This window comes from Spea bombifrons, chromosome 3 (genome assembly GCF_027358695.1).
Source record: "Spea bombifrons isolate aSpeBom1 chromosome 3, aSpeBom1.2.pri, whole genome shotgun sequence".
NCBI classification, from domain to species: Eukaryota; Metazoa; Chordata; class Amphibia; order Anura; family Pelobatidae; genus Spea; species Spea bombifrons.
This window is the reverse complement of record NC_071089.1, coordinates 13,858,942-13,993,240: the sequence shown is the minus strand read 5'-3', so window position 1 is coordinate 13,993,240 and position 134,299 is coordinate 13,858,942. Positions and strand designations below refer to the sequence as shown.

The 134,299-nt window shown below is 38.4% G+C and overlaps 3 protein-coding genes across 3 annotated transcripts in view; 1 reads left to right on the top strand and 2 right to left on the bottom strand.

The window, feature by feature from the left end:
* The first annotated feature begins 12,942 nt into the window (after positions 1–12,942).
* Positions 12,943–74,272, top strand: LHCGR (luteinizing hormone/choriogonadotropin receptor). Its single transcript, XM_053460061.1, has 12 exons — positions 12,943–13,100; positions 29,602–29,676; positions 42,149–42,223; positions 44,299–44,373; positions 48,809–48,883; positions 49,294–49,371; positions 50,360–50,428; positions 55,458–55,532; positions 59,945–60,130; positions 71,289–71,369; positions 72,396–72,421; positions 73,049–74,272. The coding sequence occupies exons 1-12, from the start codon at positions 12,943–12,945 to the stop codon at positions 74,173–74,175; spliced, it is 2,100 nt and encodes a 699-aa protein (XP_053316036.1). The 3' UTR covers positions 74,176–74,272.
* Positions 74,273–79,108: 4,836 nt separating this feature from the next.
* On the bottom strand, positions 79,109–97,939 carry GTF2A1L (general transcription factor IIA subunit 1 like). Its single transcript, XM_053459191.1, has 9 exons — positions 97,910–97,939; positions 96,002–96,103; positions 93,885–94,002; positions 92,099–92,136; positions 89,987–90,080; positions 87,173–87,756; positions 81,238–81,477; positions 79,889–79,978; positions 79,109–79,233 (listed from the first exon to the last, which is right to left on the bottom strand). Exons 1-9 carry the CDS (start codon positions 97,937–97,939, stop codon positions 79,126–79,128), a joined length of 1,404 nt encoding a protein of 467 aa, XP_053315166.1. The 3' UTR covers positions 79,109–79,125.
* A 28,477-nt stretch (positions 97,940–126,416) lies between these two features.
* Positions 126,417–134,299, bottom strand: part of STON1 (stonin 1) — an 8,542-nt gene continuing 659 nt past the window's right edge. Inside the window, exons 1-3 of the mRNA XM_053459926.1 lie at positions 133,052–134,299; positions 131,094–131,296; positions 126,417–126,612 (exon numbers count right to left, since the gene is read on the bottom strand). The exon at positions 133,052–134,299 is cut by the window's right edge and continues 659 nt beyond it. Of these exons, the coding sequence (XP_053315901.1) occupies positions 126,538–126,612; positions 131,094–131,296; positions 133,052–134,299 (1,526 nt within the window). The 3' untranslated portion in view covers positions 126,417–126,537. The remainder of the gene's footprint in view (positions 126,613–131,093; positions 131,297–133,051) is intronic.

Here is a 134,299-nt window from a genome sequence, read left to right as displayed (position 1 = left end):
CATCCTGTAACAGCTTCCAGCATGAAAGCCGGAAAGCTGTTACATTTTTAAATGCCGATCGCGCATTCCCCTGCAGGGGATATCCTGTCCTCCGATGAGGCACAGAGACGCTGCGATCTCTATGCAAGTCTGTGGGGACTTGCAGAGAGATCACAGTGTGATTGGTGCAGGGGGATCACGGGGAGGAGAGTGAGAAACCATGTTTCCCACCCCATTCAGGGCTAGCCAACCCCAGTGCACAGCTATCCCCATCCCCAAAAAGCCACAAAAAAATATAGTTCCTGGAAAGTTCCTAGGTATGGGTATACTATTAGCTCGTTTGAGCAGGGCCCTCTTCACTTGTTGTCTCTGTAAGTCAAATTGTTATGTTACATACTACTTGTTGTGTTCTGTCCTGTCCACCCGTTGTACAGAATTTGATGGCGCTATAATAATAATAATAATATTATTTTCATATTATAAAAAACACCTCATGAAAATGTTGTGAAACATATTTTATTAAGTACCACTTATAGTCACATTTCTAAAAGGACAATGTTATTATTGTTCTACAGTTAGTTTACTTCTGTTTTATACTTAATGTATGAGTTTAACTATTAGAAGGACTCTATCCAACACAGAAAGCACATAACATAGATACTTACAAGCCAACATTCAGTAGCCTTAGAAATATATAAAAGCTACTCTTTATCTGTTCAAGGTCATGGTGCCCTTAATAAGACTCAAGTGTTTGGGCTTATCTAATTAGGTAATAATCTGAATGGTTCTCCATAAAAAAGGCAAATGTTCAAGCATGTTCACAGAAAAGTAAAAAGAAAAAGCAGAATGAGTTTTAGAGACAACTTTTCATCAGAAGCAAATTTATTATGTTGTCTTTCTGTCAATTATATTTTTCAAACATTTATTCATTAATATGAAAACTGAAAAATATTCAGCTTTGATATCAACAATGAAAGTAATATAGTTTTTTCGCATGAAAACAAAAACAATGCTATAATAGGTGTCAATATTATAGGAAGAAGATGTATGTCAAATATTCGTTTTGCTTGAAGGCAAGTTATCAACTGATGATATTGAGACTACTGTGGCTGCTTATTTAAATTACATTACGAAATTACATCCATGGCCAGTTGAACACATTAAGCTTTAGTTATAATTATATATAAATAATGAGGTGGTTGGTGGATGTATAGGATGACTGTGCCTCATCACGCAAAGCAAATTCCATAAAGACATGGTAAGATGAGTTTGGTGTGGAAGGAACTTGACCGGCCGCACAGAGCTCCCATCGAACACCTTTGGGATGAACTGGAATGGACATTGAGAGCCAGGCCTTCCCATCCAAGATCAGTGCCTGACCTCACAAATGCTCTACTGGATGAATGAGCACAAATGTGGGTGAGTGAATTTTGTTTCCCAATTTAGTTTCAACCGAAAGGGCAGGAAACAAAATACATTGTCAGAAACCCATTGGACCAAAGACTAAACAAAAAATGTGTCCAAATTGTTTTGGTTCATTTGCACAAGTCTATTCCATATTAAACCACCAAGCTTTAGTTATTCTTTATTTTTCACATTAATCTGCGCTTTTTTGACTCTCATAGTACTTGGTTTTGACTTCTGCCTGCTTTTCATTTATTGGAAGATAAAAAACTGTCTATATGGGCTCGAATTGAGGAATTCAATTGCTTTCTATAAAGCATGTTGTCACCAAAGGTACAGAACATAAATTTGATTAATCTGTAGCCATCTGTTGGGTTGCCTGATAATGATATTTCTCTGTGCTCTATCTATTGTTTAACGTATAAGGAGTTTTAGGTGAGCTGTCTACCGGTGACACAAGGAAGTAAAATAACCCAACCTGTTTTGTAAGCTTGCACCACTAGCTTTTACACCCCTTAAAAGTTAGCAGCATGATGTTATAGGAAGGAATTTAAATTGGGCGGAATGGTTCTTATCTGCCAAGAATTTTTGCTTCTATGGAGCCAGTTGGGCAATTTTACTTCCTTGTGTCACAGATGGGACACTCCATCTATACTATGCCAGTGCTATATGCAGATGTTGGCGGGAAGAGTCACTTTTTTGGCTCCAATGTGGTGAGATATGTGCCAAACCACAAGTGAGATGTTTGTGAGTGCATTTCATAAATAACCTCCTACTGATTTATATTTATTTTCTCTTTTATATTTATTTTCTCTTTAATTGGATGATTGTGTTTGTCTATATATCATCATCTGAAGACTCCTGCATGACACATCTGCTACAGGAAAAGCTGCAGCAGCTGTGTATATACTGTATTTGTATTCCTTAATCAAGAGAAGTCAATTTGGGATTTGCATGGACTGCAACTATAGGGGACTGTTATTAGCATATTGATACTAAAATAGCTATATGGTCTTTGCTATTTAGTTTTAACCATGTTGTAAGTTATATTGTTTAATTTCCTCTGAAACCATCCGACTATTTCTTTGAAATCCTTATGAACATGTGTGATAGAAATAACCAGAGGTTTTGTTTTTTTTGCTTTTTTATTTTAGGGTAGAAGTGCATGTTAATAATATCGGCTAAATGAATGTTTCTTCACACAGTGTGCTCTTCATTCCGCACCTGAGATGTCAAAAAGACCCTTTCCTTTTATGATATTCTATAATTGGACAAGAACATCCTTTCTCTTATTGACTGGGAAGTTAACATACAGTCTGTTATCCACTTTAACCCCTTAAGGACAATGGGCGGTCCCTAAACCCATTGAAAACAATGCATTTTGAGCCCGTACATGTACGGGCTTTGTCATTAAGGGGTTAAAATTTAGTACCCGCAAACATGACATAATGTTAATATGTAAAATCTAAAAATAAAGTCAATCTCTTGACCTGACATTTAATTCCATTTATTAATCAGCATAAAAATCAGTGCATATACAACTTATTAACGGATGCAAAATTAGTATTTGGTACTATTTGCCCTTCTAATTAATTATACATGCCTTATAGCACCTTTATCCATGGAAGAAGTCAGTTTAGCTGCCCAAGAGTACATGTTCCTGAGCTAAAGGACTTTGCTCCCGAAATTAACTATAGACCCCTTGCCTTGCCTTGACTGCTGTGATTTCTGGTTATGGATGATAGATAATCAAAAAATGACAGCTACTAGAAACTAGAGGCTCTGTCCTCAGTAAAAGTTGTTGTTTTTGGTAAGGAACCCACTTTTAGAGCTTGTACACTACAATAGGTGTCTGCTTCAAGAGGGGGACTAGGGGTAATATATGCTGTATATATATATATACAGTATGAGCAAAAGCAGGTAATTCCTGAAGGAAGGAAGAAGACAGGTGCCATACATCATTGTGACTCCAGCATAGGGTGACCAATTTTTATCTATTACTATTTTTTGTAATATTTAGGTATTTCTATTAAGGTATTGTTACCAAATTTTACATACAAAAACAATATATTATTTTTCACTCATGGTGTTCAGTTAAACATGGTGTTCAGATTACTATTAGCTTAAAAATGATTCTGACCATTTATCTTTCTCCTATTAAAATGCTATGCCATTAATTGTTTAACTGTTTGCACATTGGATTTTGCAAGGGGACAAGGGTGGCAGTGTGTTAAGAACATAATCACTACAAATGTTCTGCTCTGCAGGATCCATTAAATACACATAGAAACATAAATTCAAGGTATTTTAGTCAATCATAGTGAATCGTTTAACTTTAGTTGTTACAAAACTAATGTAACAATGAAAACAAATGCAGCATTAAAACATGATCAGTGCAATACTCTTCGGCAGTGGACAAAGGTCAACTGTTCTCGCTACTTTGAACGCTGTTATATATTTGTTGTTATATATCACTTGTTGTTGAATATTTAGTCCTGCTTTGACCATGTCACTTTTTAATATATACATTGCATTACTGAATTTTAATGTAGTATCTGTATCCTAGTGAGATGTAGATACTATCAATATACTATCCTTACACTTAGTAGTGGATTGACATGTTAGCTTGCTAGTGATTATACCCATTAAACCATGGTGTTTCGATGGGGGTCTATGCAGCTGGCAGCATAGAGTTCTCTAGTAAGGCTTCTTTGCTCTTGATCTGCACATCTCCTGCTGGTGCTGACCGCTGGCATATGATGTCATATCCTGTACGCCAGAAGCAGGCGGCACACAGACTGTGAAGAAGTAATCAATAGACAGATCTGCCAGCGGCTACACCTCTCTTGCACTCAGAAAAAAAATGGAAAGCAGGCCCATGTGGCCCTATTATGTAATAATAAATAATGGATAACTACCACTTGGAATCAGTTTCCACAAATCGTTTCAAGCAAAGATATTTATTATGTACACCTTGTATTCAGGTTAATACAATTTACTCCGTAAAAAGGATAAACAACTGTACTGAAATATAATGAGCTCACATAGATTGGAATGCTGAGTTATTAAAATCTTTCATGTCATGCTGTAGAACATGTTGTCTGCTATGTACACAACAGAGAACACGCAGTATTATAATTCATAGCTTTTGCAATATGATTCCTACCGTGCTATGTTTGGACACAGAGATCCATTTAGCTATATTATAATTCTGTTAATTTGAAATAGTTATTTGTTGGTCGAATGGTTTGGTGGAATTATGTGAATACATGGAGAGAATTTTATTCTCAGCCCCACCTTTCACAAGGTTGTGTTTTCTAAATATAATAACATAAGCAATTGGTTAATTTAATATAAAAAAAAATTATGAATGATCTCTATTTATTGAACTGTATTTTAGTAATATTTCTAATTAAATGTAACAAATTAAATGTTTAATAGGATTGCCATTAGAAGTCAACCCCACAACTATATATATATATATATATATATATATATATATATATATATATATATATATATATAACATTTGGACAGTATCATTTCCATTGATTAAATACATCACTATGGTTGATATTTATTTTTTATTTTATTATATATTATTTATTATTATTTATTTATTATATATATAAAAAGTAATCAAAACTTAAATTCCAACTTTTACTTTTTTTTTTTTTAACTTTTTGGCACTAACACCTTTTAATGGCATCTGCTTATTAGTACATCTATAGCACTTCCTAAACTTCTGCATGTATTGCGTGCCAGTGGAGAATCCAGCTTCAGGGAGCACCTGTTAGTACGTGCTTTAGCACATGCGCATGTACAGTTGCTCTCCGTAACTGACCTACATTTGCTGTACCTATGACAATAGGAGGGCATCACAAGGTTGGTGTATTAACAGTGTTTTTCATTAAAAACTGCTTGGAACACAACCACCATGAGATATTGAATAATTGTGTTATTTATTGTACTACATAATAAATATTCCTTTGATTCCCCTAAAAAAAGGCAAAATATATGCCTGCCTCTAATTGTTTTCCAAATTGTTAAAATCGCCAAGGAGTATGCATTCCTGGCCAGATCAACTCTCCTTAGACACCTACACTCTATTTTCTTTTGTTAATGAGATTAGGTGATAAGACATAAGACATACTGCACTCAGAGCCGGCCTTAGGAGTTGTGGTGCCCTGTGCGGACTACTCCGCTGGTGCCCCCCCTCACTACCCCCCCTCTCTGCCCCTTCAAACTACCCCCCTGCCCCTTCAAACTACCCCCCCTCTGCCCCTTCAAACTACACCCCCCCTCTGTCCCTTCAAACTACACCCCCCCTCTGCCCCTTCAAACTACACCCCCCCTCTGCCCCTTCAAACTACACCCCCCCTCTGCCCCTTCAAACTACACCCCCCTCTGCCCCTTCAAACTACACCCCCCCTCTGCCCCTTCAAACTACACCCCCCTCTGCCCCTTCAAACTACACCCCCCCCCTCTGCCCCTTCAAACTTACCTTGTTGCCGGAGTCCTGTGGTGAGAGCGGGAGGCATCCGTCTTCTCGCTCTGCCGCGGTGCCGGCACCGCGACGGAGTCACGGAGAGTAAGGGGCGCTGAGCGGTTGCTGAGAACTTCACGAGCAACCGCTCGGCGCCCCTGCCCGGGACTTAGATTAAAGCATCGGGTTTTTTTAAAAACTTTATTTAACATGAATGATGTTAAATAAAGTTTAAAAAAAAACAAAAAAAAAACCCGATGTTTTAAGTTAAGTCCCGGGCAGGCGCCCCTGCTACCATGGCGCCCTGTGTGGTCGCACAGGTTGCACACCCCTAAGGCCGGCTCTGACTGCACTATTTTTTAATTTTTTTTTTGAAGACCCTTACAGCCATCATACCCTTACACGCGAGGGAGTGTTTAGCTTTTATTTTCCACTTCATTTAACATTTCAAATCTAAAGCGATTATCTGTACCTGCCTATGTAGCTGAATAGCCCCAACTAGGTGGCCAACCAGCCCTACCCACTCACGAACCCACTCCCACCAAAAAAAAAGGTTTTCTTAGAAATCAGTATGGGTAATTGAAGTATTCCATGATTTGCTTTGCTAGTCTCACAACAAAGTAGAATGTATTAATGTACCTTTTATTTTTTTTAACATTTTTAAAACCCGCAAGGATTACACATTACTGATGATCAGGTCAAGTCTGCTTTGACACTTGAATTACATTTTCTTTTGTTCAATGGCACATTGTGTGTAAAAACACATATCTCACAATTTTCCCTTAACATTAGATGATAATTGGATCAGAAAAATAAGAGTACTTGTGAATGTTTGAAAAGTAATTGGCTATTACATAATGAGATATGGTGGCTGCTACTTTTAAAGGAGACTGACTTATCCTTTGACCTTACAAGAGGAAAAGGCACACAAATAATATATTATTCTGCATTTTAATTAGACATGCAATGGGAAGTTAATATAGATTTGGGTTCTTTGAGCTCCTCATGTAAATCGTGATTTAAGCCATTTCATGCACTTGACTAGTTGAACTTTCTTTTGTTACTAATGAGGGAGTGTTTATCTTTCATTTTCTACTTCATTTCACATTTCAATTAGGCTGAAACTAAAGCAATTACATGCAACTTATTTTCTAAGCTTACCCTGGATAAACACATTGAAGCCTATTTACGCTCTCTTTTACTAGTACAAAACCATTAGGGTATGAAAGGCAAAGTACACAAAAAAAACAACAACCAAAAAACCAAAACCAATTAATATAAAATGATATTGTTCCATTTTGCATAATGTAAACTATGGTTTATCCCCCTTATGGAAGTAACACCTTCCTTATTAGCATATTAACCCATTAATACTCAATGATGAGTATATCGCCCCTAAGCATCACTCTCATAAGTATGCATGCAAAAGTAAAACTGTAAATATATCAACTTCCAGTCCCGACACAGTAACTAACCTTGTGTCAATTGACATAAACATTAAACATACATGACGTAACTAGCTACAGAAACTCTAGAGAGCCACACAGTTATCAACAAAAACACATTGACTAGGAAGTCCCCATTGTGCTCTGCTTAGATTATTCTAATGGCACGCTGCAGCTCAATGGGCAAGTTCAGGAGATCGGAACCCTCCTTGTACCTGTCCCATTTACACTAGCTGCCACAGAGCTCTGATTAACCTTTCGTGATCTCGTTTGGCCTGTGCAATTTTTAGCCCTGGGTGTAAGTTTAGTTTTTTGAGATAAACAAGAAATATCTGAATTAATATAATACAATATCAACTAAAAGTTACTTAGGATAAAGACTAGAGGGGCTTTGTATTTAAAATAACAAGTGATGGATTGAATTCTAAATAAGCTAAGTTAAGGCGTATAACACAAATGTTCATTAATTTAAAATGAATGCAATATATTGCAGTAACTGTGTCATACTTAGAGTTTTGCTTTCCATCTTCTGATGGATCAGCAGTGGCAGTATATACAAGGAGTTATATGGAAACTTCACCAGTAGAAGTCTTCTTTGGCTCCTAAATTGGGTTGCATTAACATTATTATTTATTGTAATGTTGCCTGTGACTCAGAGTTTTACATCTCCTTCATCTTTCTTAAAATGACTATTGTCAAAGATGAGGTGTAACTGTGACAAGAGAATTCATTCTTTTGGTATGGTTTCAGCAGTTTGCTTCATAGGTCTCCTCTTCTTCACGAAATCTCCAATGAGTCTAGTGACACAAATATGAGATTAACTTTTGGATAGGGTTGCAAAATAACCACCTTTTTTGTGTAAAACAATGGGATACTCATAAATACATAAAGAGAAGGTATAGAAAACCCATAAAATGTGCAGAGAAAGGAACCAGTCATCACCGAATTGCCCCCTAAATTCCTTCTTTCTCTAGACATCCCGATGACTATGTGTAGAATTGATAAAAAAACACTAATAAAGGCCCAAGTTCTTTAAATTAAGCCAGCCCATGAGACAAATAGTAAAGGATAAGGACCACTTGGCATGGGTAGAAGTATAACTGGCATGCCCCAGTCATATAAGCTGTAGCTGATAGTGGGTCAATGCCCTTATATTTAGAGTTACATGCAGATGACTTGACATGCAGGTGGGTCTTGTGCTAGATATATGAATTATACAAGAGTGGTCCATATATAATATACATCTAGAATTGATATTTCAGAATAATAAATAATAATTAGTAATTGTTAGTTATTTGGCTAGTTCTTAAATATTTGGATTTTCATAGCTTTCTCTTTTTTATATATTGTTCCACCATTAATGCATCTGTTGTAAAGCTAATGATTCGGTTGCTTTGTGTATCTTAAAACAACTATCCTATAGTAATAAAAGCAGTTATATTTACAGCGTTACCATTATTTAAGCCTCTCTAAACCATATGTAAATGTATTCTGCAGTATGTAGCACCTATTGTATCTATGTTACGCTATGCTATTGCAGAGACATTTTAAGCCTGATTTCACTTACTCTCTTTTCAGCCAAACTCCTTAACCCTATGACTAATATATCACAAATAGTGATCATAGTTTAAATAAGTTTTGGGCAGGCCTTAAGAACAGATTGACCCAGAGAGTAATCTTTTAATATTAGCTCTGTTTTTCTATTTTTTTATGTAGTATATATTTGTCTCTAATAATTGACATTCTTGTACAGACATTTTTTTTAAAACATATGACCGTGCGATAGAAAGTGCAAGATGATAATATTTTATTATTGGGCCAGGAGGAAAATGGAGTTAAAAACGGATAGCACAAGTGGAGGAAGAATGTGATCTTATACCCTGACAAATCATAATTGTATTGTTTGTATTTAGTATTTTAGATGTTCTCTTTATTTTTTTTTTATTTGCATGATATACTCACCAACAACTAGCCCCAGCACTGACACGTGCAAGAGTTCCAGGGGTACTAGGGAGGCCTTGTACGTCATTCACAAAAAGCACTCTGATTTTATTGCCCCATTAATCATGTAACATTTAGCTTTTTATATAATTGTGCTGAAAACTGTTTCACGCATAGGCTGTTGCCATAGAAACTATAAATACTTCCTTTATGTGATTAACCTTTTAAAGTAAAAAGAGAAAAAATACAGAATTGCCGTTTTTACATGCTAGAGAGCAAAATTAGTAAAACTGCACCTTTAAGTTCACAGAATTTGCTTGGTAACCTGTGAAATCTGCAATCTGTATAATTCATGTCACAATATATTAATGTTGGGCTTTTCACCAAGAGAAAATTGTTGAATATGTAATGAGATTTTCATGAGCCAAGCTGAGTTGAAAAACTTTGTTTGGCCACAGAAGGACGTGTGCTCACACAAACCTTTGTCTGCAGAATAGTGATTTTTCTTTTAGATGGCTGACAGGTCCAGAAAAGTATGTCTTGTAATTGTACTTGGATATGCAGGCCAAAACTGTGAACTTTCTGACAATAAACTCTATTTTTGTTCATGCACTAAGTCCAGGGTTGTCTATATTGTTAATGGAGACCCAGGATTTCATTTATTAAAGGGCCCAGGTTCTCAATGCCTTGTCCTCTCAAACTGAGCTTTCCTTACTACTCTTTATCTTAATACAAAGCAAGAGATCACTTTGACTATGTCAACATAATATTGCTTAGCCTGCCACTAGGTCAAAATGCTTTTTAGGGTGTGTTTCCCTTTCTGTATTTTTTCCCTCCTTCTCATGCCCATAATTTCAGTTTCCTCCCATCCATTGATAGGTGGCAAGGGCAGCAACATATTCTAGGTTAGGCCAACTAGTCCTAGGTCTGGGAGAGGCAGTCCTCCTGCCACAAAACTGGGGACAGATAGCCCTCTTGGGCAATCTACCCCATGCAGTGCACAGTCGGCCATTTTTAAGGAAATTTGCTATGGAGGGGTGTGGCGATATGGAGCCCTGGTATATGAAGTACTATCACTGTCCTTTACAGTGAGGGACAACTACCCTGTGCCAGGTCTAGGGCATCTCCCAAGCAAATTACACCGGTGGGTATGGGTAGGAAACGACAATCTTTGCAGTGGATGTTTTGCTGTGATGTCCTATTACAGACCCTTCGTTTTGATTAGTAGAGATGTTTTTAAAATAAAAATGCAAACTTTACCTGGCCTTCCATTAAGGTTGCAGTTCTGTATAAAATAATATAACACATCTCATGGCTATGTTGTTTTGGCTTAGTAGATATCTGGTATCTCGTTTAGACATTTGCTCATACTTGACTCAATTTTTGTTAAATTGCCAGACAGTGAGTAAACATCTAGGAGACACCGGACAAAATTTTCTCTATACCAAAAGGATAACAAAAACTTGATTGTGGTTTCTATAAACTTGATTGTGGTTTCTATAAACCTTAATGCGAGATCATCTTCCAAAGCAGATGCTGTAATGTCGTCACCAGATGCAAAGTAGCAAGTGAGCAGGAGAACAAGTGAGCCCTCTACTTGGGATCGCTACTAATATTTCTACTTTTATTTGGCCACATTCTTGGCCTTATGGCAATTTCACTTGCAACAAGATGTAGTCATGTACCCGCCATTTCCACCATGATTGTATTCAACCTGGGCTCTACCTTTGACCTTTATATGAGGTCACACTTATTTTATTTAATTGTATGTGAAAAAGAGTAAAAAGAGGAAACTCAGACACAGATGGTCTTTTTCTGAAACAGGCAATTTTTACCCACCTCTTCATATTGTGCTCTTAGGGACTTTTCTCAAGGGATCTCTCAGGGTTTTTACTCTGAACTCAGATTGAATCAAGGTGGTCAAGCAGACCACTTTCTTCTTGTTCTTCAGAGATTTAAATATAATTGAAGAGTCCCAATTAGTCCTTTTCTCAATTGTATAACACAGTTGAAATCCCTGCTTGCACCCAGGTTGAGATTAAGGATATATTTAGCTCCTGGTGAGTAATAGTTGAATTATAAATAAAGATATATTTTTAGAGTTAATCCTTAACTGGTTAATATTCAGAACGGACTCAGGGTCAGCTCTTCCAGACAGTTCCCAGATAAAAATATGTCACTGCCGGACAAACAAACTTTAAGCATTGTTTATACACGCATACTACCAGAACTACAAATATAAAACGTGGTAAGGATACATATAAGAAGACCACATGTTCCATACAAGCTGCATAATAGCGGCAAGAAATATAATTAATGACACATTGAGGTATTTGTCACATTACACAGCCAATTTTTGAGGGACACATTTCACATGTTGCAGACTAGCATATGTAATGTGCCGGCCATTGTAGTAGGTGGGATGTATAAACTCATAGAATGATTATACATAGTTAAACATCTCACATACTGCATCAGCTTTACCAGTGCTGATCAATTTGTTAAATGTATATATGTCCCTTATAAAGTGTCCGATTCTTTAATGGTGTTGACATGCTTGGGTTGTCTTTATGTCAAGGGACTTTAATCGATCAAAATGAGTAGGTAGGTGTTAGGTATTACCTGTTGGATCGCGATGAACCAGTTTTGGTGTATCTGACGTGGCTTGTTCTTGGGCTTTGTGGTTCCTGATTCGCACCCGGATTTTGCTCCTGCCTTCCAATGTGGTTCCTCGCTCTGGTTTGCTTGTGCAACATTCCGGATTCCTGGCTCCACATTTGGCTTGTTTCGTCATCTATCTAGTGGCCCCTATAGATCCCTTGTGGATCCCTCTGCCAATATTTTCTTGACAATTCCCTCTAGATTGTAAGCTTGCGATCAGGGCCCTCTATGTTTGAGTCTGAATATGTTTGTCTAATTTTGTCTGTAGCTTCCTTTCTTTTGCTCTATACCAAAGCACTGCATCATTTGTTGGCGCTTTATAAAAAAATGGTAATAATAATAATAATAATATTGGTTGGAATGGGTTAGCCCAATATATATATATATATATATATATATATATATATTGTTATTTTCCCTTTACTATCTAAAACATGTAACGGCAGGGGTTACTACTCCACTGGAGATAGAAAGGGCAGGCTGAAAGCTGTTGCTTTCCATTTTGAGAGCTATACTTGATCCTCAAAGAACGCAATGTAACCATTTAAAAAACACAGAACCATTTAGACTAATATTTTCTTAAAGCATTAACAGAAACAAACGGCATTCTTCTTATAATTTCTCTGAGAAAGCCTTTTCCCTTTCACGACCACAAAAATTAATTTGCCCCGTCCCGAAATTACAAACAGATCATAAATAAAAAAATGTCTGCTTTTTAATTTTGATGAAATGACAACATTTGATTAAGGGGACATTACACAATATCTTTTGATGTGCGATAATAAATGACTTAGGGTTTCTGGAAAAAAAAATAAAAAAAAAATAGTTTTGTAAAGTTAAAGACAGGAGGAGCTCTCACAAGGATACATGTTTAGTCAGTCTGTATGCAGGCTAAAAATAGGCTCACGTTGCATTCAAGAAACACAAACTGTTCCATCTCTCTGCTCCAATTCAGTTATGGACATCAGAAAAGAAAAAATGGAATTAAAATAATACGGCCAGGAAACTGCTGAGACCAAGCTCATCATGTTGACTCTGAATTTGTTTTACCTTTTTCTTTATCTTGCTTACCTGAAACCAACGAGATCCGTTCAGACTAATGGTTGCAAGCTCTGTGACTGTAGTGGAGCGAGTCTTACATGCCCAGGGCATTTGGCAGGCTCCAGAACACCTGGACTACATCTGTAAGTATGGCACAAATACAATGAATATAAGCTAAAACAGACCAGCTGCATAATATATAATAAAACAATATATATCCCATTAAATATCCAGTATAATATTTAGGGAATTATTTTTAATTTATTTTAATTATTGCACAGGCTGTATTTTTGTATTTTCTTCATAAATATTTTTTTTGGGGGGAAAAATTACGGTTCAAAAGTTCAAAGCTGGTTTCATGAGAACTTTTTTTTCCCTTTTGTTGGAAAACATTTCTGAAATGTTCAGTTTGCTAGAAAAAAAAGCACCAGTCTTAGTGTAAAGGAGAAAAAAAAAGCAGTCAATAAATCATTTGAATTGTCAGCACTTTCTCTTTTAAATATGGGTTATTGTTTAGAACATTCACAAAATAGTTTTGCAGAGAATATGCCGCAAATGTGTGTTCACAAAATAGAAATATGTTTCAATGAAGCCCCATAAATTAATATGTCATTTCCCATACACAATATGGCACTGAACTTATGCTCAGTATTTTTACCTGGCAGCAAAACTATATTGTGTTATTGTCTATTTCTAAACATGGCACACTAGGCACATGTAACAAACATTATATGATTTCTGGTTGTATTCTATTTAACAAAAAACTGTAATTTTTTTTTTAAAAAAACTACCTTTTGTAAATTATGGAGAGAATGGAATATTTTTATAATATTTCAGGGATATATGGACTTTGCAAATTCAAGGCATGCATATACATATGGTTTGGACATGATAGATAGATAGATAGATAGATAGATAGATAGATAGATAGATAGATAGATAGATAGATAGATAGATAAAGCGAATCCAGCTTTTCGTGATTCAAGAATAGTTTGTTTTCCGATTTGTTGTACTTTAAGTACCCTCCCCAATAGTATATTGACTAATCTCACTAAAACAGTTAAAAGAAACAGAGTAACATACTTTCACACCAAAATATAAAGTCATGAGTTTTGAATTATAAACTCCGCACAAGAATACTTTTTCCCACCATAAATAATGTCTGTAAATTACCGTTCGATGTCTCTAGGTACTTATCAGATATATAAATAAAAAGACATCTGAATTTGTCTTAAGTGGGACATAATGTGAAAAATGTTCAGCTGAAATGAAAAAGGGAATGCATGTTCAAAGCTGTGCATCACACTCCTGGTTTTGTTCACTCATATTTAAAAAATGTGTCTTGTTTTGACATACAACTGTATGATTTAATAAACCAATGCTTTAGGACTACCTGTGGCGTAACTAAAATGGTTGGAGAAGTTTCATCTGAAGGGCTCTGCACCCACTGCTACCCAGGACCTTATCATGTTGTAGAGTGAAACGGATTTGTTGCTGCATCTACGTAGACCTGTAATCTCATGTTAGTCTGTACGTGTTAAGAGATCCTGGGCATTAGTCAATGTCACATCCAGTCTCTATATACACACATACCTAGGAGGGCAAAAAAACAAGATTTGTATCAACAGAAGTAGCAATCTCCCTGCTGCCCCACTAGCGTACTCTCTGTAATCATATTTGTGCAGGAGGGTGAGAAGAACAATGGGAATGGAAGGGGCATTTCCTAAAATAGGCACCCCTAAGATTTATGCCTCTGTATACTAAAATGCATCATGGGAGTCATACATGGCCAGATTAAGGAGCTATGGGCCCTAAAGGAGTTATACGAGAAAAAGTCACTTCTCTGGATTTAGCAAGTTCCTTTCCCCACCTCTCTCTCTGCTTTCTGCCTCTTGTGGTCTTTTTTTCCTTCTGTTCTATTCTTTCTTTTGCCCTATCTCTTTTTTGCACCTCACAGCTGCATTGTGTGATCTTTCAGTGTCATTACTATGATGCTCTCATGAATTCTTCCATATGATTTAAACCACTGCCACTGGAGCTGTTTGGTCCTGTTTGGTGCTGTGATAAAGAAGAACAAGACGATGGAGAAGATGGCTAGGAGATAGGGACATGGAAGCACTCAGTGGAGAAGACAAGGAGACATTTAGAGAACACATGAACGATAGTAAATGAACGTGTGAGAGAATGCGAGTGAGATAGTGTGAAAGAACATGAGAGAGTAAATGAGGGTGGGTGAAAAAAACCAATGACTTTAGGACTTTGTCCTAGAACTAGCTTATTCTGACGTCTGTGGAGCTTCACTACTCTATAAGATTTTCTCACTTACTATAGCCTTGTTACGGAGATAAATTAAAAGGGCAACCCCCAGCATGCTTTTATATCTGTTAGTTTTTGTCCTGTGGTTGTAAAACACATAAATATATGTAATATTAATAAAAAAAAAGTCTCATAAATAGTAACCTTATAATTTATTTATGTTTCACGTGAATTCTCCCCTACCCATGATCCTCTGATATTTGGAAGCTAGTTCTCGCGACCTGGAAACCTTTTGTAGACAAGATCATGGCACTGATAGTGTCACATGTGATCCAGTACGCAACGTAATTATGTAGATATTTATGCCCCAAATGACACTAAACATCGTTACGCAAGCCATGTATTGTCACAAAAACTACAAAATGTGTCATTATTTGTGGCAATTCTATGTGAAGAATGATAAGATGTGTCTGACGTCAGCTCTGGCTATGACTCTTAGGTTCTGAAGTAAGACTAGAAATGTTGACTGAGCACTGGATTTTGCTCCTCATCCACTTGAAGTAATGAAAACTCTTTAGCTTACATTAATACTGACAATATACATGGAAACAGTGGTAGTTCTCCTTTAAAGCGTCACTGTACAGTGCAGTAAGCATGGTGACTCTTTCCTCTGACAACATCAACAGCTGAACATCTCAGAGGAAGCAAAGGAAACCTACTGCATCCTAGAAGTTACTGGATGTTAAAACTTTAACAAATCTTTGAACTCCTACTTCCTTAAGGTGCCCGAAGAAAGAAAGTTTTATTATATATTGATCTGGTAATAAGCATTTCTGGGAACTTCCCTGGGTAGGCTAGTAGGAACCATCCTCCTTTTCAAGGCGGCAGTGCTAGCCATACATGCTGCTAGGCCATGTGTTGGGGCATGACTAGCCTCAAACAGCCTTTAGTGGATGAGGAATGGGAGGACGGTAGGTGGTGAAGTGGCCATTACCAAACACTGTTCTCCTTCTTGAGAAAAAAATAAATTAGCAAAGCAGGGCTTTACGCGGAGGCTCCGGGTCAAACCCAATGAGTTCTCAGGTACGGTGATATGCAGAGGTATCCAAGTGCATTCACAAGCTCAGAAATTATATGGATCTGTACATACAACATGCATAAAGAGTACAATAAAGCAGGACTTTTAATATTGAAAATATAAATGCACCCCATTTTATGTTTTTGTTGTGTCTAACTGCCACTAATGCTTACACATTGCTTAGACATTGTGTTACCTCTATGGTATACAGTTCAGTTCTGAACATAATGAAAGTAGTCATTGTCACATTGTATGCGTTATTATTATTTATTTATTGTTTTATTTAGTGCCATCATATTCTGTAGCGCTGCGCAATGGGTAGACAGGACATAACAAATAGTATATAACATAGCAATTTGACTTGCTAAACACATGAGGAGGGCCCTGCTAAAACGAGATTAGTGATCCAATTTTCTCTTACGCCTTTCTCTTCACTTATTTCACTTTTACTTTTCGCTGAGGCTGCTTCCTGGCTTATGTCAGATAGGACCTCGCAGGCTTCTGCGAATGAATGCACAGTACCGAGTGCACAGGCATTGCAAATGCATGATTATGCATTCCCAGTGCATTCTGCCCTTGAGTTCATGTTTGAAACCTGCAAAGCCTGAAGAGAACAGTTGGCACATTACCTGCTAGGCAAACACCTTCAGAACAAGAAAAGAACAGTCATGTTAAAAGGAAACTCACTTCTGTCTTTATGATCTGGTAGCTGGAAATTTTCTTACATAATCCTAAATTATTGATCTTTCCAGGCATAATTCGTATAGTATACAACACTCTGATGCATTACAGATTTCTTAGGGTCTTAATAATTATCTGATTAGACATTTATTTCAAACACTAGGGCTGCTCTATTCCTGCTGGTACACAAGGTTCTTAGAAGTAATACTTAGCAATTACCTAGAATTACACAAAAAAACTAATTACATGCTAATGAGAAAAATCTGTTTATAGCTACAGCTTTACGGTGATGGAAGATTGAGATAATTTTAGATATGACCATTACAATATTAATTCTACGCAGAAACAATTTGAAGTAAAAACACATTAGTCATAAGATACAAAACACATAGTTCCAATATCACTGTGGTCCATAACACCATCTAATGTGTTGGCACCAACTGGGAGAGCACTGGTATAGTTTATATAATTATAGACTATATATAATTATATATTTTCATGTTGATTGACATAAATGAATGATAACATTGTTATTTACAGAAATTACTTTCACAGTACAGTTTAAACAGTGCAAATAAACTTGTAGCTCTCCTAAAAAAAAACATTTAGAGCTAAAAATGTAAGAGGGAAGAGAATTGTGTGAGCTGCATGGATGATCAGAAAGAGTGAGTGTATGTGTGTAAGTAGTTGGTGTTGTGTGTATGTACATATATGTATAGTGTTAAAAGGGCGGTGTGTTCAGGTATTTATGTGTAAGTGTATAGTGTTGGAGTGCCTGTGTGTATATGTATTTATGTATGTATGTGTATGGTGTTAGAGGGGCTGTGGGGCTGTGTATATACGTATGTATCAGGTGTTAGAGTGGATGCATGTATGTGTATGTATGTGGAAGTGTAGAGCTGCCCTCAGTCACAGCTGCGGTCGTGGCCACAGCCACACATAAAATCAGATAGCTGGCCTCAAGACTGTCGCGCAGGCCAGTCTGGCCCTATAACCGAACAGGCACTCTCTGTCTCATAGAAAAATAAAACATTATTTTTTTATGGTCTTGATAAAGGTTACAATGGGTTAGCAAAAACATTGTCCACTACTTTTTGTATGTCACAATAAATGAATGCTTTTATTTTTGTATAAGACTGGAAAGAGCCTGTTCATTTGTGCAGACCTCTTTTGTCATTTTTTTGTATTCATGGTACATGTTACCAGTCCAGTGTATCACGACAAAACAATCAAACACAAAAAGGAGACTTTACTTTTAATTATAAAAGAACAATTTAGACAATTTTTTTGTTTCCTTTTTGGTCCCTTCATTTACGGACAAATTCCATTTCCTGCCTTTTCAGTTCAGAGGGCTTTTTACATTCTGAAACTAAATTCATTGTTGCTCACCCTCATTCACTCTCTCATGCTCTTTCATACTCTCTCATATTCTCTCTCATGCTCTCTCATTCACATTCTATCACACACACTAATTCTCTAATACTCTCATTAACACCCTCTGACACTGTTGTTGTCTGAATGTCTCCCTACCTTCTCCTCTGGGGAAAACCTCTCCTCAATTTTAGTTAGAAATCTTATACCCCTTACTAAAAAGCAAACTATATTAGCTTAATAAGTGTTTTTATAGATTGGTCCTGTACATGAATGGAGACAGCTTAATCAGTCCCAATTTTTCTCTGAGTAACATTCACTAGTAGGAACAAAACATTCACTTCCCTTTCCCAAATGAAGTGTAATAGGTTTCACTGATCCCGGAGTTAGGTATATGATTAAAAAATACTTTCAGAATGACATTAATATCAACTTCAAAGGCCCTACTTGTCGACCGAATAGCCCCAGACCATGGGCCTCAATGAGCTTATTTTACACTCCAGACTGGTAGGCAGGAATTTAGCACCAAAGTCATATTGATGGAGTCCAAAGCTGAATTATCTCCTATGCTGCAGGGAATGTTCAGTACCAATAAACCATCCATCACATTCATTTGAATACAAAAATAACTGTATATTGTGTAGGTTTAAAATCACCACAGGAATTTGTACATTTTATTTATTCGTCTGCCACAGTAACTGCATTGTCCAATTGGGCTTCATTAATTATTTTAAGCAAATCCTATTATCTGAATTACAGGGGCATAACTATCCATGCTCACACACACAAGTACACATCCATGTTCACACACCGACACACATAATTAGGGCTGCAACTAACGATTATTTTAATAATCGATTAGTTGGCCGATTATTTTTTCGATTAATCGATTAATCGGATAAAAAAAATGAATGTACATTTTTCATTTATTTAAAATAATTTACTAAACAAATGATGTTAAATACAAACAGCAGAATAAAAAAACTTTGATAATAAATTTCTTGTCTTTATTTCCCAACCAGCCCCCCAATATATGCACATTTGAGCCCAGGCTTGCTACGCTGCCTCCCAGACATGCCATGCTGCCCCCCCACATATGCCACGCTGCCCCCCCACATATGCCACGCTGCCTCCCACATATACCACACCACGCTGCCTCCCACATCTGCCACTCCACGCTGCCTCCCACATCTGCCACGCCACGCTGCCTCCCACATCTGCCACGCCACGCTGCCTCCCACATCTGCCACTCCACTCTACCCCCCACATGCCACTGTGCCTGATACGCCTTATACCCCCTGAAACACCACTCCATCCTCCCCAGACATGCCACCCTGCCCTCCCCACATATGCCACGCCATGCTGCCTCCCACATCTGCCACTCCACAATGCCTCCCACATATGCCACGCTGCCTCCCACATCTGCCACTCCACGCTGCCTCCCACATCTGCCACTGTGCCTGATATGCCTTATATCCCCTGATACCCCACTCCATCCTCCCCAGACATGCCACCCTGCCTCCCAGACATGCCACTTCTCTACCCCCAGATATGCCTTATACACCCTGATACACCACTCTGTCCTCCCCAGACATGCCACACTGCCCTCCCCACATATGCCACGCCATGCTGCCTCCCACATCTGCCACTCCACAATGCCTCCCACATATCCCACGCTGCCTCCCACATCTGCCACTCCACGCTGCCTCCCACATCTGCCACTGTGCCTGATACGCCTTATATCCCCTGATACCCCACTCCATCCTCCCCAGACATGCCACCCTGCCTCCCAGACATGCCACTTCTCTACCCCCAGATATGCCACTCTACCCCCAGATATGCCTTATACACCCTGATACACCACTCCGTCCTCCCCAGACATGCCACACTGCCCTCCCCACATATGCCTTATATACTGTATATGCCTTATTCCCCCAGATATGTCACTTCACTGCCCCCAGGATTTAGATTCCCCTAAATTAACCCTAAACTCCCCATTAACCATAACTGCCCCTAAATTAACCCTTAACACCCCCTTAACCACAGCATCCCCTAAATTAACCCTAAAGACCCCATCAACCACAGCATCCCCTAAATAAACCCCAAACACCCCATTAACCACAACTGCCTCAAATTAACCCCAAACACCCCATTAACCACAGCTGCTCCTAAATTAACCCTAAACACCCTATTAACATAACTGCCCCTAAATTAACCCTAAACACCCAATTAACCATAACTGCCCCTAAATTAACCCTAAACACCCCACTAACCATAACTGCCCCTAAATTAACCCCCACCTCCCCTAACTTTCAGTAGCCCAAATATATATATATATATATATATATATATATACACACATACACATTATATATATATATATATATATATATAAGTATATGTACATATATATATATACATATATATATATATATTTATACATATACTTACAGTTAGATGAGTGTCACCGCCATGTGGTTCTGGCCTGGAGAAGGAAGGGGCGGGGCCAGTTGTCACAGTGATTACAGGGAGGGGGAGTAAGTAGGAGCTGCTGCTGTGAGACGGTGAGTCAGACTAAACGGATTATATAATGAGGGGGATTTTTCAGAGCGTTTGCTCTGAAAAAACCCTCATTTTATAATCGATAATAATCGATTCAACTAATCGATAATGAAATTCGTTGCCAACGAATTTTATTATCGATTATTATCGATTTTATCGATTAGTTGTTGCAGCCCTACACATAATTAGACATCCATGCTAACAATTATACATACACACATTAATTTTCGCCCCCGCTTACCTCTCATCACTCCTGCAGCTTTCTGTCTGGCTACTCACACACTGTTTCACAACAGGGTCAAGTGACCCCGATACTGTCTCCATGTGCTGGTTCAAATTAGTTTAGAAAGGGCCATTCCAACCAGGAAAGAAGGGCTGTTTCTAAACTATATTGAATCAGTACGAGGAGACATGGACAAGTTACGTCAGTGCTCAATTAGGCCCAGACTGGCTGCTCATATATGATTACTGCTGCTCTAACAGTATATAAGCAGCTGCAGAAGAGCAATTGTCACATACGTCATTCAACTGCTGGCCTTAAAGTGCCAGTGCCTATTTTTATTCCCCAGTCAGGCTCTAATCTCAACCCTGTTGTTTTATTATAACACTTTCACGCAAAAAACAGATGTTCATTAATATTTTCTGCACTTATCATGAACAGACACAATACCTATTTTTGAAAGTAGGCTCCAAAAATTCTATTTCTATCTTTCCCTTAACATTGTGTTTTTGAAACATTTGTTTTGACATTTTTAAAGCTTTACATCTGGGAAAAATATAATATGCTATGCTAGCAAACGGCATTCAGCCATATTGTTGTTGTTGTGGTGGTGTTTTTTTTAAAAGCTGAGTGATCTTGATATGTTGAAAATTCTACATGACTAAGGATGAATTACCCCCCTGAATAATAGCACCCTGTTTTTCATCTGTCAGTCACCTAATAAAAATCTTTTAGGCTGTACAATGTGTCCAAAATAGTCTAAGTGGCCCACTTTGCTAACTATTTATCATGTTTGTTTTGCTATATGGTCACATTAACTGCAGATGTACAGTACTTGGGAGGAATACTGCCAATGTGCCTGCAGGCAGATGTGTACAGGGTGACCTTGTAAAAATGTAATTACTTATAATGCACTAAAAAAGAAAAACAAAAAACAAATACATCCTTTTTAAAAAGCCACGCAAACTAGCCTTTTTTACTTAACAATCTCATGGTTTTTTTTTAATCCCTGACCTTTCCTGTATTTTAGAGACCATAGGTCACTTGCTGGCCCCTTCTAATACTGCCAGGCTAATTATTGAATATCCTACTGTTTCTTATCAGACCAATAACTTCAACTTGACTATTCTGGGAAAGGTAGCAATGGGAGTGGAAATCTTAGTCATTGCCTCCTTTCCCGGAATATTAGTATTAGTATTTCTAGGGTTTGCCTAGTAGGTGACAAAACTCAAACAAATGAGTTTCTTTATGTAAGCAAGAATTTCTATGGGCATAACAATTGTAGTTAGCCACTTTAGAGGGCCCAGGTGACCCGTGCAACCATTTGTCCCAATTATCAACCCCTTCAAAGCCACTACGTGACAGCAGCATAGAGAGTGTAGAAATCATCTGGTTGGATGATTTCTCACACTCTTTCCCTGCATGCTGGTATGGCTAAAACAATGTGTAGGAAATTACATCACATTCACTTCCTGCATGCTGGATCAGTCTGCACACATCACATAGGAAGAGAGATATACCACTCCTGCAAGTAAGTGGTATAGTCAAGGACACAGGCTGTTTGGGGACAAGGATGGCACAGGCAGACTGTTTTAGGGCAAATATGGCACTATTTGGGGGACACCAACAAACTGTTTGGGGCAAGGATGGCACTTGCAGGCTGTTTGGAGCAAAGATGTCACAGGTGGGCTTTTTAGGGGCAAAGGTGGAGCATACAGGCTGTTTGGGTTCACTAACAAGCTGTTTGGTGGCAAATAAGGCACAGACAAGTTGTTTGCAGACATAGATGGCACAGACAAGCTGTTTAGGGACAAAGATGTCACAGACAAGCTGTTTGGTGGCACTGACAAAGATAGTAGAGGCAAGCTGTGTGGGGGCTTAAATAAATATTTTATTTATTAAATGCTAACAAATGACACAGTACAACATACATAACAAATGTACATTAAAACAGACACATCAGGAGATGAGAACCATATCTGTAAGCCATCTAGCCTTATTTGAGCTTTGGGTAAAGTGGGCTTTTAAAGGGGCCCTCAAAAGCCCACTTTACCCACATAATGAACTTGGCTAAAACTGCTACTCTCCAGAAACAGGCCACACTGACAGCTTCTAAAACCTATGCATAGATTGGCAATGGCACATGAAACATAGTTTATTATATCCTCCATATGGTTAGTGATCACTACTAGTGTTCTTGTCATGGATACTTTGGCTACCCGTTGTGACAACTGAAATCCATCTACATTTTAGTGAGTTTTCTGTCTCATTCAAAAGATGTTTTGTTTTTTAATCAAAAAGCACACAAAACTGGAAAAACTGGAAAAAAAGACTGCATACTTACTAAGGATTCTATAAGCATTAATAAAAAGTTCAGCTATTTTAGAAAAACTGCAGTTGCATGCAATTATACATTAGGAATCTATTTAATTTAAGTTTTAATACAGGATTAATGCTTGACAATTATGTTAACAGTTATAGCCAGTGTTGCAAATCAATATTATACTGTAACTGATACTGTAATTTTCTGAATGAAGTGCCTGTAACCGATTTCAGAGTACCTCGCAGTACGTACTAAGTAAATTAATCTTCTCTTGCTTTCGAACATGGATGTCCTGACCTTCCACTCATCTTCTAAATGAAATATAAACAGTTCAGATGATGAGCGGCTGCTATAAAAATTGATTTATCAGAAACTGATGTTCTCAGAAAAGTGTGTTATTGTTATGTCTAACATTTCACATTTGCCCAAAAGTCAATTTAAGAATGATAATAGCAATAAACATAATACAGAATGCAATGTTTATTGTCATACAGAAAAGATTTTTTAGTAAGAAATCATTCCATATTGTCTATATTTTGTCATTACATACGGGAAAACTGAACTCTTGTTTGAATGTAAATGTTTAGTCTTTTTATGATCTATACACAAAAATGGAAAAACACTCTAATCAAGCATATAAATATTGATTTTAGGGTGCCGCTGAACTGACCAATACGAATAAGAATCAGCTCACATTCAGAAAATGCTACTAAAACCACCTAATTCTTAAACTGTGTCCATTTCTTTGGTGACCTTAATCACGACAGATAAGAACCAGGGGCATAACCACAGGCAGTGGTAGGGAGGCAATTATAAAATTCTACATAGACACTATATATAAATATATATACACTATATATATATATATATATATATATATATATACCTTCTCCCTCTTCTCACTATGTACCCTATCCCCCCCTTTGTAGTTCACTTACCTTGTAGAAGTCCTGCTGTGGAAGAGCGCGAGGCCTCTGTCTTGCTCCTCTGCCGAGGTGCGTGCTGCTTCACTGCTGAGTGCCAGAATATTACGTCATATTCCAACGATCAGCACGAAATGCCGCCACAGCGACCAAGACAGAGGCCTCACTGAGGAGAGTAAGAGGCACCGAGCGGTTGCTGAAAACTTATTCATGAGCGACCAATTTTGCCCCTCTCTCTCCGAGTCAAAAAAAAAAGACGACGTTTCAGCATGAAGTGGCCCCCTCGGCCCCCCCCTGCCGATGCCTCTGACCACAGGGCCACGCTGGGAAAATTGCCCCATTGTTCCCCAACTTCACCAAGCAACATGTCCCACAGTACCCCCAAATAGCTAATCAGTGCCATCCTAACCCCCAATCTGCCTGTGCCACCTTTGTCCCCTAACAGCTGGTTTGTGCCATCATTATTGTCCCTTGCAACATACACTCTGGTACATGTAAACACAGATACACTTACTTATACTCACTAATACACATGCACACACTCATTCTAACACAAACACTCCCTTTCACACCACTTATGTATACACATTCATATTCAGATGCAAACACAACACATACACATCCATCCATTTGCTGTCAAACACTTACACTCTCATGCCAACACACACTCAATCACTCACCACCACACACACACACCACTTACACATACATTCTTACATACAAACACTTACACATAACACATCTATGTTAACACACAAACACTTACAAACTCATGCTTGTACATACAAACACCTTCATACAGATTAATGTTAACACAAACTTATACATACACATTCATGATTACGTACACTTATACATAGACATTCATGCTCAAATACACTTATACATAGACATTCATTCTGATATTTGCATATGTAAATATGCTCTTTGGAGTAGGACCTTAATATATGAACAGTATATGAAGTGAGGGAGTTGAATATGTACATCTCATGCATACTCTTCTGACAACTCTCTCTTTTGTGAATACACTCCAAAGGCAAAATAAAACACTGATACACTGTTTACAGCAGAGTATGTCAGCTTAATGCTCTAACAAATGTGGTTAGTTAAATTTGACATATTTTAAAGTGTTTATTACTTTGCCACCTCAAAACCAATTTGTCTCCATTTGACACAATATAGCATTTTATTCTATGAGCTTCAATATATATTTTTCGCCGTAAATTACTTAAATCAGTTACAAGTACAAAGCAACATAACCCCAGTCACAATCGAGGGCCACAAGGGGCGTGCTGTTTTAAGGTGAGGGCACAGCTGTATGGAGGAGCAGATTTTCAGGAAATAGGTACTTTATTAGCTGTAGTTACAGTATCTGATTATGAGCATCGCCTTGAATGTGTTATCAGTGAAGGAGTTTAATACGTTGTAGACCTTTTCCAAAAGGCGAACGTTTAGATCTTATCTTGAATATTAAGCGAGAAAGAAAGAGAAGAGGTGATAAGTGAAGAGGAGAACTATAATTCACAATTAAAGCATAAGGACTATTTTAAAATGAGGGCACAAATGTATTGGGAAGCAGAATCATGGATGACTTTATATGTGCCAGGATTTTAGATTTAGAATTCTTACATCAACCGAAAGGCAGGGAAGGGCTTTAAGATGTGGGTCGGCAGGTAAGGAGTTAAATGTGAGAAAATAAAAAAGCAGTGATACTCTGAATAATCTTGTGACTAACCACAAGTACGTGTGCGAAACTCGTTCAGCTGTGTTCCACTTGTATCCTTAGTATTCATCTCTTCTTGTAATCACAATTTCACTTTATTATGTACCTGAAGCAAAGCGAGTGCGGGGTTCTTCATCTATTCATTTAACATGGTTAGTGTTTTCTTGGAGGCACCCAAGAAACTCTTGACATCCTCTTGGATTAGCACAGGCTGTGGGATAAAATTTGCTAGTACCCCAACCAGACTGCAAGCCAGATCTACCTGTTTTACTTCAACAGAGAGTCTAGTAAGTCTGGAGTCATGTAGTATTAAACAACAAATATGATGACTAAACAATGGTGGGATCATGGGTGAAATATGGGAGGATTTGAGCATAATATTTTGGTGATTGCTAAGTTAAATGCATAAACTCTTTACTATGTTATGGGTTCATATAAATTAAGAAATGTTTGGATAAACTGGTTAGTCAACAAATTCGGGAATATAGACACTGATCATCCTTTCCCAAGTACAGATAGTAACCATAGTGCCCTGCAGGAATATAATTTATTATTATTATTATTTACTGTTTTATATAGCGCCATCAAATTCCATAGCGTTGTACAATTTGACTTACAGAGACAGCAGGTGAGGAGGGCCCTGCTCAAATGAGCTACAAGCTAGTGGGAATTAGGGTGTATTTACACAATAGGTAAAAGTGCAGTCGTTAGGGATGGACCAGCCACCCTAGTAAAAGTATGGCAGGAGAGAGACTTGGAAAGGTGAGCTAAAGGAATATGGGATGTGCAATGTTGTAAGCCTCCTTAAAGAAGTGGGTCTTGAGGGATTTTTTGTAGGAATAAAGGCATGGAGAAAGACGGATAGGCCAGGGGAGAGCATTCCAGAGCATAGGGGCAGCCCTTGAGAAATCTTGTAAGCGTGCATGAGAGCTAGAAATCAGAGGAGAGGATAGAAGGAGATCATTGGATGAGCAGAGAGACAAGTGTGGAGTGTATTTAGAGATGAGTGATGAGATGTAGGTAGGGGAAGCTCTGTGGAGGGCTTTGAAAGTAAGAGTAAGAATTTTGAAATGAATCCTAAAGCGTATAGGCAGCCAGTCAAAAGACTGACATAGGGGAGGGATGTTAGTGAAGCGATGGGAGAGGAAGATAAGTCTGGCAGCAGCATTCATGGTGGATTGTAGAGACGGTTAAGAGGGAGACCAACTAAGACAGAGTTACAATAATCAAGGCGGGAGATAATAAGGGCATGGCCTGCATACATTAGCTTAATGGTCGACCTATATCCAAAATGTATAACACTTGAAGTTGTCCCGAAGTCTAAATGCAGAAGGGCCCTGCTCTGGCCCAAATGTGCAGGCAAGTAGAGTTTGGGGTGTCCCACTTATAGGCAGACCAGGGAAAAGAGACAAATGAACAAAGCAAGCATACTTTCACGAGTACTCTAGTCTACAACCAGTTAACCTCCTTGTCTAATCAGACTAACAATACAGGACAATAAGGTGCCTGGCTGTAGAAAGCCAGGTGATGGTGCTGCATCAGTGCATAATGCTTTTTGATGGTATAAAGCATGGGCATCCAACCTGCAGCCAGCTGGCCAAATGCCGCCCAACAGACATCAAGGTCCGGCCCGACTGCTTTTGTGTTATTGCCAAATTAACCCTGTATGCATTAGACAGCTAAAAGCCCATTCTTTTTCTCTCAATGAAAAATGAGTGCAGCCCACGCACACATACATTGCTAATGAAGTGGCCCATTGCAGAAAAAAACTTGGACATCCCTGGTATAAAGTCTTGTTCTTATTAATAAGCTTCTTCAATGGCTTTCCTCCAATGAGTCATTACATATTATTGTCAAAGTGAATTTAATTTCCAATTCCATTACTAATTACATTTTTTTTTTGCATTCCACTGCTTCCTCTTTATAGTCTAATCAATAAATTTCCCACTGGTCCACTTACTGTTCATAATTTGCCTCCTCTACTTTTATGTAAAACAAAGAACTCCCCCTTGCTTTTCTTAAATAGTGTATTACAGAACCCAAGGCTAAAAGAGACATTTGGCTGAACAAACATACAGCGTCAAACCCTGGTATAAGCCGTTTTTCTGAATCCGGATTAACCCTTTGTTTGCCTGGTAATTAAAAGAAATAAACGTTTCAATGTAATCACCAGTGCATTAGGCTGCTAATTATGTATTAACTGTATTTTTGTAATTGCAACTTGCTTATTTAATTTTCCTGTTTAATATAAATCACCCCATTCTGTGCCTCGAGGAGACATACCCATGTATCAGCAGAGTTAATTAATTTTCTGCCATAGGGTTTATAAGAAATGATAATGAACAACAGTACAGTAGAACAGTATGCCTTTTCCATTCCACAGTTTAATTGTTGACAATAATTAACACTACATTAATTACCGCATTATAATTTTAGTTTCATGCTGTACTCAGATAATGGGCCAAATAAACAAACAATATTTTTGAATACAACAAAAGCATTTTGTACCGGGTGATATTTTTTCTTTATTAAAGATTAACAGTGAAACTTTTCTCTGAACACTTTGCTAGAACTGATTCCATAAGTAGTGGTATTTTCTATGAAAAGGATTGTGGTCGTATTTGCTAATATATGGCTGGAATATAAAATACTAGAATATATTTAAGGGGAAAAAAATTAGTCTTCATGATTATAGGACCATATTTTGCATTTGCCATTGTATTTGTCAGAAACAATTTATTGTAAAAGCCTGAATGTAAAGTGCCCCAAAAGAGGCCAAATATTTAAATAAATTTGATTTAATCTGAAATTTCCATTATATTTGATAAGCCTCCCCTCTGATAAATTATGGTGCGGGATCCAAGCTCATATTCAGAACAATAGTATATGTAGCCTATATTAGCACTTCTCTATGTAAAGAAAAAAACTGTATTTATATTGTGCTTTTAACTACAAACTTTTCTATGATGTGTGTTGGCCAGAATAAGATTAATTATACTTTATCTTATAACGTAAGACTGTATTGATTTGTGTGTTGGAAGCTATAGACTCAATCAAACTAGAGACATTTTCTAATTTTTATTACATGAAAGGCAGAATACCATTGGGAAGGCTGGGGGGCTTATTCTATTAAACAATTATGGGGGGCCATGGAGAATGAGTTGCAGAGATTAACTCTAGTGTTAAAATTAGACATATTCATTTACTATTACCCTGAGCTATTAGATTTTACTTTATATTTACAAAATACATCTCTACTAACATAATTTAAAAAATACCTAAAGCCTTACTTTTCCATGTTAGACTGCTGTGTTTGGATTTTAAAAACTACATTATGATATAGGACCCATAGTAGTTGATTAAAAACAAAAATCAAAAAGCTGGAAAAAAAAGAGAATTCCAAATGTTATTTATTTGGAATAAATTTGTAAGTTTATTTTTTTTACTTTATTAATTATTTTGATTTAAGAAATGAATATTGAGGTTCATATTCCTTTTATTTTTCAGGTCCTTTTCCCATTTCTGTTTTAAGGTAATTCCATCCGAGGTTTTTCAGAATTTTCATCAGGACATCATAACCATGTAAGTGTAATTTATTGAATAAAGCTATTGGAGACTTAGGATGACAGAAAATACTTGAACAAAAAAAACCCATGTATTTATTGTGTTAACTAGTTTGCTAGTAAATTTATAGACACATATATTTTACTGTATATCTTCCTTTTTCAGTTAACAGTCCCACTTTTGGACCCAAATCACTAGCTTTTCTGATGTCCTTTTCTAGGTGTTTAAAATGTTTTATAACTCTGTGTCCCAGCATTCTACAGCCCTAATTGAGAAACATAACCTAAAAATAAAACGATGCCAATTTTGTTGAAAATTCTTCCCCTGAAAATTCAAAGAGACCCACTGGAGTAGCAGCAGGGGAGGCTGTTTAGAGTAGCCTAAGTAGACATAGAGGCACAAAAACACATAGAAGTTGGCAAAAAAGGTTTTATTTAATTCTGTACACCCCTCTGTTGTCAGAGTAGTTTGGCTTGCTTTCTTTCTCTCCTCTAGCTGGTCTCCTTCTCTCCTCTAGCTGGTCTCCTTCTCTTCACTATGGTAGCTTCTTCTTCATAGACAGACTTCCCACCTACAATACGTGTTCAGCACAAACACAGCTGGTCAGCAGCCATATTGCTAGCTGAACTTCATGGGAATTGTAGTTATTGATTGGGGAATGGTGGCCAACGCTACCTGCAGCTCCCATGATAAACAGTCAGCCATTACAGGCCAACCACATTATATTTATTACATTTATATTACAGTTATATTGTGCTAGTAGATTCCATATTGCTGTTAAAACAAACTCAGTAAAATAATTTAAAACCGCACACAATAACAAACTGGTAGAACATAAGAAGAGGGCCCTGCTCCTGCAAATTTACAATCCAGACTGGGGTAGTTGCGGCTAATCTTGTGCATGTTCATGCTGGTCTGTTATCTACTACTGCCACGGTCATAATTTTTTTATTTTTTTTTATTTATTCTCCGTTTATTGAGCAGTGTAAAAATTTTTCCTATTAATGGGTAATTAACATTTCCCTTCCACCACGAGACCCCTCTCCTGAGCCAACAATATGCATATGTATTTTGTCTATTGAATGAGAATTGTCTTCCTATACTACTGAGGCATTTGTCTGGGCTTTTCTATGGAATAAAAATCACCAGTATCCCACTTTGCTTTAATATGTAATTTGCCAGTCTATTTCTTCTCTCACAGTTTATGCTGTTAACCGTAAATATGTAATAAGTTCCTTAAAATAACACAGGCCGTAAAAAGGTTCACATACCGACCTGTTCTCGGCACAGATGTAATAAAAAGGGAAGGGGGATGTGACTTGGGCATCAACCTATAATAAAAATCACAGGAGACACACTTTTGGATTGAGATGCCCACAGCTTTATTACCAATAACATCAGTATCAAACAAAGAAAATCTTACCGATAAACCAAGGTGAGTGGGTGCATACGATAACACGTCATACTAAATGTTAACCAAAATCATAATCCTACCTAGCAACCCCTGGCTATGTGTAACTTTACCCATATGGAGATCTCCCAACCTTTCCTTAAAGCTAAGCTAGGTACCCAAACAACCCACTAGCCGCCAGTCACCAGTGCACAGGACCCCCATTACAAATTCACTGCCATAACAACCTACTTCTAGCCAGCTAAAACACTAGATACACAAAAAATCTCCATATAAAGCCACAAATGTACACCATATAACCCTCCAACCGCCACTCATCCTGACACAGGAGGGGAGCTCAACCACTTAAGCTTCCAGACTCTCGCATGCATAAAAAAATCTCTCTTAACACCATTCTGAAACGCAGGGCCTGGTCATACTCCAAACTTGCCTTGGAACAATCTCTGATCAAATGATAGCCAAACCTTCAAAACATGCCCATAACAAATTTGACTTTATGTCCGTAATAAGCCTATGTATGGGCACCAGACCCAAATTATTACCCCCAACATAGACCAAGAGTATCTCAGGATATTACTCCCAGTGGGACCGCCTCACTGTTTCGGAAAGAATGTTGTACCACATCATACCCCTTATCTCTATCCAACAAATAAGGGCCCCTGAACGGGGAAGCATTTGCGAGAAACAGCTACAAACAGTAGCGTACCTAGCGGGGGGCGGGGGGGCGGTCCGCACCGGGTGCCGCTCATCAGGGGGGTGCCAACTTGCCGGCACCCCTCCAGAGACGGACAGCAATGTCCGCCGCTGGAGGAGCAGGCTCGCAAGAGAGCGGTATCGGAGGTCTTTAACAGACCTCCGGCTCCCTTGAGTGATTTTAAGCCGGTTCCCTTGAACCGGCTTAAAATCACTCAAGGGAGCCGGAGGTCTGTTAAAGACCTCCGATTCTGCTCCCTTGCGATCCGCGCGGCAACTGCTGCTGTGCAGAGGGCACTGTGGGCGCGGCTTCAGTGCCGCCGGGATCTGACAACAAACCCCGGCGGCACTGAAGCCGCGCCCACAGTGCCCTCTGACCCGGAAGAAGACAGTAGAAGAGGAGCGAAGAGGAAGACTGCTGTAAAAAGAAAAGACTGCTGTAAGAAGAAAAGAAGTAGAAAAGAAGGTAGGAAATCATTTATTAAGACTGAGTGACAGTGAGAGTGGATTGGTATGTGTGGAATGTGTGGATTGGTATGTGTGGAATGTGTGGAATGTGTGGATTGGTATATGTGTGGATTGGTATGTGTGGAATCTGTGGATTGGTATATGTGTGGATTGGTATATGTGTGGAATCTGTGGATTGGTATGTGTGGAATCTGTGGATTGGTATGTGTGGAATCTGTGGATTGGTATGTGTGGTATGTGTGGAATCTGTGGATTGGTATGTGTGGAATCTGTGGATTGGTATGTGTGGAATCTGTGGATTGGTATGTGTGGTATGTGTGGAATCTGTGGATTGGTATGTGTGGAATCTGTGGATTGGTATGTGTGGAATCTGTGGATTGGTAAGTGTTGATTGGTAAATGTGTGAGAGTGATGGGTGTTATGCTGTACCATTTCCAATGTCTTTTTCATTATAATTATGCTCTAAAGTACATCATAACTCCCATCACTCTATACTGTTCCGTACAGTGGCAGAGCTGGGAGACAGAGGCCTTGCACCCCCACCGCAGGGTGCTGGTCAGGTTCTATGTGGGCAATGTGGACGCTGGCTTTGGGGTGTGCAATCTGTGATCTATGCCTGTAATTTAGGGTGTTTTTTCTATAACTTTAATGCTGAGTTTTTATGTGAATTCCAATTGATCAATACCTGAAAAGCTGGGTTTGTGTGTTAATGTGTTGGTCTATATCTGCTATGCTATGTTTCTATACATTATTTATGTTTACCAGCAAATACAGGATTTGTATGTCTTATTCAGTTGATCAATACATGGGGTGCTGTTTCCATGTGTTGTTTATTTGATCTATACCTGCAGTGCTGAGTGATTTCCAGTTGATCTATACCTGCAATGCTGGGTTTGTGTGTTCTGTTGATTTATACCTGCAATGCTATGTTTCCATACATTATTTATGTATACTTGTAAATACAGGATATTTATGTCTTATTCAGTTGCACGTGCTGTTTCCATGTGTTGTTTATTTGATCTATACCTGAACTACAGGGAGTAATTAAAAGAGAGTTGTGGTTTAGTTACGTAGGGGACAAATGGACTTTGGGGATGATTACGGGGAGAGGACCTCCCAATGTCACGGTGCAGTCAGAAGAAGGGAAGGCTGTACTGACTCTCACAGTCTTCCCCTGATCTGCAGTTGAGGGCAGTACAACATAATCCCTATCACTATACATCGATCTAGACATTTACAATAATGCAGCATAACCCCTACCACTATATACTAAGCCAGACACTGAAGTGGTAGGCCTACACCACATCAATGGCTTTGTATATAGTGATATGGGTTATGCTGCATTATTGTAAAAGTCAGGCTCACTGTATAGTGATATGGATTACGCTGCCCCACCGTCAATGTGTGCTCAGTATAAAGTGATAGGTGTTATCCTGTATCACCGGCAATGTGGGCCTCAGTATATATTAACAGTTATGTTGTACCACCGTCAGCGCGTGCCTCAGTATATAATGGAAACAGTTATGTTGTACTACTGTCAGCGCGTGTCTCAGTATATAATGATAGCAGTTGTGCTGCACAACTGTCAATGTCTGCCTCAGTGTATAATGATAGTTATGTTGTACTACTATAAGTGTCTAGCTCAGTATATAAAGATAGCGGTTATGCTGTACCACCATCAATATCTGGCTCAGTTATAGTGATAGGTGTTATGCTGTTCCACTGTAGTATCTGGCTCAGTGTATAGTGATAGGAGTTATGCTGTTTCACTGTAATGTTTGCCTCAATATATAATGAAATTACTTAAGCTGCACCACCGTCAATGTCTGTCTCAGTATAGAGTGATAGGCATTATGCTGTACCACCGTCACTGCCTGGCTCAGTATATAGTGATATGTGTCATGCTATACCACCGTCAGTGTCTGGTTCATATGGTATATATAATCATGAGTCGACATGGCAACACCACTATATATGCAAATGCTTAAATAAAAAGAGAACAATGTTATGGTGACTCCTGATTATAATATCAGGATTTTTTTTAGTTTATAGTGTCTTTAGCTGCTTAGCCAGTACTTAATTTGTAATGTTTGTCACTCATTTGTTAGGTCTTCTTAGAAACTTGTTGTGTTTGTTTTTTTGGGGGGTTATTAAAGAAAGCACTATTATATGTTCAGTAAATGTTATTTAAACATATTTATTTTACTTATAAGTTATTAATTTATTTTTTCAGATTTCTTGTTGTTTATAGTTGACATACAGTTTACAAATTGGTGCAATAAATATTCTTGCCAACGTAATTTTGTAGATGTCTTTACATTTGGGGGGGGTGCCACTTACAGGATCCGCCCCGGGTGCCAAATACTCTAGGTACGCCCCTGGCTACAAACCAAAAGTGTGACAAAGAAGAACTATACTCGTAAAAAAGAAAGGATGCCAACCCCTGCGTCGGTTGGATCAAATAATCCTCATGCTGTTGAAGTGACACATAACGCTATCCCTCAAGGAGTCCAAAATATTATGGAAGGCTGTACCGTTTTATTAGTCTCATCCAGAAACAAACCTGCTGCTCAGTACCACATCCTGAAACAGTAACCCTCTGGCTTCATGGTCTGTTTGGGATAACCAATTCCCCCAGCCTATAGGCCCCAAAAAATGACCTCTCTAACATCCTGTATCCTTCCCCAGACAGGACTTGCTCTCACGAGTCCCCACACTTGCTAATATTTAACACTTTCCAGGTGCTGTCTAGCCTGGTCATGCTGCCCTTACCCCTAGTGGTCTCCGGGGCAGTCTTAACAATTAAAAATGACACAGTTAACAAATTGGAGGTTAATTTGCACCTGACCCTCCTTTCTGTCTCTTGCTCCTTCCTTTACAGACAGCTAATGAAATAAGACACACTGTCTCCCAAGTAACTCTTCTCTCATATTCTTTGATAAGTATATTTTTTCTAATTGATTATGCATTTGCTAAAGTCATTTAGTTTGCATGGAGATGTCTAGCCCTTATTATAAGAGGGTAACAGATGTTACTAGAGAAAAAATTTCTCATCTCAGAGGAAATATTCTCACTCCGACACACACCAAAGTTGTGTGTTTGGTGCCTGGTGGTTCAATGATCTATATATGCAAAAAAATATTAATGTTGCAGAAAATGTAAAAGAAATTAAAGAATAAAATTATCATACATAAGAAGTCAAATGGCTATTGATAGTTCTGCTATTGTTGCCTGCCATGTACAGCCAGTCCTGTGCCTCCATAGTTCAACAATGTTATACTCCCCCCCACACTCCTACCTTGAATACTAGGTAGGGACTTGGGGTCTGTCCGTACTCTACTTCATGGGGGCCATAGGGACAGAGTAAGTCAGTTTTTTTTTAAACATAAGGGAGGCAGGGTGGGCTATTTTTTAACAGAAGGCCATCATGGGGTGGTTCATATAATAGCTGATCACTGGTTGGGGGCTCTGGTCCTGAATGAATATGGAACTGGCTAAATTATCATAGTGGTAGTCAGATCCTGCAGTGCTCCTCAACCCTCTTCTCAAGGCACACCTAACAGTCCAGGATTTAGGTATTACTCAGGTGTGTCTAAGGTGTTTAAGATGTTTTTGTTTGTTAATTATGCAACACCTCAGACACACCTGAGTAATACCTAAATCTTGGACTGTTAGGAGTGCTTTGAGGAGAGGGTTGAGGAGCACTGAGATACTGTATCCTTAACAACAATTACAGGCCGTTTATTTGTAGGTTTCACTGTATTTTACGGCTGAACGTTATCATACATTAGTTATCTGTGACATGATATGTCCTCTTTACTCAAACCACATCATCGTTATTTAAAAAAAAAAAAATTACAGCAAAGACTAAATCACTTTTCCTCCAAAAATTTTAGTGTTTCTTGGAAGTTTCTCAGAACAGTGTTCTGTGTCTTGTTTACTGCTGAATCTAACCTCACTACAACCTTACCACCCTTCGGTCTCTTGTTGCAGCTGGTTAAACAGTTGGTCCTCCACATCACCATTCCCGCCTTCCTGTAGTCTATAGTTGTCTGTAGGACCACTATACGTGTATGGGATAGGCATAAAGCTATCCTGAAGAAAAGATCAAGGATTGATCAAGGTCTGAGTCACTACATCAGGGAAAAAGGCAGACTAGACGGGTTCTTACCTGCCGTCAAATTCTATTTTCCTGTGTCTATAATTCTATGATTATGCAGTAGTATCCCCATTTGGATATATCTATTTAATCCTTATATTTAATATCAGCATACCAGCATGTATGCTGCTTTATAAATATGTCTGCCGTATTGTTATTCACTTGTAATGAGCAACATGTTTCATCATAGGCGGTTCATGAATCACAAACTAGCCAATGATTCAGGATTGACATTAACAGCGGAAGTAATCATCCAAAACAGAACTAGCAGGATATCTAGCAGGACTAGGGATTAATTTTTTAATCTACACAAATGTTTACTAAAAAAATATATATTTTGATAGAAATCAACGTGTACTCCATTTTCATGTATAAATTGACCTTCCTGGCTCCTCACAGAGATAATCCTCAGGTAAAAATAGAATTTTCAGGGAGCAGACTATTTCTGCACAGTTTTGGATGGAAATGTTGTTTGTGACCGTTCTGAACAATTTAACTCATCGTTCTCTGTGCTATGTATCTATCTTTTTCTATGTATATACATGAGAGGTAGAAATGATGCCATTTTCTAGGAATGCTTCAAGGTCTCCAAGTAATTAATCTCACATTGTTTTATACTGTTGACATGTTCCATTGATTTCAACGGTAATTTGATAGTGAAATCCGCACTTGAAGTTGTCGTATATAACAATGCTACCCTCCCTAATTTGGATACACCTCATATGTCATACTTTGGCAGTTATAGGACAAATATTAAAAGGTGCATATTTTTTTCTACCTTCAATACTGCTCACAGATCTCAAAACTGCTACATGAAAATAAATGTTTCTGAAAAGTAGAAAACCCAGGATATTTCACTATAGTCATGTTGACATATTGTGTGGATCTATTTCCCCAGCAATCTCATCCAAATTTATAGATTAAAAAAAAAGTCTGCTTTTAAAACTTGCTTTCCAATGCTGCTTTGGATTTGATACCAATATTTAGATATCATATTATAGAATTATAGATACCATATTATAGAAATAGATACCAATATTTGTTTATAATATAATATATATAATAAAATATTTTTTAGTATTTTTAACATTTTTCTTTAATTCTTTTGCACTGCTCTTGAAAAGAGACAGCGATAGTCTAATTTTTGTAGCAAGATGAGCAAAATTTAGATGCAACACGCAGACCAAAGGAATATAAAACTAGTATCAATGAGAAATATTTTGATATTTATAAAACCCCAAAGGGAAAGTAAAATAAAACTGTTCCCTACATATCTCAAAATTCCAAATTAATTTCATAACCCAGATTATCTCAGAATTTCTTCTTTGATATAAGCATTTTAGAGAAATCTTATGCTGTGGGAATTTCTGGTTTTGGTTTAGTCTAAAAAAAAACCCAAGCATCTGAAAACGGGTGTCTCTTCCAACGAAAAGCTTTCCATAGTTATATCAGTATTCTGCATCAGTATTTTTGACATCATTGTTCTCAGCATAAAATTAAAAATCTCAAAGATAACAGAATAATTTGGAATTGCACAAAATAAATATATATATGTTTGTTACATGTAATGCCATGGGAGCCTAAGGCAGCACGTCCAGGGTGATCTCTTGATGATCTCTTGGGTGATAAAGCTACACGATGTCCCAGTGCACAGAGACATATTCTGACACTGCGCTTCTTAAAGGCACACAGCCTTTTTTTTATTGTACAAGGGATGCTGACCATGGAGGGGAAGACGACCTCAAAGTTAGATACATAACTGACCAAATGGAGAGTTGACTGCAGAGTTGACGTTTCAACTACATCGCTATACATTATAATGGCTCAACATCATCAAGCTTCTCCTAAGGGAAGAGCTTGCCTGGCCCTGTACAATGTATTGTTAAATCAGAGGTTTGTTTAAAGTCTCCTTACACATTATACTAAGTCAGCTTAGCCATTCTTGTTAAAAGAACTTATTAGTGTTGTCCCTTTATATTTAACAGGGAAGTCAGATACTTAAAACCACAATTCTCCAGCAAACTCTCTCTTTAGTAAATAAGCCCTATAGCGGGTTTAAGATTACCCAAACATCCATGTGTGATAAAGGGGCTTCTGTAAAATTATGAAACACCCCACCATGTCCCATCCACTGCCAACAATCTCTTCCAACTCTATAGATGCTAGTTCCACCTGCCATAACCTTGCTTCCCCCTTCCCATGGACAGGGAGGAGAGCTAAAGGTGGAGCATTCCGGGGATGTTTCTAGGCAACTAAATGCCCTGAATGCACATAAATCACATTTTAGAAAATACATTTTAGAAAGAAGTATGAAGTATTAAAAATATGCTTTAGACCAAAATATTTTGCCTTCACAAAAACAGACCAGCCACCCATATGCCTGTGTCGTTTTGCATCCAAAATGTTAGTGTACACTACAAGTAAAATATTGTGATGTAGCAAGACGAATCATCGTGAACATTAAATAATTTACTATTTTGTTACAAATTATTGTTGGTAATGTGAACCTATTTATTGACGAGCATTTTTGGAGACAGACCATTATTGCAGCGATCAGTAAAAATGTTCCCAGACAAAAATATTTACACCAACTGCAGGTTATAGAATAAACATCTCCCAAGGTTATGCTACTTGTCTGCCAAGTTAATGTTTTAATATGAAGCTTTTTAACCCAGTTCACACAGAGTGACGAAAGCAGCTTGGTTTCAAACAATGACATCCACCCAAGCCCTTACTAACATGTAACATCACAATGATGTATTTTGCAGATAATGCCCTTGGAACCTTCAACTTTGGCTGACTTTGGAAGGGAGTGATTATTAAAATGACTGTAATTATTTAGTGAAAATTCTTATATATTATTATTATTATATATTATTTGCACATTGAAAAAGGAAAGCCGTGTACCTAACACAGTTCCATAAGTTAATTTAGTGGATAGAACTGAAGAATGCATAATTGGCAGTTTGCAAGTTCTCGGAAGAAGAGACATCTGCGGCCCCAAAAGACTATGTCATTTTACATCTTTTTCTATACTGGTCCAATAAAAGGTATCATCTTCAAGGATCCATAATTTTTTTTTGGCTATACCCACTTTTTTAGGTAAAGAGTTGCAGTTTCAGCTCAATGCATTGGTTTCATACTGACTATATAATAATATATAATGTTAAGTATACAATTAAATATAGCAATACGTTACATTTTTTTTAATTCATAAAAATTATTTAAAATAGTAATTTAAAATACATTGCCCAAAAAAATCTTAAAGTACAGGAAAATCATTAAGAGTGACATTTTAACAAGGAAGCACATTTACAAAATTAGATATAATAAAAGAACTGCAAGGTTTGTAGACAACTGGTTTTATGGTGAGAGAACTGAACAATAAACTTGTTGTTTAGCCATGTTCCATCGAAGTGACCTTCTCCGTCATTAAGGCCAACAATTGTATGTCACTTCCTCATAAAGTTTCGTTTGAAGTTTTGCCAACGCACAGTTCAATGCTTCTTGGTACCTAGTTCATTGGCTTAAATAATGCTTCTGGTTAAGATTTTTCAACAGCCAATATCTTATATGTGAGTCAACCAAGGCAGTCACCAACAATGCAAAGCTTCTGGGGCATAACGACAACATTTATCATGAGTCATAAGTAAAACTTGTTTGATTGCTGCATTACAATCGCAAAATGTGTTTGTGCTTACAATATATCTTTAGGCTTAACTATGTATAACAAAAAATATAATCCTAGCATAATATATTTGTTGTTTTTTTTCGATTTTATTTGTTGACATATATGTGGACTGCATTGTGTATATTTAGTAAGACAGGAAGAGTTACAAGCTAAGTGTTCAAGTTAAAATCTTATTATGCATAGCCCCATTTACTGGTGATTGGGTTGCAACAAACAACACTTCTACCTCTTAATAAATCTAAAAAGTGAAAAGCAGCATATCACCTGTAACTTCACTGCTGTTACTCATTACACAGTGATCACCAAGCAGGGCTCTATAGCAATGTGATCAGTTAGAAGGGGGTGGATAGGCATCAAAGTCCACCCCTATAATTATTGAGCTAAGGTGTTTTAGCCACATCCAATGCTATCAGGTGAAAATCAGTCCCCTTATTATTTTATATATATTGCGCCATCAAATTATGCAGTGCTGTACAATGGGTGAATGGGACATAACACGTAGTGCATCACATAGACAGCCATCATCAGACATTGACAACAGAATAGGTTGTACTAAATAGCTCAGTGTCTTTAAACCTGTCTTAGCAGGAGGCCACTCTTGTTACAAGTCAGTTCATGAAATCGCTGCCCTGTTAGATCTTCCTCGGTCCACTGTAGTGGCACAGTGCTATTATTGTGAACTGTCTAGGAGTAACAACAGCTCAAACATGAAGTGGTAGACCATGCACACTCAGAGTGGCACTGTGTGACAGGAGATCATTATGTGGAATGCCAAGTGATGGCTGGAGTGGTGTAAAACATTGCCACAGGACTCTGTGGATCCATTTTCTCTGGAGTGATGAATCGTGCTTCACTATCTCAAAGTCTGATGAAGTAATATAGGTTGGGGGTACCAAGAGTTAATGGCACCCTTTTAGTCTATACTTTGTGCTACTTCGCACAAGATAACAGCTCTGAGTCTTCTCCTATAATGGCTGATGAGATTGGAGAATTCATGGCAAGGGATCTTAGACCATTCCATACAGAATTTCACCAGACCCTTCAAATTTCAAGGTCAATGGTGGTGGACTCTCTTCAGTTCACCCCACATTTTTTAGCTGCTCAAACTATCCTCTTCACACTGCGTTGAGACAATATAGATCCACGTCCTCTTCCAGTTTGATGCATAACATTGACTGGAACTTCTTAGTTATTGTCCTGATGGTGGAAACGGGCATTTTCAGTGCTTTTGCCATTTTCTTATAGCCCCTTCCCATTTTGTAAAGCTTAACAACCTTTTGCCGCACATCACAGCTATATTCCTTGGTCTTACCCATTCTGATGAATGACTAAGGGGGTTTTGGCCTATGTGTTATCTAATATTTATACCCCTATGAAACAGGAAGGCATGGTTGAACCATTTCCTGTTCCTAGTCACCAACGTGTACTAAGAAATGTAAAAAATCACTGGGAATATACTTCAAATGTATTTTTCTCATATGAATGCATAGGGGTAACGCTAATTGTGCCACATGTATTTCTAACATGTTTTTCTTTTTTTGGGATAAACCTGTGTTGTGTTTGCAATTGTTTGATATCTATGAGAGCAGAGCAGGGGGGGAGGTCAGAGGTGCTGCGAAAGTGGGGCAGCTAACCGGGACAGCAGAAGGGTGCATGGAAAACTGGGACTATTAGGAGGTATAATATTAGGATAAGAAATATGTATGCATCTTAAAATGTGTATACAATACTTCCTGTTCTCGAGATCCGCATCATTAAATAATGCTACCCTGACACAAGTCTCACTTTCCATCAGAGTATTTTTGAACTAAATGTATCCAAAGCAATTACACTGATTGACAAACTAAATTCATAAGCTATATAATTGTAATTATTCTAAAAGGAGTGATAGTTCACCTTTAATAGTTCTCTCCAGTTACTGATAAGCTAAATTATAACATTTAGCTGTTAGCATCAGTGATGAGATATAAATCATTGCGACTTGTCATTTTGTGGTAGGATAGATGTTTTGCTATGTTAGTGTAATCATCTTTTAACCATAAAACATTTTTCTTTTCTAATTTTTCAGAGCCATCTCTCAAAGTGACTCTCTTGAAAGAATACACAATTATGCATTTTTCAATCTTCCTAACCTCACCGAACTGTAAGTTATTGTTATTTAACCTTTTTTTATGATAATAATGTGTTTTGTTCCCATGCGGTCTAGAAGATTTGAAGTGTCAGTAAAGTACCCGATAAAATGCTTGTCTGTACATTTGATAAATGCCTTGGACTGACCATAGGGCATCTGTTTTAGACTAAGCTAGGCTGATAGCATCTCCCATGCACCTTAATAACCATTTCTTTGGGTGATCTCATGCTTTACTGTGCAGCTGCCTGTTGGGTACACATGGCTACATGCTAGAAAGTGTAAACGTGTACCATGTGGTCTTGTGTATCCAGCTGGTGGCCACATGCATCTCATTCATGTATTATCTGCTGGTCTTAAAGGGATTTCTTTTTATCTTTGGTGCATTCCAGGTATAGATCCCTAGGTATCTACATGCATTTAGACTTGAACTTGCAATATGCTGAGGGATGCATAAAACACAGCCAGTAAATTACGATTCCACCCTTTAGCACAACCACCAGTTACTGTAATTAGCGTATTTGCTCGATTATAAGACGACCCCCCAAAATCTAAATATTAATTTAGGAAAAAAAGAAAAAGCCTGATTATAAGACGACCCTATGGGAAAAAAGTTTTACTAGTAAATATTAATTCATGTAAACTATTTTTTCATATTGAATAAAAGCTATAAATGAGAAAAATATTTCTTTCTGCCCCAAGAAATGCCTTATACCTGTCACGTACAAGTAGTTTAGGAGACACCGTGGTCAGGTAGGACTCCAGGACAGAACAGGTCAGACAAGCCGAGGTCAGGTTTCCGGAGAGCAGGATAGTCATATAACGTAGCCGAGGTCAGGATTCAGGAGAACAGGATAAACGTAAACGTAGCCGAGGTCAGGTAACAGGAAATCGACGAAGTCAGACAAGCCGGGATCAAACACGAGAAAACAGAATCAAAACGCTATCTGGGCACTAGCACAAGGCATAGACAACCATCAAAAGGCAAGGTCTGGTTGAACTGAGGAGGTTTAAATAAGGAACCGCAGGGGAAGTTCGAATCTCCCTCCAAACCGTCATGACCTCACTTCCGGTATCCGGGAATCGCGGCCATCACGAGTGTGGCGTAATCTCCCTTCATATATGCCTGCGCGAGCGCCGAACCAGGACGCCGTGTCCCAGGGGGTCTCCCTCTCCTGCGTGGCGGCTGCTGCGGCAACGTGGGAGCCGAGGGCAGGTGAGTAACAATACCTCCCTATTTGCCACTCTGCCCCATGATGTGCCTTTTAACCCTCTATATGCACTCTGCCTCCAAAAATGTCTTATACCCTTTTTTCAGCTATTTGAGGTCTGATTAGACGACAACCTCGATTATAATCGAGCAAATACGGTATACACTTCTGTATAAGTTGCAGTTTTGCTACATCTCTTGTAATTAAACTGTGCCGCAGTTACCAGCATAAAAATCAGACAGGTTTAGAAAGTTGCCATTCTTGTCACTAACCTGCTGTGTCGGATTTTATTGTTATAGCTCGTCGCAAGTGCAAATTTTTGTCTTTGACAGGAATTTGTGTTTCCGACTCCATACTAAATCACCCCCGGTGTGTTTCTAGAAAACCCAATAAACTGTGTTGCAAACGCAAAATGTCCATGTGTTCCAAAGCTGCAGTCGATAATGTTCTGAAACAAATAACTAAATCTAAAATGAATATGAAAAGAACAAAGGAACCAGAACTAAATTTAAATTGAGAGCGTAAACACATATCTACAAAGAAAAAGTTAAAGATTACAATCAGACATTTTAATCTGTTTTATACAAGAGAATATGTTCCAGAAAAAAGAAAGGAATTTAATCTCCATAACTAATGCCATACTTTCTTATTTCTTTCCGTTGGTTTTAAAGAGAAGTTATTACTGTCATATTTCCACATGCGAAAAAGTATTTTGAAGCATTTCACCATCGCTCGTCACTATGAAAACAGCATGGCGCCATACACGCTAAAGTGCCAAAGTTACTTTTTCTAATAATGTACTTCCATCAGTTCACAAATATATACATTTTATAAAATGTTATAAAATTTTGAATAAATGTCCTTTTTTCCTCATTTCAGAACCATCAGAAATACAAAACATCTGGTTCATATTGGCTGTGGAGCTTTCGCAAATCTACCAAAACTAAAATACTTGTAAGTGATAATTTGTTCATATTCCTGATGAACATTGCCAATTTATACAAGAACTTTTCTTTTGAATTTGCCTGATAGAAAACAGTAATTTTTAATGTGATTTTTTTTGTACATGGTCATTTGGGGTATAAGGTCCAACGGTACACTGTAACCACTTAAAAATATATTTAAGGGCATTGTGGGTATGGTATTAGTAGCATGATTAGCATAACGTTAATCATGGCAACACTTTTAATAAATAGAACACAAAACATATCAAATTCCAAACAAAATGGTTCCATAGATTGTTACCATATGGGGTTTGGTAAACCTAGAATACTGAATTGAAACTGCAACCATGTCATGATGTGGCGATCAAACTTGGTTACTTTGTTCCAGGTTAGCACATTGGGTAGCCTTTCAATGCTATAATTAATATTCATTGATTTTATAGCAGCATTGTATTCAACAGCGTTGTACAATTAGTAAACAGGAAGTTTTTTTAAAGAAGGCTTTCCAAAGTAAAGATTTATAAATGACAGTTACAAACTCAAGCCCAAATCTGCAATAAGTGAATAAACCCCGAGCATTAATGGTGTGGCATTATGTGCTAGAGCTTATAAGAAAATGAATTCCTATAAATATACATAGGAGTATTCACAGAAAGTGATATCTTCTACTTTGAGAAGGCAAACTGAACATAACATCCTGTTTGCTTCCTTGAAGACAACAAGCTGTGGAACCATTACCAGAACAGCATACATGCCGTTGTGATGAGGCTTACTATATCAGCCGGTTTTTTTACCAGGAAAAACATCCAATCCATGTATTGCTGACTGCCACATACTGTATATGTACTGCCCTGTAGTTTGTGGGAGGTATAACTGATGTATTATTGTTGCTTTATACATGCCACACGCTGTAAGGTAGCAATCTGCATGCGCTAATTGACAACATATAAAATGCATGTGTCCTGGAAAAAAAGACAACAGCAATTTTGATGCTGTGTTGCATTGTGACACGTTCATAGGTGACAGAAGATCTTTAGCCGGTTATTATTTTTTAACTTCATGTCATGTTTGCTGTAGGTGGTCTCACAACGTATATACAACATTACAGTTTGTGTATGCACAGGTACCACCTTACACTTGCAAGATGGCCACTATCCATCATGGTAGGTTTAGGTGGCCCCGATATGAACAATACAATGCTTTGGTGCTCTAAGGAAGTATGAGGGCAATCATTTCTTAGGTGACCAGATGTCCCTAGGTGTTCCCATTACTTAAGTCTTTAAGTGCCTGTGACTTTTTGCACCTAGTTTCCCATAAAGCTCTCTTAAAGTGACATTAAACTTTATTTTTCACCCCTAATTAAATAATTACGCTTTAACATTATCTTAAACGGTAAAAAAAAGTATTACTTACCATTCTGTTGATCACGTCCTGCTTCCTTCTTTTTGCCTCCAACTAAATGGGTGCCAGCACTGTCCATAATAAACGGATGGATCCTGACAGCTTAAGATAATGATTGTGCAAATCTTACTTTTCATATAAATAAGGCTTGCTTTATATATATTTTTTTACGTTTTAGGAAATCTCCTTAATGTTACCTGCTGTGGTCTAACTTTGGCTGTGATTTATTTATAGATGCATCCTGGGCCTTACAAAATCTAAATTATATTTTTGGCTTCAACTACATAAATTATTCTAGCCTTAAACAACACAGGAATACATCTTTACTTTATGTTAACTGTACATCTGCACAAAATATATCTGTAAATTAATTTTTCTAATTAAAAAAAAAGAGTAACGATGTTTGCAAGAAGCAAATACAAAGGAAACAAAGCTTTGTACAGGCAGTGCACATTGTGGCCTTTTTTTGTGATGTTCAATATATTCCCATTAGAAAAGGTGGTTAACATTTAACAACATTCTTTATTTGCCTTTAATCATGTATCCCGGGAGAAATAAAATGGATTACACCATTTGCCGGATTTGTTTTCTCCACAGAGTGCACAGGGTACATTTTAGGCGTGTACACGATATAATTAATCTTGCAGGGACGTGACATGCTCTGACGTTGGCTGCATTATCTCATAAGGTCCTTTGATTTTTATTTTATTTTATTTATTTTTTTTGGCTTCTCGGGTGGATCAAAACACAAAACCCGCTGGCGAGTCTTTGATTAGCCCTTGTCACAGGAAACTGTCATTTAATCACGAGCGTAAGTGAATCTGTTCAAAGGGTTGCTAAGGACAACAGAATCTAATGGCAAAAAAAAAACACCTGTCAGCGATAACAACTTGTGAATTTGATATAAAAATAAGCTAAAAGTCATTACCAATTAAAAAAAAATACAATAACAAAAAAAAACACACAATTTTGTTCTCGAACAGTTTGCACAAATAAATGTGTATATGTGACTATTGTGGTTATTGTTGAAAGCTAAATCTATCAAAAGGTAGCAAGCATCAGTGGTTTGAAACGTAATTAACAGGGCTCTGAAATTGATTTATATTACCGGCGATGCCTATGTATTGTTTTGTTTGATAGATGACTCAATGCATCATTGATTTATGAAAAGAAAAAAAAACTTAGATGATATTATTTTCCAAATAATAAAACCTGTGCTATTTGTTGCTTGATAGAGAAAAAAAAAAGGTTCACAATTATATCTCGCTTGCAATTTAAATGATGTTATGGAAGAACTTTCTTCCCCTCCACCAACGTTGAAAACACATTCATTTCATTTCTACCTTCTAATAAAGCAGCGTGTATCACGGAAAGAGCAGATCCGATTAATTTGCCATCCTTGGAGATTAGTTTATATAATTATTAAAACTCATACAAACAATAAAGCAGTATTTGATACTGATGGTAAAGACATCACTCATTTTCATATACTTTCTATTCTTTGTAAAAAAAAAAAAAAAAAAATTAAAAATAAACAGATGCCCCGGCTCTTTACAATGGAAACAAGACTTTTACCAGATGTTTCTATTAGTGTACCAAAAAAAAAAACATTTCCAGCAGGTCCATTTGTTTTTAACAATGTAACAGGATCACAGAGCCTCAGAGGACCTTTCCCGTTTTATTAGTATAATAGAAACCCCACTAAGACGTCCGATATAGGAAGGCAATTGAACCTTCAGACATTATCTTGTTTAATTAGTGTATTCACTTCAACTGTTGCTTATTGCCAGATTGTGAGATAATGTGCTGGGGGTGGTAGGTTAGCTTAATCACATGGCACATACTCCACTTGACATCTGTAAGCTAGTACTGCTGAATTGTATCAGCCCATAAATTAATCATCCCAATTATGATATATTTATTCATAACAATTATCCCTACAGATTTGTAGCCCTGAGGTTTGCCTTATTGTTCGTTATATCCAATTATTCTACGTATCCTTTGAGAATAGTAAACAAGGCTATAATATGAAAAGCTGAACTGTTTTATATATAAAAACTGATCAGCAGCTTGTGAAAACATATCCATGTTTAAAAACAGCAGTTTGTTTTTTTGCTCTGCCTCTCTTTTAATTTGAGTTAATATGTTTATACCTTTTGCAACCCTTTTTGCAAGCATTATTAAACACTCATCACCTTTACCCACCATAACTGGCAGCACCAATACACAAGGGGGGCAGCTAGCTAGGTTTCAGCATGTACTGGCTGACTTGGCATGATAGGAGTGTGATTGCTAACAGCAATCACAGTCCCATCATGCCTAGGTTCCAGCACTTACACATCCATGCTATCACACACACGCACACTCATTCATTCATATACTCATTCATTCACAGATTCATTCCCTCAATCACGCATACTCATTCAAACACCCTCCCCACCCCCTTACCTGCACTCGAGGTGTGGCCCGCCTAAGATCGGTTGCCCTGGCTGCATGTTGGTCGCCCCTGCTCTAGGGGCATGAATATTTCTCTCCATGACTCCATCCCTCCGTCTATCACCTCAATTATTTATTTTTAAAAAAATACTTACTTTTTCTGCTGGCTTTCTTCCACTGACGTGCTCTTCTCCCACGGTATCTTATCCTTGTCACGCGGACTGACAAGCAACTGTTCTGCGTGAGCCCGTCCCCTTGAGCATCTTCAAGGGGGCGGGACGAAGAGCCAAACATGCAGGCAAGCCGACCACTTTCAAATAATTAAACGGAGGCGGTTTTCCAGCTGTTTTAAAACCGATAGCCGCATCAGATGCGGAAAAAAACGGCACTTGGGGCGGCAAAGTGCCGCCTCTTCAAAAGTGCCGCCTGGGGCAATTGCCCCAGTCTGCTCCATGGTAGGGCCGGCCCTGCATACACTAATGCACACACACTATAAGATCATATGCTGATGTACACACTCTAGCTAACACCATACAGTAAAACAACAATTAAAATTAAAACACAATTAAGTCTTTCTTATGAGCAACAATTTTATTTTATCTCCGTAGGAGCATTTGTAACACAGGAATCAGAAAATTTCCAGATGTCACCAAAATCATCTCCTTCGAACTGAATTTCATTCTGTAAGTAAGGTACATTGCACAATATTAACCTTAAAAGTGACCTGTCAAATACAAAATAAATACATAGCTGAAACCAGGATTTGAAAAGATCAACAGTATTATTATTATTTTAATGTTTCATTTTAAATTATTATCCACATTTATCTTATTCAAAGGGATGGCTCATATATATATATATATATACTGCATTTATTAAGATTGGGCATAAAGCAATATTTCTTCTGTAAAATCAATCTCTATATTTCTTTGCTTGCTCTATTTAAAAAATGTTATGTACCTGATTACAATTTCTCAGATATGCTCTTATTTTAATTTTCTTCTCTGCTGTGTTGAAGTATTTCATCGTTTCTCAAGTCCTTGAGGTTCTTAGTCGCTTTCATCTGAAAATTAAAGTGTTTTTCTTTTCCCAGGGAGATTTATGATAACTTACATATAACCACAATACCGGCAAATGCCTTTCAAGAAATGAACAATGAACCTTTGACATTGTAAGTAAAAAATGACCTTTGTATACAGTTTGGCAACAGGAACCATCAAGATAAAGTAAAGCACTCACCCAAACATTCTTTTAGCAAGTTCTGTAGAGTATAACAAATGCAAATATCTACATAAGACATTATATTAAGTAATGCTGTGATTTAGAATCAGTATTATTATTATTATTAATATTATTATTATATGGTGTAACTGCAGGGGCAGGGCTGTCACTGTGAAATCCTTTAATTAACAAAATCATAAAATTTGACAGCAGAACAATTCGGCCCCTCTAATCTGCCCATCTTTCCTGATGTAACGAGTCAGACCTTAATCAGTCCTGTGCCTTGTCTTAGATTCGGGATACCCATATAAATATCCGGTGCATGTTTAAATTGCTTTACAGTAATTCTTTTGAGTTGTCATAATATACATAGATAGATCTACACACTCTACACACAAAGGCAAAATGTGGTTGATATGAAATAGCGTTGATGCAGAAGTGGGGGATGTTAGCACATTGATAAACTTTAAGCATGCATGAGTTAGGCATAAGGTTATTCTGAAAATACGGCAAGATCAAGAACTACATAAGGTTTACATTACGTCTTACTTTTGTATTTCCCATGAAGTTAGGTCACTACTTCTGTTTATAAAGGTAAATGTTCATTATGGGCCATTTCAGGCTTGCTTATTCATCCCGAGAACACATTCTAACATCCTTTTTCCTATGTAGACATTTTAGTTTTCACTTTATTCTCAAAAGAACCATTTTCTGCTTTTCTAGAATGACATTCTCTTCATAAATCCTAAGTACGTTCTTCTGACTAAGAGCCACCTATGTATATGGTTTTGGTTTTTTTGAGTAGCAATCCGATCATGCATATTACATACAATAATGCCTAGTGAATTCTAATTTAAGTATATGTAATAAAATTGGAAAATATCTGAGTAATTATCTTGGCAGTGGAATGGTAACATGGCACACAATTTGTATTGTAGGAAACTTTTTAGGAATGGATTTGAAGACATACAAGGCTACGCATTTAATGGCACAAAGCTGGATCAGCTGTAGGTATAAATGTTTATTGACTCATTCCTTGCTGAGGACTTTATATACAAGCTGTTTATTGTTCTTCTAACTGACTCAATTTTGCAGTTGGTGCCCCCCAAAACCACTGAAGTATTTAAATTATGCTCATCCACAAATATCTTTGTATAATGATATGCCCTGATTATCCAAATACATTTACTTAGACTAGCAAGTAAATTGTTTTGTACTGTTATGTTAAGATTTACAAGTTACAGTAATGTACAATTATGTACCTTGTGCCTACCTTTTCTGCAGAAGCAGGGCTGGCCCAAGACACCGTGGTGCCTGGGTTCATGAATGAAATGCTGTCCCCACCACCAAAAGCAAACCCACATCCGTTATGTGACACTTACACTAACACACAGAAACTCATACTAACACACTTATACTTATCTAGAGACTCACACTAACATACCCATTCAGACACTCAGACCAACACAACCAGACACTTAACACTAACACACGGACACAAACACAACCAGATATTTACAATAACACACACATAAGCAAACGCACACTAACATACCCAGACACAATAGCACACATACCCAACCAGACATCCACACAACAACCAGACACATTAACACACACTGACACTGACACAACTGGACACATACACTAACACATACACTCAGACACAGACACACACATTAACAAACACACATGCTAACATACCCACACAATCAGTCACAGACACCCACACTAATATACCCTGGCACACACACTAGCACACTTAGTCACACATACACACACACAAAGCAGAAACATACTTAAACAGCACACGAATAAACGCATAAACTAATATACCCAGGTACACACTAACATAAGTAGACACGCTCACACTAACATATCTATAAATATTATTTAACAAAACATCCATCTACTTAGCATTGCTGTATTGGTGGGGGGTCACTGACTAAGATCAATATCCTTAGCTACTACCAAAATCTACCAAGCAGAGGAACACTTCCTGTCTTCTTATGGTGTCATATCCTGGCGCTCCACAGATCTGTGCAGTATAGCTGGGTCAATTTTAAGTTGGATTGTTGATCTCCTTAGCCAACCATTGAGAGCTGTGGTGTATTAGTGAGGTATATTGCCCTATAGGGCCCACGTATATGCCACTTTAGGCCTAAGCCAGTCAGGCTCAGGTCAGAAGATGACACTTGGCTACAAAGGACATTTCAACATTTCAAGTACTTCCATATAGAAAATGTAATGATGATGAAACGTGTGTTTGATAAATCCCAACAAGCTAGCTACCTGTTGGTTAAAATAATAGTCAAGCAAGAATGCCTCATATTACAACTGAAACCAGCATGCAAGAAATTGTAGAAGTCATGATGTGCTGCTAAAATGGAAAAAAATCTAGTTTCTAGTAACACTGTTAAACGGCATATTGATGATATGTCTGCAAATATTGAAAAAGTCCTACAAGAATAATTAGTAGCCAGTGGGATGTTTGCATTGCGGATTGATTTCTCCACTGATATAAGTGGTCACTGTCAGCTCCTGGCCTTTGCAAAAGAGCTACTAAGTCATGATAGTTGTGAGGAAAACAACAAATACTTGGTTGGAAATCCAACATACCTGGGCAATGTGTTGTAGTATTTGCTCTGAAGGTCTTGCCCTGGAAGGGGTTGTAAGTCAAGGATAGAGCAAAATCCTACAATTTATATCAACCACTGTGTCCTCCTCCGTGAAGCTCTTGTGGCAAATAGACATCAACCAAAATTAAAAGACCTATTAGCGCATGCAGTGAATTGCATTAAGTCAAAGCCACTTAAATCATACATGTTCAGTATGTTGTGTGAAAAGATGGGGGCAGAGCACCAGAAGTTTACTGGTTATCACGTGGGAAGGTTTTCTTCTGTTTTCATCAGCTCCTGTCAAAGCTGACAAAAATTTCTACCATGCATGAACTCCCTTGTAAAGAATTTTTATCTGAAAATTACTGGTGGATAAAACATGCATATCTTGTAAATACTTTTAGCCCTGGAATGAGCTAAATAAAACCTGCTGGGGAAAATTAGATAATGTTAGCAACCACAGACAAAATGCAAGGTTTCAAATGGAAATTGGGGCTTTGGCAAGATACTCGGGTAGAGGTTGTATGGATAACTTTGATCTAAAATATGAACAAAAAAACAATAATTCATAAAAATATGCAAAATTATGGTATTGTTAGTTATCTTAGGTGCTATTAATTATCTTAGGACCACAAGTGCTCAAATATAACTGCAATTTGCCAATTTCTACAGATTATTAGTGAGATTTGAATAGACGAAAGTAATCTGATTGCAACAAGAATTATTACTATTACAGGTTTTAACACTTACATTATTGACATATTTTCAGTTTCTCATAAACAGTTATATGTAAAAAAAAATTACATCTTTCCAAAAAGGTATAAAATTAATATAAATGTTGAAGACAAAATTCTCCTCTATTTAAAAACCAAAATACAATTATATTTACCATCTCCTGTGCTGGTGCCCAACTGGTCTCTGTTGATGAATAATTAGAAATCCAATTTTGATAGCCAAGAGACCATAGTAATTATGAAGAATATTAAAAAATAAGAGAACCGAGTGAAAAAAATAAACTTGCTAATCAGCAAATTGATAAATGATTATCATAGAGAATGACCATTTATTACATAAGGATCAAAAATATGAGAGGAAGGTGATCATGTCTTCTTTCCATAAACTTTTAACATTACAAATACAAAACCTTATTAAAAATCTCCAGTTAGGGTGTCACCTATTATAATTAGGAACTTAATGATGGGATTTAGGACATTTCTACAAATGTTTCTATTATTCACCACCCAGAAGTGCTCTTGCCTAAGGAATAATTTTAGCGGTTGACCAATAATAAAAAGCAACTGAAAAACACGAGGAGAATTCTGTCAAGGGCCATAATTTTTTATTATCCATCTATTTTAAACATAGTTTCTCAACCATCCAATGTTTTTGGTGCGATTGTTCCAGACCATCGGACATCAGAATCTTTATTTAACAGGTTTGACCATTAAAAAAAATGTACTAGCCTTAAATATAATTGTGAATATTTTTCAAATAATTGTGGATTTTCTCAACTTCCTAAAATACTCTTATAATTGGGTATAAACACACCTGACAAAACATAGGTAACATATAAATGTAGTTTAATATGATATGTAAGGCAGGTACAATGGTATAGATAAGATACAATAAAATTATTCTTATGTAGATAAGATATATAAAATAAAATATTTAGGTATACTATGCCATATAAGTGTTACTTAAAATTAATATAACAGGAAAAGCAAACATTATAACTTGATTTTAACATATAATAATTACTTAATTATCAATTAGTTTGAGATGTTTAGTGGATAACATGTCTGAAATCTACATTCCACATTCTATGACCTTCCATGACATGAATGCTTCATACTCCTTAAATTCCTCCATGACTAGAGAAGCAGGGCCATAAATTTAATTAGGACATACTTAATGGTGCTTCTAGTTTCACCAAGAACTTCTTTGTTCACAGTATAGGAAAAATATACCATTTATGTGATTAAAAAACCAACATGGCTCCATTTTGCTTTTGTGTGACGTATGATATGCTAAAATATAATATACATATTTTATGGGCTGAAATAATCTGACAAGGGCAGAAAAAATATGCAAAACTGCATCTGCTGTAAAAGTATTCTAGCCTCTTGCACCTACAAGGGTTTCTGGGTAGGCGCATGCAAATAAGGTTAACAATTATCACCTTTGCTCCACTTTATACATGAATCCCTTGAGAGTAATTGCCTGCTGTACAGGACAGCCTTTAGACAAAACTCAGGAAGAGGCGCAATACCCAGATCACCGCTCATGGACAGCTGTTTAATCCTAAATGGGACTCATCAGCATGGGGTTGTGATACTGGCTTAATAGTTGGGGTAGCCAAGAAATACCATTACATAAGTTATGGTGGGTAAAGGTGATGGAAAACCCTTCCATTTAAATTTAAGGAGTGGTAGAAGTATTATTAAACAGAAGGCTTGTTTTCTGCTCAGAAATCTCATGGTGCTGCCACAACCACAAGGGATTCTGGGTAGGCACATGCAAATAAGTAAATTAGATGCTATGATAAAAATAATGATATCTAAAAAAAGCCCTGTTTGTCCTGGAAAAAAACCACAATATATAATATGTGTGGGAGCACAAAATGAGAATGAAGAAAATTACAGCTAAACAGCAATAGTGAAAAAATGTTAAAAGAGCCTTTGTCCCAAAATGTACTACGAGTAAGAAACTCCTAAAGTAAATCCATGTTGTTTTTTTTATTGAAACCCATGTGACTTTAGATGTTCAACAATCCTAACCTTTAGCATAGTATTCATTCATTTCCCCACTACTGATGTAAGACTCACAGGCCTGTAGTTGCCCGTCTCCTCCCTACTGCCTTTCTTGTGGCATAACGTTTGCTAGTTTCCAATCTTCTGGGACTTCTCCTGTTAACAATGATTGGTTAAATAAATCAGTTAACGGTTTTGCTAGTACACCACTAAGCTCTTTGAATAACTTTAATCGTATCAGATCCCATCGATTTCTTTGTCTTTACCTTAGACAGCTGAACCTCCTTCTTGATAAACTCACATGTATCAAATGACTCAAGTCTTTTTTCCTAATTGAGATCATAACTACTCAGTTGTAATGAGGTGTGTTCTGGTGGTGTGATATGATGTGTGTACGGCTTAATGTGTGGTGACTGGAAGCACAAGGACCTGTGAAAGAGGTCTTCCCTCAGTGTCCCTAAAACGTGTCTCTCAAACAAGGTTCCAAATTTCATTTATGTAACATACTTTACAAAAGTGCACATGTTTGTTTAAGCATTGTATTTAGGTCCAAGGTGTCATTAAGGAGCTTTGAAAATTCCAAATGGAATCCAATAATTGTATATTGAAATACATTTTTCAGACCTATGCACAGTGCTGACTGAGAAATATATGTAATTATTATGCAGGTTTCTTAATGACAATAATAATCTACAACATATTCATAACGATGCCTTAAAGGGAGCTACTGGACCAAATCGACTGTAAGTATAAATCTAATTTACAGTTTTTTTTTTCTTTGAGGCATCTATAAAATATTACTTTTTCTAAGCGATATGATTTTTAGTCTCATGCAGTTTAGGTACAGTATTTGAGGTTGTTTTCTTTAAATTGTTGCATTATTAAGTAAATGAAAAGGGTTATTGACAAGTTCATGAGAGTCAATAACTTGTACAGCGCTGCCTACATTACATCCATTCAAGGGTATGAGAAAACTAGAATTCACAAAGACACATTGATATTCGCCAATTATTTTGCCCTTGTATTTCATCCTTTATCTTTTCATGTTTAGCTACAAACCTCTTAATAAAAAAAGTGTCTCCTGTCCTAATTACAGGATATTTTTTGCTATTTCAACTCTGTTTATTTCACCATAATTTCCCATTTACATGTTTAGTATACCGACACAAATTATATATTTGTTATACTATTTTTAATAGTAAAGTTCATTATTTAGTATGAATAATAAAATAAAAAATGCAATTTTCAGAAAAAAACACAACAATTTTTGTTCAGCTACATCCCCCGAGTATAGTAATTTCTAACATAGGTTTCTATGGTCTGGAGGGATACAATGTTCCTTTGCTGTTTTAGAAAGTAGTTAGGGTGGGGGCTGCAAAGGGTTTTATTTAACACTTTTTTATATTTTTATTTTGGATATGTCACTTTTATTATTGTTATTATTTGTTTTTGCTTTTTTAATCTCTTTTGACTGGAGGTTGTTTTGGGGATATGTATAGACCTTGTGGATCTCTCTTGTAAATACATGGTATGATGTGATTTTGTTATTTTATTGTTATTGGTATTGTTTTTTTTACATTTGTTCAAAAATATTTGTATTTTTTTAAAAAAGAGCGATGTATCTCTCTGTTCTCAAATCCCACTGCAGACTCAATGGAGAGGAAGCAGGGCTTCTGGTCTTTACTTGTGTGCTTTTTGCTTACAGGGGTGCCAGCACTGACTGATTCATAGTTATTTTAAGTCAGCAAGTTGTTTTAATGTACCATTTCTCTGTTGATCCTTTCCTTCCAATTTCGGTGATAAAAAAACTTCACTTTTGTCCTCTCTTGGATGCATATAAGGATGTTTAATGTCATCTCCAAAACAATGGACCTAAGCCAGTAGCGTACCTAGCGGGGGGCGGGGGGGCGGTCTGCACCGGGTGCCGCTCATCAGGGGGGTGCCAACTTGCCGGCACCCGGCACCCCTCCAGAGACGGACAGTAATGTCCGCCGCTGGAGGAGCAGGCTCGCAAGAGAGCGGTATCGGAGGTCTTTAACAGACCTCCGGCTCCCTTGAGTGATTTTAAGCCGGTTCCCCTGAACCGGCTTAAAATCACTCAAGGGAGCCGGAGGTCTGTTAAAGACCTCCGATACTGCTCCCTCGCGATCCGCGCGGCAACTGCTGCTGTGCAGAGGGCACTGTGGGCGCGGCTTCAGTGCCGCCGGGATCTGACAACAAACCCCGGCGGCACTGAAGCCGCGCCCACAGTGCCCTCTGACCCGGAAGAAGACAGAAGAAGAGGAGCGAAGAGGAAGACTGCTGTAAGAAGAAAAGAGGTAGAAAAGAAGGTAGGAAATCATTCATTAAGACTGAGTGACAGTGAGAGTGGATTGGTATGTGTGGAATCTGTGGATTGATATGTGTGGATTGGTATATGTGTGGATTGGTATGTGTGGGACCTGTGGATTGGTATGTGTGGAACCTGTGGATTGGTATGTGTGGAATCTGTGGATTGGTAAGTGTTGATTGGTAAATGTGTGAGAGTGATGGGTGTTATGCTGTACCATTTCCAATGTCTTTTTCATTATAATTATGCTCTAAAGTACATCATAACTCCCATCACTCTATACTGTTCCGTACAGTGGCAGAGCTGGGAGACAGAGGCCTTGCACCCCCACCGCAGGGTGCTGGTCAGGTTCTATGTGGGCAATGTGGACGCTGGCTTTGGGGTGTGCAATCTGTGATCTATGCCTGTAATTTAGGGTGTTTTATCTATAACTTTAATGCTGAGTTTTTATGTGAATTCCAATTGATCAATACCTGCAAAGCTGGGTTTGTGTGTTAATGTGTTGGTCTGTATCTGCTATGCTATGTTTCTATACATTATTTATGTTTACCAGCAAATACAGGATTTGTATGTCTTATTCGGTTGATCAATACCTGGGGTGCTGTTTCCATGTGTTGTTTATTTGATCTATACCTTCAGTGCTGAGTGATTTCCAGTTGCTCTATACCTGCAATGCTGGGTTTGTGTGTTCTGTTGATTTATACCTGCAATGCTATGTTTCCATACATTATTTATGTATACCTGTAAATACAGGATATTTATGTCTTATTCAGTTACACGTGATGTTTCCATGTGTTGTTTATTTGATCTACACCTGAACTACAGGGAGTAATTAAAAGAGAGTTGTGGTTTAGTGACGTAGGGGACAAATGGACTTTGGGGATGATTACGGGGAGAGGACCTCCCAATGTCACGGTGCAGTCAGAAGAAGGGAAGGCTGTACTGACTCTCACAGTCTTCCCCTGATCTGCAGTTGAGGGCAGTACAGCATAATCCCTATCACTATACATCGATCTAGACATTTACAATAATGCAGCATAACCCCTACCACTATATACTAAGCCAGACACTGAAGTGGTAGGCCTACACCACATCAATGGCTTTGTATATAGTGATATGGGTTATGCTGCATTATTGTAAATGTCAGGCTCAATGTATAGTGATATGGATTACGCTGCCCCACCGTCAATGTGTGCTCAGTATAAAGTGATAGGTGTTATCCTGTATCACCGGCAATGTGGGCCTCAGTATATAATAACAGTTATGTTGTACCACCATCAGCGCGTGCCTCAGTATATAATGGAAACAGTTATGTTGTACTACTGTCAGCGCGTGTTTCAGTATATAATGATAGCAGTTGTGCTGCACAACTGTCAATGTCTGCCTCAGTGTATAATGATAGTTATGTTGTACTACTATAAGTGTCTAGCTCAGTATATAAAGATAGCGGTTATGCTGTACCACCATCAATATCTGGCTCAGTTATAGTGATAGGTGTTATGCTGTTCCACTGTAGTATCTGGCTCAGTGTATAGTGATAGGAGTTATGCTGTTTCACTGTAATGTTTGCCTCAATATATAATGAAATTACTTAAGCTGCACCACCGTCAATGTCTGTCTCAGTATAGAGTGTCTGGTTCATATGGTATATATAATCATGAGTCGACATGGCAACACCACTATATATGCAAATGCTTAAATGAAAAGAGAACAATGTTATGGTGACTCCTGATTATAATATCAGAATTTTTTTTAGTTTATAGTGTCTTTAGCTGCTTAGCCAGTACTTAATTTGTAATGTTTGTCACTCATTTGTTAGGTCTTCTTAGAAACTTGTTGTGTTTGTTGTTTTTTGGGGGGGGTTATTAAAGAAAGCACTATTATATGTTCAGTAAATGTTATTTAAACCTATTTATTTTACTTATAAGTTATTAATTTATTTTTTCAGATTTCTTGTTGTTTACAGTTGACATACAGTTTACAAATTGGTGCAATAAATATTCTTGCCAACATAATTTTGTAGATGTCTTTACATTTGGGGGGGGGGGTGCCACTTACAGGATCCGCCCCGGGTGCCAAATACTCTAGGTACGCCCCTGACCTAAGCTATGATTACCTTTCTGGTCGAAGAGACTGATGAACAATTCTACTCCATGTGTTACTCTGATAATCACAGAAAGTGGTGCAAATGTTAATGTTTTTAAGGAAAGACTTAGTACATACTGTGCATACATTGTTTGCCAAGTCAAACTTGATTAAGAAAATTGCATTAGCTTTAGTTACCTAACAGTGCTAAATGACTGTCATCACAGAATGCAATTTATGTAACAGCCAGGCAGGATTTAGGAATTTCAGATTACAAAACAGTAGAAAAGATGGAGACATGCAACCTTTACTAGGATTAGAGTATATTGAAAACGGAAACCACAATGATCCACCATAATTGCAGGTTTATTTGTTATATGATAACCATGCTACAAATATTAAAAACATTATATAAACTATAAACCGGCAAAAATAGGCAGAATTTTACAAAAACACTACCACTACAATATTTTAGCTAAAAGAGTTTTAAAAACTAAAGGTTTTTAACTGCACATCCTTAGTTCTATAGTATGGAAGAATACATGTCTAGGAGAATTCGAGATGAAGGAATACCCAGGTGGTTTATTATAGAACAAATAATTAATGAGTAACCTTGATCAGTTATTTTATCCTTGCTTGTTGGTATATTAGCATTTATGTTGATATTATATTGTATGTATTTCTGTTGGTTTAACTGTATTTGTACACAGAATAATATAATGTTTTCTTATCGTATTATAGAGACATAACATCGACACACCTAGACCATCTTCCTAGTTATGGACTGGAATTTATCCAGGTGTTAGTTGCTGAAAAATCTTACCACCTCAAAAAATTACCGGCTCTTGACAAGCTTTCTAATTTACTGGAGGCTCGTCTTACATATCCGAGTCACTGCTGCGCCTTCACAAACATGCGAATAAGAGAGTAAGTATTTGAAAATTATCTTTTTTTCTGAAATACAGTGATGTAGAAATATATTTTATTTTAAAATGAGTCAAGGAGTCGGCTACCTCGCAAAATTAAAATAAATAAGAATTAGAAACACTCTCCTTCCGAAAACAATATTTATTAGCAAATACAGTGGTGCTAAAAAGCATTTGCCACTTTTAAAAGATGATTTCATGTATAGAAGGGGTAAAAACTATCAAACCCTATGTGAAAAAGTATTTGCCTCCTTAGTTACTTAGTAAACCAATTAACCAATGAACCTGTCTTGAAAAGTGAAGTAAGCTAAAAGGTCTCAAAATGCAGCACATGATGATGCCATCTAAATAAATTCAAGAACAGATGAGAAACAAAGGCATTCTGGAAAAGGTTACAAACCCATTTCTAAGGCTGTTTCTTTATACCAGATGTAACATTTCTAGGAGAATTCTAGATGAGGGAATACCCAGGTGGTTTATTATAGAACAAATAACGAGTGAGTAACCTTGATCCTTGCTTTTTGGTTGTTGTTTTATATATATTATATTGTATGTATTTTTGTTGTTTTAACTGTATTTTTACACAGAAGGATATAATGTTTTCTTATTGAAACAGAAATAAAATAACTGATCAAGGTCTCCTGTTCCATCTGGCGTAAAGCTAACATAGCATTCCACAATAAAAGCAACATACTAGCAGGCAAACATGGTGGTGGTAGTGTGATGGTCTGTGGCTTGCTGCTTCAGGACCTGGGTGACTTTATAATCGATGGGACCCTGAATTCTGCTCCGTATCAGAAAATCCTCAAGGAGAATGTCCTACCATCAGTTTGTGACCTAAAGCTCAAGCGCAGTTGGGTTATGCAGCAAGACAATAATCTGGATAATCGAAAACATGTAACAAATAAGCAAAAAAAAGAAGAAATGAGGGAGGGGCAGATACTTTTTCACAGCACTGTACATATAACAGAAATGTTATGCTATAAATGCAAATGTATTACCTGTGTTCTCCTGAAAGTGGAAATGATTGCTTTAGTACATTTTAACACCCCTATCTCCTTGGTCACAGGCTGTGGGGGTGAGGGTGTATATTTGTGGGCTCTTTGTTACCAGGTAGGCATCATATAACCCCCATCCCACAGCACATTAGGTTGGGGAGAGGAAAATGCGTCATCGTAGGCCTTTCTTGCTTAACAGGGGTGCATTCTGACTCAATTTGCAACTTTCAAGCATCTTGTGGGTTAATAAACTTGCTTTTTTTCAATTTACATCAACTCTGCTGTAGTTGTGGGGAGCCAAGCCAAATGTTATTTTATGCAAGTGCAAATGTCTGTTGGCAAAAGTGAATCTGCAAGTTGGACTTCATCTAACTTATACGAATAAGCGTCTGTAAACCTGCAACTTGCATGTCTCTGAGTCTCTCTCTATTATATAGATTTATCTATATGGACATATATGATATAGATAAATATGTTTCAACAATGACCATTCTTATTTTGTTGTTTTCTTCCTCCTAGGCCTGCCATCTTTTTTTAACATGTTGCTGTTTAGAGCACACTTCTAAAGTGCTTCCCAGTACTGTATAGCACTACAGAATATGATTAGGGGAATTAATTATGAATACATTAACCACAGAATAATTAGGGAAATGTCCAAATTTTAATTGATTTCCTTCTTCATACATCCCACATATTGCATGGAAGCACTACAGATGGTGGCCAACAATCTGTGAAAATGAGTTGCCAAAATGGTCAATACACGAGAGCTACTTTGTGCCTTCTGACATGAGAGGTTCCATTACTCTTAATGTATTTTCATGGCAATCGTGTCTATGAATTAAAATCACTTTGCACCCGGCAAGTAATTTTAATTTTGACACTATTAACTATTATGTCAAAGGGACAAGTTCAGGGGAATGAATTTGGCTTAGTGCTCTCTTTCCATTTGTGTTGTATATTTTCTTATACAACATGTTATGGTAGAGATAGACACCATCATTTTTTATCTTATTCAGCTCTCTGAAATGTGTCTCTGTCACAGTGTAATGTTAAGGTTTATCTTTTTATTGGCGCTGTGTTTGTTCGTCGTATGGTGGAATGTAGGAGTTCTAAAGGTGATAACGTACCTTAAGTTCAGAAGCAACTTCCAGGTTGCTTGGTCAGCCAGAGGTCTTATAATCTGAGTGTATGCTACACTTTATGTATTTCATGACTACAGTATTTGTGAATGCAACAGATGGCAAAAGGGTAAACGCTAGTATTTTGAGGTTAGCAAAGTAGCCGATAAAAGATTATGGACCAGACTTAAGATATAACAAAATAACTTAATGTCAATTGAAACAAAAAAAAATAACGTTGGTATTCGGAGGACACATTTATGGGTCATGGTTGTTACAATCTTTTATCACGGTGCAATAATTGAGGATGAAGCAAGACAATTTAATCATTTAGAAAAGGGGATGGTGAAATCACACACCTGCATTTATGATTAACAAAATACAGCCCTATCTCCAGTAAATTATATCAGTTAATGTCCCATCAATATTCCAAAATGTATTTTTTTCCCCATTTTAACGGCAGTAAAAAGTCAGCAGGCTATAGGGGCCATATTGATCTCATGAGCCATCAAATTCTGTGTTACAATGTTAAGGGACCTGAAACCGTGGCATTTCTGCAAGCAAGCTGTTCGTCTGCAAGGAATTTATATATTTATACATCTCCTTGGCTTTGACTGTCGTGAAATGTATACTTTATTACAGTTTCAGTGGATAATCTACAGAGATAGAGAGCTCTGGATGGAGAACTAGTTTTATGTATTCCTTCTAAGAAAATATTATATGAAAATGCCATACCTATATAAAAATATTTATATTTCACCAGAGAGAACAATTGAAAGATAAAAAAAAATGCACGCATGTATAAAAGTAAAAGTGTTTCTGTGTACGTAAGTCCCAGGCGCTCCTTAAAAAGAGTGAATTTCATGTATTTTCTGCTGCTACAGTACATAAATCACTGTTTTGGTAGTAATATGTTTTTATAGTACTTTTTATTAGTCCAGTCTGCCCACGTGTCATAATGTACCGTACGTGTATGTGTGTGTATATATTCGAATCATATGAGTGGGCTAAATATTGGTAATAAGGTTCCCAATACAAAGCCATATTTGTAAAGCGTGTCATTCACATGTCACAGATGATGTTTCTATTCAATGGCCACTCATTATAAACTATAGGTAACATGCAATGCCTTCTATTGCATACATTTGTGCAGAGAATAGGTTAATGTAAAAAAGAAAGAAAGAAAAAAAAAGAGAGAGAAAAAACATCTTTAGACTGTTACAGGAAGAGGTCAAAAGATGGATCACAAAGAACAAAGTGTGTTGTTTGGAAAAATAACAGAATAAAATATAAAAATATCTATTTGACCATCTAAAAAAATATAAAAAAGTCTAAAATTCTAAAGTCTATAAAAATGTTGATGTATGACTAAATCATAATTTCACATTAATAAAGCCAAACTTTGTGAGCGCGTATGTGCACGTTACACAAACAACACCTACTTGTAATCTCAACGCCCATTATGCGACATTGATCTCCAGCGTGTACTGTACTGGGTTACACGCATTTGTATTAAATAAACTTCATACATAAATTAAATTAAAATAGACAACTTTCATTGAATTGAGGAAAGAATAAAACATAGAACCTAGCTCTTGGGGACCAGTCCTGTCTGTTCCAAAACATTTCCCGCAAATATTATTATAACTTAAATAAGTAATAACAGCCTTAAGGGTATAGTATCCAATATAACAAAAATATTGCTTTATGCTGCCGGTGACAGCTCTGTGAAATACGATTTCACCAGACCCACATTGCTCCAGTCTCTCATACACAATGTTTTATATGTACTGTTTGTGATGGTAAAGAGCCAACTGCCCAATCTAGTCTGCCTTTTCAAATAATTTTTATATTGTTTAATCAAAGGTTTATGCACATCCCTACTAAGCCTACTGTCCGTTCTGTAAAGTAGAATTTTCTCAATATTTCTTACAGTCTTCCACCCTCTACCTGTAAATTATGCCCTATAGTTCTAGAACTACTTCTTTATTAAAAAAATGCTTCCCTTCTTTGACTTTATTTAATACCTTGAGGTATTTGAGAATTTCTATAATGTCTCCCCCTCTCAGTTCTCCTGGGAATATCTCTCTTTTCTGGCCATGATCTGTTAGGCAGACCAAGTAACACGTTAGTATCCTTTCTTCAAATCTTTCTAAGTTACATACGTGCCTTTCTGAAGGCATAGTATCCAGAATTAGACAATGTTTTCTAAATAGGGTTTCACCAATTTGCAAAAATCAGTGGGGAACACCCACTGATGTCGGAGAGAACGCGGCCGCGTCCCTCTGACATAGTGAGAAACAGCCCCATTTAAAGGGAGGATTTGGCCGTTGACCCGGAGAAGCTGCTGATACTTCTCCTTATTATGATTTATTGTTTTATATGGCGCCATCAAATTCCATAGCGCTGTACTTATGCAACCTAGCATCCTACTTGGCTTTTCCCAATGCTTCACTTTGCTGCCTATCTTCCTCTAAAATGTATTTTAGAGAGCTTAGGTTGTATGTGTCTGAGCCACACATACCCCTCTAAACCACACATATCACACATGCAAAAATGTGTCTAAAAATAGTTTTTATACATTATACATGTCCTAATTGCATTATTTGACAATCGGCCACATTAACTTTAGGTTACAATCCCTACATTATTTAGCATTTGAGTTCCCCTTCTAGAATGTCAATATTGTTTTAAATATTACACATACGGTGTGAATCTAATACATTATATATATATATATATATATATATACATACATAGACATAAAATTTAGTGAAGGTGTCTGCTCCTCTTGAAATGGTTAAATAGCCATTGCCCTCAAACAGTATTCCTATTACATTAGGGGGCAAACTGTTTGCAGGGACACAGAAATCCTGGAAAAAAAGTGTTATAGTGATGTTCTTACATTGTGAATACATGGTGTACAGAAGCAAAATATTCCCAAAAGCAGTAGTTAGAAAGATTAATGTCTTTATTATCAACATCATCTTTTACTCTTATGTCACAGAGTGTTATCATTCCTGTAGGTTTAATTGGACTGTTTGAATTGAGAGATGTACTAGTCCAATAAAGAGCAAATTATTTCCCAGGCTTGGTTACCACTGCAGGCGTCACGATATAAATTCCATTAACTGCCCTCATGTGCAACCTTTCAACCCTTGCCAGGTGCCCATGCTGCGAGACAACAGTAATAACCATAGTTTAACATCGGTACATGTTTATTCTTATAGCAAAAATGTATACATCAGGCTACAGATCAAAAGCTATTTTTATGGAGCAAGATATTGACAGTGTTTATGTGCATACATATGTTCATAAATACATACATACACAGCCCATAACTCAAAGACGTTGGGTTCCCAGGTATGTGATCGGACCTTTACAATCTGTTTTTTTTTTTGTTGAAAATATATTTTTTTTCTCCCTGTCCTGTGAACCAGACTCCGGGGAAAAAGGCCCCTACTTGCGAGCTTAAAATTTAGATTAACCCCTTAAGGACAATGGGCGGTCCCTAAACCCATTGAAAACAATGCATTGTGAGCCCAGTACATGTACGGGCTTTGTCATTAAGGGGTTAATAAATGTATTGATGCTAAAAGTTGTGTAGCTAAGTCAACTTTCTGAAAGCTAATAACCATATAGTTTAGATATACATATATATTTTTCTTGGGATTTTAACAAATGTGTTAAATATAAAGAGTATGTTTGGACATTGATTTTATTAATTCAGAAGCAATCTTAATGGTGAAAGTTAAAAAAAGAAAGAAAGAAAATCGTACTAGTGTTTCAAGGCATTCCTGACATATCTAGGACCCACACATCTACGTGTTAGCATTCCATGGCCCATTTAATTGGATTTTTCTGCCAGACGTTACACTGTACTTGTGAAATTAATGTTGGCTCTCCATAAAACAACAAGGATGGGATGCCGATCTGGATTCTAGCCAGCATTTGTTTTGTGTTTTCAGCGTGAGCCAACAGAGATTCTGTGTCTATGGACCAGAGCTCAAAGGTTGGCAGCCACCAATGTCAGTAACGGAAATTTTATGAATACATTTTCTAGATAAGTTTTGGTTGTAAGGTTTTGAGACTTGCATTCTTTTAAAAAAACAATGTTTTATGGAAGTTATCAACAAGCACAGGCTGATTCGAATTGTAATTACACCATATTCATAAACTTGCATTTTATTTACTTTAATCCTTTAAAAAATGATAACACTTGATAAAATGCTCATGTGTAATATTAATATTGTTGGTGCTGCAAAATGATTTTGACAATAAAACGTAAAAAATGCCAAAGTTAAAGATAATTAAAAACAGTCTGTATTGTTTGTTAGATTTAATATACTGCATTGATTTTATTATTAAGTCCTTCACACTAAATGCTCTGTGAGCTAGTCATACCCTTATATATGACAAGCCCTGGCGAGGGCTATGGACCCGACCAAGACAGTTGGGAGAGTGTGGGAGTGAAAGAGTTAGTGACACAAGATTTGTGGTTACTTGTTACTTTTCCCAGCAACCACAACATTAACCCCAATATCAGCCCAGTACTACAATTCGCTGCCACCACCAAGACTTTATGTCATGGAATCCTAGGTTATCCCAAACAAAACAGAATTACAGTATAAAAGTAATCACATTAATCATGAAACATATAATTAACCCTTTTGTAATGTATTCTATCTGAGCAGTGATAGCATATTAGAGAACATAGACCAGAGATTAATTGAACATTTAATCTGAAAAAGGGTTTCATGGTGCTGTGTACAAAAAATTTAGCAATAAAGGATTTACAGAAATAAAGATTACAAATTGTCCATAAAATAAAATGAGAGAAACACATGAATTCCCAACATACAATTACATATGGTAAAGTTTTTCTTGAAGTTGGTAAAAAATAAATCCTACCCCCCCCTTGATATTCTCCAAGACCTATAAGATATACCACAGCTGTTTCAAAGAGCCCCCCTGGATATTACCTTGGAGACTTAGGGTCTGGCCTGACAGTTTACGGCCCAATCAATCAGACCTGTAAAGCTTTGTTAGACATGCAATTTACACATCCATGCTCACGTACACACAATATTACACATCCATGCTCACACACACTTACACATCCATGCTCACACACACACACAATTACACATCCATTCTCACATACGTACATAAATACAAACACATATACATACATACCACCACCCGCCCCTGCTTAGCGCTCCTGCAGCTTCCTGTCTGGCTGCTCGCACACTATGCAGACAGCCTCGGTTTCACTGCGGGGTCATGTGACAAAACTTGGCCCAGAGACGCTCCTGTCTCTGCGTGCCAATTTAAAATAGTTTAGAAGGGCTTTTTTCTAAACTATTTTAAATTGGTATGAGGAGACAGGAACAAGGGGCCAACGGTGGCCACTGTAGTTACCCCACTGGTTTTGGTGATGTTATCTACTCACTGCATTAATTGCCTAGGACTGGTGCTCACTTTGTTGAGGCCTGATGATCAAAGAATATCCTGTGTGCGCCTGGATCAAAGACTACAAAAAATATATATACTGGGCTTAACCCTTTGCTTGCCAGAGGCCAGGACAGGCCAATTCATGCACTGGCATGACACCTACCCACTAAATTTAGAGGTACACCTACATTTGCCTATGAGTTACATATGGGACACTCAATAACAATTGTAATATTTCTTTTAAGGGAAATTGAATGAAAACAAAGCTCATCACCAAATAGTCAAAAAGTATACATCATATGCAGTATGTATATATAATTTTACAAAAAAAAATGTTTCTCAAAGAGATGCTGTACGATTAACATTTTAGGTTATTGGTCACTATGGTGATTGATCAAGTTTTTTTTTATTGGAACATTCTTTGTTCTTCATACATAAACCCATTGTAATCCATCTACGTAAATATAAGTTTACACTGCACTTAATAGGGTGGCCTGGCACATCTTATTGCTTAAATCATTGAGGTTGATACTAGCATGGAATATTAAAAATTAATTTAAACACCTTAACACCTACTAAAAAAAAGAGAAGAGCTGTCATTTTCTGCCTGGGTGTCTTTAGATGAACTATGTAATATGCTTTGCGGATCTGATAATCTAATATTTCTATTTAATTGCATAAAACAACAAACATTCAAAAATATTTGTTTTTCTTTTTTTTTTTTTTAGCAATTAGCGCCTGCTTTTTTGTCATGTGACAAGTGTTCCCGGTGAAAATGTTTCATTTTGTCCTTTCAACACTTCATCCATGCCCTTTTAACCTACAAAGCTTTTATTTTTCAAAGCAAACTCTTTAAATGTAGGTGTTAGACCTCTATATCAAAATGACTGTTTATTGAAGACAATATGTTATTTTTCCTAAAGGATCACAAAATCTAAGACCTTCAGTGTGTAATGGTACCTTTAATATATTGTTCTATTATATGCCAAGTATTACCTGATCCTAAAGCTACATGCTATCACCGCTTTGAAAGTTTTTTTTTCTTCAAATGCTTAAGTAAACTTGCTTCTCCCTTTTTGATCCAGAAATAAGCAGCACTAAAATGTAATAATAGATATAATGATCCCTTGACATCTTTTTGACACTGTGTGGGTAATTAAATCCCACTATCACAAATCCTATTTTCTCCTTGGCAACGCACACCATTTTCAAAAATGAAGCCTCCCCCTCACATTGTAGGTTGAAAGCTCAGTGACACGCATACACGCATCATGTGATATCTCGGTGCTGCTGCTCCAAAACAAATTCAATTTCTGTTTTACATGGACGAGCACAAAATATATTTTAAAAAGGCAATATAGGGGACCAGAGGCTCTTGTGTGTGCTTATATGTGCATTATGAAATGTTCATAATCCTAATCACTGAATATTTTATGACAATTATATACTAAACAAACTGGGGTTTATTCACTAGAGGTCAGGGCTCTGTGCGGGACGGTCAATTTCTTTCACACCAAACTCATCCAACCATGTCTTTAAGGACCAATATTGAGTCGTGCTGGAACAGAAAGGGCCTTCCCCAAACTGTCCCCACAAAGCTGGAAGCACAGCATTGTCCAAAATGTCTTGGAATGCTGAAGCATTTATATTTTCCTTCACTGGATGTAAGGGGCCCAACCCCTGATGAGTTTGGTGTGGAGGAACTTGAGCGGCCTGCACAGAGCCCTGGCCTTAAACACCTTTGGGATGAATTAGAATGCCTTTTGGGAGCCAGGCATTCTCATCCAACTTTAGTACCTGACCCCACAAATGATCTTTTGGCTGAATTGGCACAGATTGCCACAGACATGCTTAAAAATCCTGTGGAGAGCCTTCCCAGAAGAGTAGAGGCTGTTATAGATGCAAAGGGGGAGGGGTGTTGCAACTCGATATTAATGCGCATGGTTTTGGGGTGGGATGTCCAACAAGCTCATAAACAAGCTTTAAGGGGGAACAAAGGAGTATCCCTTTAAGTATTAATAAAATATGCAACATTTTCCCAGGGCATTATGTATTATATAAAAAAGAAAAAAGCCAGATTTAGCTAGACCATAAAAAGCAATACATTAAGTATCTTACTTTGTGACTGTGTATTTCCAGCAAGAGCTTTGTTATATCATGATGCATAGCTGATCAGTGTTTGAAATATTTACGCGCTTTGTAGATAACAGATTAAAAGAGGGTTGTAATTTTTCAAGATACAATAGGAACTGAACTGATTCAGAACTGATTCAGATTCAAAGATGTATAGAATTGTTCTGAACGTTCTGCTAAAATGAATGTTAGTTTTACCAATATGCCTGAACTTGATAATTTTTTTCACTTTTGTTTTAGAAATGACTTTGATTTTAATCTAACGCCTACAAGTAATTTCTTAAAATCTATTTCAGGGTGACGGAATAAAAGGAATATGTTAACAAGAAACTGCAATTCATTTTAGAACATGGCACAGTCACCAAATATATATTTATGCATTAGGGATTCATTTCCTATTACAGGAGCAAGTTATTTTGGATGTACATATCCGATTCATGTATATTTTTCTTTAATGACAGTATGGTGGGAAGTATAGCCTTTCCCCAAAAATGTAATGTTTTTATGATGTTCTACCTACAGATACACATCCTTTCAAAAGTTTGGGGTTACTTAGCTGTTTTCATGGAAAACAAGGTCCTAGCTGTAACATAATTGCAAAAGGGTTTTCTAAGGATCCATTAGCCTTTTAAACTTAAACCTGGATTAGCGAAAACAACGTGCCGTTGGAACACAGGAGTGATAAAGGGCCTCTGTAAGCCTAAGAAAATATTCTATTAAGCCGTTTCCAGCTACAATAGTCATTCACAACATTAACAACGTCTACGCTGTATTTCTGATCCACTTGATGTTATTTAAATGGAAAAAAATGTTTTTAAAAAAAAAAATATATATTAAAAAAACAAGGACATTTCTAAGTGTCAGTTAACGGCAGCGTGCATTCGGCACAATGCTCACAGTTCGACCCTAACTGGCCCTAAATATATCCTGACAATATATATTTTTACGTTTTTAATTGCCAACAATAGTGAGTCGCTACAAATGGAATCTTTGTGATGGCCTACTAAAGGGTTAATAGTTGAAAATTCTCAAGGTCAACGCCTGTTGATATGAACACATACAGGATGACTGATGAAATCCCACATTTGTAAACTAATGTGTATTTGTATAAGGTGTAAGCTGCTTTTTTTTCTGCTTCCTATGGTAAGCGAACACTTTATGTGAAAATGGTTATTTAAAATAGATTTCAATATATGTGTAGAATATATGTTTTGTTTTAAAATTGTATTATACATCTGTTTAGAAAAGGTTGGGATACATGCTTTGGCATTTTTAAAGCAAATGAACTCCTATCGTAGCAGGTTATTTACATAAGGGGTGATGTGGTGACATTAAACTGATTTTAGCAATTTTCCCCCAGGCTTTATGCATTTGTGCGCAACTATGATCCCCTGCAACTCATATCTTGGATTTTTCAGTATTAAAAATATGTTTTATGTTTTCCATTCCCTGATAGGCAAAATGCTGCTCTCTCCTATTTCGAAAATTTTACAAAGCAATGTGACACTACGCCAAGGAATCAAACCAATGAAACATAGTAAGTACAAGTTAACAGTAATACTCAGTGTAAACCTTTGAAATAATGGAAGGTGGACAAATATTTAATGGTTCCTCCTGCATTTAAAGTTCCTCCAACAAGGGTGTCCGAGTTGGCCGACATCAGAGTGATATTAGCAGCATGTTAGTGGACAGAAACCAATTGTTTTAAATGGTTTACATAATTGTTGAACAAAGAGTGTATTCTTTATATGATTAAGGAAAGTAAACTTTTTTCACTATTTGAAAGCTTTGATTACAGTCGTGTGGAAAAAAAAAGTACAGCCTCTCTGAATTCTATGGTTTTACATATCAGGGCATGATAATCAGTTGTTTCTTAGCAGGTCTACAAATCAGGCAAACACAACCTCAGATGAACAACATGACACATTACACCGTGTCACGAGTTATTCAACAAAAGTAAAGCCGAAATGGAGAAGCTAAATGTTTTTTACACTAAGTACACCTCGTGATTTAACAGCTTGTAGAACCACCTTTAGCAGCAATAACTTGAAGTAATTGTTTTCTCTATGACTTTTATCAGTCTCTCACATCGTTGTGGAGGAATTTTGGCAAGTTCTTACTTACAACGTTGCTTTAGTTCATTAAGGTGTATTGGCATTAGTTTTTTGCACGGCTTCCTAAAGGTCGTGCCACGGTATTTCAATTGGGTTCTGTTGTAAATTTGCTGGTGTGCTTTCTTTTTGTTAAATAAATAGTGACACGGTGTAATATATCATGCGTTGTTCATGTAAAGTTGTATTTACCTAATTTTTAGACCAGATGATTATTATGTCCGGATATGTAAAACCATAGACATCGAAGAGGGTGTACTTTCTTTTTCACACATGGCTTTCAATACCAGTGGTCCTCTTCTAAATGTCACTTTGTGGATGCATTTACCCATTTGACTGACTTGCCCTAACCTATACAATCTTGGTTGAAACTATAGTTACCAGATGGACACAAATATTTACATTTGAGTCCTAAACAATATTTGGTCAGAATTAGAAATTTTATATATCAGTTTTAGTAGTATGCATCCAGAATCAGGTTCTGTTTTTTATTTTTAACTCAACCGAATAGGAATAATAAGATTCAACTGGGATATGACATTATCATCGTCAATTATTATGTCCTCAATGAATTGTTCGGAATGGCCACTTCCTTTTGTAATTGAATGAGGATGGAAAATATATTAATTATGGAAAAACATTGTACTTCTTAAGGACCAAGGCTTTTTCCTTTAGCACTTTTGATATATTGTTTTCAAGCATAATTTATGCCTCATTTAGTTTAACCGCACCAATTATATTCTAAATTAAATGTATATTTTCAGGATAAGCAAGGTTTTTTTTTTTAAACCATAGATTTATAAACCATAATTTATATATAAAAAAGAAAAAAATAAAGCGAAAAAAAGCCCAATCTCCCCACCACTACAACAACAGGACATACTAGGATATTCTATTTTTTAAGGTCATCATAGTACATCCTGGTTTTCCTTTTTTTCTGAAGACATGCTACTATTGTAACACAAGGGTAGTGTTATAAACTATTCACATAACAGTGAAAGTTTCAAATTTGTTACCATCTGAATCTGGGAATATTAAAAACTCACTTCACTAGTTCTTATGGATGGGTTAAATCATGCAATGTAATTTCTTTTTTTCAGTGCAGAAATGAGTGAAGACTATGAGTTCCTTTGTCAACCTAAGACCCTCAGATGCAATCCAGAACCAGATGCTTTCAACCCTTGCGAAGACATTATGGGATATGACTTTCTCCGAGTGTTGATATGGTTTATCAGCATACTTGCAATTGCTGGTAATGCCGTTGTGCTCTTTGTCCTGCTTACCAGTCATTACAAACTTACCGTTCCTCGTTTTCTGATGTGCAACCTGTCCTTTGCAGACTTTTGTATGGGAATTTATTTGTTGCTTATTGCATCAGTGGACTCCAAAACTAAAAGTCAGTATTATAACCATGCAATCGACTGGCAAACAGGGAGTGGCTGTAGCGCGGCCGGCTTCTTCACCGTATTCTCAAGTGAGCTTTCTGTTTACACACTGACTGTAATCACTGTTGAAAGATGGCACACGATAACCTACGCGATGCAACTGGACCGAAAGCTCCGCTTACGACATGCCATTTCAATCATGTTGGGGGGTTGGATATTCTCGCTTTTAATTGCAGGGTTACCACTCTTTGGGGTTAGCAATTATATAAAGGTCAGCATCTGCCTACCTATGGACATAGAAACCCCCCTTTCCCAAGCATATATAATAATCATCTTAGTGCTCAATGTAATTGCTTTTATAATTATTTGTGCCTGCTACATTAAAATTTATATAGCTGTTCAAAATCCCGAGATCACACCAACCAACAAAGACACCAAAATAGCGAAAAAGATGGCGGTCTTGATCTTCACAGACTTCACATGCATGGCACCAATATCATTCTTTGCTATTTCTGCTGCATTTAAAATTCCCCTCATCACTGTAACAAATTCTAAAATCCTCCTGGTCTTATTTTATCCGGTAAACTCCTGCGCAAATCCGTTTCTTTATGCAATCTTTACAAAAGCATTCCGAAGGGATTTCTTTTTACTCATGAGCAAGTTTGGTTGTTGCAAGACTCAAGCAGAACTTTACAGAGTGAACAATTTTACAAACTACACCTCCAACTGCAAAACTGACAGTTTGTATACCGGACCAAAAAAAACATCACATGCTGACCTACACTTGGCTACCTTCGATTGCCAGTATTTAAAGGTGAATGACAAGCTTCAAAGCCCAGACAGTTAACAATAACTACCATATGTTGGTACTATTCTTTAGACTGCATATACCAAAGAGTTCCAGGATTTTACATCAACAATGTAATATTTTGGTAAATACCATCTTTGCATATTTATGTACATAGGATGTCCTATTAAAAAGTTACAAATTTCATTGTTGTATAAAATGTATATTTTTGTATTAAATATTGCAAGAAAAAGCAGAGATATGTGCCTGGAATGATTTACATTGTGTTGAAAACTAAAAAGGGTTTTGTCAAATGACAGAATACATGCTTGTCCATTGGGAAAAAAGTTAATTTTCAATTTAGGGGAAAATGGGTGGATTCTCAAAACACAGTTGTATATGTAAATGATAGTATATATCATAAATGTCTGTTAGTGATAACTTTTGCTCCAAATAATTATTGCTGACTTCAATTTGTTTATAATAATTCAAAATACACCTTGGAAGATTTATAGCATGTCTATACAACTGACCATTAGGCCCTTTTAAAAAATCCAACATTAAGTTGGTAAATGATTACCCTTCTGCTGGTTTATGTATTCTTATTAAATTCATGTTTTTTCTGCAACATAACAAAAGTCATATACATATAGGTGTTTGGACGAAAAGGAATCCTAGTCGCATCGATCTTTCATGTGGTATATTAGGCATTCTTGTCATTACACACAGTAATATTAATTTAGTTCTGATTTAATTTTTTCTGTGCATTGCATAACTTTATACATTTTTTTTCATGTAGGTGGCTGTACACAATATAACTTTCGCACGCGGAAGTTTGATAATTGTGAAAAAAATTACAGGATAGATAATACACACTCCACAAATACAACAGCCTTTTTTCTGCTTTTAGTGGCTACATTCCCATCGCATAGTTATTCTTACCCATCAAATGAATAAAATCAGGAGCATTGCTTCCTCGTTGTCTTCTCTTTGTGTGTTGTCTTCAAATACAGGCAGTGATCTACACACACATTTAACAGCATAATATCTTCTTGTGTCAAAGACTTAACTTGTATTGCTTACTAACATGTATTTGATTGTGATGTCAAATCTATGTTTCCAATTCTGGAGGAAGGCCAATGCCCCTACATCTCTCCTGGGAATCATATTCTCTTGTGACAGTCATCCCACATCTAAACACACTACCATAGGGTTCTAATTGCAAAGTAAAACTGTTTGTCACTATTTCACACAGATTAAAAATATCCATTCTATTTTATTTTATCTATGCTAACAATGAAAGCCTATACCCATCTAACTTCCCTATTTCACAAAATCGCTGTCCTTCCTAACATAGCAATTTAAACTAGACCAGCACATTTGATTGAATCACAATACCTTGCAGAAATGGGGTTACAACTGAAATCTCTCAATAAATACATATGAAAATAAAATCTAGATTAATTATCAGTACGTGTTCATTATTTTATTTTATCTAGTGTTAAGCTAGTATTTCGCATTTTATACTACAAGAGAAATAATGATAAACCTAAGTAAATAGATATATGTACCTTCCTACATATATGTATTGACTTAGGTTTATCATTATTTCTCTTGTAATTAATTTTTAGAAGTAAAATAAACAATTACAAAAAAAATAAGCTACATTAATAAAATGAAATTGATTAAAATTAAACAAAAGTTCCAGTGATGTGATGGACAACAAAGCTATGCACCTTGAGTATTATATTTTCTTGTGTTATTACTAATTATTTATGATTATTATTAATCATAATTGTAATAATAATACATTCTCATAACGGTGTGTTTTGTGGAAGTTTCATAGGTCACTTCTCGGATTTTCCATTGTTTGGTCAGCAGATGTCAATCACTGAGTTCTGATCTCTTTAAGTTAGAAGGGAAAAACACAACCACTTTTCATGACAGAAACTAAAATTCTATTTACTTGTTTGACAACCTGTCCGAAATTTAGATTTACCAAGGGATTAATGTATTAAGTTATCTGTGCCTAATACCAGTCAAGTATGCCCACCACACTGCAGTTTGCTTGGCATGTGGTCTGTTTCCCCTCATTGTGCACTTTGCATGGATGTCTGAATTTTAAACTTATGCTCACAACTGTAGTGTGTTGACTACCACCATTAAGTTGTAAAAGCTGCCCGGTATTGGTCTTCTCTTACTCTTTCTCCCATGAATTGTATTGCCATGTTTGTTGTATTACTCCCTGAGATTCCAAACATGCCTTCAACTTACCATTTCTTTTGTGGAGAGCTGGGTGCTGAAGTAGAGAACTTCTGGGAGGCTGCAAAGTACACATAAAGGAACATGTAATTAATGTACCAGCGATGGTCCATTTTTATTGTTTAGTGACCTTTGATCCATCCAGTTCACACAACGGAACGTGTTTGGTTTTTTTTAAATGGCATGAACAAATTCATAAGGTGAATTAGTTGTACACATCTAAAATTTAAAGCCATTTATTGTATCCATAATATTTACCCATCTATTGGTATAATTTAGGCTTGGCATGAACAACACCTAATTGTTTTGACTTGTTTTGTAAGCAATTGCTTTGTATTTGTGATCTCTGAGATAAAAGTTACTTCAGTAGGTGGTTTTAGTGACGGAATGGTTTTAATGGGAATGGATTGCAAACAGGGCCTTTGTATTCCAGTTTCTGCCTTGTGCTTGTGATGCGTTTGGCTGTTTCTCCTGCTGTTGCTCCGGACGGGTGTTTCTTATCCGAAGTGCCCTATCTTAGCGCTTCCCCAAAGAAAAGCTTTAAATGTGAACCTCTCACTAAAGTCGGAATGCAGACTTGAGGAGACTTAAGGGCATTTTATGTTTTATTGTGGGGAAACTGGACACAGAATATAATGTTATCCATTAAAACCATCTAAGCTTCCTGTACCCAATAAAGTCAAAATCTAGGCCAGGGAACCTGATTCGAATATAGGCACTACTTCTAAAAGGAAGAAAACCTATCAAGTTCTCCACTGAGTGATCCTGAGGATGGTAAATCCAAAACACCTGGGAAATCTGCAAGACACCCACAGGGATTTGTGCAGTTGGGAGTACTTCAGAGAAAGCAAAAGTCTGACTCAAGTAAACCACAAAAACAGCAAGACACCCTCTAGGTGCCCCAGGTCATGTTGTAACATCTGATGGGAAAACACTATCTAGAAAAATGTCCAACATGAGAAAAATCTAAGTGAACAAAAGCCACTTGAGGGTAACCTACTACCTGCTAATTCTAAGCGTGCTTCAGCATTATCCCATACTGGTTCTGGAACAGTCATTAGATGCTCAGTTCTCAGGTGAAGGTTGAGTTATAGAGAAATCCAAGTCTACCTGGGCAGTGCCTGGTTCTGATGCTGATTAGCCCTATAACGGTACTGCGGGTGACCTGTCACTGGATTGTCTTTGCCTCTAATGGAGTAATAGTACGACACCAAGACCAAAATTTTACGAGCAAATGCATGTGCTAGTTCAAAGAGGTAGCATGTTTAGGTCTTGTGTTTTTGTCCAGCTTCCATGTTTTGTCTGGAGCGTGTCATTTCTTAGTTTGTATTTTGGCCTTTCAGCGCACTCAGTGGATTTTCACCCCAAGTAGCACCAGTTCTGGTCACTCTTTAAGAAGGAGGTTATGTCATGGCTTTGTTTTTTATGCCTTTTTGCAAGGGCCTGTATGGATTATACCGGTTGTGGTGCTATTTCCATTTACCACTTGCTTCTTTGTCTAGATTACCCCTTTATTATTAGTAACTCTACGGTTCTGTTCACAAGAGATTCAGTTTTGTTCAAAGTAGAAATTTACCAGAAGAAACGTCACAGTATCAGTTAGAACCTTATAAGGCTTAATTGCACAAATGGATCATTTTTAATTGAACCTCATGGATCCACAGGCTTATCTCTTTCATTTTTTCTCTCATCTCCTGCTCCTCTTTTCTGGTCGATCGATACCACCAAAAGTCCTATCCGATCACATGGTCAAGGCTTCTGATTGGCTGAGTAAATTACAATAACTGTACCCGATTTTAACAAGTGACTGACCATACCAGCTGCATAGGAGAACTTATTTTAATCTTCATTGCCCACCAATATCAATGCTGTTCTGAAAGCCCAGCCCAAGGCATTGCTTAACTCAATGCTCAGGGTTATCCATCTGTTCCTTTAATCATCCTTGATCTGAGACCCAACACAGACACTTGTAATTTCTACTGGGATGCACACACTATATAATAAATCTAAACACATACACATACAATTACATGCATATACATTCAAATAAGTAGAAATGGAGATAATATATAAACAATTACCCACAAAATACACACACCTATGTTGATATTGCTTGCTTAATAAATTTAATTTGGAAAGAACAAAGTTTACATAATCCTTTGTAGTCAGTAGATGCTCAATCAAATTCTATAAACTTAGATTCAACATTTGAGTCAATTGTTCAAACAAAAAAACAATAATTTGCATTATTGGGGACATTAACATAAGTTTTCATAAAACCGTAGGTCGATCTGGATCTTTGCATCAAGTGTGCAAAAAGAAACGTGTGAATATTTTGTCTGAAAAGCAGAGGTTATTTATAGAACAAGGTTTTTTAAAGTTACTAAAGAAAATACTACTGATAAGTTACCAGATTTTTTTTAAACCTATGCTTTATAATGTACTGGCAAAAGAAGTGTACGGGCAAACTAAATAAAAGTATAGAATGAAGCACATTGTTTAAATTAACAAATGAAAACATATTACATCTGTACCCCATACCAAAAAAAAAAAATCAGCAATCCAATGCTTTAATATCAGAGCATACTGATAACTCAACTGAGTTTTGGTAACACAACAAAGTCTACTAGACATAGCCAAAGGGGTTTCATGGACAAAATCGAGTCTTACTTATGTTTTTTTTATAATATTAATGAAAATAGAACATCATTGCATACAATTAACACATTATACAGGATCGGGCATAATTTACCATTCAGCTTCCCCAATTGCTTTAGAAAACACATAGTCTTTTCCTCCAAAGCTCATGACTCCATCTTTTAAGTAAAATTTCCATTTATTTTTACTCCGGTGAATCTAACAATTGAAAAAGAAAATTCATTACTTACAGCAAATTTAAGGACGCAATATAAATTTTTTTTTAGAGTGTACTACTATTATTGAATTTATGCTATGTTAAAAGGATGTCAGTTAAGAGACTTTGCTATGCATTTTCAACAAGGACCAAACGGTTCTCCAAGAACAGGCAAGTTGAAGCTGCAAAAGCATAAAGAAAGTTTTAGACTTGCTTTTTTTTGTACAAAATGAGGTGCCGGTACTCATGTTTCATTTTCTTTAAATAAATTATATTATATATATATATATCTATATATCGGGAGAGAGAGAGAGAGAGGGAGAGAGAGAGAGAGAGAGAAGGAGGGAGAGGGAGAGAGAGAGGGGGAGAGAGAGGGGGGGAGAGAGAGATATATTGATATTTCTTATATGTACACACACACACATATATACAGTATCTCACAAAAGTGAGTACACTTTACATTTTTGTAAATATTTTATTTTTTCATGTGACGACACTGAAAAATGACACTCTGCGACAATGTAGTGAGTGTACAGCCTTGTATAACGGTGTAAATTTGAAATGTAAATACATCTTAATAAAGGAGACACAATAAAATGGTCACAGACTGTGTACAATACAATGCAAAATAAAGTCAAACTTTATACCAAAATGTACCTTATCATACTGACAAACTATAACATTGTCAGTGTCAAATAGGTCTGGAACTTCTTGTTCACTCACATCATCCCCAGAATTCAAAGGGTCCTATAAATCAACCAAATCAAATATAACTCAATTTCAAACAGTAACATGATAAGGGAAGTCACTTTATACAATAGACGCCCAACTAATACACAAGTGTGAAGCTACTATACCTACTAGAGGACCTAAAGATTAAACATTTGCATCTCAGGATATTTAGTAAAAATGTTTGTGGTTAAGCTTTGCCTTTAAAGGGGAACCTACCATGGTCCGTGGCTGACTCACATAAAAATAAGCATTTCGGGAAAAAAGTGCAGAAATCTTGTGGCAACCAATGAAATCAATGAGGTCTGAGCTAGGGGATATGCAGACAACTCCCTTACCAACAACTCTACCCCTTACCAACTGAGAGTTTACAGAAAACTAAACTCAAATTAGCCAATACCCCAAATACACAGTGTCCGTGTCCCTGGTGGAGGGAGTTAGTAAACACAATCTGATAATCCATTGAGTTAACCCTGGGTAGCCACGCATATTATATATCTATCTATATGTGTGTGTGTGTGTGTGTGTGTGTGTGTATGTATGTATAGACACACATATATATATATATATATATATATATATATATATATATATATATATATATATATTTTTACATATACACACACCTATATGTGTGTATGTATGTAACACTACTAATGTTAATAATAGCCGACAGCAGCTCCATAGTTTAAACCAGTTTAGCTTTTCCACCAAAACCTTGGTAGCCGAGTTAGGAACCCAATGACGTGTTTTGTATGATTGTCTTGCAGCATTACACAGTTGCATTTAAGCTTATCATCTAATGGCCCGACACTCTTGCGTAGAATTATCCAATACAAAGCAGAAGTCACGGCTCCTTTAATGATGACAGTTCATCCAGGTCCTGGTGCAGCAAATTTTTCACCAGATCATAAAACTGTCCCACGAAACGTAACCACCGGTAAGAGATTCCTATTGTGGAATGCATTTGCTTTTCACCAGTATGAGACCATCCAGTAAAGATACATCTCCTAGGAGCAGAGTGATTTGTGTCTCGCCTTGAACCCCATGTTTGCTCAGTGTCTTTTTGATGGTGTATGGTTTAGATGCTTCAGATGCATAGATGATGTTCTACAAATTACAACACGCACAAAAAACAATCTGACCAGGCATGGTCTACATATGGTAACGCAGACAAGGGCATACACATTTCATACAACCATGAGTGTTGCTGGCAATTCATTTGTAGGAATAAAGTAACATAGCACTTTCATTATAAAAAGTTAACGTAATGGTACCTCTTCAATGACATCAATCTCTGGATCTTCATCATCACTGCTATTGCTGGTTGAATCACCAGATGCACTGTCTCCCTCTTCCAGAGCTTTAAGATCTTCTGTGTCAATTATGCCAAGAAATTCATTCTCCTCTGTATCTCTAATAGTTCCCAGTTCTTCATCAGAGGAAGTGTCACCAGGACCATCTAATTGGATTAGTTCTATGTCTCTAGGAACCCCATGGTTGTCTAATGCAGTTACCTATGGAGACACAATCTTTAAATTATCACCTTTAACAGTAAAATATCCTTTTTGATGTATATAGAAGCCTAGAATTAGGCAGCAGATAACCACTCGTCCCATTTAGTCTGGAAATTTTTCCTGATGTACGACTCAGGTGTTAATCAGTAAATGAATATACTCTCCTTTAAAAGGTAAACTCCCCAAAAGAATATAAAAATGGATGTCACAAACCACTGAATCACAGGAGATGGAGTTAGAACTAGGTGTTTTTTTGGAAAAATACATGCAGCAATAACAAATTAATTATGGCTACAGCCAACAAGCATCTGCTACACACAAATGCGCGGAAAGGTCTGCTGTAGGTAGTTAAACCTCTGATAAATGTCTGGCCATGATGTATGACCGCACAAAACAATGTAGAAGCATTGCCCATTTGCCACACAACCTTACAGCTTCTACATCTGTGCTATTAGCAGTGCCGTTAAAATAACACTTTCTTCCTTTTTTTTAAAGACCACTGTACCCACACGCAGATACTAAACACTATGCTGCAGCTTGATGAACACAACACCATCATTTGGCCCCCTTTCCCATCCTTAGGAAACAAAATCCAACAACCTCCACCAATTCACGCAACAAGACCTGGTAGACCCCTGAACCTTTATTCCAACAAACTCCTACAAGCCTCCTGCTCTTCTCATGCACACAACAAAATCCAGCAGCTCCTATCCTTCCGTTCAACATACAAAATAAATAAATAAATCAGAAGCTCCACATTTTCCCTTATATGTAACAATATCCAACAGCCGCTCTGGTATCTACCTTGCACACAAGAAAATCCAGCACCCCTGCCTCCCTCACACAACAAAAACTAGTAGCCCCTTGTCCCACCCTTGCACACAAACTCTGCCAGTCCTAACAGCCAACCCCCACTACATCATAAAGCCACCCCTCTCCCCTCCTTCCAAAAACAGAAATTCCAGCAGCTTTGCACCCCCTACCACACACAATCATCTAGCTCCAACGTTCCTTGCACAATTTGGTTTCCACTTTAACATATAAAAACCCAGAAATTGTCTTACCATAAATATTTTTTCCCCAAATATAGTCGCAGTACACAAGGGTGTGCTCTTAAGGGGACAAATTGTCTGTAAAACTTAAGTGAAACAGTTATTCCCTTCCTCCTTACCTATAAAATATGCCCCCCCCCTCAAGCTACACAGTAAGTCACAAGACAACAGAGATGCTCAAAAAATGTTTTAGTATATAGTATGGGAGGGAAATCCGTACTGCCACTACATTTGGGAAAAAATAATTTACAGTAAGAAAATCTAGTGGCAGTACATGAGGGATATAGATCTGTTATGCACTGCCTGTAGCAACTTTAGCCCAAAATAAGATTCAGAGGTGGAAAAAAACATCTAGCCTGCAGCGGCTCAGGAATGTATTAAAGGATGACCAGGTCACCGCTTTGCAGATATCTTCCCGTGAAGCAGCTGCTTTTTCAGCCCATGATACTGACATGGCTCTTGTCGAGTGAGCTTTAACATGAATGGGAGAAATTTTACCACTGATCCTAACCCCGCTGCCTGCCCGGCACCCGGCACTGCATGTCCCTGGCGTCGGGCGCTAGACCCCGAATATAGGGAAAAAAGTGCGGCCTATATTCGAGCCAATACAGTATATTGGTTTTGGATATGACTTTAGGAAGGAAGGTTTGAGATGCAAACCAACTTTATCTTGATGGAATATGGTGAAGTCTTAGGAAGAAGAGAGAGACAGTATTCACCGACTCTTCGGGCCGATGTGATGGCCACTAGAAAAACCGTCTTCAGGGACAACATCTTTAAAGAAACGTCTTCCAGTAGTTCAAATGGAGCTGCACAGAGATCCTTTAAAACCAAAGATAAATCCCAGGAGGAAAAAAAAGACTTCTTGGGTGGACGTTTCAAATTGTCAGCTTTAAAAAAATCTTTTAATAAGAAGATTCAAGGCCAAATCAACTAGTAGAAACTGACTTGGTGTTGGAAGGAACTGGAGAATAACCTCAGAGGGAGAATGGGGACGTTGAATCCATAGATCAAACACCATGAGAGAAGCTTTTTCCATACTCTAAGTCATATACTTGAGGTAGACTGTCTCACTGAATTAAGAGGAACAGATGCCATCTCACCTTCTACACAGTGCTCTTGAAGAATCATCCTTACAGAAGCCAAGCTATCAATCTGAACATGGCTACAGTTTCTGGGAGTAGATCTCTGTAGTCTAGCAAGCCTTCTGTTTGGGGAAGTACCCAATATGCAATTGTAAGCTGTTTTAGTTCTGAAAACCAGTTGCGGTTTGGCCAATATAGAATTATTGCTAACACCCGAGCCTTGTCTGTCCGGATTTTTTTTTTAACTATACTCGAGATTAGAGCCACTGGGGGAAAATATATGTCATCCTGAAAACAACGGAAAGAGAACACGTCTACAAAATTTGGGAAACCCCATCTGTAAAGGGGTGCAAAGATCGCTACTTTCCAGTTTTCCAGAGTGGCCATGAGGTCTATTTCCAGGATGCCAAATCCTGAAATCAGAACGGAAAACATCTCGTGGCCCAGAGACCATTCTGTTTCAGACCACTTCATTCTGCTTAATCGTCTGCAATATTATCTGCTCCCTTTATGTGAGTTGCTGAAATTGCCATCAGATTCCTTTGAGCCCATTCCATTATCTCTGTGCATAAAAACTGTAGTTTCCTGATCCTTGTTCCTCCTTGCCCGTTTAGGTATGAGAACAAGGTGCGGTTGATTGTAATCTGACCGCTTTGTTTTTTATCCACAGACAAAAAGCTATGAGGGCCATAAGGACAGCCTTTAGTTTCCTGAAATTTTACGATTGTGCTGTGTCCTCCAGCGACTAGCACCCCTGTCTGAATTGTTAATGTAAGCGGGCTCCCCATCCAGTTTTGCATATCTCGGTGGTAATCATAACCCTCTCTGGAGGTTGAACAGGCATGCCCCTGGAGAGATGTTCCAAAACTCTCACCAATTTAGTTGTGCCAGAACCCTCTTCTGGCATAAAAAAAAAAAAAAAAGTTTGAGAATTTCCCATCGAAGAGGTCTCATATCAGCCCTTGTCCATGCGACTGCAGGGATAGAAGCTTTTAATAGACCCAGAACGCTCATAGCTTTTCTTACTGAGGAGCTTTTTGAAGAGTCGACGCTTCTTTTAATATTTTTTATTTATTTATTTGGAAGGAAGAGGCGGAGTGCCTGTGAATCCACCAGAAGACCTAAAAACCATAGCTTGGTAGTTGGTATCAGATCGGATTTCTCCCAGTTGATTACCCGACCATGCTGTTGAAGGAATAGGATGGTTCTCTGTAAATCTTCTTGAAAAATTGTTGGCGATCTTGCTTTTATTAAAACAGTCATCCAGGTAAGGCACAATTGACACTCCTTCTCTTAATGCAGCAACTAAGGGACTTAAGATTTCCGTAAAGACCCTTGGGGCTGTGGTAAGACCAAAAGGAAAGGACTCTGAATTGAAAGCGTAGAAGGAATTGAGGAGTAGGAATATCCATAAATCTTATTCTGTAGCCTTCTGTAATGATTCCCATGATCCATGGATTGTCTGTAGCATTGTCCTATACCTGTCAGAACCATTGAATATCTACTTTAGTTAGATTTTCCCATTTTTCATCTTCTTGTAGCTTGAAATTTTGCCTGGATTTTTTCACTCCCACTGCACGAATCCTATGAATTTTGGCAAAACCAGAAAACCCTTACATTGAAGGTGCTTGGAATCCTGAAAGACCCCTGTAACTTATTTAACGAACCTTCTCCATCCTTGGGAAGGGAAACCCGCTTCTTCGGATTCCTCACATGAAAATGGAGCAGATCTTAGGGAGCATTCACCAGAAGATAATTCCGACATGGAAGATGAGCTGGACCTTCTGCAAGGTTTCATTTCTTTCTCTCGTTTGAATGATTCAAAAGTTTGCACCAAATTTTCCTGGAACCATCCCAAGAAACTTTGCATATCCTTGTGTTTCTCTTTGGCCAGATTTTCGGCTGAGCATGGATTACACAATTTTTTCCTGCAGCCTTCTGGAAGCGGAACAGAACATTCAGTGCAAGCGTCATGCTTTAAATGCTGATTTTTTCAGAGTGGGATTTTTGTCCTTATCCATTTTCTCTGGAGATAAAGGACTCGACATCCAAATAAAGGAAAAATATAAAAAGTATAGATAAAAGAAGAATATCTTACCTTAACCTCCTCTATTCCATGGGGGGGCTGGTTACACAGAAATACCTGTACTGACATGCACCCACTGCAGTCAGACAGGCTGTACACCAAATTTGTGTGCCTTGAAGAAGATCCGAATTGCGGATTGCTCAGTAGCGCGATCGGATCTTCTGTGGCACGCAGCGCTACCTGGGCATGTGTTCCCCCGCTGTGTGCATGCTCCCACTCACCGCCGTATACGTTTTGCTACGAACCTCGCTCTGCTCACAAGCGGTGAGCACTTGGAGGAAGGAGAATCCTCAGGCAGCATCCCGTGCGCCTCACCTCGGCTACCGTCCGTGACGGGGGTGGGGGCATATTTAGAGGTAAGGAGGAGGGGATTCACTGTTTCACTTATGTTTTACAGGCTACTTGTCCCCTTAAGAAGAACGCACCCTCGTGTACTGTCACTAGATGTAGGGAAAAAATTATGCATCCTAGACACAACAGGATTTGACAAGCCCTCACCCTCGCACGCCATCCATCACATCTCTCCCCTCACTTTGAAACAATAAACGTCAACAGCTCTTCCAAACCCATTGTACACACCACAAAATCTGGTGGCTACTCCAGCTGCAACCCCTTTTTACTGCAGCCACTTCCTTCTATAAATCAAAGCACAGTACCCCCCAATAGACTCTGCTCTCCCTTGCACACAGCAACTGTACTCTAGTTGCACAACAAATCAAGCTAACCCTGTCCTCACTGTATCCAACAAAATCCATAGCCATCCTCCCTTGCATTAATCAAAACGCAGTAACCCCCCTATCCGCAGACTCTACATCGCTGCACACTACAAAATCCACCTCAATTGCATATGAACAAATCCAGCAGCCTCAGATCCCCTTTGTACACACACCAACACGCAGCTGCTACTCTCCCATTTTGCATACAACAAAATCCTGAAATCACATAACCTTTCATAAGTAAAAATCCGCCTTTGCACACCATCTTGCGGCTCTCATACTCTCTTGCACAAAACAAAATCAACTCCTCTACTCCCCTTGCACTCAACATCATTTGATAGCCCCTGTCCCATTTGCACATAACAAAATCCAGCAGCCACTGACTCTCACTTGCACACAAATTTGCAGATTTCCCTTTTCTTGTGTGCATACTCTGACCACCGTCCTTTGCAAACGACAAATTGTAGCAGGCCCTGCCCATCTCGCACACAACAAAAGCTGGAAGGATTTCTGCACCTTCCCTCCTGGTACTGACGTGCCTGTTGATCATACAAAAACCAATACACGTCTTTAATACATATATAAGCAAATTTATATTTATTTATGAGCATATTTCACCAAATCAAACTTAGGAAGGCAACAAATCTAAAGCCTTTCCTTGACGCATGTATTTGCTGTCAAGTCTCTTATGTCGGTGGAATAGACATCAGACATTTCTAACTAGTATTTAATGCTAAAGACATAAAAAACCCTCACCTCATTTGGGATGTTTAAGTTGCCATTGTCAACAGGAATAATTTCTTGTACATCGTCATCCAGTATGGTGATTTGTACATCAGTATCTGGGACCTGTGACTTTAATGGCAGTGTACAGTCATGTGCTGAACTTCCTTGAACTGTCTGTGTCATGGTTAGGTTGTTCAGCATAGAATCAGCATTATCAACTAACGGTAATTCGGTCTGCTTTGAACTAAAGACAGGTGGCAGCACATCATTAAAATTAGTTTCTGCTGAACCACTCAGAGGCTGATTAAACCCATTATTTGTAAGATTTTCCAGCATATCAGACTGAGTAAATGAAGCCCCATCGGCATTTGCAAAACTTTTCTCCACGGTGCTCTCTGCTTCATATAGGTCGATTACTTCAGAGGGTTTTTGAACCAACGGAGCTTGCTGCTGCCATTTCTGCCCTGCTTGCGCAGCTGCAAGCTGGCTGTTAGCTGGTGGTGCAGTAGGATGACTTATGTGCTGAAAGTAATGCTGAACTGACTGCTGAAGAATTCTTGGAGCTCCAGGTGCTTGAGTAACCATTACAGGCACAGTAACTTTGTACAGCTGTCCTACACAAAAACAAGGCAAACAGTAAACATGTTAATACGTGCATACACAAAATAAATTTGTGGATAAATGATAGTTTTCAGTAAGCTTCAAGTATACGTGTATTATACAGGAGAAAAAAAAATGTTGTATAATACCTTTGGGCCTGGGGGTTTTCATAACCAAAGGATCGTAATATGTTTTGGCATTTTTACCATGTTTGTTAAGCCATGATTCTCCTTTTTATACTATACTAAAAAAGACTAAGAATTTTCAACTCAAAAACGCTTGATGCTGGGTGGTGAAGCCAATAAGATGACGACGCTTCTTTATACCGAAAGGATCAGCATCGCTATATGGAACCATTGAACCATGCATGAGTCAGGAAAGATAGTGCAAGTTGCAGCAGAGATTTGGAGCAACAACTAGATCCTACTAGGCATTGCAAGAGTGGTCAGAGACGACAGGACAGTTGTTGCTGTACTCCGGCCATAAAGAGAGAGACAACCCCACACACAGGGAGCAGGCATCATGTTTTCAAAGCAGGCACAAACAGCACTGATAGAATGGGAAGTGTATGGCCCTAGGATAATCACTGCATCCTTCAGAACCAAGAAGGAGACGATCAAGTGAACGTTGTCCAGTGGTAACACCGAATGTGAACAACTTATAGGGAATCATGCGCTGGGAGAGATGAGCAAGAATAGAGATAGATGTGCGTACCAGTGAACAATGAACCATGTGGTCATCAAAGGCAGCATCTTTCCTCACAAGCGGATCCACAAGAGTACCTGGGTTTTGCCAGACAGCGTGACAGAGAACCAAATTGACCATGTCTGCATTAGCAAGAAGCTCAGAAGATCCTTACTGGATGCTTGACTTAGAAGTGGAGAAGAAGTGGTGGCCAGACTGAAGCTTTAGAACAGGGGTCCTCAAACTGCGGCCCTCCAGCTGCTGCAGGACTACATCTCCCATAATGCTCCTTCAGCTAAGGGGCTGGCTGAGGAGTATGGGAGATGTAGTCCTGCAGCAGCTGGAGGGCCGCAGTTTGAGCACCCCTGCTTTAGAAGAACCAGAAAGACATGTCAGACAGAAAAACAAAGTACAACATCAGCTTTCTGAAGGACTTCAGTTCAAAGTCTTCTTTGGCCATGAACAACTATTTTTCAGTACTACAGGAGCTGTTCCGAGTAAGAAATAGATAGTGCCCTCAACAGATGACAGAAAGGCACTTAGACCACCATGCTAGGCAGTCCTCAGAGTCAAGAAACACCAGCAGAAAAAGTGGTGAAGATGGGCGGAGCACTTTGAGGAACTCCTTTACAGAGCAACACCACCAAATCCAACAGACATTGACCTAGCCAACAAGGACACCTTGATCAACTGCGACAAGCCAATCAGAGATGAGATCAAGAAAGCCATTACCCTGATGAAGAACGGAAAGGCGGCTGGACTTGACAGAGGCCCTTAAAACAGACCTAGATTCCTCAGTGGAGATGCTGTACGCACTTTTTAAGATATGGAAGGAAAGATTCCGGATTGGAAGAAGAGATACCTCATCAAGATCCGCAAGAAAGTGCGGTTCAGCAACTGTGCCAACTACAGAGGAATCATACTCCTGTCAGCGCAAGAGAAGGTCCTCCTCCTAAAAAGAATGATGCACTCATTTAGACGTTAAGGCAAGGATCGGCAAAAGCAACAGCAGCCTTCTTATAGCTCAAGAACATCTGGAGCTCCAGAGAGCTGTCTTTGGCAACGAAGGCTTGCCTGTTGAACTCCAACGTGAAGGACTCTCCAGATCCACTGACCAGACACTGTCAGCAACACTAATCTTTGGGAGGCAAGCCACCAACTAACATTACCAGACAGGCATTGAGGTGGGGCCCTCAAGGCAAGCAAAAAAGCCATACACAAAACACCTGGTGACGTGACCTCATGTCTGACATCAAAAAGATGGGCTACATCTGGAACCACTTAGAGAGAATGGACAAAGACAGAGGTCTCTGGAGAGCTGTAGTTGGGGGGTCCATACCCTGGCAAGGGTGACTGGCATAAGTACATTGATAATGTTGCTTTATTTATATATATTAAGTTTCTAAATATATCCAATATGTTGTTGCAGCTGTTCATACATACTGTTCTCACAAAATGTTCAAGACGCAAATAAAGTGATGTTATCTTCTAATAATCCACCATCTAAAAATAGATGTTTTGAGTTAAACATACATACGCACATTCCTATTCACCACTTACCGGATGCAGTCTGCACAGTCATTCCTGCTGGTAGGTGAATGGGATAAGTTAGCCCAGGTGGAAGGGTAAATGCTCCATTTGTCCCGGAAGAATTCTGAAAAAGAATTTTAGCATGGATTGCATTTAAACATGCCTTAGATTTTATGTTTTAAAAAGTTATGTGCAATAAGTCCTGCTATTATATATTTAGTAGAAAATGAAGATATCTCCAAACTAACATCTGCCTAACAATCTGACGGAAGCGACAGTAAAAATTTACGCAAACTTTCATCTTATTCTGTCAAAGACGTCATCTTTTTGCAATTCACTTGCCTTCAGCGTTTCCATTTGTGGGATATACAGAAATCCCATCAGATTGTGAAGCCATGTAACACGCACATTCAATGACACATGTAGGGCTGCAACTAACGATTATTTTAATAATCGATTAATCGGCCGATTATTTTTTCGATTAATCGATTAATCGGATAAAAAAAACAATATGCAAATTTTTCGTTTATTTAAAAGAATTTAATGAACTGGATGTTAAAAAACAACTTAAAATTTACATTAACATTCTTATTTTGTTATGATGTAATAAAAAACAATATTTTCAAAGTACAAGAACCCAAACACAATATTTATGAAACAAAATAACCCCAAACATTCTGAAAAGAGGTGGACTATTACTGTTCAAGAAACTTTGCCCCAGCACTTTGCACTTTGCACCCAGCACTTTGCACCCAGCACTTTGCACCCAGCCCTGGCACTTTGCCCCCAGCACTTTGCCCCCAGCACTTTGCCCCAGCCCTGGCACTTTGCATCCAGCACTTTGCACCCAGCATTCAGCACTTTGCACCAGCACTTTGCACCCAGCCCTGGCACTTTGCACCCAGCACTTTGTACCCAGCACTCAGCACCCAGCACTTTGCCCCAGCCCTGGCACTTTGCATCCAGCACTTTGCACCCAGCACTTTGCACCCAGCACTTTGCACTTTGCACCCAGCACTTTGTACCCAGCACTCAGCACTTAGCGCCCAGCACTTTGCCCCAGCCCTGGCACTTTGCACCCAGCACTTTGCACCCAGCCCTGGCACTTTGCACCCAGCACTGGCACTTTGCACCCAGCACTTTGCACTGTGCCCCTGCACCCAGTCTCCAACTCTGCCCTGCACCCAGCCCTGCCCCCACATTCTGCCCTGCCCCCACACTCACACTCTGCCCTGCACCCACTCTGCCCTGCACCCACTCTGCCCTGCACCCACACTCACACCCTGCCCTGCATCCCCACCCCCACTCTGCCCTGCACCCAGTCTCCCACTCTGCTCTGCACCCACACTCACACCCTGCATCCCCACCCCCACTCTGCCCTGCACCCAGTCTCCTGCCCTGCACCCCCCACCCCCACTCTGCCCTGCACCCCCACCCCCACTCTGCCCTGCACCCACACTCACACCCTGCCCTGCATCCCCTGAAACCCCACTCCCACCCCGCCGTGGACCCCCACCCCCGCGAATCGCTCTGTGCGAATGGAGCCACTCGCACAGAGCGAACCGCTCTGTGCGAATGGAGCCACTCGCACAGAGCGGTTCGCTCTGTGCGAGTGGCTCCATGCGAATGGAGCAACTCGCACAGAGCGGTTCGCTCTGTGCGAATGGAGCAACTCGCACAGAGCGAACCGCTCTGTGCGAATGGAGCCACTCGCACAGAGCGAACCGCTCTGTGCGAATGGAGCCACTCGCACAGAGCGAACCGCTCTGTGCGAGTGGAGCCACTCGCACAGAGCGAACCGGAACACGTCACATCCGTCACGTAGCTAGAAGAAGGCGGAGACTGCAGAGCGTGTAGCAGAAGCGGGGAACGCTCGCGGAGGTAAGTAAAAGGAGCCGAGTGCTCCAACAACGAATTGATCACTCGATTAATCGATAACGGAAATCGTTATCGATGATTTCCGTTATCGATTATTATCGATTTTATCGATTCGTTGTTTCAGCTCTAGACACATGCATTAAAATAGAGTTTAACATTTAAAAGGAAAATACCTGGTTCAAAGCCATTTCTAGAAAGAAAGTAAAAAGGGCATTACATCACTAAATACAGGTAAACCAATCCGAACCAAGACAGGACTCTTACCATTTCATTTGTTGCAAAATTCTGTAAGTTTCTCAGACCTGAAAGACATTAAATGATTTAAACTATGATGTGTCCTATCTTACAGGGAGTTTATTGCAAACAAGAGTACAGATAAATTGTACACACACATGGAAAAAAAGAGTTTAAAACATTTTGCTTCTTCCCTCTTTGTTTGATATCATACATATCTCAAAATTATTAGTTTTTAACCATTTCAAATAGACTCCCCCACAGTGTACGCTAAAAAACAAACACGTGCAATGCCTTGCATTCTATAGACAGAAAACAAGATTGGCACGTATGCAAGTTTAATTTGAATTGGCTACAATGGGAGTTTTACAAATATATTATTGATGCATGCAACAAGACCGACTTCAATACGCATTTTACATGAAAAGGGGGATGGAGTAGGGCTGCCATGTCGGCAATGTTTTCCAAGACAGATCTTTATATGTAACATGTAAATCACTCCTCTGCATTAGCGGATATACAAACTTTATTTAGTTACTGATTTCTCTTTTATACAGCAGGGAACTCTATATGTGGTGGCTAGTAAAATTGAAAAAAAAACGATATGCATGCCGGCTAGTGTGTTCCTTTAAGAGTGGGAAAAAAAAAAGTATAACACATAACTCTAACCATATGTCTCAAACTTCATTTCATTTTCATGCAAACATATTTCTAATTATTGCATTTAAAATAATCATTTTGACGTGTTTCTTTTCTTATTAAAACTTTGCATCTTTTTCAGTATCTTACAAGAACACAGATGTTCATATTCAATGTCATTTGCACTTTGCTTGAACCCCATAAATATTCAAGTTATTTTTCTCAGTTTCAATGTTTTGACTTTATAAAAAGTAAAATGCTCTTTATAAAGTGTAATTATGCTATAAAAAAAAAAAACATTAACACTATTCTCACTGCAATGACATACAACATATCCTAACCAATCACTTCTGGAATTATCTATTTTTCTAGTACTACAAAATATGTGGAACAACAAAAATTAGCACTAAATTTAACTTAAGGTATTTACAAGTGAGAATGTTGTATGGTATTTCATACTACGGTCAATAATACAATAGACAGATAGTATGTAGCATAGAGGATTTCTACGACTGAGATTATAAAGAAAAAAGTCTAGTGCAAAGAAATAAAGTTGAGGAATTAGAAATTAAAAATTGGTTCTTATGGTAATTATATCATTGATTTTGTGCCTGGATTACTCATTGCACTTACCCCTAATACGATCACTGTTAAAATAACAGTCATATAATCTAAAATGTTTGGTGGAATCATACCCATTTCTAGGTAAATAATGGCAAAAAATATATAATGTGCTGAGAAAAAAGTATTTTCCCCCTCCCGATTTCTTTTATTTATGCATATTTGCTACACTGACATGTTTCAGGTCATCCAACAAAAGTTAATATAAGACAACATATGACCCTAGTAAACACAAAAAGCAGTACTTAAATGATGACTTCAAGTATTGAAGTAAAAAAGCTATGAAACGCTACCTGGCCCTATGTGAAAAAGTAACCAAATTTAAAATTTCACTAGACACACCCAGGTGTGTTCAATAATATACAAATCTGACAATCTTATACAGAGTACATTTAAAACATAGAATTATGTCTATATTTGGGTAGTTTCAACCAACCAACCAACCAACCCCCCCCAATTTATTTTTTAGCTCTGAAACTGCAAAAGAACAGCATCACTGAAACTGTCCTCTATTTTTACAAAGTCAAAGGGAATCCAAAATAAACAGAAAGCCAACCTGTTGCTGCATGAATAGACTGATGTAAATGCTGTGGCAGTTGTAGAACGAATTGCGGTGCGCTGTCTCTGAAAAAGCCTTCTGTGGCTTTGGACTGCATAACTTTGGTTTCCCATAGCTAGGAAATACAAAATCATATCTTAAGCAATTACCGAGACTCTATTAAAACAAGAACGAAAAGAAACTAGGATAAATACTCGCTGTGCTAAAATCCATCCAGACACATAGAACTAGAACAACTAACGTTTATAGACAGATGATGCAAGCTCTAAAAGAGATTATTAACGGTAGTATGCACATTAAAGATAGCCGAGCAGTCCTTGTAGAATTTTCTTGTGTTCCCTGTTGCAAATGCATTCTGCAGAACCCTGAAAATGCAGCGCTTTATTCTGATGTAGGTTGACTGGACTAGACAACTGCTGGCCCCCTGAGTTCAGGGTTATTGAGTTACTTGTTTTTCACTTTTCTTGTTTATAGAGTGTGTGCTCTATTGTCACCTTTGTAGCAGGATTTCATTTTCCCTATTTGGCCACTTCTTATTTCATTTGTTTTGCCTAGACATAGACCTAGGGCAGTCACAGCTGCTGCAAGACCAGTTATAGTTTGACCTACTGGGCCATCAGGCTTCTCAACGTGCCACTTCGTCTTCTGCCAGTTGTGGAGACCTGAGACCTCTCTCATAACTGCTCATATACACTATGGGGCACTGCATCTAACTGGCACAGACTCCATAGTGACCTTACTCTGCACCAAACATGCAAAGCACCAGGATAGGACATCTTAACCCAGTGCCTAGGGCAGTACCCATCCAAGATACTCCTCTGCCCATATGCATTTGCCCCCCCCTAATTACCGTATTTGCTTATAAGACACCCTCAAATTTGAATATTAATTTAGAAAAAAGAAAAAGCCTGAATATAAGGCTACCCCATACGAAAAAAGTTTTATTAGTAAATATAAATTCACATGTAAACATATTTCATATATAATAAAAAATATGATTTTTATTTCCTTTTATTTGTCAACCTGCCCCCCAGTTATGCACATGTGCCCCATGGCTTGCCACTCTGCCTCCCTGATATGCCACTTGGCCCCAGATATGTCTTATACCCCATTTATGCTACTCTGCCTCCCTGGTATTCCCTATTACCCACTGTATGCAACTCTGCTTCTCTGATATGCCACCTTGCCCGCCCCCCGATATGCTTTATACCCTCTATATGCCACTCTGCCCCCAGATATGCCGTATCCCCCCTATTTGCCAATCTGCCCCCTTGATATGCTTTATACCCCCTGATATGACCACCCACCACCCAAATTACCGATGCATCCCCAGATTTGTCCCCATGATTCAGACTCCCTGGTGTCAAGTAGAGGAAGCCGGTGGAAGTCTGTGCGCAAACTCCGCAACTACTCGACACGGGGGCTTCTATGTATGAGCGCCGGAAGGTCATGCCGGTGCTCCTTCATAGAAGCCCCGGCGGAAGTGTCGGGTAGCAGAGGAGGTTTTCTGCACGCATCGCACAGAGGTCCACCAGCTGCCGGAGAGGAGGATCCGGGTCCCCTGCAGTGGTGCGGGGGATCTGGATCTTAGTCTTTTAGTCAGACCTCTATTTGAGGTCTGATTATAAGATGACCTTGAATATAAGATGATGGGTATTTTTTTTTTTAGAGCATTTGCTCTGAAAAAAAACTTGTCTTATAATCGAGCAAATACGGTATTTGCCATGCAGAAGAAGTGTTAGGCCAAACACATCTACTGACATGTGGTATAGTAAGCGCCAGTCAGCTTCAGTGTTAAAGCTTTCCCACTGGTTTAAAGAAGAGCACCTTTCTGTTTATGAGTAAGATTAGGTGCTTTTTCTATTTTAAGCATTTTAAAGAATACACATTAACAGTACTCACAAAGTACAGCATACTTCCAATTCCAAAATGATGTTATGTAGTCACCATACTAAAGGTCTTATTTTTTATGTTTCCCAAAGCCATACATAAGAAATCAAATAAATTCAAAGAGAAAAAATAGAGCAGTGGAAAGCTCTGCAATACTTCCAAACATTAGTCCCAAAATATTATGATATATTGCAAGGTTATTGGTTAAAAGGGTATAGACTTACCTGTTTTAGCTCTTTCAGAACATGTTCATCAACACCTTCTTCAACAAATAATTCCCTTACTCCTTCAATTACATCTTCAATAATTGACTTGTATAGTTTAGGCTATAGGAAAAAATAAAACTTGTAAATTGACACAACATACAAATTAGGAGTCCCGTTACCAATCTTACCTGAAACTGATCTTTAAACAAGCCTAACCAAATAGCTAGAAAATGCATAGTTAATTCAACATTTAATTGGGCTACAGAATGGTCCTCTGTACTTGTGCTCCGCCAGAATTTAGGCAACTCCAACTCAGAAAACGCGGTATTCAAATAAGAAAAAAAAATTTAGTTTGTGAAGAATGTGTTCTACAAAAGGAATCTACGAAAAAGACGTGAGAAGATATTAAAGTGGATGGAGCTGGATGGAGAATGGAGCTGCACCCGTTTAAGGTCTTACCACATACTGTCCATACGAGTAAGTTGTCTGAAAGTATAAGTTTGCAGGTAGGCATCAACTTTCCTATTGGAGTGATTAGACCCCCCCCATTCTGCCACTTCTCAACGCCCCCGTTACAACCAAGGTCTCTGATCTGTCCCTAAATGGTTATTTTACGATGAACTGTCCCCAGCTTCCAAAGTATGAAGTACCTGGCATCCTGCCACTTAAAGAGACAGAGCACCAGAATATATCTCCTAACATTTTGCAATCTAACAGATACATCCTCAGTGAATAGTAATAATCAGCAAAGTCAATACGCTGTTCCATCTATCTATCTGCAGCCATCTACAATGCATGGAGGCCAAGGAGGCTGAACTATTCAGGAGAAAATTATCTGTGAATACCATGACCACTAACGTTCTAAACAAATCCAGGTTTTCTTTAGCCAGATGGCAACACTGGAGGCAATTGGCCATCAAGATTAAAGGGGTACTGTAGAAAATAGGTTTTCTATTACATAATGTAATTTCTCCAACAATGATTGCCAATAGAAAAGAGAGATAAACACTGCGCTTAACACACTGTTTGAATTAATGAAGGAAATACTTCCTCACTATGCAGCGAAACATCTGTGCCTCATAACCAGATTTGTGAAACCCCAGCGACAATCACACTACATGTGACAGATTAAGGTGCATTTATGCAATCTTTTGAGTGTCCACACGTTCCCCAATTGGCTACCAAGGACACAACCCATGCCATGGAAAAGATTAGATAAACAAACTGCTCCACACCATACCCTAAGGCCCTATTCTACACCTATATGACGCAACACGGCCTATGTATTGTATTTTTCAAGAGAGGAAAAAACTTCAATGACTAAAGACTGGCAACTATGACTCTCTTGCTTTTATACTATGCATGACATGCTGTTAGAAACAGTTGGCTTCTATATATAGACTATTTCTGACCTGTTTTAAAGGCACAGTCCAGCCATCATATGTAATGCATATGATACTGTGTTACCTCTAAATTTTGTGCTGTCCCCCATCTGTTTCCTGTACATGTTTCGGCAGAACACATCTGCTTTGGCCGTATATAATTATTGCCAGTCAGTTCCTGCGCCAGATTAGCAAATGCCGAATCTTTGAGAACATCTAGTTCTATTAGTAAAAACTCCATATTAATTCCTGTCCACCAAATAACTGCTCAAATTAATGAGATACACACAACACTACAGAGCATACAAATGCATCAGTTACACACTTACCTGTTTCCAAAGATGTGTACAACAATGCTATCAACAGCCAACCGACAAACCACTCGGGTTAGCTTCAATCTCGCCTAAACGGACTTCCGGTTCCCAAGTAGGAAGCCGAGTGATAAATAAGTGAGGGCCTAAATCCATAAAGCATTCTCCGTTAATAAATGTGGCATGCACCCACACCATAATTTTGGTGAGAAGATGGAGACGTCCGTCCTTACCACAGGGTTTGGATTCGACGAGTGCGCCATGGCTGCCTCTCCTAGCAGGCGTTTGCGAGGGACATCCGCTCCTTCCAACTGCTCCTCTGCACCTGTCAACGCCCGCGGCGCGTACCGCAACTAAGAGGGTCACGTGACAGCGACTCGGCAACTGTGCCGGCTTCCCGTACGAGGGTGTCAAGTGACCATCAGCTCTCTGTCAGGTAATTTCCTTAATATGTTTGCGAAGACAAGCTTATGCGGTGAGCGGGAGATAGAGAGTCAGAGACCGTGACTGGACCTGGTTTATAGGTTTCTGGACTCTTAGTGAATTACCATTTCAATATCCATCCTAAGTGACCCTATTTAGGCGGGACAGTCCCTCTTTGGGAGCAAATCCTTCTGCCCCTGTTTGCTAGAAGCCAGTGGCGTCGCTACAGGGGGGCAATTGCCCCCCCTAGGTTAATCCTTGCGCCCCCTGTTGCCCCCCCCTGCCGAAGTTGGAATAAAGTCGCAATGCTGCTTTAAATCCCGTTTTTTGTTTTTTTTTAATGCGGAGGAGAGAGAGAGGCGCCCCCCATTCTCCTCTATGAGGCCCTGACGTCATATTTCGGCGCTCAGCGGTGAACGAAGACAGAAGCCTCGTGCTCCCGTCGCTGGACCTAAAGGTGAGGCAGCTACAAAGGGGAGGGTAGATAGTGAGTAGGGAGAGGGGGTTAGAAAGTGATACGGGAGGGAGAGGGGGTTAGAAAGTGATACGGGAGGGAGAGGAGGTTAGAAAGTGATAAGGGAGGAAGAGGGGGATAGAATGTGATAAGGGAGGAAGAGGGGGTTAGAAAGTGATAAGGGAGGGAGAGGGGGTTAGAAAGTGATAAGGGAGGGAGAGGGGGTTAGAAAGTAATAAGGCAGGGGCGTCCAACATGCGGCCCGCGAGACCTCGAGGTGCGGCCCGCGTAAGATCGGCAGCCAGGACAACCGATCTTACGCGGGCCGCACCTCGAGCATGTCCTGGCTGACTTGTCATAATAGGAGTGTGATTGCTAACAGCAATCAAAGTCCCATCATGCCTAGCTTCCAGCACTTCCACATCTAACCAGTAAATGCTGGAACCTAGGCATGATGGGACTGTGATTGCTGTTAGGAATCACACTCCTATCATGCCAAGCAGAGCCGGCCTTAGGTGTTCTGGCGCCCTGTGCGGACTACTCGTCTGGCGTCCCCCCATCCCAAAAAAAGAAAGGAATAAAAACTTGTAACAAAACCCCAATCACTAAATACTACGCCAAACATTGATGTGGTGTAGGCCTACCACTTCATTGTCTGGCTTGGTAGTAGGGATGCACCGAAACGAATTCTGGACTGAAACCAAAAGTGCAGCATTTACCTGGCCGAAACCGAATATGACCCCCCCCCACACCATAACACATAACAAAACAATTAAATAACAATATTTATATATATATATATATATGATTAACAGCAATCACATTCTTATCATGCCCGCAGATTCCAGGATGTACTCGTAGACTACTTGGCATGATAGGAGTATGATTGCCCTATGTACCCCGTCTCACTCCATTCTCCCTATCTACCCCCTCCTAACTATCTACCCTCTCCCTCTTTGAAGTTCACTTACCTTTCAGAAGTCCTGCGGTGAGGGTGCAAGGCCTCTGCCTCCCAGCTCTGCCACTGTATGGAACAGTATAGAGTGATGGGAGTTATGATGTACTTTAGAGCATAATTATATAATGAAAAATACATTGGAAATGGTACAGCATAACACCCATCACTCTCACACCCTTACCAATCCACACACATACACCAATCCACACATATACACCAATCCACACATATATACCAATCCACACACATACCAATCCACACACATACACCAATCCACACACATACACCAATCCACACACATACACCAATCCACACACATACACCAATCCACACATATACACCAATCCACACATATACACCAATCCACACATATACACCAATCCACACACATACACCAATCCACACATATACACCAATCCACACATATACACCAATCCACTCCACACATATACACCAATCCACACGTATACACCAATCCACACGTATACACCAATCCACTCCACACATATACACCAATCCACATATATACACCAATCCACACATATATACCAATCCACACATATACACCAATCCACACGCATACCAATCCACATGCATACCAATCCACACGCATACCAATCCACACACGTATACACCAATCCACACATATATACCAATCCACACGCATACCAATCCACACATATACACCAATCCACACATATACACCAATCCACACATATATACCAATCCACACATATACACCAATCCACACATATACACCAATCCACACATACACCAATCCACACATATACACCAAACCACACATATATACTAATCCACACATATACCAAACCACACATATATACCAAACCACACATATATACTAATCCACACATATACACCAATCCACTCTCACTGTCACTCTATGCTTTCCTACCTTTCCTCTTTCAGTTTCTTTGCCTCCTCTTCGCTCTTCTTCTTAGTTCTTCTGTCTTCTCTTCTTCCGGGTCAGAGGGCACGGAGACCGGTGGGCGCGGCTTCAGTGCTGTGCGCCGGGATCTGACAGCAAACCCCGGCGCACAGCAGCTGTTGCTGCGGGGATCACAAGGGAGCGGTATCGGAGGTCTGTTAAAGACCTCCGATACTGCTCCCTTGCGAGCCTGCTCCTCCAGCGGCGGACATTACTGTCCGTCTCTGGAGGGGTGCCGGGTGCCCCCATACCGGCGGCAGCGGACCCCGCGGCGGCAGGGGCGTCGGACCGTGCTGCGGCGGCCCCCTGGCGGCAGTGGCGTCGGACCGCGCTGCGGCGGCGGCGGACCACGCGGCGGCGCCCCCTGGAGTGTGGCGCCCTGTGCGGTCGCACAGGTCGCACACCCCAAAGGCCGGCCCTGATGCCAAGTCAGCCAGTACATGCTGAAACCTAGCCAGCTGCCCCCTTGTGTATTGATGCTGCCAGCAGTATGGGGTCTGCACATCACTTACAGCCACCCTGTACCAGCATGTCCTGGCTGACTTGGCATGATAGTAGTGTGATTGCTCACAGCAAGCACAGTCCCATCATGCCTAGGTTCCAGCATTTACTGGTTGGATGTGTAAGTGCTGGAACCTAGGCATGATGGGACTTTGATTGCTGCTAGCAATCACACTCCTAGCATGCCAAGTCAGCCAGTGCATGCTGAAACCTAGCTAGCGGCCCCCCTTGTGTATTGATGCTGCCAGCAGTATGGGGTCTACACATCACTTACAGCCACCCTGTACCAGCATGTCCTGGCTGACTTGGCATGATAGTAGTGTGATTGCTCACAGCAAGCACAGTCCCATCATGCCTAGGTACCAGCATTTACTGGTTGCCTGGGTATGATAGGAGTGTGATTGCTGTGTGTGCAGTGTGGACGCCAGGGCTGGCTTTGGGGTGTGCAACCTGTGATCTATGCGTGTAATTTAGGGGGTTTTAAATATACCTTTTAATGATGTGTTTTTATGTGAATTCCAATTGATCTATACCTGCAAAGCTGGGTTTGTGTGTTATTCTGTAGATCCATATCTGCTATGCTATGTTTCCATACATTATTTATGTATACCTGCAAATACAGGGTTAATATGTCTTATTCAGTTGATTAATACCTGCAAAGCTGTTTCCATGTATGTATTTGATCTATACCTGCAATGCTATGTTTCATATACTATTGTATACCTGCAAATACAGGATTTGTATGTCTGATTCTGTTTATTTGAGATCACAAGTGAATTTCAGTTGATCCATACATGCAAAGCTTGGTTTGTGTGTTAATGTGTTGATCTATACCTGCTATCGGCAACTGGGGCTAATGTTAATATATATGGGCAGCAGGGCCATCAATACACGGGGCAAACTCTAAGGGGGTATAAACGACAATGCAGTGTGAAAAATCCATTCTGATGTAGACGTGTGTGACGTAGATTGTGTCCTGCTGTTTGTGTGTTTTGGTTATCAGTGTAGCAGAGCCTGTCCTCGGGTGTGTGTGTATAGGTGTTGGTGTGGCAGAGCCTGTCCTGGTGTGTGTTTGGGTGTTGGTGTGGCAGATCCTGTCCTGGTGTGTGTGTTCGGTTGTCAGTGTGGCAGAGCCTGTCCTAGGGTGTGTGTTTGGGTGTCAGTGTGTCAGAGCCTGTCCTGGTATGTGTGTGTGTTTGGATGTGGGTGTGGCAGAGCCTGTCCTGATGTGTGTGGGTGTCTGTGTGGCAGAGCCTGTCCTGGTCTGTGTGTGTTTGGTTGTCGGTGTGGCAGAGCCTGTCCTGGTGTGTGTGTCTGGGTGTCGGTGTGACAGAGCCTGTCCTGGTGTGTGTGTCTGGGTGTCGGTGTGACAGAGCCTGTCCTGGTGTGTGTGTCTGGGTGTCGGTGTGACAGAGCCTGTCCTGGTGTGTGTGTCTGTGTGACAGAGCCTGTCCTGGTGTGTGTGTCTGGGTGTCGGTGTGACAGAGCCTGTCCTGGTGTGTGTGTCTGGGTGTTGGTGTGGCAGAGCCTGTCCTGGTGTGTGTGTCTGGGTGTCGGTGTGACAGAGCCTGTCCTGGTGTGTGTGTCTGGGTGTCGGTGTGACAGAGCCTGTCCTGGTGTGTGTGTCTGTGTGACAGAGCCTGTCCTGGTGTGTGTGTCTGGGTGTCGGTGTGACAGAGCCTGTCCTGGTGTGTGTGTTTGGTTGTCGGTGTGGCAGAGACTGTCCTGGTGTGTGTGTCTGGGTGTCGGTGTGACAGAGCCTGTGTTGGTGTGTGTGTTTGGTCATCTGTTTCCTGGCACTTAACTTACAGTAGGAATTATTTAATTTATATTTATCCAGAGATAAAATGCCCTCTTGAAGTTGTAGTGACTTCAGGGGACAAAACATTCAAGGCCCTGAAATCATTTAGTGGAAAAGTTATTTATTGTGTTATAATATTTATTTCAAGGATTAGTCGCAGTCAATTGTGGCTTCAGGCTTCCCATGTTGAATGATATTATTTTAGCCCAATAACAAAAGTATAATTCCATAGCACATTACTTTTGGAAATTATTAATGCCCCCCCCAGTTTGACTGTGGTATCTTGTGTGCCCCCCCCCCCTATATATTGTTTCTAGAGTCGCCACTGCTAGAAGCACATAAGGGTTAGTTGGTATACAGTTGCCGGCCAGGAAATCAGCATTCTGTGGAGAGGGTTGTGGGTGCACCCTTCCAGGGGCCATACATCTGATTATATATATATGTATATGTACAGTGGATATAAAAAGTCTACACACCCCTGTTAAAATACCAGGTTCTTGTGATTTTAAAGAATGAGACAGATCAATCATGTCAGAACTTTTTCCACCTTTAATGTGACCTATAACATCAACAATTCAATTGCAAAGCAAGCTGAAATCTTAGAGGGGGGGGGACTCAATAACCTGGTTGCATAAGTGTGCACACCCCTAAACTAATACTTTATAGAAGCACTTTGCAAATCTGTCAGATTGCGAGGACATCTCCCGTGCAAAGCCCTCTTCAGATCACCCCACAGATGTTCAATTGGATTCAGGTCTGGGCTTTGGCTGGGCCATTTCAAAACATTAATCTTCTTCTTGTGAAGCCATGCTTTTGTAGATTTGGATGTGTGCTTTGGGTCGTTGTCGTGCTAAAAGGTGAAGTTCCTCTTCCTAACAGATGCCTGAAGGTTTTGTGCCAAAATTGCCTGTTATTTGGAACTGTTCATAATTCCCTCCACCCTGACTAAGGCCCCAAAGCATGATGCTGCCACCACCATCCTTCACTGTGGGTACGGTGTTCTTTGGGTGATGTGCAGTGTTGTTTTTGCGCCAAAACGTACCTTTTGGAATTATGGCCAAAAAGTTCAACCTTGTGTCCAATACAGCCTAACCAATGACAAATGTACATTGAAGTTTTTTGTAAGAACTTTAATATGTGTTCTTTACCTTTAAGGGGAAAACGCTTACCTTGAGGAGAAGCTGTAGCCCCTGAGCTGACATTTCCACTATCCATATAAACTTTTAGCAGCAAATCAGTGATAGGAACAGGATCCCATTGAAATCAGAATGCTTTCTGCACAGGGTGTCTCACAAAGATCCCCTGGACCTCTCGTGTTAGCCAGTGTTGGGGTTAGCTGGAGGTGAGCAGACTCCTTGAGCACAGTGATTCAGCCAAACACATCTGCAAGCCAAGCGGCTTACAAATACATCTGTTAACGCCTGGTGTATAGAATTGTACTTTCAACTGTGCAATTTCCTGTTAAAGCATTATAATATATACAAAGTAATTGTGCAATGGGCAATCATTTCAGTAGGGCTGATTTTATATTCTTTTATCAGCCATATCTGAAAATGTGACTACAAAAGATACAGATCATGTCAACAAGTAGGAAGAGAAGCTACTATGCCAGGGGTGTCCAAGTTTTTTCTGCAGTGGGCCACTTCATCAGAATTGTATACGTCCGCGGGCCGCACTCATTTTTCACTGTGACAAAAAATATGGCCTTTAATAAAATATGCAGATTAAAATAAAGTAAAATGACACAAAACCTTTACTCTTCCTCTCACTGATTTCTGGGCCTAGAAAGTTTTGCGACTACAAATTCAGGATTCCCTTGATTTATTCTAGGGATGAACTAAAATGAAAATTCTGGACCAAAACATTCAGGGTTCACTTAGCCAAAACCGAAAATGACCCCCACCTTTAAAAATAATAATAAAAAACTCACATTTTTAATAAAAGTAGGTAACACACAATTGGACAAAATTAGCAATATGACTTGGCATGATAGGAGTGTGATTGCTAACAGCAATCACACTCCTATCATACCCAGGCAACCAGTAAATGCTGGTACCTAGGCATGATGGGACTGTGCTCGCTGTGATTGCTGTTAGCAATCACACTCCTATCATGCCAAGTCAGCCAGTACATGCTGGTACAGGGTGGCTGTAAGTGATGTGCAGACCCCATACTGCTGGCAGCATCACTACACAAGGGGGGCAGCTAGCTAGGTTTCAGCATGTACTGCCTGACTTGGCATGATAGGAGTGTGATTGCTAACAGTAGTCACAGTCCCATCATGCCTAGGTTCCAGCACTTACACATCCATCCAGTAAATGCTGGAACCTAGGCATTATGGGACTGTGATTGCTGTTAGCAATCACACTCCTATCATGCCAGGTCAGCCAGTACATGCTGGTACAGGGTGGCTGTAAGTGCAGACCCCATACTGCTGGCAGCATCACTACACAAGGGGGGCAGCTGGCCAGGTTTCAGCATGTACTGGCTGACTTGGCATGATAGGAGTGTGATTGCTAACAGCAATCACAGTCCCATCATGCCTAGGTTCCAGCACTTACACATCCATGCTATCGCACACACATATTTATTCATATAATCATTCAATCACAGATTCATTCCCTCAATCACACACACTCATTCAAATACCCTCCCCACCCCCTTACCTGCACTGCAGCTCCTCGATGCCGCTCACAGACTTCAGCAGGGGGCGCGGCCTCCCTCTGCCTTCTCTGCTAAAGCACAGAGGAAGTAGGATGTCACGTGAACTCCGCTTCCTCTGTGCAGTCCAGAAGACCCTCCCACAAGTAAGTAGCAGGGCTTGATGTGCGGCTCGCGTAAGATCGGTTGCCCTAGCTGCCGATCTTACGCGGGCCGCACCTCGAGGTCTCGCGGGCCGCATGTTGGACGCCCCTGTACTATGCATACCAGCAAAACATAGTAACACAATGTACGGGCAGGCATCGAATGTGGTTGTCAATTATGAGATATTTTCCACTCTTTGGGTTGCAGGACCATTTACAACAGGCACTACTTCTCGTTTGTCTTATTGTTTTATGTTGGATGTATACAATGGCATATCCAAGAGACACATTATCTACGTCAATTACTGTATGCAATTCTTCGTAATCACACACTGATTCAAATATCTAAATAACAAGTTTAAATTATTTGAATGCACAGAAATACTCTACATTGTAATACATATTGCTTATGAACATGTCACACCGAAAAAGGGCTTTAAACCAGTTGAGATCTGAAAATAAATTGCATTCTCAATAATACGTTAAAAATATGAGAGAAAGTGAATCCAAAGCATGGCTATCACTACCATCTACAGAATCTGCCAAGAGAAAAAATATAATTTGTCTCAGCTGATTATAAGAAAATTGCATTCCCTGGGTTTATGTGTAGATATCTCCAAATGGCAAGAATTCCTTGCTGCAATTACGAATACATCAAGATGTGAACAAGTTAAAAAGTAAAAATGACACTCATAGTTTAATGGGAAGCATTGTACAATGTCACCTTGGTTACAAGCCACGGGTACAGTGCATGGTGTATTAGTCCTTCTGCATAAGGAACTTAAAAGTAAAGTCAAGTTTACTGAATTTGATTCACTCATTGCTAGTTTTGCTCTGTGTGTGTGCTGTATTTGTGCAACAAAGGTTAAGGAACACATTTAAAACAGGGGGTCACTTAAGCAATATGGTTATGAAATGCTGTGTATTTCCACATTACAATGAAAAAACACCAAAAATCCATATACAGTTTTGAATTACATCAAGTAAAATTAGAGCCGTAGTTAGCTCCTTTTGTGCCTGAGGCAAGAATGGAAAATTGTGCCCCCCACCTATTTTCTTTTTTTACAGAGGTTATGTTATGTACACTGCCTTTACACATACCTGCCCATAAACACACATATACACATACACTGCCCATACATGCTGCCTTTAAACACGCCTGCCCATAAACACACATATACACATACACTGCCCTTACACACCCCTACCTTTACACACACATATGAACATCCAGATACATAAACCAGCTTACAAACACACATATGCCTACCTGCTCTTACACACACCTGACCATACACAGTGCCCTTACACACACTGCCTTTAGACACACTCGCCCATTAACACACATATACACATACATTGCCATAACACATGCACATACACACACACACACACACACACCAGCTTAAAAACACTAAAATACACTAATTGTAAAGAAGGTCTGAGATGTGGAATGGAGCTGTGTGGAGTCTGGCTACATGTGTATCATTGTCCTGCAAAGCTGGAAAGAAAATTACTGCAGATCTGAAGTGTTAACATAATATAAATGTCCTCAAAGTTCTGCTCTTACACATACCTACCCATACACGAACCCAAGCTCACAAACACACACATATACAGTATATATATATATATACACATACACTGCCCTTGCACACCATCACTTACCTTTCTCATCTTCCATCCTCCACCCTCTATCCTATATCCTTTTGTGGGAGCGCGAGGTCTGCCATTTCAGACCTCTGCTTTAGTGCTCCCTCATCACTTTGCTCTATTGATGCAGAGTGCGGGGATGATGTCATATCCCGGCGCTCGGCATCATTTGAAGCCGGGGTCTGAAGTGACAGACCTCGCATTCCCTAATGTTGGGCCGGTTAGAGGGGCATTGTGATCTCCCCACCCACCCCTGCAGCTGCTGATGGGGCGGCTGTGCGCCCCTCGTAGTTGCACCTGAGGCGTGTGCCTCTCTCGCCTCACCCTTCCTATGGCCCTGAGTAAAGTGCGTGTCCAGTAGTTAGCGTCTTTAAAAGGACCTAGAAACAATGTATTTTGGTTCAATGACAAGTATTACTCTTTATTTCTATTAGCAGTGGTGATTAACATATGGTTCGCTATTCAATGACCTGCGTAAAATTAATCATAGAACATGCTACAGTTGGAAGTGAATCATCTCACTGTTCAGTGTAATTCGTTGAAAAATAGCCCATGTTAAAATGATGCGTTTTAGACAGGTATTGTCGACAGTTAAAAAGCAAGTCTAGAGTTTGTAGACGGTTCTTTACTTAACACACCATTAAAAGGTAAAACTAACAGTACATACACAGGGTAGCCTAGATACACTTTGTAAATGGATTAATAGATGGATTGTAATGTGGCGCATGAACTGTTTGGGATTACATGAAGAGGAAGAAGCAACTAAGGCTGCATAAATCCACAAAATGTGTCTCTGGACATCATTAATGAGGAATCTGTGTGGCAGGAGGGGCAGCTGAACCCTAAGGTTTGGTCAGAACCTGCAGCTATGCACAGCACAAAAACATAGGAGCGCACAACCTAAAAAGGATATAAATTCAGATTTTCGGGTTGCTGCTAGATTAATGATGACCAATAAGTGCACAAACAAAGAAAGAATTCAGCTCACACAGTTCAAAAAAGTCACGGGAAGTTACATCACATCACGTGACTCCGTTTTGTTCCTGGGCGGAGCAAGAGAGAAGACACTGTAAGGGAGCAGCGAGAAGGCAGCCTTGCGGGACTGCGCGGGATTACCGGGACCCGCAGGTACAGTGCCTGACCGCCCGCTCCCGCCTGCAACCCAAGCAAGACCGCCCGCTCCCGCCTGCAACCCCAGCAAGACTGCCCGCGCCCGTAAGTTTTTTGGCCTCCCAATGCAGTGCACGGTATAAAAAAATAAGATTAAACAAAGATGAAAAGTTTTCATATCTGACAAGTTGTAATAAGTATAGGAAATACACCACTATACAAAAAATGCATGCCATGTACTGTGGGATCATGGATGGTGCATTTTGGGTGTTCATACTTGATCATGCCACCCAGTTTCTTATGGCATATAACTATTAGTAGAAAATAGTAGAAATTTGCCCAGCACAATGTAAAATAATTATTTTTCACATTATGTCCATGTCATTTATGCTTAGCAGGTGTAGTTTAAAACTCAGCCAGAATCAAGAAACATGAAAATCTTGTTTGAATAGATCACTGAGGTCAGCTGTATAGTAATTTCTATCATGTAACCATAAATGGAATCAGAAAGTCCCTGAATGCATTGCAATATAATGCACAAAATATAGCACTAAAACAAAAATGTTAACAATCCTGCAGCACTAGCTAAATAAATAATAAATAAAATTAAAAGTCAAGTGCAAACCAGTGAGGTAAGAAAAGAGTCAATATATTCTGCAATGTAAAAAAATTATAATAATAAATAATAAAAAGCTACCCATATCATATGACAGCATATAGGGTTTGGTAATTTGGGGTCTGAGGTCAAACACTAGTGTTACAATAGTAAGAGCACACACAGTAACAACAGAACTTGGCCGGATTGTTTAAAGTAAAGTTCCCACATCGGGAACAACTAAAAACTGCAAGCACCGATCACTGCTGCACCCGCAAGCTGTGAGCCTGGAGCTGTCAGATGCAATCATTTTGAAACCTGCCTTGAAGGTGATGTTGCATGTATCTTTGGTGGTGGTAAGTATCTTCTTATATCCATCCTCCTTTTGGCGACCACTAGGCAACCAGGAGTTGTCTTTTCAGGAAAGGAGCTATAAAAATACAATTATGTATTTAAAAAGGACCAAGTTTAGATGAGGGTTGTTGTACACAAAATTCTGAATGGATAATCACACTTTGTCATCAGAGTTATAGATGTCAGGGGCCCAGTTGCCGGGTCAGGTGGGAGTCCATGTGCAGGCGCAGGATCAGTCTTGGGACAAACAGTTGTTGCTGTGTCCAGTTTCAGACAGTTGTCTGCCTTAGCCATTTGCTTTCTCTTTGGCGCCATCTGTAGACACTAGCTTTGGGGCACCAAGGGGTCTGTAGAGCAGGCAGGTACAAGCAGACTGCAGGTGGGGTCTATAGCAAGTGTACCAGGGGATGATCCACAAGAGAAGTCAGTCTACACTAAATAGGTAAAAATCCAGGTGATCAAATTCAAACAAAGGGGCTAAGCTAGTTGAGAGTCAAAGTCCATGCCAAGGGTCAAATCCAAATAAAAAGAATAGTCATAAGCCAAGCAGGGTCAGGAACACATGTCCTAGCTAGGAGCATGCCCAGCTAGATATAGACCCATGATTACACAGCAAGCCACAGGCAAGGCATGCAGCCAATAAGCCACGTGTGTGACAGACATGCCTCCAATGAGTGACAGGGGAGGCAGCCATCCATCCATGGGGAGATAGAGAGCCCAGGCATTCCTGCTGGCGTAAGGGTTAGGCACAATACCTACCACAGGCAGGGCTGCTGGCTCATTCCCCATTGAGTCCTGCCAATAGACATGAGCAATCTCTCTTTTTTTTAAATGAGCTGAAAGATTAAAACGAGAAGATGCTATCAATAGAAACCATTTTATTAACTTGAAACCTGCTTAAATCTTTCATGTGGAGGCCTACACTAGGAGCAGAAAGAAAATAGGGATTGCAATGAACCAGTACTTGAGTTGTGAGCTTTGGGAGCGTTATGAAAAACTTGTTCATGGCGATGTACCACTGCTGCTTTCTCCTTTTCTCCTCTCCCGGGTGGGTTATATACTTTATGCACTCAGATGCCTCCATCACCCACTTCAGATCCACTCTTCATGGTAAAAGGTGGAGATACAGAAGAAATTAATCCTTCTTTAGTATAGTGGTGAGTATTCCAACCTGTCAGATGGAACCAAAGCAACAAAGGGTGGTTTATTTCAAAGGAGGGGAAATGTCAGAGCAAGAGATTATGCTATAAATCTACAGAGTCAGAGGCTAACATGTAATGTAAGTACATTTTACTTTACTGGGAGGGTGGCAGATAAGGGTGGTAGATAAGTGGAACATCCTCCCAGCAGAAGTGGTAGAGGCTAATACAGTGAAGAGATTTAAACATGCATGGGATAGGCAAATGGATATCCTGGATCTAAGACTGATTAAAGTTTGGATCTTTACATCATGAAAAATGAGCAGACTAGGTGGGCCGAATGGGTCTTATCTGCCGTCAAATGAAGGCTTCTATTTGGATGCTGTTCCAGTGTTACAATTTGTTTGATTCACCAATTCCCGAAAAAAAAAATGAATGTGACAGCTCCTTTAATATGATGAAACTGAGTTGAGTAATGTTTTCAATGGCATGCTGCAAACTCAGACATTAATAATAAAGAAAAAACATTCAACAGACTGAAAGCACATAGACAAAACCTTTGTAACTTTGTCATCAAAGAATGGCACTGCTGTATTCTGTGCTATTTCTAGACACAATACCGGATTGTGACACATCTAAATTATGCAGGAAGACAAGATATTGCAGCTAATGACAGCACCTTCATCCATTATTTTTAAATATGGTATTGAGAGCAGAAATTGATTTTTAAGAATTCGGTGTTGTTGATAATTACACAAATAACTAAAATGTACACAATGCTTGTTACAAAACAGGTATCGGGTATAATTATATACAATTACAATTTCACATTTCAATGCCAACAATTTCATCAATTTAAATGCAAAAACTATTTGTGTATCAAACATACACAAGTATTTAGTGCCCTCTACTGTTTGATAGCAATTGAGTTCAGATGTGGTTTGCAAAATATGTCCCCTTTGTGTGTCTGTGTAAATATATGTATTTATGTATATATGTTTGTATGTGTATATATGTATATATATATATATATATATATATATATATATAAATATAATATTTGATTACTATTTAAGAATAAATCCATAGCTAAATTTGTCTTGTATTTATGACTGGTGGGGGCTGTATTGTATAAAAGCATGGGAAATTGGTGTAAAGCTGTTCATTAAAGGAACACTCAATTCATCATATGCACGCGTACATATGATACCTGCATAGCCCCTATAATTTTCATGCTGTTTCTTTTGTAAATGCATGGGAGGATTCTACAGATCCCCCCCCCCCCGGCTAAATGCCATGCAGGAGATGTGTTTGGCCAAACTTATCTACACAGCAAACACTGCGTGGGGTCTGTGAAGACCCTTTGCACATGTGTGGAAAGTACTTCCAAGTGGGAATGCTTTCCTGCCATTGATTGGCTACTTCAAGCAGCCAATTAGTGACAAGAACCATCAGACTGTGGGGGAGGAGGGCAGCTGCAGGACTGCAGATTCTCCAGGCAAGTGCTTTATTTTTTTATTTTCTTCCTTTTGAAAGAATGCATATTCCCACAAAGTACTTTAATATGCATTTGTATTTTAAGGGGTTTCTTGTTCTCCATAAAGATTTAATAATTATTAAAGAAATTATTATTTAGAAAATTTGGAAGATGCTCCCCAAGTTTGAAGACAAGGCTTTATACATGTGCAGTTAATCCAATTTAGAATAGCCTCGAACAGCAGGAGTTGATAAAATTAACCCAGATTTGAAACATAGAACATTTTGGTAAAACTAGTCTTCCCATTTTCCCTGATGTAAAGACTCAAACGTTAATCAGTCCATGGTCTCATCTTAGATATTTTTAAATTTGCATACTGTATTACCCTGACCACTTATACTGGGATTAATTCATACATATGAAGAGTCATACAAACATTTAGAGACCAAGCTATATTTAGATGCGGATATAAAATCAGTTTCTTTCTGTAACCTGTAGGAGGTAGTAATTCATTTCTGCAAAAATGATGGAAATTACAGACAGCACATTGGAACGTTTTACTGATTACAATCTTGCAAATTATTATCACAAAATGTGAAATGATAGCAGTTTAAGGATAAAGGTGTGAACAATCCAGGAAAAAGTTTTTAAAAGATGGGTCAATGGATCAATTAATCGATCCATTTGTATGAAACCTGAATAACTCTTAGAAGATCCATCAAATATTTTTCTTTGAGATTTAGTAATGTAAAAACAACACATAAACTTTTAAGAAGCTTTTTTGTTTCTATGGTACTGTCCATCAATAACAAGCACTCTAGAAACAAGCTATGAATGAGGCAACGTTTCACTTGGTTTTAGAATTGTTATCTGGAGAGGGTTTGGTCATTCAGCAATACCAGGAATGATTTATCCAATACCACATTTGGTTACAAAAGTGATATAATAAGAAGAGGTGGAACAGCATTAAACAAATACCCTCCCGACTACTGCTGCTTGTCACATTCTGGGAGTACAGATCCAGTAGTGAACTCTAGGAAGTTCCTAGTTACGCCTTTATCTCAGTATTCCATCATGATAAAAACATGTCTTCTGCTATCTGCTGCTGCTAGGTATCCACTTATCCCTTGTCAGTATTATTATTGTTTTATATAATGCCATCAGATTCCGCAGGGCTGTAGACAGGCCATAACAAAAAGTATAAAACATACAGAAACAGGTGAGGAGCACCCTGCTCAAATGAGCTTACAATTTGTTCTCGTTTGATCTTCTTATAAAAGAACATTGTATTTACAGTGCTGTGAAAATGTATTAGCCCCTTCAACGTTTGTTGATATACCCAGGGCTTTAGAGTATTGGGACATGAGATCATCAAAGTAATTGTTTTTATCGGTAAACTACTGTCAAGTGAAATTTTCACTGCATCACTGGTGCACACACACAGTGTGTTTGTCAAACCTTGCCATACCTTAACACACATTTGCACACTCTAACACCATACCGTAACAGACACACACTAACATTCTACGCTCATGTAGAGGTTTAATTTATCGGTGAAGCTCAGTGATTTATCCGGTGAAACATTACGCAGCTGGCTCCCCCGAGTGATTTGTCAAATTTCCGTATATTATTGAATTCTATAATTGAATTTTGTAAAAGCAAAATGTTATTTATATAAATGGAGGTTATACACCTTCCTTGCATGATGCTGCTAGAGTAAAGCTTGGTACATGATTGACAGAAGAAGATGGTTGATCATCCATGTCTAGTTACTCTTTACTTGACTTTCTGTAGCTGTCTATAACTCCATGTTGTGTATCTGCTATCATTTGTCAAAAATGTGAACACCTTTATGGTTTGCATGGTTTTTTATTAGCAAACCTTTAGAACAGCAGTCCCTTACGACCGTTATTTTGCTTAAAGCATATATTATACATTATTATTATTATCTTTTATTTATATAGTGCCAGCAGTTCACGCAGCACTTAATACAATACATAAAGTCAAAGGGTATGACAAGGCAAGAATTGACAGACTAAGACAAAACTGATACATTAGGCGGAGAAGGCCCTGCTCGCAAGCTTACAATCTATACTTTGTTAACTGCCACCCCAGGTTATCTCGTAATTCTTGTGTGTGATTATTTTTTTTTATATTGCATCCACATGAAACTTGGCAAACGAGCACTTAGCTGTAATCATATAACCAGCGCATTGAGCCGATATTCATTCAAGGAAGCAAAATGGCGCAGGGGACCTAATTTTCCTCTGAATAGATTAAATTATGGTGAACGGTATTCATTTTTGAACGCAGTCAAAGAGAGTAAGGCTAAAATCTAGTTTTTCAAAGTGGAAAATCCCCACACAAAAATTGCGCGACTGGATTTTTTTTTTTTTTTTATTATTTTCTTAAACTGACAATTCTTGCCATCAGGAAGCATTTGCCTCTCTGATACTGTTGATTGACGTTCACAGCAGCAGTTCAGCCAGTGGCTCTCATTTAATATTCATATTAATGGCGAGCTGTCATTTAGAATGCATATTCTAATTGATAAATGAGACTGCTATCGTATTATTGTCATCATGGATAATTCAATGCCTCATTTTCTGAAGTTATTCTAATGGCTCGGGATAACGTCTACATATGAAGAAAAACAAGTCAATAGCGCCTTTTAATTCAATGACATATACTCAGAATCTAGTTAAAGCCACTCGAGAACAGTGAACTGGAAAAATGTTCCTTCGGGATAAAAAGATTGGAGTGGTAGCTTGAAACATAACTTTAATTATTAAAAATCAATACTCAATTTACAGAGCACCTTGTTTTAAAATTAGTTCGACACTAGATAATATTACAATATCAGTTAAGATGACAGTGATTCATTGTTATTTACAAACTTCCCTTGGTGACAGAAAATTAATACAGTTGGTTAATAGTAAAATTATCGCTTAGAGGACTACAATGGAAAGAAAATCCAAATAAGTCTCCCTTTATTTGAGTACAAGTGTATGATTCACAAGACTATAGCATGTCAGCAAAACAGGAGATCTTGCATTTAATACTGCTGGGATATGTTTTTTTTGCAATTCTGAGCTTGAGAGGGTTCTTTGTCATCTGAATTCATGCTGGGACATAATGGCCTGTTAGCTGCCTCACGAGGATTGGTTTGAGAACCTTTAATGTGCAGTTTCACAGTTGGTATCAGCTTAGTTACCAGTAGGTCTAGTACCTGACATACTGGAAAGTCAGATAGAAATACAAACACAATTAATATACCTGCATCTGAATGCATGTGCTAGCCGCATAAATATATTCTATACCTAGATAAGAACAATAGGCTGTATTTACATCGAATGGGGCTCCAACTCCAGAGTACCTGATTGGGAGGTGGAGATCTATGCAGCTGCCGGCACAGGCCTTTCCGCAAGAGCTCTCTTGTTTGTGCCTATGCGCCAAAAGTGATAGGGCCATGTTGGGAACCAGATTCACAGTCTTCCTCTTCTGGGGCTGCACTCCCCACATGGGGAAATGCAGCCCCTTTTTACCCTCCTAGATCAAAGTCTAAAGGGGGACAGGATCTTCTAGACCATCCCTCTCAAATGAGGGTCACTAAGGTCTTCATGCCCATAGACTACCTCGGTGAAGGAAACATAAAAAGTGCTTGAAGGGCTCAAAGGTGCTGATTGCTGCGCTTACCAACACAAGACGGTGTGGGCCAGGAGGGGAGTGGGACTAGTCGTCTTCCTATAGACCATCCATAGTAGAGCAGTCCCACAGCTATTTAGGAACCAAACATTGGCAAGCATAAGCCATTCTATCCCACTGAGTATAGAAAAACTTTCGGTGTCCAAGGATCGTTTTTAACTACTTTTGTAGTTAGTAATCTACTTTTGTGTTGAACTGAAGGAGATCCAAAAACAAATGTAGAATTACTATATTTATTTCTAAAAACACATATGCAATCATTAGTCTCCTGGATGACATATGTTTGAATAGTCCTTAGAATTTTGATTCGCATTTAAAAAAAAAAAAAAAAAAAAAAAAGGAATGCTTTTTGGCTGAGCACTTTTTATGTCCAAATACACTTTACTAAGTGAACATTTAATAAAATATTCATTCCTACTATAGCTTCTATTTATACTTTGAAATATATCAGCTTTTTTTTTATCAATTTGACATTCATTCATCACAGGAGTGTTTATGAATACAGTTACTCTGCACAGAAATATATGCAAAGTTAACTGCAGCATTAATCTGGGCTTCACTGAATAAGGGCAACAGTGGATTGAATTTATCAATAGCTTTCTCTCAGTTCCTGACCTTTTTTTGTTTACCAAAGCAGATTACAAGCACAGATTTATATGTTTAAACTGCTATTATATCAAATTGCAAAGTAGGCATATTTTGTTCTACTCAAAGATATGATAATGTAAACAGCTTACTGTATATAATTCTCATGTAGCTGAAATACAGATGAAAATAAATTTCAGTCCTCTCTAACAATGCACATTTTACTTTACGTTGAAGCCAATTGTTTTGCAAGGAGGGATGGTCACCATTCTTAAAGGAGATCCCAGCCCAGGGTAATCCTTAACACTGGGCTGGAGATGGAGGCTTAGTAGGGTCTTGTAACATGAAGCAGTAATAGAGTGGAAGCCTTTAAGACTGAGTAAGGTCTGAGTTCTACATCGGAAGAATTGGCAGGTTAGATGGACCAAATGGTTCTTATCTGCTGTCTAATTCAATGTTTCTACCAGAAAGAGAGAGACTTGGGAGTAATTATTTTGGAGGAGTTAAAAGTAAGCAGGGAATACAGTAAAGCACAACAAAAATCAAGCAGGGTGCTGGGTGGTATAGCAAGAGGCATTAGTAGCAGGAAGAGGGAGGTGGTTAGACCTCATTTAGAGTATTGTGTACAATTCTGGAGACCCCATCCAGTCCAGAGGAGATCTACCAAAATTATGAATTTGCAGAATAAAAATTACCAGGAAAGACTAAGGAGACTCAATATGTGTAGCTTGTAAGAGGGAAAAGAAAGAGTAGATGTGACAACAACTTTGTATATACTTAGAGATTTAACAAAGTACAGAAGGGATGTCTATTTCAAAGGAAGATAAATGTTACAAGAGGCCATAATCTAAAAGTAGGAGGTCAGAGGTTTAGATGAAATGTAGGGAAGCCTTACTTTACTGCGAGGGTGTTCAATGAATGGCCTACCATCAGGAGCGTTGGAGGCTAATACAGTGAGGACAATAAAAAATCCATTGGCCATTTCAAGGGATTTCTACTTGTTGTAAAGGTTAAAGTCAACTTTTCTCTCTGCCTACATATATATTAGGGTAAGAAGGGGTGATTGGGTCAATATAATAAAAAATGACCTTATGTATATTTAAAGTGACGGAACTCTCCATCACTGGGGCCACTGAAGAGGCCTGACAGCCAGCCTCCCCCCTATTGACTATGGGCCCTGGCTTTGTAAAGACTTCTGTGTCTACCCCCAGAAGTATATCATCTCATCATTTGTTGAGGGGATTATCTCTGGCAGACAGCCAGGATCTGCAACCAGGGAGTAACCGCCATTGTTTTAGTTTAATGTCAGACCCCCCCCCCTCCCCCAGTTTAGCCACTACAGGCATTTTCCCCAGCCAAACCTTGGAACTGATTTCAGCCAGTAATACATAGTGGAGGTTGGGACCCCGTTGTATTGTTAATCCCTTTACTGACCCTGTTGTCTCTGGGAGGCAAATTAAGGGGGTGGTTTGTATCCCAATATCTTGATTCATGTTAATGTGTGCTTTGCTGGCTATATCTAGCCATGTGTGTGAAAAATAAAGCAGTCTTTTTTTGGGGGGTTTATATCCTACACTGAGTCTCAGCTTATGACTGGGAAACTGGGGAAAGAGTGTGTTGTCCCAGACTAATGGGTTTTATAAACCTGATTTGTGATGAAAACCCATGCCTCCTCCTTGAGGAACCGTGTGTGACTGTATGTGCTATAATACCATCTTTTATGTATCAGGTACCACTATAGCAAGGTTTATAATGAAAGAATAAAGCTGTCGAGCTTTGGCCAATTCCCAAGTTGCAAGAGATGCAGCAATTAATCACCTGTGCCTGTAGAATTATATACAGTATTGTCAGTGCTTTGCACTCTTTTCTCATTATACCATTGGGGATTCTGCTCACACTAATCATGAAAAAACTGCCTTCACGGAATTAGTTGATAGTAAATGTTGATTTTCATGATATCGCGTTGGGGATTTGAGTTCCCAAAGCTGGAAATACCACCTGCCAAAGGACAGTCATAACATTCCTGCAGCCTCCAAGCAGCTTTGTACCAGGTTTGATACATTCAAAATGTCTATTTTTTAGTTAATAGGTATTGTTTCAGTTTCCGGATGTTGTATTTGGTTTGGCCTGATTTTTAACATGTAATTGTTATTTTTATTTTATTATTTTTTATCTATAAATTCTTGTCAGTCTCTTGAATTCTATGAATATTATAAGGAATTGATTCAAGCTAGAATATGACCTGTTCTGGTTGCTTTTTATTGAAAGGTCATTATAGGCATTCTACGGTGTCTTTGTACACAGAGTATGAAAACAATAAGTTGAAGTAGTAGTGTATCCATATACATTACGGTTTATTCACAAAAGCTTGACGTACGGGGTAGTCGAAAGGCATTGTAGGTGGGACATGTGAGTGAACCATGTTTGGAAATTGGTGGAGGATGGGCAAGAGCGAGTGGGCCTTATGCAAAACTGGAAGAGCTACCATTAAGTCCCAATTTAAAACCAGTATAGCAGTAGTTCCCTTCAAACTACAAAACTTCAAATGGTTTTAGTGTAATTCGAACTAACACTGTAACCTGGACTTTATGGAACAAAGTCTCAAACAAACCAAGGGAGGTGGAAAATACAGGAATGCCTAGAACTGATTTAAAACTATCTTGAAGAGGTAATTCAATCTGGAATGAGGGTTGTGTTTGGATGAAGGAAAAGACCAGAAAGATCAGTTTATATTTTATGTATAGTATAAAATGGCTTATTTCCAAGTAAACCATATAGACATCCTTTATACCTTCATATTTGACAAGAATTAGCACTGATAACTTATTTAAACTGAACCAAACGTATAGCTGAATTGCAGAACCCTCTCCGTTCATATGTTTATAAAAAAAGCATTATTTTGTTTTCCTAAAAAAAAATTTTAAAAGCTATATAGTATAGCTTTTACACACGTACATCGTAATGAGATTAAAAAAATGGTTCGTCAAAATGTCTTCTACGCCTATCTACTTAGCAAGGCGCCAGACTGATATTGTATGTAACAAAGCCTTGTTATTGTCATGTTGTTCATGTCAATCACTTATTGTGTGTTTTTAAATTGGCTTTTTCTTAATTTGATGGCTTTTCTTAATTTGATAGCTTTTCTCACTAAACACCACAAATGCAGTTGATAAGGAGAGCTGATGAATGCCGAATACATGAACGGCATTCCCAAGGTACTCTGGTTTCCAAGCAAAATTAAGCCAAGAAGAAAGTACGTACTTCAGATTCCAATTTGCCTCCATCTGTCTGTCAGGCAAAAGAACACCGTAGCAAAGGTCTCCCGTGCTTGAAAAGCCTTGCAATTCTGTATGGATCTGGTACATTTAAAATGAAGAACTCTGTGATCTCAAACTGCAACACGCTATGGTTTACTAATAACAATTTATCTTCTTTACCTTGAAATCTGTACTGACGTAGATAACTACAAAGGCTCTGTTATTTAAAATGCGTTTAAATTATTGTTATTATGCACATTTATTTATAAGATGCCAACGCATTATGTGGAATGTATAAAATGCGATGGCAAAATGCAGCATAATGTATAATTATCCCTGTTCTAGACATTTACTAAATCTCTAAATATTATATGACTCTTTTTCAGTTTCCTCCTACTCCTGGTGTTGAGTTTTATGTAGGATCCGTTATTAGCAATCTTATTTATCAGAAAGACACAGTAATTATTAAGACATTAGAAAGAAGTGATACCTCTCTTTAAATCTGGTGTAGTATATACACCCATTGAAGACATCCTACCTAAATCATTTATCTATTAAACGTAAAAGCACGATGATGGGTCTCCCATATCTGGCTTCTTGAGACTCAATCAGGAAGAGCGATATAACAATGCAGTCATAGAATCAGCAAATACATTTTAATGTCAGTAAGATAGAGACATAAACATATTGTGGCTGTGCCGCGTGATTGAGGATGTCTGGAGGGACCGTATGGATGTGAATTTAAATGGTGCTAAAGGAATTGTGCAGAAAGTACAGTAAACACGCTATATACAGTGGCACAGAACAGAGGCTTTGGAAAAAGTATTATTTATAGTAAAGAAAAAAGCCTTGAGTGCAAATTTTTAGCATCAGATCTCTCAAGGATACTGGTTCCCATGGAAACCTATATATAAATATATATAGTGTGTGTTTTTATTAAATAGAAATTGTTTTCCACCCTAGTTTTGTTGCAGAAGGACTCAATTAAATAGCCCCCAAATTGATCTAAATATGCACCATGGTTGAATGTAATACTAAAGTGTTGTAACATTTTTAAATAACCCAGACATCATTGTTAGTTTGGGTTTTTTTGACACAAACATAGTTTCTGTATTGATTTTTCTTTTTATCCTTTTTACAGAAGGATCTCCAATCCATGTGTTATTGTATTGATCCTATTTCTCAAGGTAGGGATGTTGGGCATTTGGTGCTTTCTCCTCACTGGAGGGATTTTTGCAACGAACTTCTATATCTTAAGGTAAAGTGTGAACTTCAGCTTTATGTTGTAGATTTAAATGTCTTGTATCTGGGGGTCTGTGGAATGGGCAGGCGGCAACAGGGTCTGTGGAACTGAGGTACAAGGGGAACAATAGCACAGTGCTGAAGGGTAATCCAAAAGGGAAATCAAAGTCGGCGTCAAAAGGTCTGGATGATCAGAACCAACATGATGCAAAAGAGTAAACCAGGAGCGTTGTTCGAGTCCAATGCTGTAGTAAGGAAGCTAGGAGCGTGCCCGGGGTATAAAGGCCCTTGATTGCAGAAACAAGCAAAAGGTGGGACAGGAGCAGGTAAGCATCTTCTGTCCATGGGGAGGCAGAGTCCAGTGAACCAAAGGCCACCTTGTGGTATAAAGTTAAGTGTAATACATATGCACTATTGCTATTTCAAACCCCCTCGGCTCCTAACATAATGTAACATTTTACTTATTGCGTCATTTCAGGGAATCCTTGTCATTGATCAAGTTGCCAGTGATAGTTTGTTACCATAGAAAATGGAACATTTTCTTAAATGTTTCAGTTTATTGAAGGAGCTAAAAAAAAGTAAAACAAAATATCTACTACCAGTAGATCTGTGTGTGTGTGTGTGTGTGACTGATCCGCAAGAGTATACCCATGTATTTCTATAATATTGTTAACATCTTAAACACTAAGAGAAGCCCTAAGCATTAAATTGTAATTGGAGAGTTGTATTATATGTCTATTTTTCTTTCAAGGTTATTCCCTTTTAGCTTAACAATAATCTTGAGGTACAAGCCAACAAAACATTTGCAGCACTACATGCAGAAAAGCTTTTTAGGATTTTATGAACATGATGTATTCTGCTTCTCTACTCTAATAAATAACAACATTTTTCTTATGGATTAAAAATAGAGAATGTTATCTTTTCTCCGCCCTCTACTTCTTTGATTATCTCTCTTTCTTCCATTTCTCAATCTATCTCTTTTCCTACCGGTTTTTTCATTTTTTATGCTAGTGCTACGCACTATTGTATCACAAGAAATGGTTATCATTAATTGTCACATCAATGTGTTCAATCTTCCTGAACTGCTGTAACATGTTTATGACTGCAACTTTTTCTTGTAAAACCCAATAAAATACAAGTGTGAGAATTTATAAAGAATGTATAAATATACCGGTAATACCCATCATAATAAACATTTATTGCAAAACTGCTGTCTCACAAATCCAGATTGAACCCTCTGAGCGTTAATTTGTCATGATGTCCTTGTGCTTTTTGCATCATGTGATTTGACAGCGGTCTAAAACCTAGAAGTAATGAATTCTGTACAAATCAATGGCTATTACTAGAAATAATGAAAACTGGGTCATTGTACAAAAAATACAGAATTCATAAAACATTTAATTTGGTGGCTTTTATAAATATTAGACCTAGTTTAGCCTGATCAATATAAATAACTGTTTGGTTTTTTCACGTTGTGGCATTTTGAATATAAATATAAGCAATACTTGCAGCATTGTCTCTAAAAAAAGGCTAGGCATATCTTACAAAATTATAGTATGTCAGTGTAATACAATATTGTGACACATGGCTCTACCAACGCAATAACTCGTGACTATATGGTAGATGAGTTATGAAGATCAGAACTGTTTCATCTTACCATAGTATACAAAAAGGACCAACGCTACTTCGTTTTTTCTGATAGTAAGACTCAGTACAATGCAATGTTAATTTAATGAGGGATATCTCTTTATAATGTTACTGGTTAATGGAGAAATCCCACCATATTTATTTCATGATATCATTTAGTTATTGCCCTATTATTTTTAGGAATGTAGATATAATTTTTGGCACAAATAGCCTTATAAACACTAATGTTATAATTTTATTCCTGTGTGTTGTGTGAATACTCACCTACCCGTTATTTGTGAAGCTCTGTGAGGCCAGAAGCCTCTTGGAGATCAGAGAAAGGCGCTCTTTGCATGATGTGAGGTAGCGCAGAAAATAATTGTGTAAATATTTGGCCCGCCAAAAGGTCTTACCCAACCCACCTATTGTTGCAAACATAGGAAGATGTTCTTTGATGAAGACTCTCTTGCTTCACGTACGGCGTCTGATGTCAGCTGAGGATAATTCTGGCCCTTATAGTCCAAAGCCCGGATGGGAAAGGCAACATCCAACTGGGAACACTGGATATACTCCATGTAAATCACACTGGGAAAACAGGGACTAAAGAACTTTGTTACGTTCCCCTGCTCTTCTGCTTCAAGTAACAAACCCCTACTTAGCAATATTTTTTAGGTAGCCTGCAGCCAATATAATCATTCAACATTCAGGTAAAATGGTGGGAGTTCCTCTTTAATAAGGTTTTAAATCACTGCAGTGCACTTGATTACCATACAGTGGCCTAACATACAGTATGTGATTATATGATCTGTGTATGATCAGTGTGGTATGTTACTCTTACAATGCGGTACTCTGTAGCAAACACGATTTATTTATGCCACCTGAACGCTACCTTTTTAAGTGAAGAGGTAAATTCAGCTGTCTTGCAGATGCATGTGCCTGGAAACAGCTGTAACTGGAAAGTCGGGTGCGCTCTGGTGCTAAATAAAGAGGCTTAAAAGGAAGCATGTCCTGATAATGGATTTTTATGAGATCATACTTTGCAGCATCACTTTATTTTATAGTCGAAAATGACTTGATTGTGGCATATTAATGATTATTTTAGTTGCCACGCCAACAAGCAAGGAATACACAATTAGGCTATGGTAAACTTGTTTCTGTCTGCCCGTTGCTCTTGCCAGTTGCACAGACCCTGTTGCCGTTTTTCTGTTGCTGCCTGCCCGCTCTACAGATCCTCTTGCTGTCAGCCTGTTCCAAGACTGTTCACTGCTTCTTCCAGGTGTGCCTGCAGATAACGCCAAAGAAAAGGTCTAACGCTACAGCAGACAGCCGTCTACAAGTAGGCACATCAGCACCTGCCTGCCTCCAGCTGAGGTATGAGCCCGATCCTGCCCCTGCAAAGGGACTCCTACCTGACCCGACACCCACAACCCTGGCACATTATCAAAATATTTCTGTAATGGTTTGGATACTTAGCAGTATCAGGAATTTCTACTGCTGCTTTTATGCAATAAAAATGTATTTGCTATTGAGCTTTATTTCTCCTTTAAAGGTCCTCTGCTCCTATTAAAAACAATTCTTCCCATTAGTCTCTAACCACAAAAAATTAAACAAAACATTATCTCAAATTGCATTCCTTGCTCGTGTACTAGTTGTCTCGATCTTGTGTCATGGAAAAGGGGCAGCAGGTAGAGAATTAACACAATTCTAAGAAAACTATGCTTCAGGTTACATTGATCATAATCAAGACATAAATTCTGCAGCATATAACAGATTCAAAAACACAAATAGAATAATGACTTCAATCAAAAGGTTTCTTTATTAGATGACCATATGGAACAGCATGACACCACCAGGTCAAGGTGTTAAGTCAATATGTTACAATGTCCTAGACACAACTACACAATAGGCTAATATTGCTTTAATTATACAACATATTTCTTATTCTCAGTATTCTGTTATTTGCTGTTCATGCTGTCTTACTAGCGATATTGGGTAGGCAGTCCGTTAAAGTACATTATTATGGTTATAATTATAGTACAAAAGAGTTTGTAGGGCATTTGAAGCATCTGCAAAAGAGGTTAGTGAATGGCAAATCAAGCATACTTTACAGAATCCCATCTGGAGCCACACAAAGCTTGTACCCATTTGACCGAATCTGAGGATTTTAAAAAAGAAAATATTTTGCAATTGACTTTGTTCTCCATACTAGTGTTTCTCAACCCCGGGGCTCAAAGCCCTTTTACAGATCAAGATTTATAAAAGAAGTTTCACTGAAACAAGAAGTATGTAAGGACAATATAAACGTTGTTGAGCAAGTTCAAATAATAGTGTATTGTTGGAATGAAGCTGTTACACATCGGCTGTACAGGAACACGGTAGTAATACAGCAGTGATATAGGAATGCACTAAGTCCTGTTTTTGTAACTGCAATTTGTCTTAATATAAGAACTGTCTCGTGAAATTCCGACACGCCGCTGTATACATTTCTCTCTTTAGTTGCTATCATCACCCCCTTTTTAATACACGCAGCACTTGCTGCACTCATATAGATATAAAGAATTGGATGTCTTGCAGAATCACCAAATTAATTTGCTTAATTTAAGAGTCTCTAAACTTAAAAAAGCATTAGTATTTTGCATAAATTATTCTTAAATGTGCATACTTAAACACCCCGCTCTATATATAGTAAGAATCATCTTTCTAATGATGTCTCCACCAGACTAAATATTAAGCCGGGGGGGGTATATGATAAATGTAAAACTGGCCCTTTTAAATATATATATATATATATATATATATATATATATATATTGTATATATTAACATACATATATATATATATATATATATATATATATATATATATATATACATAGCAGACAGATCCCTTATCCTCATGTCATGGCCTCAAGAGTTCTCATAATTCCAATTTTAAAATCTCTCTGGTTCAGGTTCAGGTTGGTCAGTCAACACGAGTGATAAAAACATCCATGTAGAATTTTTTCCCAACGTTTTCTCATATTATACCATTTTTCCATAAACCTTTAATGGAGACTCTCAATATGTCCCCTCTGAACTGCACTGCCTGCCAAGGTCTGAGTCTCAGGAAAAATGGGCAGACGAGTAGGCTAAATGGATCGGCAGTTTACCTTTAAATGCAGTTTTTAAGTGACAGGGAGCATTGAGGAGAAAAATAAAATGACCTTTTTTATGTCTTTTACTTGATGTGACACTTATCTGGTGATATTTTACGAGGCACCCTAGATGGAACAGCACCTTTAAAATTCAAACCATTGATTCTTAAAGACCTGAGCAGTTATATACCTTTGATATAGCTGATTAATGTAAACAGTTATGTATTGTTGTTCTAGTAATAACGTTAATATAACATCAAATTCTATTATAGTTAATAAATATAACATAATAGATGACTTTTACTATCCACCTATTCTGTCTTTTTCCACAGCATTCCAGGAGTAGAACTGTATATACAATAAACTTTAAATCTATATGTTTTACAATAAAAAATATGCAATGTTTAATACATTATGATAGCTAAATGCCCCATTTAAATCACTGTTATTTCCCCATACAAATGCATGGAGCGATTTATTTGAAGTGCCCTATGCATATACACTGCTCCCAATGCACAGGAAATCTGCTTATTGATTACAAGTGATCAAGCAACCAAAACTAATTCCAACCCCAATGTGGATCTGCAGTGCTTTTATTAGTGTGTTGTATTTTTTCCGAATTACTTCCTATGTGTAAATAATGCATATTAAAGTACTTACAAACAATTGGGGGGCAATTGCACCCAGGCTGGTCCAATAGTTCAAACAGGGCCAATATGACTTGGTCAGGCCCACTCTTGGAAGTGGAAGCACAGTGGGGGTCAAATAACACTTGAGTTATTTGACCCTGGAGTAAAAGCACGGCTGCTAACACATAAGGAGAGTATGATTGATAGTGTGGGGTACTATGTAGTGTAAGTATGTGTTCGAGAAAGTGTGTATGTATGTGTGTATATGTGTTACAGTGAGTGTGTATAAGTGTGTATATGTGTGAGTGTAGAGAAATATGTTGGTAAGTTAGTTATTGGGGGGGTAAGAGGCAGAAGGGCCACTGCCAGCCCTCCCCTGATTGCAAAGTACTTACACATATGTCAAAGATGGAGCAGTATGGGGCATTAGTGTGCCCCGTTAATTTACATAAATCTTTACTGTTTCTACTGAGTTTTACAGTCTCCAGCCTTGTCCAGGTCTTCATTTCCAGTATGAATTATTTTTGGTTCAATTTCCACCTGTGGTAAAAACAAATGAATGTAAAATGTATTTGTCTTAATCAGATTTTCAGTGCAATATGCCATTCAGGAAACTCTAATTGCTATATGTTATGGCTATCTAATAAAATGGTCTCAAACATATATTTGGACGTTTAAAAGGGAACTCCCACCAATTTTGTTTTATTACTCGTACTAAATATAAGTCTTAAAACACATTGTGCTTTAGTCTTTTTTATAATATATTCAGGTTGCTGCTTATTAGCCATGTATATGTTCTAGCTCTGTTATCTTACCCCAATCTACCAAACACCTTGACTTCCTGTGGTAAACTATAGAATGGCTCAGTTTTAGTCACCCAGCTGGACACATGACTAATGGAAGTCTATTGAGCTAGGATTTCGTTATCAATGTCAGTGTGCTGTTTTAGCAGGGAAAGTCAACTATAATATTACAACTGACAAAAATACACTATAGAGACAAAACTATTGGGACACCTGACCATTACAGCAAGCTTTATAAAGACATGGTTGGATCAGTTTGGTGTGGAGGAAATTGACCGGCCGCACAGAGCCCTGACCTCAACCTCATCCAACACTCATGGGATGAACTGGAACAGGGATTGTGTGCCAGGCCTTCTCGTCCAGCATCAGTGCCGGACCTCACAAATGCTCTACTGGATGAATGGGCAAAAATTCCCACAGAAACACCCCAAAATCTTTTGGAAAGCCTTCCCAGAAGAGTGGAATAGCTGCAAATGCGGACTGTCTACGTATCGATGTCTATGTATTTCGAATGTGATAAAAGACCCTGTTGGTGTAATATTTAGGTGTCCCAATACTTTTGTCCATATAGTGTAGCAGCCGCCAGGTCTGCAGAAAAAGGGGGGTTTATTTGAGCAAAATGAGATAAAATCAACTTTGTCAATGCTAACCTACATTAGTATATACAGTAGTTGATTTTATGCTCAAGTCCCCTTTAAAGCGGGAGATTTCATCATCCTATACTTCTTTATATGTCCAGAAAGCTGTATTCTTATTTTTTACACTGCATGCGGTGTATTCTCAGAGTTCTTTGCAATCGGTAAACAGTGCTGTACGAATGATGTGTTCCGCTAGACCAGCAACATAATAATATGCACATGCAGCAGGCTAAGTGTCAGAGATGGAAGAACATGGAACTTCATAATTTGCAAATACAGTATTGTAAGTGTCACATGAAATGAAGGATTCCAGCAAGATAATATTCAGTTTATGTGACTGAACATTTTTATTCCAATTGTTCAGCTTCTGAACTTTTGATTTATAACACCTGCTTAAAAGCATGCATTGTATGTAATCACTGAAAATTGAAATTCTTTTGTTACTAGTGTTTGCTCACAAATTTGTGTTTTTCATCATCCTTGATTTCATTTGCATATGTCTATTATACAAGTGAACAAAAAAATATTTTAAGCCTTTTTTGTAAAAGTCCCGTGATTAGTATACCTTGATCTATGTAGATAGATCCCAAAATAAATAAATAGTTATGATTAATTTTAATGTTCACCGTTGATAAATACAAGGTAATGCATCTGCAATATAAAAATCTGATATAGTATTAATATCACTACAATAGAGAAAAGGGGATAAGAGAATAATGACGGACATTAAATACAAGAAAAAAACAGCAGGGAATGTAAGCAGGGTGCTAGACTGTATTACAAAAGACTTTAGTAGATGTAATGGGAGGTAGTCATGCACTTTATAGATCACTGATCAGACCTCTCCTACTCTATTACCTGTATATACAGAACTGGAGAACTGACTCTAGAGACACAGTTGGTCCAAATAAAGAGCTATAGATAATAAATACTAGGAAAGATGGAATGATCTCAACAGGTATACCTTGGAGAAGTAACAAAAGAAGGGACAATACAAGAACACATCTAGATTGTAAAGCAGAGTTCTTTTTCACCTAATGTATAGGTTTGTCTTAGTCTGTCAGTTCTAGTTGTGTCATTGAATATATTAATGTAAGAAGTGACGGGTCAACTGTTAAGAGTGTTAAAAGATAATAATAATAATGAAAATAATAATAAGCACATATTATAGGAATGGAGGATTCATTTTAGGACAATACAATGTAACCTTCTATCGGATAGATAAAAGGCTATTCCATACATGTTCAGGGACAAATGGTGGGGGTTCTCATACATTCATCATCTCCTTTTTTTTGTGGGATAGCCACGGTTGTCAGGCACTGTCCCCCATTGCAGTACAGAACTCTATTGCAGCCCTCACATTGCCAGCTAGTGACACATTAAAGTTGGGCACCAAGAGATGGCTGGATGGGTAAGGTACGTGACTGGTCCCCCCTACACGACCCACCCTCCAACCATACCCCTCACCCTACCTCTAGACCCTGCCCCAAAACACCCCCCAAAATGTTGAGCAGTATGCTATTCTCATGCTATTCTTTGTAAAATATGAGGTTTTGCAGCAAGTAGAAAATTGCTGTTAAATGGGCCAAGTGATAATTATTAAGCATTATATTCTATGTTTCTATTGTAAGGTGCGTCGCACAGTATATTTCTGCCACACAAGGTTGCAATGAGTGACACAAATTACCTTCATTTTGCATCAGATTTCTACATGATTGTCAACGACATTTCTTTTTTCAGTTATACTTCCAGAATTCCTGTACAAGCTATTCTTAGGATTTGGTATTATTTATGTTCTTGAATGCCGAATTCTAGCGCACAAACATTTAAGCAGGTTTTAGGATTCTTGCAGCTTGCATGAAGATACCTATGCAAGCATTTTTATCAAATGATGTCATTGGGGGGGAAATGATGAGTCCAGCAATTTTAATGCTGCTATTTCATTAACTGAACAGCGTTGTTCTAGCTCTCCTATGGCTATTTTTTGTCTGACTGAACAGTTGTCTTCATCTTTTTTCTTTCCAGCGGGATATTGTTTGTGTCTTCTATTTACCGTTAATAAGCTCCGTGCACATCGCTCTTCTCAATTTAACTCTTCCATTGTCGATTTTAAGTGCCTTCAAACTGAGAGGCCAATTAGGTCACGGTGAGATACGTTGGAGATCTTTATTTCCAAGAACTTTATGGAAAAAATATGTATATGTGGTGTTATTTATATTAAATATATAATATGGATGTCTCAGTAAGTCACTATTCTGCACAGTACAATCTCACTGTGATATCTGTTCATGCAGGGATGTGGGATCTGCACAGGGTCAAACTAAATAGTTTCCAATCTGATTAGCAGTATATGGATAATAGAAAATGAGGAGGGGGCCTCAACGAAACAAACATAAAGGAAGCCGAGAGCTCAGAATTTTTGTTTACATTTTGTTGGATTTTTTTCCCACTCTCATGCCCTCTCATACACTCTTACTCACTCTCTCACACACACCAGGGCTGAGCCGAGGCGGGTATACGGGGTGCACGGCAAATCATTTGAATGCAATCTGGGTGCTTGGGCAAGCCCTGTGGATGCAACCCGAGTGCTGGGCAAGTCCTATGACTGTAATCTGGGTGCTTGGCAAGTGGTTTGGATATAACTCGGGTACAGAGCAAGTCCGTTGACACTGAACCTCATACTGCGATTGATTTGTATCTTCTGCACTATGACCTCTTGGTGTGGACTTTGACACCCATTTTCGATTATTCTTTGGTACAGTGCAGTATTCCCCAGTCTGCCCATGCTACATAATCCCTTGCCCTCTGCTCATGTTACAGACCCCCTTGCCGTCTGCTTGCCCTACAGACCGCCTTGAGTTCTGCCCGTACCTTCCTATTCTACCCCATTGCTGTGAGCCTGTTCTTAGACTCCCTGTGTTTTCCAGTTGTGTCTACAGATGGCGCCAAAGAGAAAAACTAAGGATACTGCAGCCATATGCAGCTCAACAGCAGACTGCAGCCCTGTCTGCCCCTAGCTCAGCTCAAAGCGAGATCTTGACCCTGGGTTTAGTCGGTCAATTTAGGTTCATGCCTTGATCTGATGCGGTTTTGGAATTGCGTGGGTTTCACTTGTCTGGAAAATATAACTCCAACTGTTCATGGAATATTTTGCCACCTCTATGTACGACCTTTTTAAAAGTATATTCAGGAAATAATGGTTATTTTTGAAAGACACTAAATGTATGTCCACAAAGAAGATTGATATTGAAAATGTTTATCACATAGCACATACAATACTGAATCTGGACGATAAACAAATGATAGAAACGTATACTTTTATGCAAACTGTATGAACAGATTCCATTGTAAGCAATATCTGTTTCAGACACATTTTTTTAGCTGTAACCTAAGTGCAGAGTGACTTAATCACATATTGACTTGAGATTTCTTACGTTGTAAAATGCCTCCAATCCAATCATAAAGATTAATCAAAATATATAAAGTCCCAATAAATAGCTACCAGCAATCTTATATACCTCATAATAGGAATTTATTAGTAATGTAAACAATTCAAGACAAATGTGAAAATCGATAATACCTGGATGTTGTAGCAAGCTTTCTGAATGACGTGTTTATGAGGCTGAATATCATTTTCAATTCCCATTGATTTCACTTCTGCCCCGGAGACGCATGTAGCAGGTATTACAAAGTGCACTGTTGCAACTGGATTCCAGTTTCGAGGTATCTCCTGGTCTGAGCCAAGCTCCAGTTTGCAAGACAAACTATGAGGCTGATTATGACCTTAAGATAGGGAAAAAAACATATAGCCATTAGAGAGATTGAGATGCAGGACGATGCACCCAAATCTCTTTAAATACATAAAGCCCAATGTTTTGCTTACTTTTATATCATAGGTACACCCGCTTGTCCCCTCTAAAATAATACATAACAACATAAAGTAACATAGCTACGTTATCTAGGATCATATGAATTCTATAACCATAAAAAACAACCTTTTATAATCCTTTACTGAACCATAAATATTGTAATTAATAACACCTTATAATATTACGTATGGTTAGTGGCCCACGGGGGTCAGTGTTAGGGCACTCGTTAATTATCTGAGTCCGGAAAAGATGTTCTTTTATGTATTACTGTTCCATCCACATAAAGTGCTGAGGCACGTGTTGTTTACACATCAGCTGCATTGACGGATGTTTGGAAAATTGTGTGGGTTTATATATAAAACATTTTTACTAATTTACAATATCTGAAAACTGTTTTACAACATACTGTGACCGAGTAACTTATCTGTTAAATGTCTATGGATTTGTGTTTTTAAAGCAACAATGCTTTTTTAATGTTTAGGTTGTTAGAAGCACATTCTATATTTATTTATATTTTTTTCAAACCACATTTCTGTTTTCCAAGCTTAGTACTGTTATGCTTTTCTTTAACATTGCCTTTAATTCCTTATCACAGAAGCACATATGCCGGATATTTTGGGGGGATATGTAGATTTAGGCTATGCTATTTTTCTGTTCCTCGCAGTAATGTAATGTGCTGTTCCAAACTACTAGACTTTCCTGCAAAAACAGGATAAACAGTTCTGTTTCTGCATAAGGGCTAATCGTGTATCCCCAGTCTGGTCCTGAACCTGATCTCCCAGATCTTCATTTTGTCCTTGAATGAGCAACCACATGGATCATTTGGGTCTATAGACCCTTCCGCAAAGGACCTGTCCTGAAGATCTCTGCAGGATCTAAACTCAAGGTACCAACCTAATTAAAAAGCTTCATCCTCTTATGTTCTGAAAAGGATGCACATGAGGACCCTGTGACATATATTCCTGGTTCAGCTTGTGTGTGTTAAGATGAATTTGGGGACTACCATGGCTCATGCAGCACTATGTCCAACTAACCCACTTGTATAATTTACAGTAAATACACAACAGCTGGAGGTTTACATTTGTGTTTATCAATGGTCTAAAGAAGCCACCTGTAAAATGTTATGTGGACTAAACTTGGAAAGGAGATGCTTTAGCACAAAGAATTGATGAGTAGAAAAATAACTTAGATCTTCTTCCAAATTTAGGATAAGATTTAAATTAGATTGATTACTATGGTGACAGTTCTTCTGCATATACTATTTTGTGAGTAAGATTCTAAGAATTATCTTAGAATTATCAAAGAAATCCATTGGACGCTCAAGCATCATGGATTTACTCATACAGTACCACTAATTTGTTTGGAAAACATGGTATTTCAATGGAAATAACAAAAAATTGAGTTGGCTAATTAACGTGTTAATGGATGAAGAATTTAAGAAAATGACATAAACCTGGAAAAAACATTCCATCATTCTATAATGAGCTCATAGTATACCTTTCTATGAAACATATTATGTGGGAAGTAATAAAAATAACAGTAATTTGGGATTATTATGTTATAGAATAATTATTATTTTATTCTACCCTTTATCAGATTTTTGTGTAAAAAATGTTGCACTAGTCATGCATTTACAACAAACAAGCTAAAGATGAAGTTATATATTTACTAGAATTTTTATCAGGAAGTCGGTCGATCTTCCAAACGACAGCCTTATATGCATTTTCAAACTTTGCCGTTCCAATGGTTACTTGTATCACTGGTTCAGACTCAATTTCATATGCAGACCCAAGGCATGCTCTTCTATTCACTTTTGATTTCAGAGACCTCTGCCTCTGGAGAGAGACAGTCCAGAGAGCTTTCATCCATTGCGTTGGAACTGGGAAGTGGATAGTAATATTTTCACAGACATATGTTGAGTTTAACAATGAAGAAGCTACAAAACTAGAAGACATGTTGAGGAAAGCTTGGAGCTCTATATAGGCTCCTTGGACTACTACTGAAGTCTTCATATAAAATGGAAGGTCTCCTCCATTGTAAGGAACCTTGAAACGCATGAGTTCAAACCTACAAGCATCAACTGGAGTAAATTGAATTATCCTTGATGTCTGAAATTCCTGTCTTTTAACACACTTATGAAAATGACAATTATAAATATGAATCCATGTTTTGCTACTGTCCTTTTCAAGGTAGTTTTTCGATATTTTTTGGAGCTCTGCATCATTCAAGGTCAAAAAACATTCTATTCCGCTGTTAATGAAACAAAGACAAAATACCTGGCAAACAACAGCATTTTCTATTAGTTTTCCTTCTTTGTTGATTTCTCCCCAGAAATTGTCTACTATTTCCACAACCATCTCAGGTTCTTCATACGTTTTCTTTTGTTTTGATATCGGAGACAACAACATGAGTTCCTCCTCTACTGTGGTAATGAAGTCTGTTAAATCGTCGTAAACGGTAGTTCCTAATTTTAACATTTGTTCAGTTTCTGCCTCATGGACAATTTCGGGCTTAGGGTGGTATTTTCTTTTTTCCACATAAGTTACGTGTTCTATTTTAACAGTGTGTATCTTTTCTGAAACACCTAAATTTTCCAGTTTTGGACCTGAAAGCCTGCAGAATTGATGAAGCTGAAACTCTTTGAATGGTTTTTCAAGGCCCTTTTCATAATACATTTGCAGAATTCCACCTGTTTGAACTTTGAGGTAAATAGGTCCCCACTGCCTAGAAGACATCATGTTCTTTTTCTCAGGTATCCTCAGCATAAAAGGCCACCCATCTCTTCTCTGGCTTCTAAAGAGACTTTTGGGAAGAAAGGATGGGCTGTTTTTTTCTGAACAGACAGGCAGATCTTGAGGATCAATCTTTAAGAGCTGAAGTCTTTCACAAACATAACTGAAAGAGCTGTGATTTAAAC

Bases quoted from the DNA above. Each gene is read 5' to 3' on its own strand.
- LHCGR (XM_053460061.1), top strand. From the start codon at position 12,943: ATGTTGACTCTGAATTTGTTTTACCTTTTTCTTTATCTTGCTTACCTG. The intron at 13,101-29,601 runs GTAAGTATGGCA...TTTATTTTTCAG, and splicing joins AGAACACCTGGACTACATCT to GTCCTTTTCCCATTTCTGTT. The intron at 71,370-72,395 runs GTAAGTACAAGT...TTTATATATCAG, and splicing joins AATCAAACCAATGAAACATA to TTTTAGTAGTATGCATCCAG.
- GTF2A1L (XM_053459191.1), bottom strand. From the start codon at position 97,939: ATGGCGCACTCGTCGAATCCAAACCCTGTG. The intron at 96,104-97,909 runs GTAAGGACGGAC...TTTTTCCTATAG, and splicing joins CGTCGAATCCAAACCCTGTG to CCTAAACTATACAAGTCAAT. The intron at 90,081-92,098 runs GTAAGAGTCCTG...ATTCTTTTTCAG, and splicing joins ATTTTGCAACAAATGAAATG to AATTCTTCCGGGACAAATGG.